Source organism: Telmatherina bonti, assembly GCF_933228915.1.
Source record: "Telmatherina bonti genome assembly, chromosome: 22".
Lineage (NCBI taxonomy): Eukaryota > Metazoa > Chordata > Actinopteri > Atheriniformes > Telmatherinidae > Telmatherina > Telmatherina bonti.
Window position 1 is genome coordinate 6,414,071 of NC_136631.1, and position 128,318 is coordinate 6,542,388.

A 128,318-nucleotide genomic window follows, 5' to 3' on the forward strand; every position below is an offset into this window, starting at 1 on the left:
CAGACTATAACTAGTCTTAGATTACATATAAAACAGACTATAACTAGTGTGAGATTACAGATAAAACAGATTAGAACTAGTCTGAGATTACAGATAAGAGACTATAACTAGTCTGAGATTACAGATAAAATAGACTTTAACTAGTCTGAGATCACAGATAAAACAGACTATAACTAGTCTGACATTACAGATAAAACAGACCATAACTAGTCTGACATTACAGATAAAACAGACCATAACTAGTCTGACATTACAGATAAAACAGACTATACCTAGTCTGATCACAGATAAAACAGACTAACTAGTCTGAGATTACAGATAAAACAGACTATAACTAGTATGAGATTACAGAAAAAACAGACTATAAGTAGTCTGAGATTACAGATAAAACAGACTATAACTAGTCTGACATTACAGATAAAGCAGACTATAACTAGTTTGAGATTACAGATAAAACAGACTAGAACTAGTCTGAGATTATAGATAAGAGACTATAACTAGTCTGAGATTACAGATAAAACAGACTATCACTAGTCTGAGATTACAGATAAAACAGACTATAACTAGTCTGAGATTACAGATAAAACAGACTATAACTAGTCTGAGACTATAGATAAAACAGACTATAAGTAGTCTGAGACTATTGATAAAACAGACTATAACTAATCTGAGATTACAGATAAAACAGACTATAACTAGTCTGAGATTATAGATAAGAGACTATAACTAGTCTGAGATTACAGATAAAACAGACCATAACTAGTCTGAGACTATAGATAAAACGGACTATAACTAGTCTGAGATTACAGATAAAACAGACTATAACTAGTCTGAGGTTATAGATAAGAGACTATAACTAGTCTGAGATTACAGATAAAACAGACCATAACTAGTCTGAGACTATAGATAAAACGGACTATAACTAGTCTGAGATTACAGATAAAACAGACTAACTAGTCTGAGATTACAGATAAAACAGACCATAACTAGTCTGAGACTATAGATAAAACGGACTATAACTAGTCTGAGATTACAGATAAAACAGACTAACTAGTCTGAGATTACAGATAAGAGACTATAAGTAGTCTGAGATTACAGATAAAACAGAATAAGTAGTCTGACATTACAGATAAAAAAAGACTATAACTAGTCTGAGATTACAGATAAAACAGAGTAACTAGTCTGAGATTACAAATAACAGACTATAACTAGTCTGAGATTACAGATAAAAATGACCAGAACTAGTCTGAGATTACACATAAAAAAGACAATAACTAGTCTGAGATTACAGATAAAACAGACTATAAGTAGTCTGAGATTACAGATAAAACAGACCAGAACTAGTCTGAGATTACACATAAAAAAGACAATAACTAGTCTGAGATTACAGATAAAACAGACTATAAGTAGTCTGAGATTACACATAAAACAGACCAGAACTAGTCTGAGATTACACATAAAAAAGACAATAACTAGTCTGAGATTACAGATAAAACAGACTATAACTAGTCTGACATTACAGATAAAACAAACTATAACTAGTCCCAGACTAGTTATGTTGCATGAAGGGGTCTGCCTGCACTGCTCACATTCAGCCGGCCTCTGTGCTGGTTTAGGAGTGTGCATGTGAACATCTCAAACACAGACTGATGCTTCAGATGTAAAACACTTTCTGCAAGCAGTGATCACAACAAATCAAAACATGTTCAGATTAATTGATCATAATTAGATCTTAAACAATTAAATGAGACAACTTTTCTTTCAGAATCTTATTTATTTGTTTCCAGCCAACCGATATAACAAACCAAACACTGTAAAGCAAACGATACTTCGTACAGCTCGGACCCTACAGATAATGTCTGTTTTGCTTATGTGTGCACGGTCAGCAGCCAAACAGCTACTACAGGTAGAAAATCTGCACCTGGAGAAGCAGCAACAGTGATAACTGGGTTTCTGTACCTTTCCAGTAGCTTTCCACTCATTTCTAATCAGCTCATTTGTGGAGAAAAAGCCTCTGCTGCACCTCATGCCCCCCCTTTGCTGATCTGGACTACGGTCTTTCCTCGCGCGTGACCTTTCTCCACCTTCTCGAAGGCCTGAGGAACTTGTGAAAAGGCGAAAGTCTCCTCCACCACGGCTCGGATCTGACGGAGAGTAGAATGAGGAAGGCAGGAAAGAGGTTTAATGTCCTCCATTAGAAACTCAAACATGACTGAGGACGGAAGTTGATGCAACTTCCCTCAGTGACATCAGCAAAGCCAACGCTGACATATGTCTGTGTGAACTGAACACAAAACAGCATCACATCCTCTTCTGCTTTTAAAAGGGCCGACTTCATCATCCACATGCTTTGGTGACTTTTGTCTTTGAGGAAAAAAAGTCTGTGTGTAGCTTCATACCTGTCCTGCATCCACCATTTCTCGGACTTCATCCAGAGCAGGACCGCTCGGTGCGAAGAATCCCCAGCGGTAGTGAACTCCTTTCATTAAATGCTGCAGATAAAAGCAGGAAGACAGAAAAATGCATCAAGAAATGTCATGTTTATGCTTTGCTATGTCAATCACAATATTTTTCCATTATATTAAATTACCTTATGTTATGTTATATTACATTTTATTATATTATATTATTTATATTTTATTGTATTATATAATTTTAATAAGTGGAAAATAATAAATTAATGTAAACAGTTTTTGTTTTTGGTGGCTTTATAGTCTATAAAAAAAAAAAATCCTTTTAATGTTAGCTATTTACTTCATTTAACATATTTTAACACAATGTTTAATTTTCAAGTTTTTTGTTAATCCTGTAAAACCTGAAAAATGTAAAACAAAGAAAAAGACATTTTAATATTTATTCTTTTCATCAGACCTTTTAACACAATAGTTTTCTCTTTATTGATAACTAAAAAACTCCTGAAAGAAATCATTTTGTGGATGATTTGTTAGTGGAAAGTGGAAAACTGCATCCATCCATCCACTGGAGGGCAGAAGGAGACAAAACTGTCAAAGCTTCTAGAAAATGATTTTAATCAACGTGTTAAATAAACTTTTATGTTTTCATACATACATCTATGCTATTCTATTCTATTCTATTCTATTCTATTCTATTCTATTCTTCTGTCATGTGGCAGATGTTTTTATCTAAAGCAACTTACGTTGAGAAGTGATCAGGTAACCATAGCAACGGACCTAAAGATGATGTCGCAAGAAATAAAACTGCTTTTATTTTTACCTTTAAGACTTTAAATGTTCATCCAGAATTTTCTGTGTATTAATATGAACTGTGCTGTTTAATGAACACTCCTCTCGGTGTCAGATGGAACACGCCATTTCACCTTCCCTACACCGACTAACAAAAGGAGAAATGAGGAGACTCGTTCTGTTGTTGAACCTGACCCGTGTGTGTGTGTGTGTGTGTGTGTGTGTGTGTATATACTACAAGGAATTTCAATGTATGGGAGTTTTTTTTTACGTTCCCTTCAGGGCCTGCTCAGAAAAGAGGCCGCTGTTACAGCCGCAGCAGAAATCGATCTTGCTGTCCTCTTACTGAATATGTGCACGGAGCTCCAGTGAGCGCTGCAAGTCTGTGGTTTTCTCTCATTCTCTAGAAACCCACATGCAAGCTCCTCCCTGCCACTCCTTTCACTCAGAGTTGATCCTAATCTTCAAAATACATCTGTCCACGTCCCCTGCAGCGACCAAGCGGCACAAACTCAGCGTTAACATGATAAACAAAAAGGTTTTTGATGACTGACAGAAAAACAATCAGACATCAGCAGCGGTTGATGCACAAGTGATCTGATGTGCATCAACCCTTCCTGTGGGAGAAAACCCCAACCTATTTTTTGTAACTGCATGGCGAGATAAACAAATGACAGAGTTCAGGTTGAGTTTTAGCTTTGTTTAAAGCCACACACTCCTGTTTCTATGGAAACAGATGGGGGATAAACCTTTCTATGGTGTAACTAAATTTAACACACACCCTGTCTCCAGTGTGACTAGACAGCTGAACACCTACACACCGAAAGAACATCATCGCCCGGCCACCATTCCTCTGCAAAGTGGTGGGCTCTTCCTTAGAGATAGGGTGAGAAGCTCGGTCATCCAGGAGGGGCTCGGAGTAGAGCTGCTGCTCCTCCGCCTCGAGGGGAGGTCGATCTGTTCGGGCATCTGGTTAGGATGCCTCCTGAACACCTCCCTCATGAGGTGTTCCAGTATCATTTTATTCTTCTGTTTATCATCTCAATTTAACTTTATATATAAAGCCCTTTAAAACAACCAAAGCTGGAACAAAGTGCTGTACATCAGCACTTTGTTATTTATTATGATATAAATAAATAACATAATAAAATAATAGATCATACAAGGAATAAAAAACAAAATAAATAAATAGTAAAAAAACCCAGTAAAACCAAATTATAGCACGCTGACCAGAAGCAGACTCACACTGGGTTAAAAGTCGAGTCACGGTGAATAACATTGTGCTGGGTGAGTCACTAAGGTCCAATAAAGTTCCTTCCATATAAACCTTTAAATAGGTGTGACCACTACAGCGAACACACAAAAAAACATGCTTTCAATTGTACAACAAAAACAGGAAAGAACTGGAAAACCCCCCAAAAACAAAGCAGCTAATCATCAGGAACACCTATAAGTAGACAAACTGAGATTTCTCTTTCTCTCTTATCAAACCAAACTTTATTCATAAAGCACTTTTCATGCAACCAGCAACACAAAGAGCTTTATGTAAAAAACATTTCTGCAAGAGAATCAATCAACCCAATCAAAACTTTATTTATATGGCACTTTTCACACAACTAAATGCAGAACAAACCACTTAACAAGTGGAAAAAAAGGCAAATTACTTCAAAAAAAAAAAAAAAAAAAAAAGAATTAAAATTTTCATCCAGCACAGGCGTGCACACATCCGTGCACAGACACATGCATATAGAATAGCAGTGAAATGCCCATACACACCTTCTGACTGCATTTAAATAGCATCAACCCTCCATCCGGCACTGCGGTGCTCATCTCGCCTACCTATCTACACTGATGAAAAGGATTTTTGTACATTCCCTCTGTTAATTCTAATGAATAAATCCATTGTTACCCCCCTCCCCCCTGCAGAGCAGCAAAAAAACTGAATTAAACCAAAAACTAAAACAACTTCCTGAATTTAATGTGATTGCTTTCACCTCTTGTTATGGTTCAGGCAGGAAGTCACAGTTTCTAACTTACTTTCATCTTCATCCCCATGAACATAAAAAGAAAAAGAATCATGAATATAACTTTACTGTTAAGTTAGCATCAAGCTTTATTAAGCTTTATTAGGACTATTAGAACAGGAGAAACACTCCTATTCGGACTGGTGGAGCAGAAGCAGGACAGAACATCGCCTTCACCATCCCGGATGACGGTGAGGTGACATTTTCTGCTCTTTACAATTTAACAACTTTATGTTACTATAAACTCTTCAAACCTCTGATAAAAAATTTGGTTGCAATAAAAAAGGACAGTGGTCTGCCTAATTTCAGGTAAATAGGACACCTCTTTATTACTGCCACACACAACAGCAACTGGACCTGTTTAAGTTCACTGCTGTGGTTTTTATGGTGAGATCAAGAGGAACAGGTGGTTACAGATGTACAGAGCCCAAGTGAAAAACTCTACATGCAAACTCTGCTTTACAGGATGCTCACCACACTGGGCAAACTGACAGGATGTCAGGAATGTATGCATTGTACTCACAATTTGCACAGACTCATGCCTGACATAATCATCAAAACAAATAGGTTTTAATGTATGGGGGGGGACTGTTGCTGGAGTAGCCCTGTCTCGTCTGAGAAGCAGGGACGACTGGGAGAAGCTGTTCAGCTGACATGAGGAACGAGACATTTACATAAATAAGGTGGGGCAAGAAACACGAGGATTTAAAATGGGGTCTAAAAAGTAATTAGATGAGAAGTTTGTGTAGGCGGAGTGACATGATCATCCTTCTGCCAACATGTTGCACTCCGTGTTTTTCTGCATGCAGTCGTTCTGTAGGTTTATTCACTAACACACATTCTGTTTATGCATTTTTCTGGTTTTGTTAATCTGTTTATTTTCCCTTTCTGTTCTCATTCTATCCCTTTTCTGTCTTCTCCGGTCAAGTCCGGCAGTACTACGTAAACAATTTGCCGTGTGAAACAAAGCAGCAACAGTTGTCACGTCATCTGTGTCTCTGAGAGAAAACCAGCTTCCTCTTTCATGAGCAGCATGACGGGGTCTGACATCTTATCTACCCGCCGTTTTTTATTCATTTATCTCAGTTTCCTTTTAATGCTTCATTTTTTCATTTAATTTTACTTTTTGCAGATACTGGTCCTCAGGGACTGGTGTCCTGCAGGTTTTCCAAGTGTCCCTGCTGCAACACACCTGATTCAAATCTATGCATATTTAGCAGACATGTGCAGAGCTGGTCTGAGTCTGAGACACACGTGTTCCTATAACGTTTATAGACATAAATATGCATATATATATATATATATATATATATATATATATATATATATATATATATATATATATATATACATATATATATATATAATCTATGCATAATTTAGCAGACAAGTGCAGACCTTGTCTCAGTCTGAGACATGCGTGTTCCTGCGGGGACACCTGGAAAACCTGCAGGACACCGGTAAAGTGCTTATAGTTTGCAGAGACAAAAAACCCACAGACCCAAATTTAAAGCCAGTCCATGTCCATAGCTGGCTAGCTAGCATGCTAAACTGTTAAACAGCCTGCTTGTAGAAGCACAACAAAAATGAACAGCAGCCAGACTTGCCAATGGCGTCTCAGTGCTATGATGAGCTCTAAATCCTGACTGAAACTCTTCAAATAAATTATTTCTGCTCAGGTGGGCATGTAGCTGAGCTGAAACTATTTTCTCCAGAATTTTGGACATAAACGGGAGGTTAGATATAGGTCTATAATTTGCTATCACCTCTGGATCCAGAGATTGCTTTTTAAGTAAAGGCTTGATTACAGCAGTTTTAAATGATTGTGGTACATATCCTGTCACTAAAGACATATTGATAAGATTTAGTAGTGCTGTATTAATTAAAGGGAAAATGTCCTTAAAGAGGCTCGTTGGGAGAGGGTCTAAGATACAGGTGGATGGTTTAGATGAAGCTATTATTTTAGTTAATTCAGAGGGCTGGACAGGACAGAAACTATTTAGACACAAGTCAGATCCTGGTTCTAAGGATGCTTCAGAGACCACAACAGGCTCAACATTATAGGTAGAAGGAAGAGTATTGTGAATTTGATCTCTAATAGTGTCAATTTTATTCCTGAAAAAATACATGAAATCATCACAGCTAAGTGAGAAAGGAATACATGGCTCCACAGTGCTCCGACTCCTATCTTATATATATATATATATGTATATATATATATATATATATGTATATATATATATATATATATATATATATATATATATATATATATGTATACATATATATATATATATATACATATACATATATATATATATATACATATACATATATATATATATATACATATACATATATATATACATATACATATATATATATATATATATATATATATATATACATATATATATACATATACATATATATATATATATATATATATACATATATATATATATATATACATATATATATACATATACATATATATATATATATATATATATACATATATATATATATATATATATATATATATATATATATATATATATACATATATATATATATATATATATATATATATACATATATATATATATATACACATATACATATATATATATATACATATACATATATATATATATATATACACACATATATATATATATATATATATGTGATTCTTTCAGGGCCGCTGTTTCCTAATCTTGTCAAGCATTAAAATAACGTCAGTCAGACTGTTGAAATCTACAGTTTTTGCTAAAGTCAATCATGAAGTCCAGCCTTGTTTTTATCCAGTTTAAGATGTGAAGATGATCTCTGGGATCAGGTCATTCTTTCATTCCAAATAGTTCTGCATATTTATGTCTATTCTCAACTACTTCATGTAGCCTGTTAGATATTGTATTATTCTAAAAACAGTCATGGATCTCTACAAAGGCACATGAAACAGTAGCATTTGACTCAGGTGAGGTAAAGTGACATAATTTTAGTGTCGCTGTGCTGGGGTTACCTTCAGGGCTTTGGTGGCTACTGTAGCTGCAGTCTGCATCATACCATCAGCTACACCCAATCTGTCAGTGTTCTGCAGGAACGGTGTGATGAGGGTGATGTACTTGGCTCCGCTCCATGGCTTAAGCAGACCAAGTGCCCATCGCTCCGTGTCCCCTCCAACATTATCCAGGATCAGGTCAAACCTTTAGTGTCCAGGAGACACGAGCAGAGGACATGAGGACAACAAGATCAGGGATAAAAATACAGAGGAGAAAAAGTAAAAAATGAGGTGTTGCTGGACTTTAGTGCAGCTAGAGTGAGGTGTTTGCTTGTGGTTTGGATCTTCTTACTTCTCCAGCTTGCCGAGCGGCTCCTCAACTGGTCCAGCCGTGTAGTCCACCACATGGTCCGCCCCGAGCTCCTTTACAAAGCGCTCGGCATTCTGGGAGCAGGTAACCGTCACGTGGGCTCCCCATGCCTTCAGCATCTGGACACAGGTTCAGTAACCTCACATGAGCCCCTCTGGTCTCATGTGCTGCAACTTGTACCACATATGACCAAACTGCACACATTCTTAGGTTTGTGTCATGTGACCCACTGCAGGTCATGAAGGAAGTTTTGTGATTCTGGCTGAAACCTGTCAGAGCAAGCACTCGATGTTATGACTTATTTCATGCTGAATGGATGAGTGTGTGTGTGTGTGTGTGTGTGTGTGTGTGTGTGTGTGTGTGTGTGTATATATATATATATATATATATATTTATATATCTTTATGTTCTTTTTTGCGTAATTTCTCCCTCTTCTTCTTAATTTATATTCTTTTTTATATAATTTTACATATTTCTATATGATTATTTTGAATTAAACTTATTTTGTATTAAATTTACGTTTAATTTCCTTTCAGAAATAAATATTTCCCCCCATTTAAATTCATTCTATTAAAGTTGTCTTATATGCCAATCTCCAACAGACTGAAGACGCCTTGCAGCAGCACTTCTGTCTTTGTTCCACATCTAAAGGTACTCATGCAAACAGCACATAGTTGTTTGATGTGATGCACTGGCCCTCAACAACAACAGCTGTACGCAAAGCAGAGCTGGGCTGGGCACTTTGTTTTGTTTTGACACAAGCTTTGTTTGGCTGATGATGAGTGGGTGAGTTTAGGTGCTTCTGTGACAGTTTTGACATTTTGTCCACACAGATTGGAGTTTAGGGACTCTGAGACCAATGCACTTGTAAAACGGTTCCCATAATGAACATTTCTGCAAACGGCGTCTTCTTTCATTCTGTATGAAAAACCTTTACGCATCTTGAGTTAAAGACCCGATAAGAAAATCACCCCAAAGCCCTTTCATGACACTGGTTCCTAAAACTATATCAGAACCAGTCAGTGGATTCACACTGACAAAAAAGTTGGTTTTCAATCCAGGCTCTCAAACATGAACTATGATGTTATAACAGGGGTTGGATTCAGCAGACTGTCAGACTGAAGGACAAAAGGAAAGCCGAAGGCAGACCCCGGCTGCCTGGCACTGTTCACACCGGCGCAGCATCAATACAGATCAATAAAGAAAAACAACGCCAAAGCTACAGAAAGTGAAGAAGGAATATCATAACATCTTTTCAGCTGCAGGACAGCCACCACAGCAGTACACCCCCCCCCCCCCCCCCCCCCCCCCCATTTGTCTTAGCCATTTAAATAAGCTCTGTGTCACCCTAATGTCTAATGAAATTCACTCGGTCATCTCATTATAACCTATTATTGATTTTCAGGAGCCTGGTGATGTTTACTGAGTAAAGTCCTCTACTTTGGCTCTGGTTAAGTCTGGAGTCAAAGTCCAAACCTTCCTCTCTTTCTTCTTCTGCTTCTTTATTGCTGCACGCTTGCATCTGCATATGCTCCAGGGGTGTTTCTCAATTCAGGTTCTGCACACTTCCAAAATGGGATTTGTCATGTGTTATAGTGGCGCGCCAAGTGCTGTCTCAATTCAAAGGCTCCTTCCAGTCCGCCCTTCAAATCCGCCCTTCGTTTGGGTCCAGATTGGCCTATAAACAAAGGATACAAGAGATGTATCCTCAGCACCCTGTCATGGTGCCCTCTCCTGTGTGTGGCAGTAGTGGGTGTGCCTTGTGCTACTTAAGGACGGCCCAGCCTACCAGTCTTCGCCAGATTGTTTTGTTTTTTTTCCACCCTGCGGTACAACTCTTGGCCTTTGAGAATTCTTCTCAGTGGTATTTTCAAATCTGTAACCTGTTGTGTTTTTCCCCGTTAGAGATCCTGTCTGCCTGCCTGATTGCTCCCTTTTGCTTGCCTGGTTGCTACCCTTCTGCCTGCCTGCCTGCCACCCAGTTCGCTTCCCAGCCTGTCAGTTTGCCTCCCTGCTGGTCTGCCTGCCAACCTGTCTTCCGCATTCCTCTCGGAAAATATCCGGATTCCAGAGAGGCCAAATAATTGTTGGAATTCAGAGCTGAGTCTGTGAATCCTTCGGATCTGACTTCAGCATAGCACACCCTCTCCTATCCCAGAATTCATTGCGCTCCTGATAGAAAAGCATGAGCAGCAGAGCGCCGGTGTAGGTACCACACCAGTCAGACATTTATTTTTATGTATCAACAGACGTATTTGTCCCAGGAGACAAGCTGGGAGGACAGCGGTATTGTGTCCAATAACCACATATAAGTGTAATTCCAGTCGTCCTTAGATGTCTTTGTCCCCTTTCATTAACGAAAAGGCTAAATTTATTACAGTCACTCAGATAACTGGAGACTGAAATGAGAAACAATAAATAAACATGTGCTAAATTATAATTAAGTGATAAAAGACACTGTCATTTAATTGAGTGAAAGAAACAAAGTGTCCTGGACAAATGAGAGACTTTTCTGTTGAACAGTGGGACAAAATACCTGTCAACAGGTGCAGAAGTCTGACTGAGAGGAGCAGAAAACACCTGACTGGAGCGGAAACATTAAAGGATTGTTCTACTAAATATTAGTTTGAGTGATGTAACATATATTTTATCATAATGGTTTGCTTTTTAAAAAATATTTATATTGAACCAGAATTAGAAAATGTCATGGTTTTAATGACACTTTATTTTATTACATTTGTAAATTTCATCTTATTTCCCAGGCAGCAGTTTTCTCCTTCTTTAATGGGAAAGTATGAATACATGAGGACGGCTGTAGATGTGTCTAACAAGGACTGTTTTCCACTGAAGTTAACAGCTTGACAGGACGAGCTGTCAGCCAGAGGAGAGCTCGTCTAAACCGCCTCCTCCTCATGTTTGTCATTTAATCACAAAGGAAAATTAAAATAAATCAAATTTAAATTATTGGCACCATTTTCGGTCATTTTAAAAATATTTTTGTGTTTTTTTGTGGAAGAATTGGATCAGGAATTAGATGAACTTGGCATATGTAGTTGCTAGGCAACGGAGGACTGGAGCACTATGGGTAATTCTCGTTCACTAGATAGGCTGTCTCATTTTACTGGCAGTAAGCTCACTTGCGTTCAGACGACGTAGAACACTTCGTTGCCTACGCCGTCTGCGCACTTGGAGGTGTGCAGACCCTGAATTGAGAAACACCCCATGTCTTCGTAGTTTTTAGGTACTTGTGGCAGCGTCGCAGCGCCTCTTACAGGTATTGATGCTACCGAGTTTTCACTGGACGTATGTGGACATTCACCTTTATGAAAAAGCTTTGTTAGTATCAAAAACCTTTTTTTTTTTTAAAAAACAAAAAAACACAATAGTTTAATTTTTGCATTAACTTGGCCTGAAACTCTCGTAGTGCGAGTGAATTGTAAAGCAAAGCCAGGTACCTGTATAGCAAATGTTCCAACTCCCCCGGATCCTCCAAGGATCAAAATCCTAAAAAAGAAAAAATAGACCAGACATTTACAACAAATATGTTTACTCAACTGTTTTATACATTTTCATCTTAAGGATTCATGTTCACACTGCAACAAACTATATGGAACAGTGATGCTTCACGTCCGCCAGAAGGACACCGCGGAGGACGTAACCGGCTCAACGACACTCGTCTTCTACGGGATGAATTTGTTTTCTAGTGTGTGTTCATGTTTTCTCACCGTTTGTTGGCAGAGTTGTCCTTGCTAAGTCCACCAGTGTTAACCAGCGCCGACCAGGCGGTGGTTGCCACGTAAGGAATAGACGCGGCCTCTATGTGACTTAGTGACTTTGGTTTGTGGGATATCTGAGCATACGTGAAGAACACCAGCAGTTAGATGTGTTACACAACCCCAGCGTTATGAAAGAGATGTTTGTTTGCATTTTAAAATAAACTGATATGGATGCTTTTGTGAAAAGCAGAAGTTAGATTAATGCACACTTGATCTACAACAAAAATAAGGAAACATACGGCTCAAACTTGATATTGATCACATGAAATTCAAACAAATAGAGGGCAAAACAAGTTTATCTGTATCGCATCCGTCATGAACCAGAAATGTCAGTGCCTTACATAACCATTAAAAGCATCACAGATGGTGTAAAGAAGAATTAAAGACAACAACAAATAGCAAAAAGTCACAATAAAATCATAAAAACATAAATTAAAGCTAGATCAGTTAAATGTTAGTGTGCAGATTTCATGCACAGCTGCATGAGAAAAGAAGTGTTCTCAACCTGGATTTAATAGTGTTTCCATTTCATCTTAGCTGGCAGTTTGTTCCACTTGTTTGCAGTATAACAGCTAAATGCTGCTTCTCTATGTTTGGTCTGAATCCTGTTCCTGACTGGAAACCAGTGTAAAGATGTTAAAACTGGTGTGATGTGTTCAGATCTCTTCGTCCTGGTTGAAGCTCCAGCAGCAGCATCTGGATGAGCTGCAGATGTTTAATGCTCTTTTTAGGAAGTCCTGCTGAAAGAGCGTTCCAGTAATCCAGTCTACTGGAGAGGAATGATGGAGGAGTTTCTACTGGTCTTTCTGGGAGACTAAACTTTTCATTCTTTTGATTTTTCTGATGGTAAAAGACTTCCTAGTGAAGCTTTGATGTTGCTGCTGAAAGTCTGAGTCTATCAACACTGCAAGGTTCCAGACCTGGTCGGTGAGTTTAGGTCTGAGTCTCCAGGTGTTTACCAACGCTGACCCTCTTCTACTTGTTACTAAACAGAATAATCTCAGTTTTGTCTTCATTTAATTGTAGAAAATTCTCTCATCCAGGTGTTTACTTGCTCCAAACACTGACACAGTGAGTCTGTTGGACTGCAGTTGTTTGGTGACAAAGACACATAAAGTTGTGTATCGTCTGCATAACTGATAATCTGCATGGTATTTGACCCAGGGGAGCAGATACAAGTTGAACAGAAAAGGTAAAAAGACTGATGCCTGAGGGACTCCACAAGTCATGGCCACTTGCCTTCTACAAAGTTAAAGGGGTGCTATTCTGGTATTTGGAGTTTTCTGAACTTTCTACAGTGTTACAATGTTAAATCCTCATCAGACATGTGAACGACACTGTTTTTTATCACCTAAACGCATGTTTGAGTTTGAGTTTGAGTTCCAGCACTCTCTCCGTTCGGTTTCCATGGCGACGAAAAACGCGTGGTTTTAGAGAGTTTTTTCTACTTGGAAATCCTTGTGACGTCCCGGGGGATAAGGTTGGGTGATTGGTTACCTTCTACTGGTTAACAAGGGCATGTACAAATACATCAGGCGGGTGGAAAACGTGGGATAAAGTTATTTCCAACGATGGCTGGTGAGTTTACCAAAGAGAGACATCCTGCTGCATTCGTTGCTGTGGGTTGCTGTTTTCCACTTCGTTTTCAGGCTCTGATTCAGGTTCCAACATGTAGGGCGGTATGCTATGTGTTGACATTGTATTTTGTTTTTTTATTGAGTTCATATTAGCCTAATCCTTCTGTTTATGAGATGTTACAATGACGGTGAAAGCAGGTGCGGTGCGCTCTCCCGATGTAGTGCAGTGGCGGGAGGCGGGGCTTAATGAGGAAGAGTCTCAATCCACTCGTTTTGCCCGCAGGCTGATCTGACAGCCTACGGAGAGGGTCGGTCTGAAGTAAATAAAGCCATTTGTGACAATAACTCCATCAATCCCAGCCCTTCTGGGCTCAGAAATAAAACTAAATTAGCCTGAAATGCACATAATAGTTCCACTTTAAGGATCCAGTTTGGGACCAGTCCAGAAAGATCAACCCAGTTTTCCAGTCTGTGCAACAGGATTCTGTGATCTACAGTATCAAATGGTGAGATCCAGCAGAACCAGAAATGATACTTGACCGGTGTTGGGGAAAATTGTTATGAGTTTGGTTTGTATTAAGTATTAGACATATATGCATTGATTTGCTGTGATCCTGCTGTGTTTTGTGTCAATGCACAAAGCTTTCTTTAAGTTATATGATCCTTGTCTGGAATGTGCAGACAAAGTCTGAGACAGGAAGAGTTTCCTGCAGGGCATCTGTTTTTGTCAACTGCTTGGTTGACCAGTTGTCTAAAGGTTAAAGGTAATAAAGTAATATAGTGAGTGATTGATGCTTAGTGAGCTCAGTTTAGCTTCGGAGGAGAGAATGATTGTTTTCTGTGGTCTGCCCAGCAACTAGGAGGAGTTAAGCATGGTTTATAATCGGGTGTTACTTCAGCATCTGCAGAGAGCGTTCTCTCTCCAAGCTCCAGCGTGTGCTTGTATTAGTTTATAATAAAATGTTCATTGTAAGAAGACAGTTGACTCTTAGATGTATTACAACTTCTCAAGACCAGAGTATTTTCCACCACACCGGAATCATTACCCAAACTAATGTAATCAAATACTTTGGTAAGAGACAGGTCTATACTTGGTTAGGGACAAGTCAACAGCAGGTTAGCTACAGGTCTGTAGTTGATCACACTACACACTACACCTAAGAGCATTACCTCATTGGCACTCAGCACAACAAATTCAGCCAAACTGCCCTGCTTCCATGGTGGGATCGCTGCCCACACCTGAAGGAGACACACACACACACAGACACACACACACACACACAGACAGAGCACACTTAAACACTCCTGCACAGTTCACGCTGATCACAGCGAGTCACTGCTGTCATCCTGTGTGACTCAGCATAAGAGGTGAAAAGGCAGAAACTTCAGGGTTTTGAGAAAAGTTGTTAACTTCTTGTCACTTTATTATGTATCATGTATGTACATGTGCTTTTTTTTACGATTAACAATTCAACAAAATTATCAAATGTTTCACTGTTTTGAGGATTTTAACCCTTTATATGTAGGTTTAATTAGCTAAAACTCTTATAATAAATATATAAATATAATAAATAATAGAGCAATGTGGCTGTGATTAAAGTCTAAGATGTGTCAAAGATCAGCAACAAAACCAGCCTGACTGCAGAAGTATGTTACTGTAGTTACAGGAACTTCTGTTCACCTTCATGGCCAAACATGCCGCACTGACTCCCATTAAAACCCCATTTTTTAAACTCACAGACATTACAGTTTAAATTCATTCATTCTGCAATGTCAGCATTTAATAAGAGAGAAAGGGAGTGATATTTGACATGTTTACAAGATTCTATAAATTGTATAAATTTGGTAGATTGTAAAGTATTTCCACTTTCTACACAGAGGCAGGAAATGTTTTAAAGATGTTTTTTTAATGCATTTTGTATCACGTGGACAACTTTGTGCCAAAAAGGAGCAGAACAAAGTTTCTCTGATCAAATATTGGACTGTTTTTGGCTCATATGATGTTTTGGTATCTATGATTAAGCAATTCATTAAATTGCTACAAGTATTTCTGTTGTCTTGCAAAAAAAAAGAAATATGGGTTTTCTTGCACATGAAGGTATGTCCTCATTTAGTAGCTGCTTGACAAAAAGTAGAACATGTGTGTCAACAGCTTGAGTGAGTTTTTCAGAAAGATAGTTTGGGATTCACTGCAATGCAAAAGCTTCTGAAAGCAAATTTTACATTTTTAAGTGCATTAATCATTAAAAGACTTGGAGAAATATCTGCTGAAGCTGAAAAGAACATTAGGGTGTGAGGTTTAAGGCCTACATCGTATCAAGGCATCTGTGTTTTCTGAATTTTTTTGGTAACAAACTGAGAACTCAGAAAAGAAGCTGAATAATTTCAAGAACACAAGTTTGATAAACAGGAACATTTCTCATCAGAAACCCACAGGTTTTGCAGTGCAAGAGGTAGAAGGACTGCACGGAGTTCATCTACACCACAATGAGGAACAGACGGGAGTCACATGGTGCTGTTCTACTCAGGCTGATGAGGGCGGAGTGTCTTCAGATATGTGCGAACTATTCAGACTGCTTAGATAAACTTTACCTTTTGTTGTTCAGTTGGCATCTAACGGAAAGAAAAAACCCACACAAGATACCATGAGTGTATGTTAGATGTAATACCTGATCACTAGTCAGTGACCTGTCATCATCATGTTGTGTCATAAACTACAATTCATCTGGATATTTCTGTTGCTCAGCGGAACGTCCGAAACCCTTTTCAGCCTCGTCTTGTTCTCACCACAACGCTTCTACAGCGAGATATTTCTGTTCACGGTGTGTATGACTTCATATCTAACACTTACGCATGTGTCATTTTTACCTCATCCCTTTCTCTGAAGTACTTCACATCCAGGCCACACTCCATGATGACCCCAGAAACATCCCGGCCCAGAATGAGAGGGAACTCTCTGCCTGTCTGCATGATGTTCAGAGGGTCTCTCTTCACAGCCAGGGTGGCAGCACCATGGCCACCTGATGGGGAGAGATTTCGGGTTACAAATGATGCTTTAACTAAACAAAAAGCTGTAAAAAATCTCAAACGTTTTGGAAGATGCAGCTAAAAGTGTAAAACCTGACATGATCCTAACCCTGCCGCTTCCTATTCTGATTTTTTACAGAAAAATCAACATGCTTAAATTAAATTATATATACGTTTTGAATAAATATGACTTTTACAATCGACCTTGCATAGAAAGAAAAGCTGTGAAACAGAAAAAAAAACATTCAATCTCCTGAAACTCTCATAAGTGTGAGTGTAAACTTTTCATTAAGCTACGCAAAGGCCTGTTAGGTCTCTCGGGGAATTTTTAAGTACAAACTACAACTGGCTGCATCAAATCAGCAGCAGAAAAGGAGGCGTGATGAAACTAACAACACTTTGCACGCTGGCTAGCAACATTTTCTAAATGATCAACAGTAGAGCACTGAAACACACTCGCCCTGCAAATGGTTCAGGAAATTAGAAATAAAAGGAACTGAGGTATGACAAAACTATGAAAAAAATAATCAAGAAAACAAGGAACACAACATGATTCATTTAAATTAAATTAATTATAATAAATTAAAGTGAGAAATTTCACTGCAGTCTGCAGAAAAAAAAATCTGCATGCAAAACCAGACATATTGTGAAAAACTATATTGTAGAGGGAAAATAAATGTGGAATTAAAAAAGTTATAATGCAAATTAAAAAGGAAAACTGATTTAAAATTGATAGAAAAACTACAAAAATAAAGGAATTTTAGACAACTTTCACTGAACATCATCACCCTTTTCTGTTTTTATTACTGTCCATCTCTTCCAAATAACACAAAACAGTAGAAAATTGTTTTTTTTAATGTATGAATATCTGGAAACAGTATGAAAGTAAAATATTCATTTACTACTTTCTTTTTACTTATACTTTGACTTGTTTATATTTAAATAATGTCCTTCATTTTTTTATTTGCTTACAGATGTATTAATTATTCATTCAACCTTTTGTTACTTCAATATAACATAGTGATAAAAGGAATTCATCATTTCACAACCACCTCCCACACAGACATGGTTAGGATGACTTGTTAATAAAATAAACATCAAACCACAGGAAATATCTGAGACATACTCTTTATATTTATCATCTTGTTCCTTTTGAAGTAGGTTTAAAACCTACATACTAACATCTGAGACAAAGTGCAAAGATAATTTTAATTTCCATGTTTGGTTATGCATTCATGTTAAAATCTTTTATCTCAACCTGCAGGTTAAAAATCTGATGCTTTCAACTCACCTCTCATGCTGACGTCAAACGGATTCAATCCAGCTGCAAACACTTTAATAATGACGTCATTGGGGTAGTTGATGACGGGGAAACTTGCATTTCGTGTGAACCTTAAAACGTCATTGTTTCCATATTTATCAATAACCCATGCAGGCATGATGGTCATGCACCTGTTAGAGGAACTGATCAGCCTTTTCAGGCTGCTCTGTCTGGACGTGGTGGTGTGAAAATAAAGTAATTTATCAGGTCGAAGGAAGAATCTTCTGCAAACCAGACATGCAGAACTCATCTTTATGGGTTGAAAGGACTGGAAATGAGAGAAAAACACTCATTTAAAGCTCGTTTTAAGCCACAACTACTTCCTGAATGTATGCATTTCTTCTCATATAAAATCCCTCTAACTTCTCCGGTAATTAAATGGATTTGTTCTCACGTTAGGAAACATTTAGAAACAACGTCGTCCTTCTCCGTGACATCCCTCCTCTTCTACCGGTGTCAGCGCCTCCACCAATCAGAGCGGTGTATCATCATGAGCCGTCCAATCACAGACAGCGTTGTTAGACGTTGCCATTCAGGGAAACATGGCAGGCTTCTCCTGTACCACACTGTGCTGAGGGTGTTCTCTGTTCTAAAGGTTGATCACAGAAACCTATAAACATGCTCAGTCTGACTTTAAAAGAGGTAAGAATAATTTTTTATCTGTTTTATTAGAACTAATTGTTGCAGTTTAGCTTGACAATATCTGCTGTTAGTTAATAGATTACAATAAATGTTAATTTGATTACATGTTATTATTGTGACAAAGTTTCAAGCAAGGATGTCATTTATCTGATGTTATTTTCTTCTTACTTTATATTGAATTGTGCTTTTTAAGTTTTTAAATAAATGTGCACTAAGTTTTTAACCTTGATATTAAAATAAACGACCATTAGTAAGAGAAAATTCATTAGTAGATTTTTATGCATTAAAAGGTCAGAGGAGGAGAAAGATGTTTAAGGTGTCTGATGTGTGGACAGATTATTTTTCTTTAGCTGTTAATATAGTGGTAGTTAAAGAAAAAGCAGGTAAAATATGTAGCATGGTTGTACTTAATAAGAATTTTACAGTATTGGTATTCACATCAATCTATGCCAGTTAAATAGGGTAGGAGCATTTCTGCACCATTTCTAGTGACTAATGCGGTTTGACAGGGGGGCATATTATCACCCATGCTCTTTAATATATATATATATATATATATATATATATATATATATATATATATATATATATATATATATATATATATATATGTATATATATATATATATATATATATATATATATATATGTATATATATATATATATATATATATATATATATATGATCTCTCAAGAAAGCTGAATCAATGTAAAAAAGGATGCAAAAATGGGCAATTGTCTTATTAATCATCTAATGTATGCAGATGACTTGGTTATGGCGTGCAGTATGACATCATATATAATCTTGTTAAGAGTTTTGTCATGATTGCTGGAAACAAGGAGGATCAGAAATTAAAATACCAGACCAGGAGGGTTTTTTTTCTTTTCTTGTTGATTGGAATAAAGAATAAAGTAAAGTATAGATCAAGCTGAATGTTTTTGTGTTGACATGTCATGTTGACGTTACTTCCTGTCACCTGTGTCTCATTAATGTCCTCCAGGTGTCCCAGGCGTTCAGGGAGGGCAGGATCTCCCCTACAGAGCTGTGTAGGAAGTGTCTGAATCGCATCAAGAAAACGGAGCATCTGAACGCCTACATCACCGTTACAGAGGAGCTGTCGCTGCAGCAGGCTCGGCAGTCTGAAGCCAGGCTGCTACAAGGTGTGCCAACGAGGTCTCCAGTCTGAATCTGCTCTCAGAGGAGCTGCCAGTCTGACTGTTCGGACTTTTCCTCCTGCAGGTGTCCCTTTGGGTCCCCTGGATGGAATCCCCTTTGCAGTCAAGGACAACTTTTGCACGAAGAATATCAGAACCACATGTGCATCCAGGATGCTTAAAGGTTTGTGTTCCAGAGTTTTGGTGCCTTTTCCCTGATTCCTCAGATAAAAGCTTACCTGTGGGTTGGAGTTTGTTTACGTTGCAGAGTTTCCTCGGTGGGTCCTGGTGAAACGTCACAGGGAAGAAATCAGGTTCAGGATTTGGATCGTATGAATGACATAAACTTACTGCTGCTTTTTCTGCAGACTACACTCCACCCTACAACGCCACGGTGGTCCAGAAGCTCCTAGACCAAGGGGCCGTGCTGATGGGGAAGACCAACATGGACGAGTTTGCAATGGGGTAAAGCTGATTTTATCAACCTGCTGATCTTTCCACACAGCAGCCGCACCGTCCTGGTTTGTAAGCTGATTGGTTAAAACCGTTAAACGTTAAACGTCAGCTGCATCAGTTTAAACTGCCACGTTTAAGGTGTTTATATTGGTTTACGTCTCAGTTCTGGCAGTACCGACGGGGCGTTCGGGCCTGTGAAGAACCCGTGGAGCTACGCTGATCCCTGCAGAACCGCAGCAGACCCGGACTGGGTTGTCAGTGGAGGAAGTTCAGGAGGAAGTGCTGCCGCCGTGGCCTCTCTCACCAGCTACCTGTAAGCAAGCGACTTCCACGCTCACCGCTTTAAGAAACCCAGAACAGAAATGTGATTTCCTGTTTGGGTGACGACCTGACAGGGCTTTGGGTTCGGACACAGGCGGCTCAACCCGGAACCCCGGAGCACTGTGTGGCATCGTTGGCCTGAAGCCCAGCTATGGGCTGCTGTCCAGACACGGCCTCATCCCATTGGTCAACTCCATGGATGTCCCAGGAATACTTACACGGAGCGTCGGGGATGCAGCCATTGTCTTAGGTGAGAAACGTTTGATGACATCATAAGACGAGCGCCGTCTCCGTGTCCTCAGCGGGTCGAGTTTTACTGCAGCTCAAACCTCACCGTAGGAAATGAATCCTACCTACGGCTGTGACGATATGCTTTTGTCCCGATTTGATTTAAATAGCAATTCTGACAATTCTTTGATATTGCTATTTTTTGTAAATTAAAAACAAAAAAATGTCTAAAACTTTTTTATTTTGCTCGTAATTTTTCTTTATTTCAATTGGGAAAAACAACCCAGTAGCCAGACCATCATTCTGCTGCTATAATACCCAATAAGACAAGTTAAAAGATCAATAAAAACAATAAAAATTACAAAAATTTTGTAATGGATTATTTTTATTTATTTGAAAAAAAAAATTGATTTTTTTTTTTTTTAACAAAAAAAAAAAAAAAAAAAAAATCGATTTTAAAATTGTGAAGAAAAAAAATCCCGATTTCCGATTTTTCCATTCTATTTTCCCGCCCCTAACTGTAACTGATCGCTGGTGCTGATGACAACAGGCGTCCTGCAGGGCCCGGACGTTCGAGACTCGACCACCGTTCCCGCCCCTCCCTCGCTAACCGAGCTTCCTGAAGACTTCGACGTGAGGAAGATCTGCGTGGGCATCCCGAAGGTGAGCCAAAGAATCCCGACTTCTGCTTCTTCTCCGCTCAAACGGCTGAAACGCTCTGCTTCCAACCCGCCAGGAGTACCACGCCCACGGTCTGTCTGAAGACACCCTGGCACAGTGGAGCCGAGTCGCCGACATGTTTGAGACGGCCGGAGCTCGAGTGGAGCAGGTTTCCCTCCCCCATACTCAGCACTCCATCGTGTGTTATCACGTCCTGTGTCACAGCGAGGTGGCGTCCAACATGGCTCGCTTCGACGGGCTGGAATACGGTACGCGTTTGTTCCACAGGCTGCCACGCCTCCCGTTGCCATGGTGATGTTTCAGCTGGTTAACTGTGTTCAGGCCATCGGGGCGAGGTGGACGTCTCAACGGAGGCCATGTACGCGTCCACTCGACACGAAGGCTTCAACGATGTCGTCAGAGGGAGGATTCTGTCCGGGAACTACTTCCTGTTGAAACAGTGAGTTCGTCTCTCTCGGTGACCCGACTCCAGCGCGGCGCTTCGTCGCTTTGACCAATGAAAAAGCAGGAAGTGATGCTCGCTGTGTCACTGTGTCCAGGAACTACCAGCACTACTACGTGAAGGCGCAGAAGGTCCGGCGGTTGATCGCGGATGACTTCAGGCGCGTGTTTGGCGGGTTAGGAGTCGACGTGCTGCTGACGCCCACCACGCTGACGGATGCAGCCCGTTACAGCGACTTCACGCAGGAAGACAACCGCACACGCAGCGCGCAGGAAGACGTCTTCACGCAGCCGGCTAACATGGCAGGTACGAAGAGGGATGGTTATTTTCACTCATCCTCCAGTTATCACCCGGAAGATAAAAATCAGCGTGTTGACATGCTTGATTAGACCTCCCACCTCCTCCTTTCACAGGTCTGCCTGCTGTTACCGTGCCAACCGCATTATCAAGACGGGGACTCCCCATTGGTTTACAGCTCATAGGTCAAGCCCTGCAGGACATGAAGCTGCTCAGTGTGGCCCAGTGGGTCCAGCAGAGAGTCGGCTTTCCCTCCACCAGCAACCCGGGAGTGGCGGGAAGCCAGCCGGCCGCATGAAGAAAAAAAGAAAGCAGCTTTTTCTGGGACTTTAACTGGATGACTGAATCATCCAAATAACCTGCAGAAGTTTTATGGTTCTTACTGGAGGCGTTAATAAACCTCCCTAATGCACCGCATACATGCATTTTAATCGTATGTGGACTCATCTGTCGTGGACGGGAGCTGGGATTGGGTTTTATAAGATGTTTCTCATCATTTCTCCCTGCTGTCCTACGTTGACTTATCGCTTATCGCTCCGTCTGTGTGCGATGGAAGACACCGCTGTGCTTCAGTCGATCAAACGTGTGGCTGTTCAGTTGCTCATGGAAAGATAACATTTCTTCAGGCTGGTTGGTTATTAAACTAGGATCAAATAAAAAGTCAGGGTATGATGTCTGGTGTCAGAAATTTCTTCCAAACTGCCTTTTTTCTACTTGATTTATCTTTTTTTTTTATTTACTATTATTTATTATTCTCTTTTTAAGTTTTATTTCCAATAAAATTAAATATTTAATTTAATTGAGCCTTTTTGTTTATTTTCTGTATTGTATTTAATTAATTTTTTTATATAATATTAATCCTCTGATGCTGGAATTATTAAAAATCAAAGCCACTTTTTTTTTACATGCAATATTTTACTTTTATAGACATGTACAGATACTTTTTTTTTTTAATTAAAATTTTTATTTATTATATATATGTATGTATATATATATATATATATATATACACATATTTATATGTATATGTATATATATGTATATGTATATATATGTATATATATATGTATATATATATAGTCACAGAAAAACTGCTCATTTCAATCATTCTGTGTTCTGATTAGAACACACAAGAACTGAGGAATCAAAAAGGCTGCTAAAGATTTTTACAGCACTTCATACTCTGGATGCTTAAAACTGTTACAAAAAGGGAGGATGTGGTTAACTGATCTGCACTTGCCAAAACTCATCGGAGCTCAAACGAAACCAGGAAGGATGGAGCAGAACCAGAAAACAGCAGGAACTGCAAATGAATGATGAAAAGGAACTAAAGAACCTCCTTTCTGAATAAAACAAAACTACAACAGCGAACAGGGTTTAGATTGTGGTAGATGTTTTCAACTGGTTTGAGTTTTAAGTTTCCTTTTCTGTAAAGGAAGTGGTCATGGAGCACATTACATCACAGGATGTGGAATACTAAGTCACATAGCAGATGTTTAGAAAAACCTCTGCTTCAATGACCCAAAATCTTCAATGAACGCCAACAAGGAATAAAAGTGAATTTTTTTGAGACGTCTTAGAAGTTCTGCAGTTCATACAAACAGCCAAACCAGCTGATTCCAACTACTTCCAGTTGCTTCCAACTACCTATTCTATTCTATTCTACAGTCATTTAGCAGACCCTTTTATCCAAGGCGACTTACATACTGGACTGTCCAGTTGGACGCAGGTCCTTACATTTTTTTGTTGTTGTTGTTGTTTACTCCCTTCCCACCCCATAATCTCACAGATTATGGGGTGGGAAGGGAAGGGAGCGGACAGAGTTTGGGAGATCATTCCACCATCGTGGCACAACAGAGGAAAACAGTCTGGCTGGTGATTTAGTCCCAAGTTGTGGTGGTAACACGAGGCGTCTTCCACTGGTGGAACGTAGCTGTGGAGAGGGAGTGTAGGTCTGGATTAGGGCATGAAGGTAGACGGGAGCCGTTTGAGTTATTGTTTTGTAAGCCAGAAGCAAGGCTTTAAATTTGATGCATGCTGCAACGGGAAGCCAGTGAAGAGCGATTAGCAGCGGAGTGACATGAGGTCGTTTGGGTTGGTTGAAAACCAGACGCACTGCGGCGTTCTGGATCATCTGCAGAGGTTTAACCAGCATGCAGGCAGACCTGCCAGTAGAGAACTGCAGTAATTGATGCGTGAGATGACCAGAACCTGAACCAACAGCTGAGTCGTGTGTTCTGTCAGGTACGTCTGATTCTCTTGATGTTGTAGAGAGCATATCGGCAGGTACGGGCAACCGAGGCAACATGGACCTTAAAGGTCAGCTGGTCATCCATCATGACCCCAAGACTCAGCAGGCAGCAAGCGTAGGAACAAGCGTGACAGAGTCAAGCTTCACACTTAATTTTCCAGAGATAGTTTTTTTACCGTCCCGTCCAGCGTGGTAACATCCACAACAGCAGTCTGTCTGTGTTTGCTCTGCCAACAAAGACATGGCATTTATATGGCTGCCCATGACATTTTAATTATTCTTTTCATTGTGATAATCAGTCCTGATACAGGAATACTAAAATTGGCAGGAGAAGGTGAAATAAAAATAAATAACATTAAAAAAAAAAAAAAAAAGAAAGAAAAAAAAGGAGTGGACATAAAGGTTCACAATGCTGGTCATCCACCATGACCCCAAGATTCCGGGCACCAGGCGTAGGAACAAGTGTGACAGAGTCAAGCTTCACACTTAATTGCAGATGTAAGGAAGGATTGGCTGGGCAGACAATGAGCTCTGTCTTGGACAGATTGAGCTGAAGGTGGCGAGCCTTCATCCATGCCGAGATATCAGCAAGGCAAGCTGATATTCTCATACCTCCAGCTACTTCCATCTCATGATGGCTGAATCCTGAACAGCCCGTGGGATCAAACTGGTTTCAAGTGGTTTGAGGAGGGAAAAACAAAGTGTGTGTGTGTGTGTGGGGGGGGGGGGGGGGGGGGGGGGGGGGGGGGGGGCACAGCTCCATCCTGAAAGCTGTGGAGAGTCCTTCATTTCTCCTCCCTTTCATCAACAAACCAACCTGAATTCCAGTTTCTCCTTAAGCTCCAGGTGGATGGTGGGAGATGGTGGAGTGGTTGAAGGAGGGAGGACGGGGGAGGGCGGTGCCTTAAGTGGTCACACTCTGATGGTCATTGAGAGCAGAACCCTTCATTACTGCAGTTCAGTTTCACGGCCGGACTGCAGGAATGTGTCCGTCTGCTTTGGACTGTAAAGCTGAAATTGCAGAAGAAAAGACTGAAAGAAGATGAAAAAGATGAAAAACACCTTAATGAAACAAAAACTGCGGTTTTTGGTGAGTCAGGGAGGACAGAGAGAGGACGGGAAGCAGGATCACAGAGGAAAGGTCCTGATCTGAATCCAGCTGATAAGACCAGCAGAACAATGGAGACTTTGTCATGTGCTCAGAGTGGGATGCTGTTCCCACATAGATGAAGGGTGACGGGGAGCAAAAACAGGTGAATTCCAGCAGTTTCTCTCAAATAGAGAGGCCCTTTAATGGCAAGACCCCCGGACCAGGTGGAGGAGGGCCCACAATCTAATTATTCACTCAGTCTCAGTTAACTGAAGTGGTTCTTGTAAGCCAGTACTCGCATCCTGTCTTTGTGGTGAACTCAAACACTGTTAGAAAGTTACTGCCAGGTGCTGTTTACTGCGTTTGAACTGTTTTTCCAGATCAACCTTTCCCATTTCTAAAGTTTAATCAGATCATTTTCTTTCAATGCACCTCATTTCATGTTGAAGTTTTTACATTTCCTGCCAAAAAGAGCTCCTTTTTCAGTGTACATTTCAGCCATCTTCTTGCGCAAACTGCAATAAAAGACCACAACTGAGCTCTGAGACAGATGCATCTGGTCCTGTGTGTCCACCTGAATCTAAGCACTGAATAAGTTTCTTCCATCAACAGATGCAAAGAAATTTGAGTTACTATCCTGACTGAGTACACGTATTAAGTCTCTGCAGCTTAAGAGCACAGAAAGTCTTTGCACCTAAAGAAATCTAAATGAAGGGGACTCTTGTCTTCCCTGGTTAAAATACTGCACCTCAGGAGTAGACTGCCTTGAGTTTCGCATAGGAAGTCTCCCAACCACCCAACACCTAACTATTCTGTAGTGCTATTTGAGTCTCAGCATGCTTCAGACATGTTGCACCATTTTATGGAAGCTTTGCTCAAAATCCCATTGAACACCATCTGATGCCAGTCTGACCCCAAATAGATACAGTATACAATACTGACATATCACATTGTTTAAAAAAAAAAAAGCCATTTTGTTAAAAGGTGATAAATACCTCATTACAATATTTCTGGGGAAAAAGGCCTGCTTTCATTCCACAAAACTGGAAGCCAGCAGTCAGAAACTGAACAGTAGAAGCAAAGATTCTTTACAACCTCGTTTACAGGTTCACACAGAAATCCCTCTCAGATGGAGAAAATGGTTGGCATGACATGCAATATCCACTGATCTGAGGCAGGATATGTGCAGGGATCCATTAGAAATATTCCCTGAATAACTCATTGACCAGGTTCACATCCTGCTGATAACAGAATGCCATGAATGAGATGAAATGTTAAAGTTCAGCAATAAACTAAAGTTTAGGTGAAAACATTTTACTACCCAGCTTGTTGAGCCATTTTAAATTTCCTCCCATGTGATTGGAAACAAAATGTGCGATATTAGGTCTGGGAAAACTGGCTTACATGAATCAGTTCATTTCTAGTATTTAGTCCACCCCACTGGAAAGAAAATTGGAGAAATTTCAGTCAGGCCACATCTACCCTAGACAGGATTTTTACATTTCACAAGGTTCTCCGAATACAAATGTGGACAAACTTACACGGCGACCGATGGAAAACTTCAAAGTCATTGCAGTTTTTAGATTGTCAAGATCTTATAGCTCAGAAGCCAGGCATCCTTAGTTCTCACTTAACAGATTAGGGTTACAGTTTCTGAACAAACACTTGGACAAGTCTGAGTTCGATCACTTTATTTTCCCTCCCCTGACTGGTCTAAAAAAGTACAAACATATCCAATCATTTTAAGCCACATTCAACTTCAGATTATTTAATAGTCACATTTCCTACAGAGATTTGCGTTAACATGATTTAGAAAGTTAGTCCATCAGTCCAAGAGGCGATGGCGTGTCAGAAACCTGGCGCGTAAAGACGCTGCGTCCTGAGGCGCGCGCGCTCCTCAGGAATCAAGTCCCCCCCCAATAGAATGAAAGTTTAAGTCCAAAACGTTTGAAAAACGCCAGGTTTCCGGATAGACAGCATGTTTTCTCCCCCTTATGGCAGCCTTGTGGTCGGTGTCTGGTTATTGGAGCCACCCGTTGAGCAGAGATGCAGAAGCCAGCGGGACCAGAACCATCAGGGAGGCGCTGGCTGCGGAGCAGCTGCTGTTGGTGCTGTTTGTGGTTGCGTCTGCCTGCACGCTGACAGCCTGCAGAACACAATTTTAAGGATGATGTTGTAAACGAAGGTCAATGAGTGAAAACATCTTCCATGTTCATTCCCAATGGTGAGAAAACGTGGTGACCAAAGAAAACTTATTTAAAGTTATAAACATGAATAAAACGAACCTGCATTGAGACGAAAGCCAGCAGGAGAACTGCAAGGAAAACGGCAGGCAGGCTGTTCATGGTGACGGTTTGTGTCAGATCAGGAGCTCGTCTGGTTGAGGAGGAAGTGAAGGAAACAGAAGCTGCTGCTGCGCTTTTTATACCTCCTCTGATTTCATCAAAAATAGCCAACACCTGCTGTCGTCTGCTGCTGCTGCGTTCAGGGGCAGTCTGAAAATTAGCCACTGACAATGTCTCGATAAAAGGCCAACAGCATAAAGTCACTGTGATCTAAACAGAAAATATGTTACCATTTTTTTATGTTTACCCCTTCAATCACTTTGTTTTACATTTAGCTGGTAAACATTTCACACTTATCCAAAAGATCCAAATGATACAGATGGCTGTTGAGAGTGCCACGATTGGGTATAAAAGAAGCAACTGGGGAAAAAAAACCCAACTTAATCTTTCCAAGCAGGAATAAATCATGACTAGGGGTGCCCAAAGTCAGACCTCAGGATCTACCATCCTGCAACTTTTAGATACAACCCTTATCCACCACACCTGAACCAAATACAGATCTCTGCAGAGCTGAGTCACATGCCATACAGAGAATTCAGCTATTTGATACAGGTGTGTTGGGGAAGGGATGCATCTAAAAGTTACAGTATGGTAGATCGGAAGGACCCAACTTGGACACCTCTGTTGTAAATGAAAAGAAAACAGAAAATATTGTCATTTTCAAAATCAAAACTAAAAATTCAGAACCTTTCATTTCACTGATATTCTATTCTATTCTATTCTATTCTATAGTCATTTAGCAGACGCTTTTATCCAAAGCGACTTACACATGAGAGTGAGAACAACACAAGCACGAAATCAAACAGTAGAGGACATCGTAGGAAGATGCCAGTAGACTGTCCACTTGGATGCAGATCCTTGCATGAAGTGCTACAGGCTTTTTTTTTTTTAAATATTTATTATTTTAAACTATTAAAATAGTTTATTTAGTATCTATATAAATCTATATATACCTATATCTCTATAAATATATATCTATAAATATATATCTATAAATATATATATATATATATATATATATATATATATATATATATATATATATATATATATATATATATATATGAATATGAATGAGTCTTGCTGTAGAACCTGATAGGCTGTTGGATCTTTTTAATTTGTTTCAGGTGTGTTTAAGCAGAAATACATGGATGACCTGCTGGATTGCAGCTTGAATACCACTGGGTTAAACCAATAAAGGTCCACAGACTAGAGAGAGACAACTATCCATTTTTAGTTAATTATTCTTTATTCCACACACAGATGGAATCTGTTCACGTTTCAGTTCCCAAGTTGAGTCTCAGAATACAAAACTGGTTCGACGGCTATTTTGAGACACTTTTTTAGCGCTTTACGTTAAAAACTTTGCCCAGAATCCCGTTGAACGCAATCTGATGCTCGTTTTCTGCCCCCAAATAGATACCAGGAAGCAGAAGATTATTCTATAATAATTTTTACATATCACATGGTAATAGAAAAAAAAAAACATTTTGTGAAAACAGGACCTTGTTTGTCTCTTCTATCTCCTTTGAATGAAATGCATATGAAATGAGAATACAGGAACTTTATACAGTGGTTGTAGGTTTGAGGAAAAAAGGTCTGTTTACATTCCACAAAGCTGGAAGCCAATGGTGGAAAAATAAACAGTAAAAGCAAAGAGATTCTTGAGAAACCTCATTTACATGTTGGTAACAAAATCCATTTTAGATAGAGGAAATGATTGGCATGATGTGCATATTCTCGGGAAATGGTCAAAGATGCTTTGAATATCCACTGATCTGAGGCAGGATATGTGTAGGGATCCACTGGAAATAATAATAATAATAATAATTTCACATCCTGCTGATGGCAGCAGAACCAATGCCATGAACTGGATGAAACTTTATCCCACCCCCAAAGTTTAGTAACAAGATGTAAAGTTCAAAGTTTCGGTGAAACATTTTACTCCCCATCTCGTTATGATCCATTTTTATTTCCTCCCATGTGATCGGAAACAAAAAATGTGCAATGATATTAGGTCTGGGAAAACAGTCTGCTTACAGAAATCAGTTCATTTTTAGTAAACTATTCTTTATTCCACCCCAGATGGAATCAGTTCACCTTTATGTGGACTCTAGCAATAAAAAAAAGGGGGAACACTCACAATTTTCATTCCGTCTTCATTCCAAATTCAAATTTTTTTATCGAGGCCAATTTCTCAGTTGAGATCCCTGAGATATATATCCTGAGAGTTCAGCTCCATGGCAAGAACAAGATCTGGGCAGTTATTAGTTATGCCCTTCCAATGATCCGATATCCTGCTGGGATAATAAGCTGGCCAAAGGAGGAGGTTTAAGCCACAGATGTTAAAACACTGAAGCTGTTCACCATGCATGGAGGGTTCCACCCGAAGTCCAGTGTCCAGCGGCTATACACTAAGCACAAAGAAGGGGGCCGGGGACTCGTGAGCATCAGGGCCACTATCCAAGATGAAACATCCAAGCTCCACAAATACATCAGGAAGAGGGCACCAAGGGATGAAGCACTTAGTGAATGTCTCAGACAATGGAGTCTGGAGGAACATGAGATGGAAGAACCATCACGGGAGGAAAAGCCCCTACATGGGATGTACCACCAGCAGATCACCGAAGTGGCCGATATAAACAAGTCCTATCTATGGCTGGAGAGGGCTGGACTGAAGGACAGCACAGAGGCACTAATCATGGCAGCACAGGACCAGACCCTAAGCACCAGAGCGATCGAGGCCCAGATCTACCATACCAGGCAGGATCCCATATGCAGACTATGCAAAGGAGCGCCTGAAACAATCCAGCACCTCACAGCACGGTGCAAGATACTGGCAGGCAAAGAATACATGGAGCTGGCATAACCAAGTAGCCGGCATAGTGTACAGGAACATCTGTGCAGAATATGGACTGGAGACCCCTAAGTCCCAGTGGGAAACTCCCCCCAAAGTGGTGGAGAATGAGAGGGCTCAGATCTTCTGGGACTTCCAGATCCAGACAGATAAAAGGGTGGTGGCCAACCAACTGGACATAGTGATCATGGTGTGACAAGGCCACCTCGTGACGAGGTGATGGGAACAGAGTACAGGAGGGTAACTTACCTGGGTGTCGACCATGTCTGCTGGGGATGAATGGGTAAACGGGATCCATGGGTGTGCGATGTCGAAAAAGCCATGAAATGCGGCAGTGACGTCACCATCTGGTGCCCCACTGAATGTGGTAAGGCGCCAGAATATTATGTTTGTGTTCTGTATGTTTCAAATGTGGGAAATGTATGGGATTTACCAATGTGTCTAAATGTTGGTGCATTGTGTTAGTGTGGGGAGTTAGGAGAAACCTGTTCTTTGTGGTAATTAGGGAGTTCCTGGTGGACCGGGCTTGGTATTCATAAGACGCGCATTTTGGAGTTGTTGGGGTGGAGAGTGAGGAGTCAAGATTGGAACCGAGATTGGAGCATAGCAAGTCAGTGTGTTTTGGAGCTGGAGAAGTTTACTAGCGGAATTGATGTAAATAGTTGTACATATTGCACATATTGGTCACTGTATATATTACTGCACGTTGGTGGATTGACCAGGAATGAATAAAAACACCTCAAACGAAGTCATGACTGCGCCATCTTAATGGGAACAGCAGAGGACCCTGTGACACATGGATAAGCAGCAGAGGAAAGCCATGTTGATGTATCCATCCACAATGATGGAAATATCAGGAAAAGGGGCATGAGAAACTGGAGAAGTACCAAGGCCTCAAGGAAGAACTGGAGAAGGCCTGGAGGGTGAAAGCAACAGTAGTACCCATAGTGATGGGAGCACTTGGGGCCGTGTCCCCGACACTGGAGAAGTGGCTCCAACAGATACCTGGCGAAACATCAGACATCTCCGTCCACAAAAGCGCAGTCTTAGGAACAGCTGAGATACTGCGTAGGACCTTCAAATTCCCAGGACTCTGGTTGACAACCCGAGCTTGAGAGATGAACAGCCCCCCTTCCATACCTTGGGGAGATGGGAGGGGTGGGTGAGAAAGGAGTTTCCACACTTATTCATATCTATATTATTCACTTATTGTTATAGTCATAATATACATCATATAATTCTACAGTGTTCATATAGAAGTTATTTGACACGTTTAGTCAAAATGAATTCAGGATAACTGGACCATCAGCGCCCTCCAGTGGCTCCTAGTGCGACGTTTCGCTCAAATTGATCAAGTTTGACCTCGCTGGCTTCCCGTACTTGTCCTTCCTGTAATGTCGTCCGGAGGAAACACAGCTTCGCAGCCAAGAGGACAGAATATGACAACACTGTAACTTACAAAAAAGGCCCCTCTTCCAATTATTGTGATTTAACTTCTTCCTGGAGCTCCCCCGCCTCTCCATGCTGCTGTGCCGGCTATCGGCGGCGAGCCAGACCCTCGCCGGATGGGGACGGAGGTCACACCGCGGCGGCCTCTTCCTGCACCGAGCTGTCTCCTTCAGCTCCAGCCACTGTCAGGGTGCCAGCTCCGGGGAAGGCAGCGCTCAGGCAGCGGAGGCGGGTTCTGCTCAGGCTCGGTACCGAGACACGGTGCTTCTTCCCCGGACTGAGTTGCCCATGAAGCTGACGGGAAAAAAGCTTCTGGAGCGAGAGCTCCAGATTCAGCAGGTGGGTCATAAACTCTCCAAAACTGGACCAAAATTCGCAATATTTAGGGATATTTGATTAAAATTTGTCTAGTTATTATTTTTCACGTGGATATGCATTTATTCCCAAAGAGAATTAAACTAATTTCAGGATTATGAAATACATTTAATGATATTTAACCTGGATTTAAGCCTTAAAACCAAAGGATACCCTTTTTGGATTATAGGAATAATAATCTGGTTTCAACCTGAAGTTAAAAAAAAAAAGGAAACAAAACTTAAATGAACTTAAATGCATAATATACCACCGTTTATAGTAGGGGTGCAGAAATCGAATAGAAAAATCGAAAATCGGAATGTTTTGCTTCACAATTTAAATTTTTTTTTTTTGTTAACAAATTGATTTTTTTTCCCAAATAAATAAAAACACATGATAAATTTTTTTGTCATTTTATTGTTGATCTTTTTACTTGTCTTGGGCATCATAGCAGCAGAATGATGGTCTGACTACTGTGTTGTTTTTCCTCATTGAAATCTAGAAAAAGTTTTTTAGACTTTTTTTTTGTTTTTAATCTACAAAAATCAGCAATATTGAAGAATTGTGAGAATCGCAATTTAAATCGAATCGGCACCCAAAAAAAAATCGGAATCGAATCAGGACAAACGCATGTCACAGCCCTAGTTTATAGTTTTTATATATATGTGTATATATATATATATATATATATATATATATATATGTGTGTGTGTATGTATGTATATATATATATATATATATATATATATATATATATATATTGTGAGCTAATTTAAAAGAAAAAAAAGTTGCACAATCAGTGTGTGTAAATCTAAGTCCGTCCTCGCTGCCTTCATATGAATGAACAGGGTTGGTAGCAGCGGTGGACAGCTGATCAAACACACCTGATAAACAACGGCTTTGCTGGTTTACTGAACCTGGAGGAAAGACATCAGCAATGGTCTCAGAAGTATTTCCAACCTCCCATCAGACTGAGAAGGATTGTAAGATCATCTTCCAAACTATTTAGTTCAACTCAACCATATTTATAAAGCCCTTTAAAACAACCAGAGTTGAAACAAAGTTCTGTCCACAATCGGCCAAAATAAAACAGTTCAAATGCAAATAAATAACACAATAAAACAACAGGTCATACAAGGAATACAATAATACAATAAATTAAATGTTCAAGTGGAAAACATTTAAGAAAGTTACTAATCTTCCCAGAAGTGCACCGCTCAAACAAACTGCAAAAAACCCACGAGCCACACGGACTCTCCAGGCATCAGTTCGCATGTTTGGTGTTTAACTAGAAAAAGCCGGAGCAGCATCTTCTGACTATCATACATCATGTCATTTCCGTCCGTAGGAGTGTGGCTTTGCAGACTTGTACTCGTGGCAGAGAGAAAGGAAGGCCAAAAAAGAGTTCTGCCTTCATGATGGTCCCCCGTATGCCAACGGAGACCCTCATGTTGGACATGCACTCAACAAGGTACCGTTTCAGTTCTTCACCGTACCTCATGCGTTTCCTCTGTTCAGTAACAAAGTGATGGTGCATTTCAGATCCTGAAAGACATTCGGAATCGCTTCGAGCTGCTAAGAGGTCGGCAGGTGCATTACATCCCAGGCTGGGACTGCCACGGCCTGCCCATTGAGCTGAAGGCTCTGGGAGAACTGGGCACCAGTGGCCTGAGTCCTCTGCAGATTAGACAGAAAGGTGAGGATGCTGATGGATGCTTGTCTGATCCACATGTTCGTTTGCAGCTGCTCTAACGTTTCTTCTTGGTCTCGTCTAGCGCGGGAGTTTGCAGAAGGGGCGATAGCTCGGCAGAAGGCTGCCTTCCAGCGCTGGGGGGTGATGGCTGACTGGGAGCAGTGCTACTTCACGTTTGACGGGACTTATGAAGCTGCTCAGCTGAAAGTCTTTCAGGAGATGCACAGCAAGGTGGGATAAGATGTGGGTTATGAGGAAGAGGTGCTCAGCATGCACAGGTTTTTAAAAGCACTGGATGATTGTTTATTCATGACGGAGGATTCACAACAAAACCCGGCCTGATCTCGTCGTCATTGTCGCTTTGCAGGGTCTCGTATACCAGGACTACAAACCCGTCTTCTGGTCTCCCTCATCAAGGTGCTGAATTTCCCCCCTGCAGCATCTTTAATGTGTTGTTTCAAACCTTCATCGTGACTCTGCATGGTTACAGAACGGCCCTGGCAGAAGCAGAGTTGGAGTACAACCCCGAACATGTCAGCAGAGCCATCTACGCCACGTTCCCTCTGATCACGCTGCCGCCAAAGATCGCCTCAAACCAAGGTAACTCCAGCTCACACCGGCAGTAAAATCATCATCAACTACTGACTGCTTGGTTTATGTGTCTGAGCAGGTCTGGAGGGTGTCTCTGTGTTGGTGTGGACCACCCAACCCTGGACCATCCCAGCCAATCAGGCTGTGTGCTACATGCCTAACTCCCAGTAAGAACCTGCAGCACAAACTGGTGAAATGAGACCATGTTCCTGTACCTGTTGTATGTAGCGGGCGTCCTGTTTCTGGTGTGCAGGTACTCTGTGATGAAGCGGGCGGATAATTCCCAGCTGCTGTTGGTAGCGACGGAGCGGGCGGCGAGCCTGGCGGGGCTGCTGGGTACGGAGCTGCAGAGCGTCAGCACCTTCGCAGGTATTTCCCTCCCGCTCGCCGGGATTCATGACGATGTGAAGCACGGATAACTTAGATGTTTTTTCTCTGCATCTAAGGTTCCCAACTTGAAGGTGGCGTCTGCAAACATCCCACAATTCCTGACAAGCAGGTGCCGTTGCTGCCAGCCAATCATGTGACTATGGGAAAAGGGACGGGATTGGTCCACACGGCGCCGGCTCACGGCATGGACGATTACAGCGTGGCGTCGCAGTTTAAACTGCCTGTGGTCTGTTGACTTTAATACTCCTGTCTTTACGTTTGTCTACAAACTCGAATTTTATTTCTTGAGCACTTTTCATGCCACTGGCAACACAAGGAGCTTTACAAGATAAAATCAAGTCATGAGGGTTAAAACAAACAGTAGATAACATGACATTGGCTTAAACATGGTTGTCATGACAACAGTAAGGAAGAGCAGGGATGATAGCAGCACTTCTTCAGGCTATTTTTGATTTAAATGAAAACAAGGTGCATGTTTCTGATGTAAGGAGTGCATGGTGGATGACGATGGCAGATTTACGGAGCTGTCCGGACCCGAGCTGCAGAGCCTGTCTGTGATGACCGAAGGCACCGATAAAGGTGAGCGTCTGATGAGAGGCCGTGGTGTTTTTTCTGATTCTGTCTGCATGTTTTCCATTTTCACCGTCTGTGTGTGTACTCGCCTCGCTCCTCGTATCAGTGATCTCCATGCTGAAGGAGAGCGGCGCTCTGCTGCTGGAGGAGCGCTGTGTCCACAGTTACCCGTACGACTGGAGGACGAAGCAGCCGGTGATCGTCCGGCCCAGTAAGCAGTGGTTCATCAACACGGCGTCGCTCAAAGACAAAGCCAAAGTAAAGCTGCTCCACTCTGAGCGTCTGAAGACATGTTCGGTTTATCTGCGGTGAAGACAGAGTGTGTGTTGTTGCAGGAAGCGCTGCAGAAGGTGCGTGTTTTGCCTGAGTCAGCGCGCGGCAGCCTGCTGGCCATGCTGGACAGACGGACATACTGGTGCATCTCCAGACAGCGAAGCTGGGGGGTCCCAATCCCGGTCTTCTACCACAAAGAGACTGGAGATGCTCTCATCAACAAGTGAGCTTAAAAACCACCTGGTTGGTTATAGAGTTGTGACAAACAAACCTGATGATGTCATCATGTTTGTGGTGTGTGCAGGTACACTGTCCCCCACATAGCGACGCTCTTCAAAGAAAAGGGCAGCGACTGCTGGTGGGAGCTTCCCATGGAGACTCTCCTGCCCCCAGAGGTGCTCAAGAAGGTGAGTTGGTGTGAAGAGGAGGCCTGGTGTTGTCATGCAGGTAGAGCTGCTCAATGATGACAAAAATTATAATCACCATTATTTAGACTGTAATTAAGATCTTGATTATTTAACACAATTATCCAGTATTTATAAACAACGCTGTTCGTCGTGGTGTTCTAGACTCCGTGTCGTGCATTATAACCGTCTAATGGACGGTTCCGAGTTGTTTAATTCGCTTTTACTGCTTATATAGGAACTATTTTACGTTGGCCTGGATGTACGTTTTATGCCAAACAACAGCTGTCAGGCTGCAGCGCGTTTCTCTCATTCGCCTGTTAAAAGACGGCTGATCTGAACCAGCTGGTTAACGCATTGCTATGGTAACGCCCCGTAACGGAGGGATATTACAGTGTTTAACTGGCCGAACTATGTATAGGAAAATAATGCAGCCAGTTGTCACTGACAATGGTATAAACTATGTTTAGGTGAACTTCCACAACCTACTGCAGTTATTCTACATGGACCTGCAGCCGGAGCCGACTGAGACTGGCCGCCTGGGAGTGCTTTAGGACGGGAGAGGCTCCCGCTGCTCCTTCCTTACAGTAACTGCAGAACAATATGTGCCTTCAAGTCAGTCGCCAAAACACCAGAAAAGTCTCTAATAACTCCAGTAAAAGCTGCTAGATTTGTCGCTTTTAACAAAAAAAGTCTCCAGATTTAGCAAGAAAGTCTCCAAGTTGGCAACAGTGTCTGAATGAAAGCAAAGCGGCTGTGGGAGGAGTTTACAGCACAGCGCTGCAACGCCAGAGACGCTCGATTAGCAGCTGAAGACAGCAGGAGAGGAAACTGCAGAGAGAGAAATAATCACACCCTTTTATTTTTATCATCGTTGGAAACCCAGATCGTACTGAGATTAAAATCCGATTCATCGTCCGGCTCTACCTGCATGTTGGCTGGTCTGACCCCAGGAGGACGTTGCAGCGAGGTGGAGGGAGGATGATGATCAGAGGGAGCGGGAGAAGGTGGCAATGTGCAGCGGATCTGACAGATAAGGGGGGGGGGGGTGTGATGCAGAAGTAAAGCTGGGTGTTATAAGGCAGTAAAAAATGTAAATATTTCCCATTTTGCCACAGAGAAGCTCCAGGGTTGAGCCCTGGGGTACACCTGATGTAACGGGGGAGGGGTGGGATCTTTGTTGGATGAACATGAACTCCAGATAATTGTAAATTTATCAATTAAATCTGTTTTTTATATTTAGACCTGTTAAAATGGCTGCGTTAATGAAAGCCATTAGAATGATGAAACGAAAGTAGAGCAACGGAATGAAAAAAAGTTGTGTGCATTCAGGTCATCAGACGTTCTCCCGTCATTTGTTCCACCAGAGTAAAGCAGGTCCAGCGAGCGACTACCTTCGTGGCGACGATGTTCTGGACATCTGGTTCGATAGCGGAGCGTCGTGGGCAGCGGTGCTGGAAGGTAAGACGACGGTTTGGTTGCGTAGATCTGCTACAGACAGATGTTTACCAGTAGCTGCAGTGCGGCTGGTAAACAAACAAACATTACTTTTCAGCCGTCTGCATCTGTTTGCAGCGTCTGGTCTCATGCACGTTGCACCTCATATGAGATTCCGGTAGTTTCAAACTGATGTGAACAGATGGGAATTTGGAAACGGGAATGTTGGAGCACCTCAGGGTTCAGTACAGCGCCCACTGAACTGATGGAAAATGCTTCCAGAAATCATGACGGATAAAAGTGCAGAAGAGGGTTTACTAAAGAACTTATTTTCACCATCATTCTGAAGTCGGGGCGGTGATGAAGATGAGGGAAAACCTGAATGTCTCTGGAACACAGTGACAGGGTTAGTTTGAGCTGGTAGCAACTCAGACGTCTAATATTTGCCCTTAAATGCAGAAAAAGATGCGTTTCTATTCTTCTGAACTCTGCTTTTATACCCAGTCCTGGCACCCTAACCTGTGACCAGTTAATCTGTTGTTTCTGTTTTAGAAACTCTTGTTTCTTGTTGCCGGCAGCTGAAGCAGCTTTTTGTCTTCGAAGATCCCGTTTCCCTTTTCTTCACCATGTTTATCATGTTTACCAATGTTTATCTCTCAGGGGTTTGTTGAAGTTGCTTGTTTATCTCCTCCGATCATCAGAGCTGTTCTCAGACCAGCAGCTCATCGTATGAAAGCTTTAATTAAACCTGCCGTTGATCGGTTTCTGGTAGAGAAAGCTGCTTGGATGCTCCACCATATCAGGTAAGCTGCTTACAGAGATAGATGAGCAAAAACATAAATAAAAAGCAGACTCAGCATCCCGTGTGTTTCCACTCCACCTTCAGCGAGTTGCAGCACGACGTGTAAATTCAGTCCATCCTGATGGAAACAAGGTGTGAAATGAACTTTTACCTGCAACGTTTCATGCTTGTAGATGATGTTGGACTTTAGTCTGCAGAAGCTTCGACCCTTTGGACAAATGAGACGGCTTGTTAGTTTATGAGTTGAAATGATGTAAAGGAAAACGTATGAAGATGTCGGTCTGGAGGCGAGTTGCACGCATCCAGAGCTGTTGTGGCTCCTCAACGAGTTTCAGAGCTTCACTGGATCAGAAATGTGAACGCTGCCTTTGTGTGTGTGACATGTTTAATGGACTAAAATGAGTCTTAAATCATACAGATTCATATTACATGATCTAGATATGTAGAATTTAGGAGTAACTTTAGGTTCTCGGACACAAGTTTCAAGACATTTGAACACGAGTAAAAAAAGTTTAATCAAATGACAAACTTCACAAATCAGCATAAAGTCAGCAGCAAGGTTCAGGTGGATTATTTCTCTGTGTCAATAAATCTGATGCTGTGGGGAATTTGCAGTTTAAATGAACCGTATTTGTAGGAAAATGCAGCAGAGTGGAGTTTGTGGAATCGGCCTGAAAATCTCCTGTTAATGTGAATTAGGTGATGAGAGACGGTTTGCTGCATCATTCTGCTACCTGGTTTTGCAGAACACTGACTTAAAGCAGCTCAGCGCCGATCACCAACAGCAGACCTCTCAGGCCAGCGTCCCACAGGTTTTAGATGTTTCCCTGCTGCAACGCACCTGATTCAAGCGAAATGGTTCTGCACATACATTGTAACAACCCACCAGTCCTCCTTACAAACCTGGCTGTAGATGTTTGTCAGAAGTTCTGATGTTAATGCTGCAGAAACGTTTGTGCTTTTTCACAACTTCCAGAGGAGATGGAGGAAAATCCTGAGGAACCCGAGTCCCGTCTCAGCTGGCTTCCAGCTCCGCTACGCAAACCTCTGGTCGCAGGTTGTCAGACCGTTCGCCTGCGAGGTCGCTGCAGCCGCTGCAGGCTGTTCCTCCCACCGTTTATCTGCTTGTTCTTCCTCTTCTTCAGCTTCAGACGCTGCTAGAAAACTCTGAAGCAGGAGACTGACAGTTGCTCCTGGGTGTCCAGCATGAATCCCAACCGTTCCACCTTCTGTTCGCCGCTTTCTCTCGTCTGCATGCAGCATCTGACCAGAGGTCCTTCCTTAGACAACTGGCTGCCTGCTCTTCTGGCCTTCAGGTCTCTGTGGACTGCTTCAGGTCTCTGTGGACTGCTTCAGGGTGGAGACAGACTGTGTGGAGTTTCTAACTTCCTTAGCTAGAGAAGAGTTTTTTCTCCTGTGTTGACCAGATTCGGTTGAGCCGTTCTCATGGATTGTTCTCCAGACTAACCCTGGCTGATGTCTCCTACTTTTCCAGACACATCTGTCTTCTGGGACACATACTAACCATTTAGTTGTCTTTCTGGTGTTTCTGTTCATTCTCCATCTCCCCCCCCCCCCCCTGCAGAGTCAGACTCCAGAGCAGATGCATACGTGGAAGGCAAGGACCAGCTTGGAGGCTGGTTTCAGTCGTCGCTGCTCACCAGTGTGGCCGTCAGGAACAAAGCGCCTTACAAGCAAGTGTCCCAACTCTGTCCCGTCTCCGCCGTGTGGACATCCACACAGAAGTATCTAACGTGTGCCATGTATTCCAGGTCTCTGGTGGTTCACGGCTTCGTGGTCAGTGAGAAGGGAGAAAAGATGTCCAAGTCGGTGGGCAACGTGGTGGATCCGGAGGAAGTCATCAACGGAGGAAAGGTGAGGTCCGGAGCAGCTTCTGCTTTCCAAGCAGTGATGAAACGATGCGCTGGGACTGCAACAGAAATCTGCAAAAGATCTTTTAAAAAAAAGCTGAAATACAAAAAAAAGAGACATGAATAAAAAGGAGATGGTCCAGAAAAGGTAAAAATATAAAGAGAAATCATGTAGAATGAAACATTAGTCACCCGTCAGGTGAAAACTAGTAAGAAGTTCTGCAGAAAAACAGGAAGTGGATTCATGAATATCTGGTCTTCCTTCTTCTGCAGCCTGAACCTTCTCACGCGTTTCTTTTACTGCTCTGAAAGGAACAGTTCTCCAGGCTTCTTGGAGGACTTCCAGAAGCTCTTTGGATGTTTCTGTTCCGTTCTCTGTCCACACGGCTTCAGTCAGGTCCGGGTTCAGGTCCAGGCTCGGGGGATCAGACCTGTTGCCACAGTTCTTGTGTCATGTGACACACCTTTCCTTTTCTGGTGAGCTAAACGGATGAGCTGAAGGTCCAGATGCATCTCAGGTCCTGGTTCAGGTCCATTCCGATCCTGTCCTTCTGCTGTAGTTTTTCTTCCTTTGTCCAGTTTGCCGAGATGAGCCGAGTTTCCTGCTAACGGCTCTTTGGGAATCTCCTTGATGATGATGAAGATGCCTCTTCCTGACAGGCTTCTAGTAACAAAGAGACTGAAGATCCACTTTAGAACAGTGGTCTGCGACGTGTCGACACAGGTCTGGTTCATCGCTTCAGTTAGGAACCCGGATGAGTCTTTGGACTGGGAGTTAACTGTCTCCGTTACAAAAACTGGGCTGAAAAATGAGGAAAAAGCAGAAAATGTCCAAAGAAAAACTTCAGCAGAAATGTGGAGAAACATGAATCCAGATCACTTTAAACGATCTCGAGCCCATCGTTATTTTGTCTTGTCGTTGTCAGGGCAACAGTTCTCCGGCATACGGGGCTGATGTGCTCCGCTGGTGGGTGGCAGAGTCGAACGTCTTCTCTGAAGTCCAGATCGGACCCAATGCCCTGAACTCGGCGCAGGACAGCATCAACAAGGTACCGACGTCTCAGCCCATCAAAGTGCCGCGTCTTTCTGAACTGCAGCTGCTTCATCTACCTCCTCGTCTTCATCTCCCTCCTCGTCTTCATCTCTTTCCTCGTCTCCCTCTTCATCTACCTCCTCTTCATCTACCTCCTCGTCTTCATCTCCCTCCTCGTCTTCATCTCTTTCCTCGTCTCCCTCTTCATCTACCTCCTCTTCATCTACCTCCTCGTCTTCATCTCCCTCCTCGTCTTCATCTCTTTCCTCGTCTCCCTCTTCATCTCCCTCCTCGTCTTCATCTCGTTCCTCGTCTCCGTCTCCCTCTTCATCTACCTCCTCTTCATCTACCTCCTCTTCATCTCCCTCCTCGTCTTCATCTCTTTCCTCGTCTCCGTCTCCCTCTTCATCTACCTCCCCGTCTTCATCTCCCTCCTCGTCTTCATCTCGTTCCTCGTCTCCGTCTCCCTCTTCATCTACCTCCTCTTCATCTACCTCCTCTTCATCTCCCTCCTCGTCTTCATCTCTTTCCTCGTCTCCGTCTCCCTCTTCATCTACCTCCTCTTCATCTACCTCCTCATCTTCATCTCCCTCCTCGTCTTCATCTCTTTCCTCGTCTCCCTCTTCATCTACCTCCTCTTCATCTACCTCCTCGTCTTCATCTACCTCCTCGTCTTCATCTTTCATCTCCGTCCTGGTCTTCCAGCTGAGGAACACGCTCAGGTTCCTGCTCGGCAACTTGCAGGGCTTCGACCCCCGACTGCAAGCTGTGGACCCCAAACAGATGCACTACATCGATCAGTACATGTTGCACCTGCTACGTGAATACAGCATGAAGGTTTGTTTAAGGCGGATTCACCATCCAGATTCCAACCGTTCTGCTGCAGGCTGATGGAGTGTGTGTGTGTGTGTGTGTGTGTGTGTGTCCAGGTTACAGATGCGTACAGCGAGTTTGACGCCAGCAGGGTCATCCGCTTGCTCCAGGCCTTCATCACTAAAGAGCTGTCCAGCTTTTACTTCAGCATCATTAAGGACAGGTAAGTCCTCGCCGTGACGCCAGACTCACCGCGCTCCGCTCCGACTGACGCCTCCTTCCATCAGGCTGTACTGCGACCCGGAGGACTCGTTGGGCCGCAGGTCGTGTCAGACCGCTCTAGAGGAGATTCTGGACGGTGTGACCCGATCCATCGCTCCTGTCCTCCCACACCTGGCTGAAGAGGTCTATCTGCACGCACCTGGACACGATGGTATGCTGCTGTAGTTTCTCTTCACAACGAAGCTGTGTGTCTGCGCGCGTATTACGTGTGCGCGTGTATTAGCTGTGTGTATTACGTGTGCGCGTGTATTAGCTGTGTGTATTACGTGTGCGCGCGTATTAGCTGTGTGTATTACGTGTGTGTGTGTGTGTCTGCAGAAGGAGAGACGTTATTCCGAAGCGGCTGGATCAAAAGCAGCTCGGTGTGGCGGCGACCGGGACTGGAGGAGGCTGTGGAAGGGGCGTGTGCCATCAGGGATTCCTTCCTGTCTTCCATTCCTGGGAAAAACGCCACCCAGTATGACCTCACCGTCGCCATCGAACCCGGTCTTCTGTTTGAGCTCATGGAGGTGAGATGGATCCCAGTAAAACCAGCATCAGTTTAAACATGTTTAAACAGGTTCCATGTATGGATGCAGCAGCGGTGGACGGTGTTGAGTCTGGTCTTCAGACCCCCGTCTCCTGGTGCGGTTTGGAGTAGAATGGTCCAGTATATTCAGCTGAGCGTTCCCAGTTCCCACTGGTTGCTGGCTTTAGATCAAACGCCTACTATGGCAACAAACGTGGCGCTACAAACGATAATGGAGGTCATCCAGTGTTGGTTTTGTACTTGTCTTTGCGGTGGGCAGTGACGGTTTTCTGTCCGGCAGTTGATGGATCACAGCGTATGATGCTTCGCCCTAATCCTACCGTTTTCCTACGGACCTACAGCCAAAGTCAGTCAAACAACTGACTGGTGAATCTTCGCAATGATCCGCTTTTAATTGCATCAAAACCAAAACAAAACAAAGCTCATAATGGATTCTTTGGAATATCTGAAGTTGCAGCAGGTTTGGCAGAAAACTAAAAGAAAAAAAAACAATCCATGAGGATCTGGTCTCCAGAACATTCCAGCGAGTGTAAACTCACACTTTCTCTCCCAGTCTCTCCAGGAGGAGCCCACCTCCACCACCTCCCAGCTGGCTGAGCTGATGATGGCAGCGCGGGTCAGCCTGACCAGTGAGCTGCCCCGTGACCTGCAGCCAGATGCCCTGGTGAACCACGGCACCTTCCTCATCAACCTGGAAGGTGAGCAAACCACAGTTGTGACATAGTTAGTGGATCCGGCTCACTGTAGGCGAGTGTGTGGCTGGGATCACCCCTCCAGATCCGGTTGCAGTCATCAGGCATCGCTTGGATTACCAGGTAATTTGGATAAGTGTGTGTGTGTGTGTGTGTGTGTGTGTTAGGTGGTGTTATCCGTGAGGACAGTGGCTACAGTATCGCTGTGACGCCCACCTCCGCTGCCCGATGTCCGCGATGTCGCCGCTACACCTCAGAGTCTGCAGACTGTCTGTGTCCACGATGCCAGAATCTCCTTTCCTAGGCTCTCCGACAAGTCACCGTGACAACCAGCCACTCAGCTTATCATCGGACTTGACGACGGGAGCGACATGAACCTACAGCTGTGCGCGGAGAGACTGCTTTCAAACCAAACGGCAGGTGTGAACTGTCAAACCAGGACGTCAGTCGGGACTCTAATCCAGCAGTGGGGACGTTGTTTACTGTAAATAGTCGCGCAGGAAAACAACGATTTCATTTCCGAGTGTAGGAGGGATGCAAGTCACTTTTGTTTGGATGCTTGTGGGTTTTTGGTTTGTTTTTTTTAAATGTTAAGGCAGAATTATTCACTACAACGTGTCACTGTGTGACAACAGTTTATTCTGTAGAAATGAGGAGTTCTGGTTAAAATCCATCTTTGTATAATAAAATCTGATCCTAATTAAATTATTATATGGAGCTGCTGATGATGTGTGATGAATGAGAGAAGATGCGTCACCTCAAAGCTGTGAGAAACTTCTTTATTCTGCTTTCGAGCCGGATGGGATCAGCTGGACGTAAAACTACAGGTCGGTAGGTTTACAGGCACAGCTAGTACAATCCTGTCTGCAGATATAAATAAAAATAAGCTCATTATTTATTATTATTATTATTATACATCTCTTGTCAAAGCGAAGGAGAAATGAGCGATACAATTCTGACAGCTGGGTTTGAAGACAGACTTGGGGTTAAGTGACTGTAATAACGTCTCATGAACCTGACAATACTCTGTAATAACAAATATTTAATATGATTTATGCTACATGCACAAAAAAGATGGATTAAAAAAAAAAAAAAATACAGTTAAAAGTCTTTTCTAATCAAAAAACATAATTTAAATGGCAGAAGCTCCATGAGGAGAGTGAAAGGCCTTTTACGCTGAGTCGTGGTGTGTGTCTGGGAAACCGTCCGCCTGCATCAGTCGTCGGTGATCAGGACGTCCACAGCTTCCAGCAGGTGCAGGGCCAGGCTGTACTGGGCGTGGTTTTCTGGCAGCATTTCTACCAGACGGCTCACCAGGCGGCTGGTCTGAGGCAGCGGGATCAGGGGGCTCCTCAGCTCACTGGGGTCCTGCAGCACCAAGTAACGTCACAAAAGAAGCCCTTTAACCTCGAGTACTGGTACCAGGCAGCGTTTATATGCTCTCTGCTTTACATGATGCTGTCCAGCTCTGGTGTTTGAGAGCTCCAAGCCTGCAGGTTTTTTATGTTTCCCTGCTTCCACAGACCTGCCTGAAACGAGTCATTGTTCAGACGTTTATAGGCTGTTTGAAACATTTCATTTGAGTCAGATGTGTTGGAGCAGGAATACACTGAAAACTGGCAGGACGGACTTTAGACGTCCCTGTTGCAGACGCTGCTGTCGGTATACAGGTGAAAACTCAACGAGGCCAATTTTAAGAAAACCACAAGTACTTTCAATTAAACCCATTTTAAAACAATTTCATTTAATTCGTTTTTATTATTTTTTTCAACGAATTTCCTTTAAAAAAAAAAAAAAAAAAAAATTAATTTTTAGAAATAATTTCATTTGATTTTTAAAATAATTTCAAATTAAATATTTTTTTAAATGAACGTGTTTTTTTTTGGAATGTGCTTTTTATTTTTATTTTTTAAACAAAAAAAACCATTCATTTTTATATCCATTTTATTTTTTAAATATTTTCAAATTATATATTTTTTTAAAAATTAAATTTTAGTCTTAAAACAAATTTACCTTTTTGTTTTCTATATTATTTTTAGCCCGGTGATGGACTGGTAACCTGCGTACCTGCTGCTCGCCCAAAGATCGCTGGGATAAGCTCCAGCTCCAGGCCCGAGTCGGACTAAGCGGTCCAGATAATGAATGAATATTATTTTTACATGAAATAAAACTAATTACCAACAGGAAATGATCTTTTATTGTTTTAAGTTTAGGAGTTAATCTCGTTTATCTCAAACTGAACGCTGCTCCAGCCTGAGTCATGAATAATCTGGTTATAAACCGGCTCACTGCAAACAGAGTCAGCGCTGCGTTCCTTACCATGGCCTTCAGCCATGTACAGAGGGTGGGGGGCAGGCGAGCCAGCAGCTCCATCGCAGTCTGAGTCTGGCTCTGGCTGTGGAGCAGCGAGTAGCTCAGCCTCTGACCAGTCAGCACCAGGAGCTGGGAACCCAGTACGTCCTTATCTTCTACTTCTAGCATCACCTGGGAAGCAGACAGACGTGCTCATCATCCGACTGAAAGACTGTGACCGTGACGTGCAGCCCGCCGTGTCCGGTACCTCCTCAGCACGCAGGTCCAGACCCTGGTTGTAGAGCTCACAGACCAGGTGCCGTCGCAGGATGTCTGGGTTGACTTGCAGCAGGGTGCCCAGCTCCAAACACAGCGACGGCCACCAGTCAGCCTTTGGTCCAGTGGAAGGAAGCGGGCTGGAGTTGGGGGCCTCGTCTATCGCCTGGACCCAACCGGTCAGCACCCGCAGGAGGAACTGGGAGGAAGCAGCGGTCAGGACTTCCGTTTTAAACCTCATGCTCTGCTTTTTTATACACCACCTCTCACCTCTTGTCGCATCGAGACCAAGATGGGGTCCATGTCTCCGCTGGGCATCAGCTGGATGGTCGTCAGATCTCTAAAGAAAGCATTCTTGCCCTGCAACACACACACACACACACACACACACACACACACACACACACACACACACACACACACACACAGATATGCTCTGATTAGATGTGCAGCTATGTGTCTGAACGATGAAACCGCCGTGCGTGTGGCGGTCCAGAAGCTCGCCATTTCCATTTATTTTGGGCCTGTCCCAAGCTACCCACAAATGTCTTGAAAAGATGTTTCATACACAGATCCCATTTGACTTTTTGCATTCATACCTAGGTTTGGAAATTCCCAATATAAGTTCTCGACCAGATAATCACCTATTGAGACTGAAAATGGCTCCTAGCAGATGCACCTGGAATACAAGAACTTTCCAATACTATTTACCAGATATATGTCATGGAGAAAGCACATGTAGACTGGTTGGGCAAACTCCCATGCCCCCCCCAGGACCCCAGAGAGGGTATAGAGCTGGTCCACTGTTCTGCGACCAGGACGAAAACCACACTGCTCCTCCTCAATCCGGGATTCGACTATCCGGCGGACCCTCCTCTCCAGGACCCCTGAATAGACCTTACCAGGGAGGCTGAGGAGTGTGATTCCCCTGTAATTGGAACACACCCTCCTTCTTAAAAAGGGGGACCACCACCCCAGTCTGCCAATCCAGCGGTACTGTCCCCGATGTCCACGCGATGCTGCAGAGGTGTGTCAGCCAGGACAGCCTCATAGCATCCAGAGCCTTAAGGAACTCCAGGCGGATCTCATCCACCCCCGGGGCCTTGCCGCCAAGGAGCTTTTTGACCACCTCAGCGACTTCAGCCCCAGAGATAGGAGAGTCCACCCCTGAGTCCGCCAGCTCTGCTTCCTCATCGGAAGACGTGTTGGTAGGATTGAGGAGGTCTTCGAAGTATTCCCTCCACCGACCCACAACGTCCCGAGCTTTGTGGACCTGGAGAAGGCATTCGACCGTGTCCCCCGGGGGCTCCTGTGGGGGGTACTCCGGGAGTATGGGGTACCGGACCCCCTTGTAAGGGCTGTCCTGTCCCTGTACGACAGGTGTCAGAGCTTGGTCCGCATTGCCGGTAGTAAGTCGGATCCGTTTCCGGTGAGGGTTGGACTCCACCAAGGCTGCCCTTTATCACCGATTCTGTTCATAACTTATATGGACAGAATTTCTAGGTGCAGCCGAGGTGTTGAGGGGATCCGACTTGGTGGCCTCAGGATTGGGTCCCTGCTTTTTGCAGATGACGTGGTCCTGTTGGCTTCATCTGGTCGTGATCTCCAGCTCTCGCTTGAGCGATTCGCGGCCGAGTGTGAAGCGGCTGAGATGAGAATCAGCACCTCCAAATCTGAGACCATGGTCCTCAGCCGGAATAGGGTGGATTGCCCTTTCCGGGTCGGGGGTCAGGTCCTGCCTCAAGTGGAGGAGTTTAAATATCTCGGGGTCTTGTTCACGAGTGAGGGAAGGATGGAGCGCGAGATCGACAGACGGATCGGTGCGGCGTCTGCAGTAATGTGGACTCTGCGCCGGTCTGTCGTGGTGAAGAAGGAGCTGAGCCAGAAGGCGAAGCTCTCGATTTACCAGTCGATCTACGTTCCTACCCTCACCTATGGTCATGAGCTGTGGGTCGTGACCGAAAGAACGAGATCTCGTATACAGGCGGCTGAAATGAGTTTCCTCCGCAGGGTGGCCGGGCTCTCCCTTAGAGATAGGGTGAGGAGCTCGGTCATCCGGGAGGGGATCAGAGTAGAGCCGCTGCTCCTTCGCATCGAGAGGAACCAGTTGAGGTGGCTCGGGCATCTGGTCAGGATGCCTCCTGGACGCCTCCCTGGTGAGGTGTTCCAGGCACGTCCCTCTGGGAGGAGACCCCGGGGAAGACCCAGGACACGCTGGAGGGATTACATCTCTCGGCTGGCCTGGGAACGCCTCGGGATCCCCCCCGCAGAGTTGGCAAATGTGGCTGGGGAGAGGGAAGTCTGGGCTTCCCTGCTTAGGCTGCTGCCCCCGCGACCCGACCCCGGATAAGCGGCAGAAGATGGATGGATGGATGGATGGATGTCATGGAGAAACTGACTGTGTCTCTCCGACTCCAGAGGGATAATTTTGACCAGGCTGGGGATATATCAGAGACATAAGAAGGGATTTTGTTTAGACGAAGTGTAATATCATAGAGATGCTCCAAAAATGTTAAGATAACACCACTATCCACCTGTCCATATTGTTCATATTTGTAAGTTTTACTGCCATTGTTCGATATGTTCACTTACTCTGCTGTATGTTTTCACTTAGTAATGTGAATGCCCATAGGGCCGATTTTTGCCGTGCTACTTGTCCATCACCATTCAAGTCACTTCAATCATTCAGATCTTAAACCGTGCAGCTCCTTCAGGACGTGTGTGCTACCACTTTTTTTTATTTGAAAACTTTGTAGTTTTTGAGATATTTAGCATTTTATAAAAAATAAATCCATCCTTGTGATTGGATGAAAGTCCTTCAAACCCGATCCAGATTGGACGTTGAAAAAATTCAGCTCTGCGATTGGTTAGTTTTTGCACAATGAGCTGAAAACAGCTTCAACAGGGTTTCAGAGTTCTGCACCAGTTTGCAGCGTCCGGTTCGTCCCGGTCTCGGTCTCCATTGTCTTTTCTTGCAAAATATTTGAAACGCTACTCCTCCTACACCGTTTGTCTCACTTCAACCATTCAAGTATCAAACTCTTCAGCCCATTCAGGAGATTTGTTCTACGACATTTAAACTTTTTAAGTTATCCAAGTTTTTGTCAATGTCTTGAAATCTGTTCCTGTGATTGGACGAAACGGAATTCAGCTCAGCGATTGGTCCATTTTCTGCACCGGTACACAGGTACACATACAAGGCACGGGTTCAAATGCAGCATTTAACATACAGCTCCGTTGTTGTTTGTCAGCTGTTGCTTGTGTGACAGTGTGCAGTTCTGCAGGCTGCTCAATGTGAACTGTTGGTCTCAGCTGCACACTTTAAGGAGCAAAGGATTTTATATGCAAATGTCACAGTTAAATATGAAGCATTTGTTCCAACAATGCTCCCTGCAACATTTCAATACTTTGATAAATCTTAAACAACAAAAAAAGTTTTTGACATTGAACAAAGTCTTTGACATCTTCGCTGGAGTTTAGTTCAACCTTGCACATGTTTTTGCAATCCTGCTAATTACACCCAGCTGGAAGCGGGAAAAAAAAAAAGAAGACATTTCCATCCCAATTGGAAAAATTTCAACGCTTTTTTTCCTGTAGGCAACTAAGAATGCTAGTGGTGTAGTGAGTAAAGTCAGCATTCTTCAAAACAGAAGTTCATGGGTTCAAATCCTAATGATGGCCAGTTAGAAAATCTTTTTTAAAATTTCTTATACTTTAAATTTCAATGGGCATTCATGTTTGCTATTATTTAAAAAATATCTGTTTCTAGTTTTATTTACTTTTTTATTTTTTTGCTTTTTATTTTTTTACTTTAAAAAAAAAAAAAGTGAGAGAGAGAAGAAGGGAAGAAAAAGGGAGTAGGGGTAAGAGGAAGCAGACAGAACTGAGAGAACCTAAAGTCCAAGTCTGCTAAATACAAATAATGACTGGTGATGTGTACGTAGCCAAGCATTTTATAAATATTTATGTGCAGATGTTTTTGATGCTTAGAGATGTTGTATTACTCCCAAGGTGTGTTATCTATGGAAGAACAAAAATAAAAATGTTGAAAAAAAAAGAAAAAGAAACCGCCGCGTTCTGTTAGTTTTTCCTCACCTTGCTGTCAAACAGGCTGAGCGGTTTGACTTTCACACTGAAGCTCATGGCAGCGTGTAGCAGGGAAGCTAACAGGCAGTGGTGCTGGACCAGCGGGTAGTGGACTCCTCTTTGCTCCAGGGCCAGTTCAGCTATGGATGCAGGGCCCTCAGCGCCGGTCCAGGCCTCCTCCACGGACAGCTCCGGAGCAGGAACCTCCTCTGTGGCGGAGTCCGCCTGCAGGGATCAAACTCGTTTAGAAACAGCAGTAACAACAGAGAGGAGATTAATCCTAATATATTTGCTGTTTTTTGCAGGATTTCAGCAGCATGAAGAATAAAAAGCAGCAGCAGGCAAAAATAAACCAAAACGTCTCGTGCATGAAAAAAAAAAGCCCAAAAACTGCTGAGTCATCACCATTCCTTGTTATGCCAGACACTGCTCACTCCTCATGCTTCGCTCTGTCCTCGCTTTACTTACGTAGAAAGATAAAAAAGACAAAGGACTCTGATTCTTAACCAATATTCCAGTCACCTCCATGAGGATCTGCAGCAGCTGCACGCAGCAGCTCAGGAAGAACGTCATGGCTTTGTCTCCCATCCCGACGTCCTGCACACAGATGCACCGGTCTGTACGTCTGCATCACAACGCGTTTAGCAATCTGGACGGATCAAACTTACCCGCCGACATAAGCGATCTTTGGGTGCTTTCCCCACCTTAAAGAATTACACATAGAAATGAATACAAAGCTTCACACACACCAAACACGACATCAGCGTGTGTGTTTCACCTTCTCCATGAGGAAGGCAGCCGCTGAGAAACGCTTCACGATGAACGTGCTCCACATCATCGTGGAAATACCTGCAAGGAGTCAGAAAATCATCAGAAAATCAGAAAGTATTTAATCAATAAGTGTCAGTCGTAGAACTCGGAGGTGTCAGCTGGTTGTGTGTAGGAAAGCAGACCTCCTCCTCCTCAGGTGGACTAAATACGACAGCAGAAATACAGAAAAATGCCACAAACCGAGTTGAATGTGAGGACTGGAGATCAGCTTCAGATGCTCCACAGCCACAGAAAGGTGTCGACTCTCCTGTTGAGAGAAACGAGTCGATGTCAGAGTTTAGAAATCCTGCTTTCTCCCTTTAAGGAAGCAATAACAAGAAACATCAACAAATTAAGTTTAAACTGCGATTTTTCATCGTTTGTGAGTTAAATTTTCTATATTTCTGCTCACATATGAACCAAAGCTTCACACAGTTCAGACCAAATCTCCTAAAAGTCGGTCGAGAGACTTGAAGTGATGATTTACTGAGAAACTGGATTTATTATGATGCATCTGTTGCAAAAGGAGAACAGCTGTGGTTGATGTGGAGGTGAAATTTAAGTCTTTCCAATCAGCAGAATGAAAATAAACATACAGAACACAACATGTTGGCTGAACTGCATCAGGCTGGAAGAGTTGAAAACATCTTGACAGAGTTGGAGCTGAAGAAAAACCAGAAACACTAAAGTCTTCATGATGAGTTTACTGATCTGTGGAGAGAGAGGGTGGACGTGCACGCTTGCTCTGAACTGGGTGTAGGAGGCAAAATGTGTTTAAAGGACCAGATCTAACATCCCACCAACTGGGAATTAAACCTGCTGGAGTGGAAAAAAAATCGTCTTTCTCCTTATTTGTTTCATTTGGTTTCTGTGATTTTCTATAAAAATCAGCTGATTCAGATCAGATTTAACCAGAAAATCCTCACATCTCTAAAGTACAGGGAATAACTCTGTGTGTGTGTGTGTGTGTGTGTGTGTACCTCTGGGTCTTTGTTCCACTGCACCACATACTCCCAGCAGCAGTGTGCGAACAGCATATCAGGTGAGAGGGAGTGAGGGAAGCGCTTGCATACTGCCACCAGCAGCTCTGACAAACAGAAGCCACAGAGTGGACAGCTGCATTTAAACTGCATCTCTTTGCAACATTTCTAAGTTTGACAGTCAACAACGGCGTTTCTACTGAGCGGCGTTCAGCGCATCAGGCCCAGTTCTCGTACGTCAGGCTGGGAGTTTAGGACTGTAGCCGCGTTGCGTTATTTGGGGGTTTTCTCGCCACCGCTTTTTAAGCCTTTATAACTCTGAACTTAGCTGCTGTTTGTTCCAGAAATGAACAGATCACATCACATGACCCCCTATGTCACATCTGTGGACGTATTATATATAATATTATATATTTCTGTATCGAATCGTCTGAAAAATCAACTCATCAAAGTGTGAAAACTTTTAGCGATATTTTCTAAATGTTGTCTTTGTTTTCTCGCCGTATTTAGGTGTAAAATGGAACCACAGCTTGACAAGACAAATTCAGATCTTTAACATAAACAATAAACAAATGAGTGATGGTTAATATCTCACCTGCTGTCCTGTCTGCATCGTCTTCATCCTTCTTTCCCTCCATCTGCTCCTGCTGGTCCTCTCCTGGAATCTCTCTGCTGTGCAGGATTTCCTGCAGCCGCTCAGGCTCCATGCTCTGCCTGAACACCCACTTAGAGACGCTGTCTGCAATGCCGCCTGAAGAGAAGAGAAAACTCTGAGTAAAGCTGATAAAGTAATGTAGCGCTGCAGGAGGAGGGACAGAGAAAAAGGTAAGAATGTACTAATAACAGGAATAATAAAGCTGCAAATGATGAACTCCTTTCCTTTACTCCTCACCTGTTCCTCCCTCCAGCAGCGTTTTGATGGAGCACTGAGCTGCAGCTCCTCCCTGAGGAGAAGGCACCAGCAGGAGGGTCTGAAGCACCAACACATCCTCCAGCTGGCGAACACACACCACCCACTGCTCCAGCTCCAGCGACACCGCCTCCCACTCCGACTGCAGCTGCCACGCACACACAAGCAGAGCAAACCAGTTTGTGTGTTTTCATTCCTTCTCTGATTGGTCAGCGCTGACATCACGCGCTTTCCCTACCTTGCTGTCAGCTCGGCTCGTGATGCTGGCCTTGGCGGCACGGTGAGCGACTAAAGCAGCCAGTAAAGAAGCAGCGGCGTTGTGGGACTGGATACACGTAGAGCGGATTTGCTGCCACCAGGGGGAGACAGACTGGGGGTCCCACGACTCCTCCACTGCACCTACGGGGAGGAATAAGATCCGTTCTTCTGTTTTCTGAAGCAAAAAGCTCCGTCAAACAGACGTGTGTGTGTGTGCATACCTTTCATGTTGCTGAGGGCAACAAGCAGTGTGTGAAGGTGTCTAACAGTTTCAGCTGGTTTCTGTAGAGTCTCTTTTTCCCTCTGCAGCCACACACTCAGCAACAAACACTGACAGGAAGGTTGGAACCATTAGAAATGACACATAATCGTGCCTGTTTGATGATAAGTCCACAGTAGAAACAAACACAGCAGAGTTAATCTGTGTCTCACCAGCAGCTGCTGCGGACTGATGCCGGCCTGTTGCAGAGTATCACAGACTTTATGGAGCGGGCTTCGGCCACACAAACAACCCCAGAACAGGAAGTTTCCTACAAACGACAACGGAGAGCAAAGCTTTTGGTCTGGATTTATGCACATTCCTTTATGTACACTTGCTTTTTAGGAAGTCGATGTGTTTAAATCGGGCTTGAATCAGAACATTTCTGCACCTACATCTAAAAGAATGCAGAAGAATTAGACACAGTTCCAACCCTGGTCAAAGCGTCAGGTCTGTCCTACCTAGTTGGCTCCATTCAGCTTCAGACCTGCGGATGACTTTCACCTCGCCGTCCTCTGTGCACTCCATCTGAGAGAGGAAAGCCTGCACAGGTAGAGGAGAGTCGGGCGAGTCCTGAGCGAAGGAAACACTGGGTTTGGATGTGAACTGTGCGTAGCGTTGCAGAACGGGCCCAACCCGGGACAGCTCATCCTCTATGCCATCGAGGGAGTCCTGCTGGGGGGAAATATTCAGTAAATAAGGATATAAAACACCTGTTTGTGACACATGCTGTGCTTCTGCTTTTTTATGCACATTGTCAGAGCAGGCCTGGGTGTCTGCAGCAGACTGAAGCTGCTGGATGTCGGAGTAAAGCCGGAGCAACTTCAGCTGGGAGGAGCAGAGCTGAGGCAACGAGACGTCCAGCTCATCAGCAGCTGGAACGCAGGAAAAAACACGATGAGCAGAGAAACACGTAAAGTAGTCACAAGTTTTAACATGCAACCTCAGGAACTTTCCTTTACCTTGCTCTTTCAAAGTGTCATTTAAGGCACAGAGGATGTTAGTGAGACAGGAGACGGGAGTGTTCCTATTGGACAGCAGAGACTCCAAAGCCTAGAAGGAAACGCAGACTGGACTCTGGATTTAACCCGTTAGAGACATCGTACACATCTTTAGGACATCTCCTCATACCTGCTTCTTAATGGCGGGATGTTTGATCTCCAGCAGGACGCTTTTTGCTTCGTTTTCCAGAGTTTCTGAAAAGAGAGAAGAGAAAGGAAAGAGAAGGAGATGTGAGTTGTTGCAGAGAGGTTTGATGCATCCGTTTTGCATCTTCTTACCAGGATCCACGTCTCTGCTCTTCAGTATAGCAGAGAGCTTCTTTACCAGGTGCATATCTTTGGCCCGTTCGCTCTTTTTGTCGCTGAAATGAAGACAGAAGATGATGTCATGGCTCTCCTGCAACACGTAGACCCCCCCGCCACTCTTTGCATTAACGATACTTTAAAACAATCATCGATATAAAAACAGAACCGGAGACAAACATCTGAGGATAAACAGCAGACGTGACCCTGAAGTGAAGAAACGAGGTCTTCCACATCAGGAGACACCCCACCGGGGACCACAGAGGGTGTCACCATGGTAACAAGGGGTGGGAAATTAAATTGCTATAAATCGAATATCTGGATTTTTTGCTTCACAATTTTAAATTTGATTTTTTCTGTTTAAAAAAATAGATTTATTTTTAAATACATACAAATAATCCACTATAAATTTTTGTCATTTCTATTGTTTTTATTGATCTTTTTACTCGTCTTCTTGGACATTACAGCAGCAGAATGATGGTCTGGCTACTGGGTTGTTTTTTCCTGATTAGAATTTTAAAAAATGATGATAAAAAAAAAAAAGTTTTGTACATTTTTTGTTTTGTTTTTAGTCTACAAACATCAGCAATATCGAAGAATAGTGAAAATCGCAGTTTCAATGGAAACGACACCAAAAAAAATATCGAAGGCATATCGTTACAGCCCAGATCAGAGCTGAGGTCCAAACTGCAGCCAGGGCTGCAATGCAGGACCCCGGTGTCCATGGCAACGACCCCACAGGCCAAGTAGGCAAAGCTCCCGATGTGGAGGATCCACATGAGGAAAACACTGGAGTTAAAAAGTAAAAAAATGTGTAAAAAATAACATAAATAAGTGAAATGAGTTCAAGTTTCATCTTTTTCTTCCTTTCTTCTCTGGATTATTTCTGACGGTGACATTGACAGGGTGCTGAAGGTGGAGGACAGACAGGGTGGTTTCATCACTTCTACACAACATGGAAGATCTTTAAGTAAAAGGAGAAAAATGGTCACATGTGTATAAACAATGTTCCTCTGTTCCACCTGCAGGCGGCGCTGCACTGCTGTTCAGCCAACAGTAACCAGACGTATCCGATCCCAACCTGGTGATGCTCAACTAGTTCAACCTCACAGTGAAACCCCAGTAAAGTTCTTTCTGCTGTGATTTACTTTCATGCTTCCCGTACAGACTGAAAAGCGAAGCTGTCCTGTTGGCGGGGTGTGTGTGCTGACCTGAGGGCGAGGTGGAAGGGGATGTTCACTGTCCTCAGAGCTCCTGTGATGGGATCCAGCAAACAAACCTGCTGCGTGTGGAGCTGCCAGCCCTGACTGGTCACGCTGTTCACCCCCATCAGACGGTAACCAGCATATAATAACCTGGAAGAGCACGCAGACATGCATCACGTCTTCTCCTCTGCTGGGACTGTTTGGTACCTCTCTACGCTGACTACGTACCTGCAGTGTTTTCCCACGGTGAAAGCCCCGACTCGAGGGCCCCGCTGCATGGCCCACACCTCCAGGATTCCCCTTCGGGGGGCGTAGATGATCAGAAACAAGGCGTGGCGTCTGGGAAGGGTGGCCGACGGGGAGTGCTCTCGATCGCCGCGCTCCTCTTGAACCTGCAGCCAACCGAGCTGGGCGTCTCTGTAACCTGAAGTCCAGTTGGTTAAAAAACAGATGCAAAGCTTCTACTTCCTTCTAACTCTTTATATTTATTCCCAGAACCTCCACATCCGCTTTGTCCTCACCTTTCCACATGCGGATGGCGATGCCTCGGGCCAAGTCCAGCAGCGTCACTCGGCCAAAGTCGTCCGTCACTCCGGCCAGCGTGTTGCACGGCGACAGACATATGGACTCGCCGTGGCGCCGGGAATCTGGGAGTCCAAATCTTGGGGACAGAAGTCAGGTTTCAGGACCAGGAAGGGTACAGACACCCAGACGGTCCACTGGGGGACATGATGACAGGTACCTGATCCCTAAAGGTGTCGCCGCCTCCACCTTGGGCTTCTGTTTCTGGGCAACTTCCTCCTCATTCTTGTTTTTGTTCCACCCCAACCAGCCACTGAAAGAAGAGAGAAAACTGTTTTATAACAACAAAGCTTCCAGCTACCCCTCGCTGTGTGTAATATGACTCCAAACTGAGGTGCTTTACTGGTAAGAATGGAGTTTTTCCAGTTGGAGAGAGGTTGGAAATGAATATTTCTGTTCTTTCCACAGTCTGAACCCTCTCTGGTGCTTCTGTAGCCTTCAGGAAGAGTTCAGACCTCCTAAAGGACTCTCCAAACTTCTCTTTTGTTCCGTTCTCTGTCCAGATGATCCCACACCGCTCTTCTGGCGAGGATCCATCCCTCCATCAGACGGGACCAGTCCAGTTCTTCAGTCATGTGACATACGTCAGCGTTTACTCCCCGTTTTCCTTCCATGACAACCACGTTTCCATGGAAATCCTTTCTGATGAGGCTTTGACCAACAGCAGATGGATCAGCTGAAGGTCTACGTGCATTCCTCGGCTCTGGGTTCAGGTCTCTGCTGGATTTGGTCTCATTTCTTCAGGACATAATGTGTCTGCTGTGATTGTTCAGTCCTGACATCAGTTCCTGCACAGCGTTGTGAGTCACCTTGTTGCTGCTAAAGTAAAACTTTTTCATGGATGAAACTAAACAAAGGATGCGTCTCAGACTGCTGGAAACAACCAGTGCATCTCCACTCTGAAACTCCTTCAGAAAACAGCAAAACTACTGATCAAGACCACAAAAAGTAGCAGAGACCAGATGAAGAACAACGTTTCTGAGGTGTTTCTGAGGAAGATAAAAGCTGAATATGTGAGATAGGCCAATAGTTAGGACTACGACTAGGGAAGATTGTTTATCTAATAAAGGGGTTATTTTGTGGAACAGCTGTTGTGATGATGTAAAAAAAAAAAAAAGCTACTTCCATATTACAGTTTAGAAACATTTTCAAGAAGATAGTGATGGAACAGTTTTTAATACTTTTCTTACCTCTTATCAAGTGGAATGCTTTGATCATGGTGAAAATTGTGTTGAACAATGTTTTTTGTTTTAAATGACAATCTCCAACGCCTTACTTTACATACTTTACTTACTTTAAATTGGGAGAGAAGGGCAGGTAGAATAGGCCTTGGCTTCTGGTCAAATGAGTGATGAAATTTATGTTATTTTATGTTGTTTAAATTTTTGTTTGGGATGTAAATTTGACCAAACAACAATAAATACAACATCCGGAAGCAGAAACAAATCAGGTCACGAGTTCAGACTGATTCCAGCCGATCAGAGCTGGGAATGGATTCCACACACAGACATGCTGACCAGTCTACCCAGTTTACATCATAACCAAAGTCTGACACAATGTGTTTAGTTTCCCTCATAACTGCATCAACATTTTCCCTTCCATAATCACACACACTTACACACACACCAACCAACCTGGCAGCACTGAAGAGGGCGGAGGTGAGTTTGCTGGCCACGGCCAGAGCCACGTGGGACAGGAGAGGCTGGGAGCTTCCCTGAACACACAGAAACACACACGATGAACGGCGGCGCGCTGCACAACACCTACTGCTTCCCAACAAGAAGAGAAGCTTCTATTCCTCTGACTCACCTCGACAGCGTAGTAAAAGCCTGTGTACGGCCCGGCTCCTACTGTCACATACTGGCTCATGGCGGGGGGGCTTCCCTTAACCGAAGCATGAAAGCCCCCCAGGATGGACGCATTCTTCATCTGGTCAAACACACACAGCGTCATAACGCCTGAAAGAAGAAGCCGGAACACAAGCGAATGTGATTACATCTCGTTTTGAGCCTTTTTGTGGAGATTTTATCGACACCGAGCAACGGACTCTTACCGACGCTGCTGTGGTCCACAATGGTGTCCATCTCCTGCAGACCCCACTTCTTGTAGGCCAGAGGAGGAGGAGGGACCACATCACTGCCAGCCGCAGCAGCTGCATGAGGCGAGAAGACAGAGGGGGAAGGTTTCAGGCGGCGTTTGGGTTAAATCGATCGCTGGACGTGTAAGAATGAAGACAGAAGTCCAATCATCCAGGGATTCATGTCCAGTGATGTTACAAACAACAGATCAGACTTCCAGCCGAGTTAAAGCAGGGACCACATCAGCCTTTCAGCACCTGAAGAATGTCTACAGGAAGGGGACTGATGACCTACTGGTTTCACTGGTTTTTACAGGTTTCTCTTCTCGGTAAATAATCCAGAATCTTGCTGCTCGTGTCTTCACAAAGACCAACGTATCGCTCTGAGTCTCACAGCTCTGCTCCGGCTTCCTCTGTTTCTAATCTCTGCTGCTCAGAGCACACACACACACACACACACACAATCTTTGTTTCCACCCTGAACTCAACGTGTAGTTTTTTATGCTGCTAAAATCCACCAGAAAATCTGAAGTCTGATCCAAACCCTGGTTCCTTTAAAGCAAGTATCCGTGCACCTCCATGCACGTATCCTGCTGCTGGTTTCTGTCTATTTTAGCTTGTTCAGTTTCTATTTAATTGATTTTGTTTTTTGTTGTTGTTTACTTTGATTCTTTAATCATATGTTTTATCATAATGCTTCTCATGTTTTAACGTAAAGCACTTTGTCTTCTACGTGGAACACGCTGCCATTATCAACATCCAGGACCAATGTTAGACACACACAGGTCATGAAGAGCTGGTCTGAAGTATCCAGTGATGTCAAAACGATGAAAGGATGTGTTCTTGCTGGCAGAAAAGTTAGATTCTTCTTGTTATGTGATTGTGTTAATGCTAAAATATCAAAGCGGGCTGATAATCTGTTGTTGAGGCTTTTGAGCACTTCCAGCGTCTGGATGTCAGTGGCTGTAATGTAGCAGTGGCGTCAGCACAGCGTGCAGCTAAAGCGGCTAAAGGAGTCATCTGTCTGCTGTTTCTGCTATCAGTCAACAACCGGAGCAAAAAATGAATAAACTATGCTGCATAAAATCCTGGGGACATTTTCATGGAATTGGGGTCTTTTAGGATCCAATCCAGCTCAACTGCAGGCTCCTGTAAACAACCCTGACAGCAATGTAGAACGTCTCAGATCACCCCAGACTGTCAGGATGAGATTTTAATATCTGCATGCCATCATAACAGCCTGTAAAAGCTTTAAGTTGTTCACAAAAACTGCTCCAACATTTAAAATGTGTGCACGGGTGCACTGTCCAACAGAATAAAAGAGGAGAGGGAGCTAGGCTTGTTGCAATAAGCAAGAAGTCCATTAATCACACCATCAGAAAAAATGCTCGTCATACGTTTGCCTGACACAATCATTTTCATTTGTCTTTCTTTTTTCTCTGCTTACTCCGAGCGGGTGCCGCATTTGTTTTAAGACAATACTAACTAAACACAGCAATACAACAAGCTTCCATCTGCACTTAAAACGCAACCATTAACTGCAGTTTTCCCAGCTGGGAAACAAAAAACAATCATAATCTGCCAGGATGAAGAAACATGTTACAAACGGCAACTTCACAACTTTACAATGACATGAAAAATGACATACTGTAGGCGATCAAAGACATTCAATTGTACCAGTTCGGCTTCAAACATGTCCCCGCATATGAGCTGACCATAGACTATGTAACTGTGTTACATGGTGTTTAGAGACCATATGTTCCAGACAACCACGTTTCCAAAACCGCAGGAGAAATCCTGATCTGTTTCAGCAGACTGGGGACTGGATCAGCATGAACTAGTCTTCACATCCAGCTAAATCATTTTTAAATTAAAGTAAGTTGATCTTTGAAATGCTGTACTTGCATTATTGTTAAATTAGTTGAAAATGGTCTCAAAATAACAACAATAATACAGTACAGTACAATAATAGTAAAGGTCACTACTGGATACTAAAAAGCTGCTAAATCTGGTTCCTAACTACTAACTGGCTGCTCGTGTGTGTGTGTGTGTGTGTGTGTGTATTTGTACAGTTAGTTCATGGTGTACATGTACCTGAATGTCTTGTAGCAAACACTAGCCATCCAGCCAGCAAGTGAAAAACACAGCTTTTGTTAACACAGTTACATTTAGCACAATAACACATCACTTTAATGTTTCCCTGCTAGTGGACGCGCACACGCACACGCACGCACACACACACACACACACACACACACACACACACACACACACACACACACACACACACACACAGAGGAAAGCAGCAGTACCTCTTGCAACCTGGTTTCTGCAAGCACGCAAAGACTGAAAGAGACTGAAGCCATCTATGGTGACCAGAGCAGCGGGGTAGAGGATGCTGAGCTCCTCGTGCTGCAGGAAAAGAAGAAAACCAGTTAGCAAACGGCTGCAGGACAAACGGTTTCAACATGAATATGCTGCTCGGGCTGGATATGAACCTTGCTGAGGTGTGTTACACAGATTCCCCTACTGTGTGTAAAAGTAGAAGCTGTGAAAGCAGCGTAGCAGGAGTTAAACAGAGCCGTTACCATGGAAACGTCTCAGAAGATAACCATAGTTTATGATAGGAAAAGTGGATCATTCCACATAAATCTCCTTCATCTCCATGGAAACCGGCAGAGTTTCTGACCCACAGGGTCAAGACAGACGTATGTGGAACCAGTAGAGTCTGTGGAACCAGTAGAGGTCTGTGGAACCAGTAGAGGTCTGTGGAACCAGTAGAGGTCTGTGAAACCAGCCGTCTGGGGAACCAGTAGAGGTCTGTGGAACCAGTAGAGGTCTGTGGAACCAGTAGAGGTCTGGGGAACCAGCAGTCTGGGGAACCAGTAGAGGTCTGGGGAACCAGCCGTCTGGGGAACCAGCCGTCTGGGGAACGAGTAGAGGTCTGGGGAACCAGCCGTCTGGGGAACCAGTAGAGGTCTGTGGAACCAGTAGAGGTCTGTGGAACCAGCAGTCTGTGGAACCAGTGGAGGTCTGTGGAACCAGTAGAGGTCTATGGAACCAGCAGTCTGTGGAACCAGTAGAGGTCTGGGGAACCAGCAGTCTGGGGAACCAGTAGAGGTCTATGGAACCAGCAGTCTGTGGAACCAGTAGAGGTCTGTGGAACCAGCAGAGGTCTGTGGAACCAGCAGTCTGGGGAACCAGCAGTCTGGGGAACCAGTAGAGGTCTGTGGAACCAGCAATCTGTGGAACCAGTAGAGGTCTGGGGAACCAGCAGTCTGGGGAACCAGTAGAGGTCTGGGGAACCAGCAGTCTGTGGAACCAGCAGTCTGTGGAACCAACCATCTGTGGAACCAGCAGTCTGTGGAACCAGTAGAGGTCTGGGGAAGCAGTAGAGGTCTGGGGAACCAGTAGAGGTCTGGGGAACCAGTAGAGGTCTGTGGAACCAGCAGTCTGGGGAACCAGTAGAGGTCTGTGGAACCAGCAGTCTGGGGAACCAGTAGAGGTCTGTGGAACCAGCAGTCTGGGGAACCAGTAGAGGTCTGGGGAACCAGCCGTCTGTGGAACCAGCAGTCTGGGGAACCAGTAGAGGTCTGTGGAACCAGTAGAGGTCTGTGGAACCAGCAGTCTGGGGAACCAGTAGAGGTCTGGGGAACCAGCAGTCTGTGGAACCAGCAGTCTGTGGAACCAGTAGAGGTCTGTGGAACCAGTAGAGGTCTGTGGAACCAGCAGTCTGGGGAACCAGTAGAGGTCTGGGGAACCAGCCGTCTGGGGAACCAGTAGAGGTCTGTGGAACCAGTAGAGGTCTGTGGAACCAGTAGAGGTCTGTGGAACCAGTAGAGGTCTGGGGAACCAGTAGAGGTCTGGGGAACCAGCAGTCTGGGGAACCAGTAGAGGTCTGGGGAACCATCCGTCTGGGGAACCAGTAGAGGTCTGGGGAACCAGCCGTCTGTGGAACCAGTAGAGGTCTGTGGAACCAGTAGAGGTCTGTGGAACCAGTAGAGGTCTGTGGAACCAGTAGAGGTCTGTGGAACCAGTGGAGGTCTGTGGAACCAGTAGAGGTCTGTGGAACCAGCAGTCTGTGGAACCAGCAATCTGTGGAACCAGTAGAGGTCTGTGGAACCAGCAGTCTGTGGAACCAGTAGAGGTCTGGGGAACCAGCAGTCTGTGGAACCAGTAGAGGTCTGTGGAACCAGCAGTCTGGGGAACCAGCACTCTGGGGAACCAGTAGAGGTCTGTGGAGCCAGCGGTCTGGGGAACCAGCCGTCTGGGGAACCAGCAGTCTGGGGAACCAGCAGTCTGGGGAACCAGCAGTCTGGGGAACCAGTAGAGGTCTGGGGAACCAGCAGTCTGGGGAACCAGCAGTCTGGGGAACCAGTAGAGGTCTATGGAACCAGCAGTCTGTGGAACCAGTAGAGGTCTGGGGAACCAGCAGTCTGGGGAACCAGTAGAGGTCTATGGAACCAGCAGTCTGTGGAACCAGTAGAGGTCTGTGGAACCAGCAGTCTGGGGAACCAGCAGTCTGGGGAACCAGTAGAGGTCTGGGGAACCAGCAATCTGTGGAACCAGTAGAGGTCTGGGGAACCAGCAGTCTGGGGAACCAGTAGAGGTCTGGGGAACCAGCAGTCTGTGGAACCAGCAGTCTGTGGAACCAACCATCTGTGGAACCAGCAGTCTGTGGAACCAGTAGAGGTCTGGGGAACCAGTAGAGGTCTGGGGAACCAGTAGAGGTCTGGGGAACCAGCAGTCTGGGGAACCAGTAGAGGTCTGTGGAACCAGCAGTCTGGGGAACCAGTAGAGGTCTGTGGAACCAGCAGTCTGTGGAACCAGTAGAGGTCTGGGGAACCAGCCGTCTGTGGAACCAGCAGTCTGGGGAACCAGTAGAGGTCTGTGGAACCAGTAGAGGTCTGTGGAACCAGCAGTCTGGGGAACCAGTAGAGGTCTGGGGAACCAGCAGTCTGTGGAACCAGCAGTCTGTGGAACCAGTAGAGGTCTGTGGAACCAGTAGAGGTCTGTGGAACCAGCAGTCTGTGGAACCAGTAGAGGTCTGGGGAACCAGCAGTCTGGGGAACCAGTAGAGGTCTGTGGAACCAGCAGTCTGTGGAACCAGTAGAGGTCTGTGGAACCAGTAGAGGTCTGTGGAACCAGCAGTCTGGGGAACCAGTAGAGGTCTGTGGAACCAGCAGTCTGTGGAACCAGTAGAAGTCTGTGGAACCAGTAGAGGTCTGTGGAACCAGCAGTCTGGGGAACCAGTAGAGGTCTGTGGAACCAGCAGTCTGTGGAACCAGTAGAGGTCTGGGGAACCAGCAGTCTGGGGAACCAGTAGAGGTCTGGGGAACCAGCCGTCTGGGGAACCAGTAGAGGTCTGTGGAAGCAGCAGTCTGGGGAACCAGTAGAGGTCTGTGGAACCAGTAGAGGTCTGTGGAACCAGTAGAGGTCTGTGGAACCAGCAGTCTGGGGAACCAGCAGTCTGGGGAACCAGTAGAGGTCTGGGGAACCAGCCGTCTGGGGAACCAGTAGAGGTCTGGGGAACCAGTAGAGGTCTGTGGAACCAGCCGTCTGGGGAACCAGTAGAGGTCTGTGGAACCAGCAGTCTGGGGAACCAGTAGAGGTCTGTGGAACCAGCAGTCTGTGGAACCAGTAGAGGTCTGGGGAACCAGCAGTCTGGGGAACCAGTAGAGGTCTGTGGAACCAGCAGTCTGTGGAACCAGTAGAGGTCTGTGGAACCAGTAGAGGTCTGGGGAACCAGCAGTCTGTGGAACCAGTAGAGGTCTGGGGAACCAGTAGAGGTCTGGGGAACCAGCAGTCTGGGGAACCAGTAGAGGTCTGTGGAACCAGTAGTGGTCTGTGGAACCAGTAGAGGTCTGTGGAACCAGTAGAGGTCTGTGGAACCAGCAGTCTGGGGAACCAGTAGAGGTCTGTGGAACCAGCAGTCTGTGGAACCAGTAGAGGTCTGTGGAACCAGTAGAGGTCTGTGGAACCAGCTGTCTGGGGAACCAGCAGTCTGGGGAACCAGCCGTCTGTGGAACCAGCCATCTGTGGAACCAGTAGAGGTCTGTGGAACCAGTAGAGGTCTGTGGAACCAGCAGTCTGTGGAACCAGTAGAGGTCTGGGGAACCAGCAGTCTGTGGAACCAGTAGAGGTCTGTGGAACCAGCAGTCTGGGGAACCAGCAGTCTGTGGAACCAGTAGAGGTCTGGGGAACACGCAGAGGTCTGGGGAACCAGTAGAGGTCTGGGGAACCAGCAGTCTGGGGAACCAGTAGAGGTCTGGGGAACCAGTAGAGGTCTGTGGAACCAGCAGTCTGGGGAACCAGCAGTCTGGGGAACCAGTAGAGGTTTGTGGAACCAGCAGTCTGTGGAACCAGCCGTCTGGGGAACCAGTAGAGGTCTGTGGAACCAGTAGAGGTCTGTGGAACCAGTAGAGGTCTGTGGAACCAGCAGTCTGTGGAACCAGTAGAGGTCTGGGGAACCAGCAGTCTGGGGAACCAGTAGAGGTCTGGGGAACCAGTAGAGGTCTGGGGAACCAGCAGTCTGGGGAACCAGTAGAGGTCTGTGGAACCAGTAGTCTGTGGAACCAGCAGTCTGGGGAACCAGCAGTCTGTGGAACCAGTAGAGGTCTGGGGAACCAGCAGTCTGTGGAACCAGTAGAGGTCTGGGGAACCAGCAGTCTGTGGAACCAGTAGAGGTCTGGGGAACCAGTAGAGGTCTGGGGAACCAGCAGAGGTCTGGGGAACCAGTAGAGGTCTGGGGAACCAGCAGAGGTCTGGGGAACCAGCAGAGGTCTGGGGAACCAGCAGAGGTCTGGGGAACCAGTAGAGGTCTGGGGAACCAGTAGAGGTCTGGGGAACCAGCAGTCTGGGGAACCAGTAGTCTGGGGAACCAGCAGAGGTCTGGGGAACCAGTAGAGGTCTGGGGAACCAGTAGAGGTCTGGGGAACCAGTAGAGGTCTGGGGAACCAGCAGAGGTCTGGGGAACCAGCAGAGGTCTGGGGAACCAGCAGAGGTCTGGGGAACCAGTAGAGGTCTGGGGAACCAGTAGAGGTCTGGGGAACCAGTAGAGGTCTGGGGAACCAGCAGTCTGGGGAACCAGTAGAGGTCTGGGGAACCAGTAGAGGTCTGTGGAACCAGTAGAGGTCTGGGGAACCAGTAGAGGTCTGGGGAACCAGTAGAGGTCTGGGGAACCAGTAGAGGTCTGGGGAACCAGTAGAGGTCTGTGGAACCAGTAGAGGTCTGTGGAACCAGCAGTCTGGGGAACCAGTAGAGGTCTGTGGAACCAGCAGTCTGTGGAACCAGCAGTCAGTGGAACCAGCAGTCTGGGGAACCAGCAGTCTGGGGAACCAGCAGTCTGGGGAACCAGTAGAGGTCTGTGGAACCAGTAGAGGTCTGGGGAACCAGTAGAGGTCTGTGGAACCAGTAGAGGTCTGGGGAACCAGTAGAGGTCTGTGGAACCAGCAGTCTGGGGAACCAGCAGTCTGTGGAACCAGTAGAGGTCTGGGGAACCAGCCGTCTGGGGAACCAGTAGAGGTCTGTGGAACCAGTAGAGGTCTGTGGAACCAGTAGAGGTCTGTGGAACCAGCAGTCTGGGGAACCAGCAGTCTGTGGAACCAGTAGAGGTCTGGGGAACCAGCCGTCTGGGGAACCAGTAGAGGTCTGTGGAACCAGTAGAGGTCTGTGGAACCAGTAGAGGTCTGTGGAACCAGCAGTCTGTGGAACCAGTAGAGGTCTGTGGAACCAGCAGTCTGTGGAACCAGTAGAGGTCTGGGGAACCAGCAGTCTGGGGAACCAGTAGAGGTCTGTGGAACCAGCAGTCTGTGGAACCAGTAGAGGTCTGTGGAACCAGTAGAGGTCTGTGGAACCAGCAGTCTGGGGAACCAGTAGAGGTCTGTGGAACCAGCAGTCTGTGGAACCAGTAGAGGTCTGGGGAACCAGCAGTCTGTGGAACCAGTAGAGGTCTGGGGAACCAGCAGTCTGTGGAACCAGTAGAGGTCTGTGGAACCAGCAGTCTGGGGAACCAGTAGAGGTCTGTGGAACCAGCAGAGGTCTGGGGAACCAGTAGAGGTCTGGGGAACCAGCAGAGGTCTGGGGAACCAGCAGAGGTCTGGGGAACCAGTAGAGGTCTGGGGAACCAGTAGAGGTCTGGGGAACCAGCAGAGGTCTGGGGAACCAGCAGAGGTCTGGGGAACCAGTAGAGGTCTGGGGAACCAGCGGTCTGGGGAACCAGTAGAGGTCTGGGGAACCAGTAGAGGTCTGTGGAACCAGCAGTCTGGGGAACCAGCAGTCTGGGGAACCAAGGGAGGTCTGTGGAACCAGCAGTCTGTGGAACCAGTAGAGGTCTGGGGAACCAGCAGTCTGGGGAACCAGTAGAGGTCTGTGGAACCAGTAGAGGTCTGTGGAACCAGTAGAGGTCTGTGGAACCAGCAGTCTGGGGAACCAGCAGTCTGGGGAACCAGTAGAGGTCTGTGGAACCAGCAGTCTGTGGAACCAGTAGAGGTCTGGGGAACCAGCAGTCTGTGGAACCAGTAGAGGTCTGGGGAACCAGCAGAGGTCTGGGGAACCAGCAGTCTGGGGAACCAGTAGAGGTCTGGGGAACCAGCAGAGGTCTGGGGAACCAGCAGAGGTCTGGGGAACCAGTAGAGGTCTGGGGAACCAGTAGAGGTCTGGGGAACCAGCAGTCTGGGGAACCAGTAGAGGTCTGGGGAACCAGTAGAGGTCTGGGGAACCAGCAGTCTGTGGAACCAGTAGAGGTCTGGGGAACCAGTAGAGGTCTGGGGAACCAGCAGTCTGGGGAACCAGTAGAGGTCTGTGGAACCAGTAGTGGTCTGTGGAACCAGTAGAGGTCTGTGGAACCAGTAGAGGTCTGTGGAACCAGCAGTCTGGGGAACCAGTAGAGGTCTGTGGAACCAGCAGTCTGTGGAACCAGTAGAGGTCTGTGGAACCAGTAGAGGTCTGTGGAACCAGCTGTCTGGGGAACCAGCAGTCTGGGGAACCAGCCGTCTGTGGAACCAGCCATCTGTGGAACCAGTAGAGGTCTGTGGAACCAGTAGAGGTCTGTGGAACCAGCAGTCTGTGGAACCAGTAGAGGTCTGGGGAACCAGCAGTCTGTGGAACCAGTAGAGGTCTGTGGAACCAGCAGTCTGGGGAACCAGCAGTCTGTGGAACCAGTAGAGGTCTGGGGAACACGCAGAGGTCTGGGGAACCAGTAGAGGTCTGGGGAACCAGCAGTCTGGGGAACCAGTAGAGGTCTGGGGAACCAGTAGAGGTCTGTGGAACCAGCAGTCTGGGGAACCAGCAGTCTGGGGAACCAGTAGAGGTTTGTGGAACCAGCAGTCTGTGGAACCAGCCGTCTGGGGAACCAGTAGAGGTCTGTGGAACCAGTAGAGGTCTGTGGAACCAGTAGAGGTCTGTGGAACCAGCAGTCTGTGGAACCAGTAGAGGTCTGGGGAACCAGCAGTCTGGGGAACCAGTAGAGGTCTGGGGAACCAGTAGAGGTCTGGGGAACCAGCAGTCTGGGGAACCAGTAGAGGTCTGTGGAACCAGTAGTCTGTGGAACCAGCAGTCTGGGGAACCAGCAGTCTGTGGAACCAGTAGAGGTCTGGGGAACCAGCAGTCTGTGGAACCAGTAGAGGTCTGGGGAACCAGCAGTCTGTGGAACCAGTAGAGGTCTGGGGAACCAGTAGAGGTCTGGGGAACCAGCAGAGGTCTGGGGAACCAGTAGAGGTCTGGGGAACCAGCAGAGGTCTGGGGAACCAGCAGAGGTCTGGGGAACCAGCAGAGGTCTGGGGAACCAGTAGAGGTCTGGGGAACCAGTAGAGGTCTGGGGAACCAGCAGTCTGGGGAACCAGTAGTCTGGGGAACCAGCAGAGGTCTGGGGAACCAGTAGAGGTCTGGGGAACCAGTAGAGGTCTGGGGAACCAGTAGAGGTCTGGGGAACCAGCAGAGGTCTGGGGAACCAGCAGAGGTCTGGGGAACCAGCAGAGGTCTGGGGAACCAGTAGAGGTCTGGGGAACCAGTAGAGGTCTGGGGAACCAGTAGAGGTCTGGGGAACCAGCAGTCTGGGGAACCAGTAGAGGTCTGGGGAACCAGTAGAGGTCTGTGGAACCAGTAGAGGTCTGGGGAACCAGTAGAGGTCTGGGGAACCAGTAGAGGTCTGGGGAACCAGTAGAGGTCTGGGGAACCAGTAGAGGTCTGTGGAACCAGTAGAGGTCTGTGGAACCAGCAGTCTGGGGAACCAGTAGAGGTCTGTGGAACCAGCAGTCTGTGGAACCAGCAGTCAGTGGAACCAGCAGTCTGGGGAACCAGCAGTCTGGGGAACCAGCAGTCTGGGGAACCAGTAGAGGTCTGTGGAACCAGTAGAGGTCTGGGGAACCAGTAGAGGTCTGTGGAACCAGTAGAGGTCTGGGGAACCAGTAGAGGTCTGTGGAACCAGCAGTCTGGGGAACCAGCAGTCTGTGGAACCAGTAGAGGTCTGGGGAACCAGCCGTCTGGGGAACCAGTAGAGGTCTGTGGAACCAGTAGAGGTCTGTGGAACCAGTAGAGGTCTGTGGAACCAGCAGTCTGGGGAACCAGCAGTCTGTGGAACCAGTAGAGGTCTGGGGAACCAGCCGTCTGGGGAACCAGTAGAGGTCTGTGGAACCAGTAGAGGTCTGTGGAACCAGTAGAGGTCTGTGGAACCAGCAGTCTGTGGAACCAGTAGAGGTCTGTGGAACCAGCAGTCTGTGGAACCAGTAGAGGTCTGGGGAACCAGCAGTCTGGGGAACCAGTAGAGGTCTGTGGAACCAGCAGTCTGTGGAACCAGTAGAGGTCTGTGGAACCAGTAGAGGTCTGTGGAACCAGCAGTCTGGGGAACCAGTAGAGGTCTGTGGAACCAGCAGTCTGTGGAACCAGTAGAGGTCTGGGGAACCAGCAGTCTGTGGAACCAGTAGAGGTCTGGGGAACCAGCAGTCTGTGGAACCAGTAGAGGTCTGTGGAACCAGCAGTCTGGGGAACCAGTAGAGGTCTGTGGAACCAGCAGAGGTCTGGGGAACCAGTAGAGGTCTGGGGAACCAGCAGAGGTCTGGGGAACCAGCAGAGGTCTGGGGAACCAGTAGAGGTCTGGGGAACCAGTAGAGGTCTGGGGAACCAGCAGAGGTCTGGGGAACCAGCAGAGGTCTGGGGAACCAGTAGAGGTCTGGGGAACCAGCGGTCTGGGGAACCAGTAGAGGTCTGGGGAACCAGTAGAGGTCTGTGGAACCAGCAGTCTGGGGAACCAGCAGTCTGGGGAACCAAGGGAGGTCTGTGGAACCAGCAGTCTGTGGAACCAGTAGAGGTCTGGGGAACCAGCAGTCTGGGGAACCAGTAGAGGTCTGTGGAACCAGTAGAGGTCTGTGGAACCAGTAGAGGTCTGTGGAACCAGCAGTCTGGGGAACCAGCAGTCTGGGGAACCAGTAGAGGTCTGTGGAACCAGCAGTCTGTGGAACCAGTAGAGGTCTGGGGAACCAGCAGTCTGTGGAACCAGTAGAGGTCTGGGGAACCAGCAGAGGTCTGGGGAACCAGCAGTCTGGGGAACCAGTAGAGGTCTGGGGAACCAGCAGAGGTCTGGGGAACCAGCAGAGGTCTGGGGAACCAGTAGAGGTCTGGGGAACCAGTAGAGGTCTGGGGAACAAGCAGTCTGTGGAACCAGTAGAGGTCTGGGGAACCAGCAGAGGTCTGGGGAACCAGCAGTCTGGGGAACCAGTAGAGGTCTGGGGAACCAGCAGAGGTCTGGGGAACCAGCAGAGGTCTGGGGAACCAGTAGAGGTCTGGGGAACCAGCAGAGGTCTGGGGAACCAGCAGAGGTCTGGGGAACCAGTAGAGGTCGGGGGAACCAGTAGAGGTCTGGGGAACCAGTAGAGGTCTGGGGAACCAGCAGTCTGGGGAACCAGTAGAGGTCTGGGGAACCAGTAGAGGTCTGTGGAACCAGTAGAGGTCTGGGGAACCAGTAGAGGTCTGGGGAACCAGTAGAGGTCTGGGGAACCAGTAGAGGTCTGTGGAACCAGTAGAGGTCTGTGGAACCAGTAGAGGTCTGTGGAACCAGCAGTCTGGGGAACCAGTAGAGGTCTGTGGAACCAGCAGTCTGTGGAACCAGCAGTCAGTGGAACCAGCAGTCTGGGGAACCAGCAGTCTGTGGAACCAGTAGAGGTCTGGGGAACCAGTAGAGGTCTGTGGAACCAGTAGAGGTCTGGGGAACCAGTAGAGGTCTGTGGAACCAGCAGTCTGGGGAACCAGCAGTCTGTGGAACCAGTAGAGGTCTGGGGAACCAGCCGTCTGGGGAACCAGTAGAGGTCTGTGGAACCAGTAGAGGTCTGTGGAACCAGTAGAGGTCTGTGGAACCAGTAGAGGTCTGTGGAACCAGCAGTCTGGGGAACCAGCAGTCTGTGGAACCAGTAGAGGTCTGGGGAACCAGCCGTCTGGGGAACCAGTAGAGGTCTGTGGAACCAGTAGAGGTCTGTGGAACCAGTAGAGGTCTGTGGAACCAGCAGTCTGTGGAACCAGTAGAGGTCTGTGGAACCAGCAGTCTGTGGAACCAGTAGAGGTCTGGGGAACCAGCAGTCTGGGGAACCAGTAGAGGTCTGTGGAACCAGCAGTCTGTGGAACCAGTAGAGGTCTGTGGAACCAGTAGAGGTCTGTGGAACCAGCAGTCTGGGGAACCAGTAGAGGTCTGTGGAACCAGCAGTCTGTGGAACCAGTAGAGGTCTGGGGAACCAGCAGTCTGTGGAACCAGTAGAGGTCTGGGGAACCAGCAGTCTGTGGAACCAGTAGAGGTCTGTGGAACCAGCAGTCTGGGGAACCAGTAGAGGTCTGTGGAACCAGCAGAGGTCTGGGGAACCAGTAGAGGTCTGGGGAACCAGCAGAGGTCTGGGGAACCAGCAGAGGTCTGGGGAACCAGTAGAGGTCTGGGGAACCAGCAGAGGTCTGGGGAACCAGCAGAGGTCTGGGGAACCAGTAGAGGTCTGGGGAACCAGCGGTCTGGGGAACCAGTAGAGGTCTGGGGAACCAGTAGAGGTCTGTGGAACCAGCAGTCTGGGGAACCAGCAGTCTGGGGAACCAAGGGAGGTCTGTGGAACCAGCAGTCTGTGGAACCAGTAGAGGTCTGGGGAACCAGCAGTCTGGGGAACCAGTAGAGGTCTGTGGAACCAGTAGAGGTCTGTGGAACCAGTAGAGGTCTGTGGAACCAGCAGTCTGGGGAACCAGCAGTCTGGGGAACCAGTAGAGGTCTGTGGAACCAGCAGTCTGTGGAACCAGTAGAGGTCTGGGGAACCAGCAGTCTGTGGAACCAGTAGAGGTCTGGGGAACCAGCAGAGGTCTGGGGAACCAGCAGTCTGGGGAACCAGTAGAGGTCTGGGGAACCAGCAGAGGTCTGGGGAACCAGCAGAGGTCTGGGGAACCAGTAGAGGTCTGGGGAACCAGTAGAGGTCTGGGGAACAAGCAGTCTGTGGAACCAGTAGAGGTCTGGGGAACCAGCAGAGGTCTGGGGAACCAGCAGAGGTCTGGGGAACCAGCAGTCTGGGGAACCAGTAGAGGTCTGGGGAACCAGTAGAGGTCTGGGGAACCAGCAGAGGTCTGGGGAACCAGTAGAGGTCTGGGGAACCAGCAGAGGTCTGGGGAACCAGCAGAGGTCTGGGGAACCAGTAGAGGTCGGGGGAACCAGTAGAGGTCTGGGGAACCAGCAGAGGTCTGGGGAACCAGTAGAGGTCTGGGGAACCAGTAGAGGTCTGGGGAACCAGCAGAGGTCTGGGGAACCAGCAGAGGTCTGGGGAACCAGTAGAGGTCTGGGGAACCAGTAGAGGTCTGGGGAACCAGCAGAGGTCTGGGGAACCAGCAGAGGTCTGGGGAACCAGTAGAGGTCTGGGGAACCAGCAGTCTGGGGAACCAGTAGAGGTCTGGGGAACCAGTAGAGGTCTGGGGAACCAGCAGTCTGGGGAACCAGTAGAGGTCTGGGGAACCAGTAGAGGTCTGGGGAACCAGCAGAGGTCTGGGGAACCAGCAGAGGTCTGGGGAACCAGTAGAGGTCTGGGGAACCAGTAGAGGTCTGGGGAACCAGCAGAGGTCTGGGGAACCAGCAGAGGTCTGGGGAACCAGTAGAGGTCTGGGGAACCAGCAGTCTGGGGAACCAGTAGAGGTCTGGGGAACCAGTAGAGGTCTGGGGAACCAGCAGAGGTCTGGGGAACCAGCAGAGGTCTGGGGAACCAGTAGAGGTCTGGGGAACCAGCAGTCTGGGGAACCAGTAGAGGTCTGTGGAACCAGCAGTCTGTGGAACCAGTAGAGGTCTGTGGAACCAGTAGAGGTCTGTGGAACCAGCAGTCTGGGGAACCAGTAGAGGTCTGTGGAACCAGCAGTCTGTGGAACCAGTAGAGGTCTGGGGAACCAGCAGTCTGTGGAACCAGTAGAGGTCTGGGGAACCAGCAGTCTGTGGAACCAGTAGAGGTCTGTGGAACCAGCAGTCTGGGGAACCAGTAGAGGTCTGTGGAACCAGCAGAGGTCTGGGGAACCAGTAGAGGTCTGGGGAACCAGCAGAGGTCTGGGGAACCAGCAGAGGTCTGGGGAACCAGTAGAGGTCTGGGGAACCAGCAGAGGTCTGGGGAACCAGCAGAGGTCTGGGGAACCAGTAGAGGTCTGGGGAACCAGTAGAGGTCTGGGGAACCAGTAGAGGTCTGTGGAACCAGTAGAGGTCTGGGGAACCAGCAGTCTGGGGAACCAGCAGTCTGGGGAACCAAGGGAGGTCTGTGGAACCAGCAGTCTGTGGAACCAGTAGAGGTCTGGGGAACCAGCAGTCTGGGGAACCAGTAGAGGTCTGTGGAACCAGTAGAGGTCTGTGGAACCAGTAGAGGTCTGTGGAACCAGCAGTCTGGGGAACCAGCAGTCTGGGGAACCAGTAGAGGTCTGTGGAACCAGCAGTCTGTGGAACCAGTAGAGGTCTGGGGAACCAGCAGTCTGTGGAACCAGTAGAGGTCTGGGGAACCAGCAGAGGTCTGGGGAACCAGCAGTCTGGGGAACCAGTAGAGGTCTGGGGAACCAGCAGAGGTCTGGGGAACCAGCAGAGGTCTGGGGAACCAGTAGAGGTCTGGGGAACCAGTAGAGGTCTGGGGAACAAGCAGTCTGTGGAACCAGTAGAGGTCTGGGGAACCAGCAGAGGTCTGGGGAACCAGCAGTCTGGGGAACCAGTAGAGGTCTGGGGAACCAGCAGAGGTCTGGGGAACCAGCAGAGGTCTGGGGAACCAGTAGAGGTCTGGGGAACCAGCAGAGGTCTGGGGAACCAGCAGAGGTCTGGGGAACCAGTAGAGGTCGGGGGAACCAGTAGAGGTCTGGGGAACCAGCAGAGGTCTGGGGAACCAGTAGAGGTCTGGGGAACCAGTAGAGGTCTGGGGAACCAGCAGAGGTCTGGGGAACCAGCAGAGGTCTGGGGAACCAGTAGAGGTCTGGGGAACCAGTAGAGGTCTGGGGAACCAGCAGAGGTCTGGGGAACCAGCAGAGGTCTGGGGAACCAGTAGAGGTCTGGGGAACCAGCAGTCTGGGGAACCAGTAGAGGTCTGGGGAACCAGTAGAGGTCTGGGGAACCAGCAGTCTGGGGAACCAGTAGAGGTCTGGGGAACCAGTAGAGGTCTGGGGAACCAGCAGAGGTCTGGGGAACCAGCAGAGGTCTGGGGAACCAGTAGAGGTCTGGGGAACCAGTAGAGGTCTGGGGAACCAGCAGAGGTCTGGGGAACCAGCAGAGGTCTGGGGAACCAGTAGAGGTCTGGGGAACCAGCAGTCTGGGGAACCAGTAGAGGTCTGGGGAACCAGTAGAGGTCTGGGGAACCAGCAGTCTGGGGAACCAGTAGAGGTCTGGGGAACCAGCAGAGGTCTGGGGAACCAGCAGAGGTCTGGGGAACCAGCAGAGGTCTGGGGAACCAGTAGAGGTCTGGGGAAGGTGAGGTCAGACTTAGTGGGCTTAAACATCCCTTTAACATGCGTCTGTAAACTGCAGCAGTCGCATGACACACACACAGACACACACACACACACACACACACACACTGACACACACTGACACACACACACACACACAGACACACACACAGACACACACACACACACTGACACACACACACACACACAGACACACACACACACAGACACACACACAGACACACACACACACACACACACACACACACAGACACACACAGTTCCAGAGGAATGACAGAGGACCTCCGTAAACCAACATCTCTGATAATCAGCTGCAGCATGGAGTAGTTTTCCCACAAACATGTGAGTCAAATGAAGAGAAACGTGTTTCTCTCGCTGTTGGACTCTATCAATATTTTTTAGCTGCTCCAACAAACAACAAGAGATTTTGTTGATTTTTATGTCAAAGCAACATCTTGATCGGTTCCAGTTTAACTCTACAAGCTTCTAACTAAACATCACAATCTCCCCAAGTTGGTCACAGCCTGAAGTAGAATTAACTTTCCGTGTAAAACTGAGCGTCTGATGAGTTCAGAGGTTTTTACCCAACAGCTGCCTGCTGGGAGCAGTAACATGGTGATATGACATCATGTTGTCAGCGTGTTTATGCTAACTCACCGACAGACTGCGACTCGCCAAGACCAGAACATCCAGACTCAGAGGGAGGAAGAGGGAGGGGGGCAGCAGAAAATGGAAACAGTGAACGTAACTACAGACTAACTAGTCAGCTGCGAGCTCGTCAAAAGGAAACTGGACTGAGTGGAATTCAGAGGTGGCAACTCCTGCTCCAGAAAGTAGAAGTCCTGCCATGTTTCTGGATCTACCTGTACATTTAGAACAGGTGTTTTCACTAACAGGCTCATTTACCTGGAAAATAAACTCTGCTTGTTAAATTCAGCTGGTCTGGTGACTGGTCGGAACAGCTGCTGGACTGGACTTTTACTTTCTGGACCAGGAATTACCACCTCTGGTGTAATTCCAGCTGACTATCTTGTGCTCTGGGGCAGATGTTTAACTTGGATTTTTCCTGTAAATGTCGTTATATTGTGTTTCCTTCTAACGTTATATGTATTTATGGTGCTGTCCTGCTGCTGGAACTCTTACTTATAAAATTTAATATGACTGATCTAAATATAACACACACTGTGACCCTTTCCATCGCTGTCAGAGTGAAGCATGAGGAGGATTACCAGAAGACAGACTGAACAATGTCGCCTTTACAGACTGATTGAATCAACATTACAATCTGAAAAGATACTGAAACACATTGACTTCGTGCTGCTGACCCCGAGCAAGGAGCATGAAGCCGTGGTTTCTGAGGTTGCCCCACCTGCTCCGTTACTCCAGGATGACGAGGGATCTCGTAAGTCCGACATTTGAGCCTCAAGACGGGGTCTTCATGCAGCAGCTGGGCCAGGAGCAGAACTCCGCTCTGATGAGAGATAATGGATGTTACGGCCGATGCAACCATCTCTGTTTTTACGCTGATGGACAGGAAGGAGATACCTCGGTGTAGAAGCGGACGTAGCCAGATGTGAAACCCACAACCACACAAGTCCAGTCAGGACGGCCCGTGGAGCTTCTGCACACACCCAAACAACACATTTATGGTAAGATGTCAACATATAAACTAATCTTTTCCACTTTTAAAGTCATTTTCACCAGTGGAAAAGCAGATCTTACCTCTTTTGGCTTGCCAGGGGGATAGAAATGGCACTGCTGATACACTCCCTGGAGACAAAACACACCATTCATTTTAACTTAAAAGAATTTATATTCATTCATCCTCCGTTGTTTTTTATTTTGTCTTTAATACACAACCAAGCAGACTGCAAACTGCTTCAAACACATACGTAGGTGGTACAAACACTGCAGGAGTGTCCCTTGTAGTCAAAAGAACAAGGTATGCAACAGATGGAGGGGACCTGATAAAAGCTCTGGTTTGAGGGTTTGGATGAAAAGTGGACGCTGTCGGCGCTTAAAGCTTTATGTTTAAGAACAGATCAGCAAATGGAAAGCAGGGCTGCAAATGCAGAAAAGATCATCATCAATGTCATGACGAAAAGTGCTTCAGGGATACTGGGACAAGATGCAGGAGCAGATTATTGTACTAACATGTCAAACTCCGGTCCTCGAGGCCGGTACCCGGCAGGTTCTTCTTGTTTCCCTCCACCAACACAGCTGATTCAAACCAAACGGATCCAGCAGCTTCTTGACAACCTATTTATACATTTCCGACAGGTGTGTTGGAGCATGGAGACAACAAAACCTGCAGGATACCGGTCGTCAAGGACTGGAGTTAGACACCTGTGCCTTAGGCTCCGTTCAGACTGCAGGACTTGCTGCTCATATCGGATGTTTTTGTGAAATCCAAATTTTTTAAAAGTCTGTTCACATTTCCGATCCAACGTGACTTGTATGATGATCTCCTGTATGAACCTCATGCGCACCAGAAGCGCCCCGCATGCGTAGAAGACACGGCGACGTGCGTGTGACGTCTTTGTGTTTGCAGAAGTAAACATGGACGGCAGCAGAGCATTTGCTACTTTAAATGTTTTGTCCAACCGGAGCCACAACGTTGTGAATGGGTTCGTTTTAAGGAGACGTTTAACAGAAGAGGAAAGTAAAAGTTTTGGTCTTTGTGGAGCTGTGGCAGCAACAACTGTAGAGAGAAACGTTTGGGTTTGGAGTCGCAGTCTGGATCGGTGGGAGAGGGATGTGAGCACATTCACCGATGTTCATAAACAACAAACGCAGAATAATGACGTTTGTCGTCGGTCGGATTAATGCGACCAGACCGTTCAGACTGAAGTCGCATGGCAAAAGATCAGATACATGTCGGGTTTAGGACCACATATCCAAGCGGCCTGGGTCGCATGAGAAAATATCAGATCTGTGTCATTCATACTGTTAAGAAAAGATCGGTTACAGGTCGCATCGGGGCTCAAACACCGGACTGAAGTCTCTTCAGCCTGTAGTGTGAACGCAGCCATAGAGATATTCACCGATTTGAGTGGAAAACCAGACACAAAAATCCCTGCAGTCTCTGATGCCGGGCGGACACGATTTTAGAAATCTGACTGTCGGGGAAATGCTCCCGCTGCATGACCGGGTTTGTCCCGCGTACTCTATCTGACCCTACGACATGTGTACTCATACTGTACGACTGCTGTCAGCCACGATTACTGACAACCACGACTAGTTGTCGGCGTCAGTCGGTGTGTGACGGCACGACGTGCTCGAGTGTGAACAACGAAAAACAAAGGTTCCTAGTTCCTATGACAACCACAGCGTGCCTGACAACAAGATGGCGAGCAGGCAGCAAGTTATTGCAGTTGTGTGCGCTGTCTTGCGCGTGTTCTCTCCATTGCTCTACTAATCCCTCTTCTAGCAGCTGTGTCCACCGCACACGTCTGAAGTTGGGGTTGCCCGCCATTGTTTAAAGCTCCACCGGTGTCTTCTGCGCAGGTGCGAACGTAGAATCGTGACGTAACGCCACTTACACTGTACGAGCGACGGCGAACATTTCTGACATGCCAGAAGTTTGATCGGGAGGTCGCAGCATCATCGTTAGAACGTAGCAGCAATTAATCCTTCCTCGTGAGTGTTCTCACACTGTACGGCTCACGACCTCCCGACCGGACATCCCGACGCTACCATGTTTCCACGATGACGCAGCGTGACGTCTGCGACAGCAAAATCCTGGTGAAATCCCCTCGAAATCACACAGTGTCCGCCCAGGATTAAGTACATCAGGATATTAGGATCATTTTCATTCTCTTGTTAACTAAATGTTCTTACCCTTCTTCAGTGCCGAGGATTCCAGACCAAGACACAGCCAGAGTCATCGCCTCTCTGCCACTGTCGTCTGTGCGCCACTTAGCTGTAAGAAGCAGAAACATTCAATTCTGCTGGGAAGCAGGAAGCATTTCTGCCTGTTTCAGAGTCTGACCTGAGAGGAAGACTGCCTTCTGGTCGCGAGCCACCACTAGCAGGTCAGAGCAGGGCGACAAGGACACAACGCAGTCCTGCAGCCAGGGTTCACCCTGCCCTGTGGTCTCCTCCTCCACCTGCAGAGGAGGCAAGGCAGGAATGTCCAGCAGCACATCACACACATGCCTTAAGTTACTAATAAATACCAGAGAAAATATTTTGCCTTTTTTTTTTTCCTTTAAGTTTTCACTGAATTCTAAATATGAAAATCTTTCTGTTAAAGATTTAAACAGGGATGCTAGGGATCTAGCTAAGTTTTAGGGTTTAAAGAAGTAAAAAATTATCCAAAAGGAAACAGAAAAACAACAATGACAAAATATAATTAAAAAAAAAAAAAAGAAAAAAAAAAAAAGAGACCGTTGTCGTAGAAGTGGAATTCTCCTCTGGATTTTCTCCATTATCCCACGCTGATTCCCAGTCCGAAGTGTCCCAGGACAACTCATTATCTGCTGGAACAGAAAACCCAAAAGAAAACTGAGAAAGAAAAGGAGTTGAAGTTGTTTATTCAGGCAGAATAAAAACATGAAGGTGGTAGATGAGTAACCTATGAGTTAAATATGTCCATATGACCAGACTAGGGGTGTGTATTGCGATACGATATGTATCACTACGCCCGCCAATAATATGATATATTGCGATATATCAGGATACTATAAGCAAGACAACATATTGTAATTTCTCTGAACAAACCCTGAACGCTGCTGCATGCTTGCCACCAACTTACTGAATCAGAAAGAAGATCTACATTTCACTGCAGAATAAATAAAATCACTGATCTTTATGTACAAGATGAATAAAGAAATGAAAATCTGCCTCATCAGTAAAGATTTGTGGTTTGTAGGGCGGTGACGATCTGCTTTTGTCCCGATTTGATTTGATTCGATTCAGATTTTTTTGGGTGCGATTTTGATTTAAATTGTAATTCTCACAATTTTTTTATATTGCTGATTTTTGTAGATTAAAAACAAAATAATATGAACAAAACTTTGTGTTGCTCGTCATTTTTCTTGATTTCAATTAGGAAAAAACAAGACAGTAGCCAGACCATTCTGCTGCTATAATACTCAAGAAGACAAGTTAAAAGATCAATAAAAACAATTAAAATTACCATTTTTTTGTTAGAAAAAAAAGAAGATATTTTAACAAAAAAAAAAAAACTATTTTAAAATTGTGAAGCAAAAAATCCATATTTTCGATTTTTCAATCCAATTTTCCCACCCCTAGTTGTTTGATAACATCAATACAATGCTTTTGAATGACGATATATTGTCACACAAAGTATTACGATGTTCCAATATATCAATATTTTCTTACACCCCTGCTACTGACAGATCATCCGGTTCAAACCCAACGGGAACAGCATCAAACAGAAGCACTGCAGACAACTTAGTGGTGATAAATACCGGAGCAACAGATTGCAACCAGCTGATGTGGATGTCGAGCACATTTCAGGTTTTGTTATTTTTCAATAAAAATAAATAAAAAAAATACCACAAGATTGTGACAGTAAACTTAATATTCTCATCTCACTAATCCAATGTGTCCTCTGCTTCATCCCTCTGGTTATAACCCAGAAATCCTTTCCAGCCAAATATTTTTAGAAATGTCTAAACTCCTAAAAAAAAAAAAAAATCAGGAAAGGAGCAAAGAGTGATGCAGCTGCGTATTAAAGTGGATTATGTATTAATGATGTCCACAGTGGACATGCCAACACTACTTTTTAAGCCCAATTAACAGAAAACTATTTGGTTGTGAACATCTTTAATTATCATTTGAATAAAATACTTGCTCAAAGCAAAATGATGCACTTGCTGTTGGTTAAGATGCTGCATACAAAACAAGCTGCATCGGTCCTGTCATGTCTATCCACACATCTGCTGCGCACATGTTTGATGGGAAGAGACAGAGATCCAAGGAGAGGAGGAGATGTGTGAATTCACAAAGGATAAGAGGTTTAATGCTGGTTAGTTAGTGATATACAAACATGTTGGTTATGTGAGAGCAATGACTCTTTGTGAATCTTATATTTTAATATAACTGAGCCAATGTTTTATGAACAAAAATGTGTCTAAAACCGGTCCCGTATTACCAGGAAGGATTGATGATGATTTTCTTCTAGGTTGGGGGTAAAATATCTGATATGCTGAAAGTATAAAGACATTTATATACAACAGAAAATGAGTAGAGCTTCTGAGGTGATTTGTGCTGCTGAGACACATCTTCTGTCTGCATGCATGAGTCTAATAAAAGGAGCCTGCATTAGACAGAATGCAAAAGCGCTGCTGTGTTTACATTTGCTCCTTTTAGGTGACGCCTGTGCATAGATGTATAGTAATGAAGTAGAACTACTTCACTACTGTACTTAAGTAATAAAATGTGGTCTCTCTACTTATTGAAGTATTATTTTTTCTTTCCTACTTTTACTCCACCACATACTTTGGATTACTATGATACTTTTACTCCGATACATTTTTATTGTCTTGCGTCGTGCGTACGATGTTGTTTAAATCCATTATACTTGTTAGATTGTGATGTGTGTCGCTGTAGACAATCTCTGTATGCAAGTGGTATGTTTCAATTTCATGCCAGTTAAAAAAAAAATAAAAAGAGTGGGACCTCTTTCCTCGAGCAAACGGATCTCTGGCAACTTTGGGAATGAACACACTTGACGTGTTTTTTTCCATGGATGTTCCTGTTCCTGTACTACTGCTCCAGCAAAAGGATTTATTATTGTCAGGCTAAAAGTTTGAAATCATTAACGGTATTATATACAAAGTTTAATGTTGTCTTAAATAACTACACAACACAATAAAATACTTTTACTTTCAGTACTTGAGTAAAAATTCTAAAATAAACTACTTGTAATACTTAAGTAAAAAAGATGTTGAATACTTTAGTACTTCTACCCCCATGGTGATGGCCTGGGTGGTCGTGGTGAGCCCGTTGTGTAGAGGCACAGTGAGAATATCTTCTCCTTATCCTGGCCATTGATCTTCTTTTAACTGTTATAGGGGCTAATAGGGCATGGGTGAGGGGGTTGTTGGTGGGTAAAAGGGGACTATGGGTGTATGTGTGTGTGTTTTATCTATTTTGATGTAAATTTATCATGTAAAGCACTTCGTTTTGTTTTTAGGCACAAAAAGTGCTAAGCAAATAAAGTTTGATTTGATTCTACTTAAGTGGAGCACTTCAAGAACACTTCAACTTTTATTCAAGTAACTTCATTCATAGAGTACTTGTACTTTTACTTGAGTCTTGATTTCTAGTACTTTATACATGTCTGCTCCATAGACTGTATATAGAGATGTATCTTTCATATACAGTCTATAGTCAGCTCCTGTTGGATTAATCAGAGCAAAAAGTGCAAACTGATTTATCCTCTTCTTGCTGCACCTTAGTGATGCAGGAAAGAACAGAGGAAAATCTCCATCATGCAAAATGCAAAGTACAAGATTTTAACTGTAAACATAACAAAACTATTGCTCATAAACGTTTGGATAACTTGTAAGAAAAAATTTCTTGAGGTTTGTTAGTAATTGCTTTAACAATGCTAAGCTACCCCCAAAGGAAGCTAACAGACTTCCATCTAACATTACCTGTTGGATTCTTGTTCTCAGCCGGCTCTATTTTCTGGCTCTGGAACAAGAAGTCCCGGACTGTTCTGAGCTCTTGGAGCCGACAGAACTCCAACAAGCTGCAGGACATCCCTCTCTTGTCCTGTCAGGAACCAAGAAAGCGAGGAGCTAACCCGTTAGCCTTCCTGCTAACGGTCCAGTTGTGAAGAAGCTTCAGTCCGTTTCTCCGTCTTATTATCGCCTAAACTTTATGACAGCTTATCCACAAATGCAATACTTAGTATCTGTGCTGTGCGACCTCCTAAATAAATACCAATAACTGTCCAGGAATGTTATTTTGTACAGAATCAGCAGCTCCCACCCTGCTATGTTGATGACACATCGTTAGCATAATAACTGATGTACTTCCGGGTTAGAGGCCGATTTAAAAATTAGACTAATTTGTTTGTAAATTAAAATAAATTAATAAACAATTAATAAATGACTTAAACAGTTTAGTTTTAACTAAAATGTACGTAATTTAAAATTTTGATTCCAAAAAAGAATTCCGTATTGGTTGAAAACATGCGTTGATTTATTTTATCCACCAGAGGGCGGTAAAGAAACATTTAAAGGAGATTGAACTTTAATTCGTCCCTCTTCTTCACTTCTTTCACTTAATTTTCCTGTTTTTAAAAAAAAAAAATTTTAATTAATAGAGCTCACAGTAAATTTTTATGGTTTAATTTCTTGTGTAGTTTTACTTGTTTTCAAAGGCATGGAGAGTAAATAAACCTCTAAAGTAATAATAGTTCAGAGATCTGGGAGGTTTTTTGCAGAGTATCTTAACTGTTCCTGTTTTTCCTTTTTTAGACAGAAAGATTAAATTTATTCATTTACCCATTTATTGACACGATTTCTCTGAGACCCAGTGTTACATTAGAAGAAAGACCTGTTCTGGATAAAACTACAACAGTAAAACAAAATCAAACTAACAACAAATAGCAGATAATGTGCCAAAACCAAGCATACAAGAAAAACTTAACTTAAAAAACAAATTACAAGACAGAAAAAACTTCCAGGCAATGATTTCACAAAGTCACCTGTAAGTCTTTTAAAGTCTGCAGACAGAATAAGTTGAGACAACTTCAGATCCTAACATCACAGACCATAACTACCTCTGATAATAAAAGGAAATGAAACAGAAATATTCCGTGTGAAGCCAATCAACCATTCTGTCATCTAATCATTTACTATATCTGCTTATTTTAATTTAGGATTGCAGGGAAGCTGGAGTTTGTTCCAGAAGTCAGCAGGTGAGCTACACCTGGACAAGTTGCCAGTCTATCTCAATAACCAGGAAATATGAAATGCAGTGGTGTGTTGGGGACAGTTCTAAGGCGAAATGACGGACAGAGTTTAACTGATGCAAACATATGATTTATATCACAGTTGTCCAGGAGGGTAAGAAGGTGGCTTCTTCCTTCAAGTAAAAGAAAAAAAAAAGATGTCTCTGAAAAGTTTGTTTGAATATAAATGTTTGGAAAAATAACTAAACTTTTTTTTAATTTTCCAAAGGAAGGTAAACTACTAACCAGCTTTTATCAAGCTGACCAATGTTTAACTTATGGTATTCCTGGGATCTGTTGGAGCCACTTCTCCAGTTTGGAGGTTAGGATCCTGACTACTCAGATTACCACCATCACCACTCTTCCTCCTTCTGTTCTGGGTATTTTTTAAAGCTTTGTGTGTTTATATACTCCATACCAGTCAACATTATGTCCAAACTTGTGACTGGTACTGCATACATAAAAATATATTGATAATTTTAGTCCATATTTTGAGGCAAAATCTCAGAAATTCTGGCAGTGTTTATGTTTAGGGATCGTGTTTATGTTCAATGTTTAAATCAGTTTTTAAAGGATGGCGGTCTCACCATGTGCATGCCCTGCTTTTGTGTTGTTCATGTGATTTTGTGTCTTATTTTTATTGTATATTATTATTATTGTAGAAACAAGCTGGACCATGTAGATGTCAGTTAATCTGCATATTTGCAGGCTGATTTTCACCAGTTGTTTTCAGTGTTTTATTTTGGCCTTACGTCTGTTTAGCTGTATCTTTATTTCATGTTCAGTACTTTGTCCAGCAGTCGCTGTCGAAAAAGGCTTTGATAGACAAAGTTTTCTTGGTTTTACACACAAAATATAACAAGCCAAACAAGGTGCGTTGCTTTGCATCCAAGTGTCCAGCATTGTGTAACACATAAAACTCCACGTTCGCTGGTGTTTCATGGATCTGAGCAGGAGCTGACAACACTTCTCAGCCATTCTGCATTTCTAAAGCTGCATTCAGGCAGGAAACACTGGATCCTTTTAGGCCCAGGGACCTTTTTCAAGTCGCAACACAACTACCTTGATGTCGGTCATTTGCCTTTTTATTCTGGCTTTGAATGAGTTAAGCAAATTGAGTTTGGCGACTTGCTGCTGCAGGTCTGAGCAGCAGGTTGGAGCTGCAAGACAGAGTGAAGCATCTGGAACTTAATCTGATGATTATATATAATATATCATATAAAATGTCCCCACATGTAGCTGGTTTGACAACACATGAACCAATTTGCAGCAAAGCTAAGTTGTTTGTCAGGTGCTTTAGTTTGTGACGTAAGAGATCAACCAGAAAAAGGCCAAAACGTTGAACTGAGAAGGGAAACGTCATCTACTGGAGAGATGGAGATTTTTCTGTTTATATGAAAGTGTAATAGCTTCATATTTACTGGTAAGAGGATAACAGCCTGATTAAATGGTCATGTTAGGCTAAAACAACACTTTTCCCCATCTCAATTTTTATTTTAAATGTTTACAGTTAGGTGTTAAAAGTTTGGATAAACCAGATAAACTTTACATGTGGGTACAACATAATCAAGTTTTCCATGTTGAGTCATTTAATGATTTTAGTAAGAATTTACAGACGAATGCATGCATCTAGGTTGGTTCCAGCATGTGCAGCTGTGACACCCAACAGCTAAACTGTGACGAAGCCGTATACTGCCTTTACTTTCCCATTCACACCTTCAAATTTCATCCATTCTGTAAAGGAAATGCATGAAACACTGCAAGGTCCTGTGGAAGGAGGGAAAATATTGCACTTTAGGAAGATTGAGGCAAATTTTTGTGTGATTTAGATCTTCATAGTGCATTTCATACACAAAGAGATCCATTGTCATTTTATATAATAGAATTTATGAAGAAAAATAGAAATAAAATGTTTTAATCTATACAATTAAAAGAATGTGCAAAAATATATTATAAAAGTTAAAAGTCAGAGTGCAGATTTCATTTATAGTCACATGAGAAAGATGTTCTTATCCTGGAACTAAAAGCACCGACATTCGGTCTCCACTGGCAGTTTGCTCCACTGGTCTGCAGTAGAACAGCTAAATGCTGCTTCTCCATGTCTGGACTCCTGTCTGGACCCCGGTCTGGACACTAGTCTGGACTAGCTGGCCTGGGTGTTTATATCTAAGAGCTCTGCAGGTTTACATTCTTTGAACACATCACAGATGTATTCTGGGCCTGAACCGTTCTGGGACTTGTAAACAACCAGTATGGTTTACAATCCTGTTCCTGACTGGAAACCAGTGTAAAGATGTTAAAACTGGTGTGATGTGTTCAGATCTCTTCGTCCTGGTTGAAGCTCCAGCAGCAGCATCTGGAAGAGCTGCAGATGTTTAATGCTCTTTTTAGGAAGTCCTGCTGAAAGAGCGTTCCAGTAATCCAGTCTACTGGAGAGGAATGATGGAGGAGTTTCTACTGGTCTTTCTAGGAGACTAAACTTTTCATTCTTTTGATTTTTCTGATGGTAAAAGACTTCCTAGTGAAGCTTTGATGTTGCTGCTGAAAGTCTGAGTCTATCAACACTGCAAGGTTCCAGACCTGGTCGGTGAGTTTAGGTCTGAGTCTCCAGGTGTTTACCAACGCTGACCCTCTTCTACTTGTTACTAAACAGAATAATCTCAGTTTTGTCTTCATTTAATTGTAGAAAATTCTCTCATCCAGGTGTTTACTTGCTCCAAACACTGACACAGTGAGTCTGTTGGACTGCAGTTGTTTGGTGACAAAGACACATAAAGTTGTGCATCGTCTGCATAACTGATAATCGATGTTAAAGTTCTGTAGTATTTTACACAAAGAGAGTGTGGTGGAGTGGGACAATATTGTGTATAGTCAACCACAAAGCAAAGGATAAAAAGCAAAGGATATCCCAACATGTTAGGCTGGAATAATGTGGAGCGCCTGTTCAGGGGGGCCTCTGCTAAACCCAGGGCTCAGTCAAAAACCAAACATTTCCTGCATGGTACTGAAGGAAGAAGCCATCCTTCAGCTGCATAAAGGGAGAAAAACTGAGTGTGGCCAACATAGATTCAACCTCAACCCTCAGGAGAACCTGTGGAGCATCCTTAAGAGGAGGGTGGGGGGGTAGCAGACCTCCATACAGCAACTTTGGGAGGAGAATCTGGTTTCCTTAAAGAGATCCAGGCAGAAGCTCTCCATGAACGTTTGAGTCTAAAGGATGAGGGACTTGTTGACTTGCTCTCAGAGAAAGATTTAATGTTAAAATCTCCTCTCATACATCATGAAAAACATTCAACAGGCAAACATTTCTACATCTTTACAATCAGTTTCATGTTTGAAACTTTTTTTTTTTTTTTATTTTGACAAAAGACATGACAAAAAAAAACAAGGACAAAACAAACTAAGTTAAATGGTGGGGGGGATCCAAGAATTAATGGAGAAGAAAGCAAAGTGAATAATAAAAGAAAATAAATTGAGTGTGTGTGTGTTAAATGTATGCTGAAGCTTTGGAGATACTGTGGGTTGGTAGAGTTCAGCGTAGATTTGCTTATGAAAGGGGATCAAGTCTTATAGAAACGAGCTGAGTTGTGATTCATTCAGGCAGACGGTTTTTCCAGAGAGATTTAGTTGGAAACTATAGGATAGAAAAGTACAAAAAGACCACATACTCAGTGATTTGCAGCAGTTTCATAAGAACATTTGGATCGTTGTGGTCTGGATGCTGCCTGACACTTGGACAGAAAACAAAAGAAAACAAGAGGAAGGCTCCTTTGTGTTACACATCCTGGTTAGGTCGGCGTGTGAAATGGGTGATGTATGAAATCGCTCTCTGGCCTGGCATTGGCTGAAACCGCTCCTTCCACGCGGCCTTTTGGACTTTCTTAACCTCGCATGTTGATTGACTCTTGTTAAGTTAAAGGTAGCAGCTACGTCTTTCCGTCCTGGACCATGATGCTTGTGGTCAACATGAGCAGCTGCTCCCGGCATTGTTGAGCAGAGCTCCCTGTACTTCGCTCCCATCCTTTCTACATGCTCTTAAAAAAGCTGTGGGCAATCTGCCAGCACCATTTACAATCCCACCTCGCCCTCACATCCACCAATACCCACCCACCAATAGTACACTGCATGCACACATGGCCGCACAAATACAAACTCAAACCTGGGGGGTGCCCAACAGTTTCCGGTCCGGAAGGCCAGACACAGAAACTCAGGAAACAATTGGGTGTCAGGGAGGTCCTAGGACTCGTAGCATTTCCTCGTCCCGCTGCTGCTTTCTGACCTGCTGTTGTGTCTGCGGTTTTACGGGCCTCAGAAACAACCCTCCATCTGGTTCCCCCTCTTCCGCTGTTGACAAGCAGCAGAGCTGGCATGGCTTTGCCACCGGATGGACGTACTGGTGACACACAGAGAAGCGCCGTTGATTTATCACAAGTTTGTTTTGCAGATTTCAGCAAAGATACGCGATGCCACATGAAAGGGCGCCAAACGGAGACTGGAGACGGTATAAATACTGAGCAGACGACTCGCGTGACGAGGAGAAGTCCATCCTTCCAGTGTCTGCCAACCTTTACAGGCGCCTGGCTGTAATCTCCTCTCGAGTACACGCTACCTGAAGGAAACAAACTTTGTGGGAAGAAGTGCGGTGTGAAAGACCAACATCGGCAAAAAGTACTTTAGTTAAGTGTACTACGACTTAATATATACTAAAACTGAGCAGTATACTTGAAGTTTAATTTTTAAGTACTATATTTTTATTTTTAAGAATAGTACAGTGAAGTAGGTTATACTCTATACTAAAAAGTAAGTAAAAAATTAAGTACAATAATAACTTACACTTAGTGTTAATACTAGAGCTTATCCTTGTACTTTAATATACTTTTGACTTCTTTCTGCCACCAAACACTATATCTTGATCCAAGTACAGATTGAGGTCAAATCATTGACTTGTGCTTCCCTTAGTGAAAAGTGGATTACTTGACTATTTTGTTCAGTGTGCTTGAGTATAAGTTTAAGTATAGCAAGTATACTATGAACCATGTACTTGTAGTCTGCTAGAAAGTATTCTAACTTTATACTTTTACAAACTTAAAAAAAAAAAAAAAAAAGTACTTAAACTATAATGTGGACTAGAAGTATAAAAGTGGTACAGAGAAAAGTTTACTTGTGGTATATTTTATCCATACTCTATTAAACTAAACTTTAGGGGTGGGAAAATTGAATTGAAAAATCAGGATTTTTTTGCTTCACAATTTTAAAATAGATTTTAAAAAAAAAAATCAATTTTTAACAAACAAATAAAAACAATCCATTATAAATTTTTTGTCATTTTTATTGATCTTTTTACCTGTCATCTTGGGCATTATAGCAGCAGAATGATGGTCTGGCTGCTGTGTTATTTTTCTAATTGAAATCAAGAAAAATGATGAGCACAATAAGTTTTATACATTTATTTTGTTTTAAAATCTAAAAAAAAAAAAATCAGCAATATCAAAGAATTGTGAGAATCGCAATTGAAATTATATTGGCAACAAAAAAAAAAAAAAAAAAAAAAAGAAAAAAAGGGAATCAAATCGGGACAAAAGCATGTCGCCACAGCCCTACAAAACTTATTTATAAAAATGTTCCAATTTAATCCATAGTATTAATTAGTATATTTTCTAGTACACTACAACTTCATGGAGTACAAGTTGGTATAATAAACTTATATTCAAGCACACTTAATAAAATACACGTCAAGTCTTCCACTTTTCACTAAGAAACGCATAAAATCACTTCTGTACTTGGATCAAGATATAGTATTACTTTGTGGCAGAAAAAAGTAAACTAAAGTACCAGTATACTCAAGTTGCTATATTAGACTTATACCTAAGGATACTTAGAAACATAAAGTAAGCAGTACTTTTAGCTAAGAGAGGCTGCCATAGTGCCGCTTGCAGAACTCCTTACACAACCGGCCCCTCAGGGGGGAGATTCCACTGACAGCCTCCCACACCGCGTTACAAACCTGCAGGTCCCTGGGGGGGGGGGTTAGCGTGAAGCTTCCCATCATTTTCATGGAGGAAGAAAAGTTTCCTGTGATATGAATCAAAATATTAAAGTGACATTTCGGCTTTTTGGAGTATTTTCACACGTGATTGTGAGGTGATGTGTGTGCTTTGGCTGCTGCCTGCATCAATCCATTCAACACCAGCGTGTAGAATTTCAGCAGCTCGTCACAGCTTCAGTCAGGAAGGTGATTGTAGATTCGAAGGTCATGCAGAAATGACAATGTGTATATAAATAGACAAACTTTGAGCTGCTAGCTTTGGGTCAACGCTACAGGAAACTAAAAACAAACAGACTCAGAAACAGGTTTTATGCCAATGTCATCATGGCATTAAAAGCTGCAGGAATGTATTCAGCACTTTAAAAAACATTTTTTTTAGATGTTTATATATATTTATTTCACCTTTTTTTTTTGCACCTTATGACAGTTTGCACTTTCAATTTTGTTGTAAAACACACAATGACAAGCCATTCAACAAATAAATTCTATTCTTTGACGTTATGGTTATGTTGCTGCAGTTTCAGAGCCGATCAGGACAGAAATCCACAAACTAAAATATCTCTGATCTAGTCTCGCCCCTACGATCCTGCAGCCGTGAGAAGTCGTCACTGCTGACACGGTAGAATGTGAGAAACTGAAGACTATCTGATCTATCTCCTCATTTACTGCTTTGTGTTTGAGCTGACAACAGGAACCTTCAGCGCTGAATCATGCCTTTCAGGACCGTCAGAGTGACTCAGCATCTCCCAGGACCAAATAGTATCTCTGTCATCAGGCCTGGGCCACTTTCCAATCTGCAGTTGTATTGAAGATGAGAGGGATATTACTGAACAAACAAGTGAAATAAAAAAGTCTATATACTAGCTTTTGCTGCTTCGTGATTTGTGCAAATAAAATGATAAAAAGGAGTTTTTTTTTTTTTTTTTTTTTTTAAAAAGACAAATATAACAATATTTTCCTGTTTTCTTGTGCCATGAAGGCCATACCTTCCTGGAACTGGTTTGTGATGCTGGGATTTCTATTGGTTGAACAATAGCTGTGAAGCTGATTAAAGGCAAAGCAGTAAGCTGGAAGGGGCACTTTTTATATTTCCTCTTCTATAAACACAGATCAGATAAGAGATTTATTGTCCAAATCTTTTCTCCTGCTTTTACATAACTGAACTCACACTTAATGAGATCCACTGACTTATCAGATTTATCATTAATAGATCATGAAAAATACCAGTTTATAGGCCTAAATCTGAGCATTAAACTATAAAATTTTTCATTTACAGTTTCTGTGTTCTACAGTTTAACTTCTTCAGGCAGGTTTATTGCTGCTCAGGTCAGCAAGACGGCGATTCAACTGCTTTATTGGACGCAGAATTTAAAATGAAAAGGAAACGAAAGGAAAAGAGCGTTGAATAAAAACGGTTTTGATGATTCCAGCTTGAAACAAAACCCGTTTCCATGCAGCTGAAAACAGGAGGGTCCTTCACCTGGATGTTCCACCTGATCTGAGGCTTTCTGGGAGTTTCCTCCAGATATGTGGAACATAGAAGCTGAATGCAGCTTCCCCACGTCTGCTTCCCACTCTGGAACTGATACAAGACCAGATCCAGATGGGTCTGGTGGGTTCCTACTGGGTCAAGAGGTCTCTGATCTACTTTGGTCCTGAACTATTCAGAACTTAAAGGTCTCTCCTCTGACGGACAGGCAGCCGGTGTAAAGTCCTCAGAACTGGACTGATGTGGTCTTAGTCTCACTGAGGACTGGAGCTGCAGAGTCCTGACTGAGCTGCAGGCGTCTAAAGAGTTGAACCTGTGAAGACACTGTTACAGTACTCACACTAAAGATGAAGGTCTGGAACCATCTTTCACGTCCTGCTGAGGCAGTGGTCCCTCAGGAAGTGGGTATTTTCTACCCTTTTAAAAAAAAAAAAACTAAAAAAAACCTAAATGAAAAAGTAGCTCAGAAAAGACTGTTTCAGAGAGGGACATGTATGACTTTAATTTACCCCGAATCAATCAGATTATCTGCTCATTGTCACAATTTGGTTTCATGAAGGAAGAGTTATGGAATGACTAAACCAGAACTGCCACACAGACTGGTGAGAGACATCTTTATGTCTATGTTCAGGCTAATGTCAACATATCGAATGGCTAATTATAGTTGACTGCAAAAACAAGAAAAATATACAAAAATTAGGTAAATGTTGCTTAAAATAAGAAATTATCTGCCAACAGAACAAGAAAATTTGGCTTGTCAAGACTTCCCAAAACAAGTGAAAATACTCTTAAAAACAAGAAGAATTCATGCATTCATTCATTTTCCGAACCGCTTATTCCAATTCAGGGTCGCAGGGAAGCTGGAGCCTATCCCAGCCGGCTTTGGGCGACAGGCAGGGTACACCCTGGACAGCTCGCCAGTCCATCGCAGGGCCAAGAAGAATTCTCTGGCATAAAAACTAAGAATTATCTTACCTTTAAAAAAAATAAGTGTACTCAATTTAAGATTTTTAATCTTAGGTTTCAGTTTCTGCAGTACCAGTGTAGCTGAGGTATGTAGATACATGGAAAAGCAGCAGGTTTAGAAGTGAGTATACTCAGTCTATACTGCATATACACCGTATACTCTGGACCACACCACTGGGCTGAGGTATCAGATCTTTTAGCCTTCATATATAAAAGTCTGATAGACTGGCAACGCATCCAGGTGTACCTGAACATCGGATCACCGTGGTTGGATCAGACTCCAGCTGCCTCGCAACCCTTAACTGGTCTTAGCTATACAGAATGTTCTTAAAGTGACGGTAGGAAAATTTTGTGATTCCCTTGGTGTTTTTTTTTTTTTTAAATTTAGGTCCATCGCTACACCCAGAACTCTGACTCGCTTGGTGGTTTTTAGGTCTGGGACCACTGAATGAACCCCAGTCTCCTGCTTGTCATGTCAGCAGGTTCTCCTTTGGACCAACTGGACTGAAGTAGCAGGACTGGTGAGCAAACAGAAGTCCTGGAGGTGACAACAAGATGAGGGAAGACTTACTGTGGATGCTCATCCTTCCAGATGTGATTCAGGTTGATCCAGAGACGTAACGGGGCGGAGACAAAAGGTCAGAAACAGGTCGGGTCGGTACCGGGAATCCAGAGACGGCTTCAGACAGATCCCAGACAGGGCCGAGCAGAAAGGCAGCAACATGGGGATCAGTCTGGAGATGACCGCTGGAGTCAGGCATGGGAGCAAAGACAATGTGGCAACAAAGGAGTGAAACAGGTTATAGAGGGACACTGATTGGTGATTGGCAGGTGGTGCCAGCAGGTGGAAGTGGTTGAGTTAATGAAGAAACGTCTGAGCACGAGGCCTGGTAGCCATGGCTGAGACGGACATTTCTGGCCCGGTTGGTGGGTTTTAGGTCTGGGTTCATACACCCAGATTTCTGACCTGTTTCTTTCTTTATAATCATTATTATAATCCCCATTATTGCTATAATTATTATTACTAGAAACAAAAACAAGACCAACAAAAGTCCAAACAAAACAACCTGGATGAGGATGGAGTCGTAACATCGTGCAGAAACTAGCTCCATGTTTTCAGACTTGCTTTTTTAGCAGAAGTTTTGATAATTCATTGCATGTTTGCAACTTGCAGATGAGTAAATATGATTCATACCAACATTCATTTACAGAAGTTTCAATATGAAACTACAAATGACAAATTCAGCAGCTTTTGCCTTTATTAAAACTCCAAATTTGAATGAATTAGGGTGTCATTATGTAACTTTCTGACCTGAAAAATGTGCCTGTCTGACTTGTTATGAAGGTATAGTGAAAGCTTTTACATACATTCCTGTAGCTAGTCGTGTCGTAGCTAGGCCGGGAAACAAACTTTACAACTTTTCTTTGTGGAAAGGGCGTAACTTTACAGCTTTATGTCGCTTTACATAGCAGCAAATGTTAACACGTTTTAATCTGAGTCATCTAAGAAACACACTGTCACCATCGTCATGGTTTGTGGATCCAAAGGCAGGTCTGAGAGGCAGGAGGCTGACTGGTGGAGGAATGAGGATTTAATGGGGAGAACTGGGGTTAGGTAACTAAACCAGGTGAGCTGACGAGCCGGAGGAAAAACAACTGAATAAAGCAATCCAATGCAAACTTATATGTTTCGCACTTTCATGTAGAAAACAATTCAAAGCGCTTTGCATGAAAACATTAAAGTATTACAGCAGAGAGCATTACAGAAAGCTTTTAAATGAAAAAGAAATGAGCTTGCTGGAGATGTGGAAGGCATGAGGGCGCGTTCACACACATGCTCTGTTGCCCTGAAGTTCAGATCTTCTGGATGGGAATCCATCGGCATGTCACACAGATTATTAAGCACAATATTCCCATCTCTCAGGGGCTTTTAATGTTGGGGGACCCAACGTCTGTTGACAACCTCCCCTCAAACGATGCCGACTGGGTCCAGACAGGACTAACGCTGGGTCGTAAACTTGTTGTTTCTCAGTGGAAGCCCCAGTCAGCTCCTCCTGTGTCTTTATGGCACCTTGGAAATTAGCGGCTCTGGAACGTCTTTCATACAAGCTGTTAGATAAACGGATGATTTCCATCTCCAGTGGGATACATATCTCTCCAGCTTAAATTAGACCACTTAGTGTTTTATTATTTTTTCCCGATTATTCTTGTGGTGTTAAGAATTTATTTGTATTTTCTTCTACTGTGCCTAATTCTCTCACTGGGTGACTCATTTTTTATTTAAGTGATTGTTTGTTTTTTTTTTGTCTTTCCTGTTCTTTATTTTTTGTACTTCTATGTGTTTTTCTCTTATCTCACATATACTATGCATCTTTGGTTATTCTGCTTTGTGTTGCATAGAAAAAAAATCAATAAAAATTCTAATTGTAAAAAAAGAAAGAAATGAACTGAAATAAGAGTAAAAGCTTTGAGTAAAAATGACAAATTAACAGTTGTTTTGATAAAAGCTGGAAAATAAAAAAAAGTTTTTCACCCTGAGTTAAAGCAGCCGAGAGTTTCAGCAGACCTGCAGCTTTCTGGGAGTTTCTTCCTCATGTGAGGAGCATCAGACCTGAACGCCGCCTCCATGTTTGGTCCCGACTCTGGGACCAGAACGTAGACCTGATCCTGATGACCTGATGGATCTGGTTGCTTCATAACCAGGAAATCCTGAATGTATTCAGGTCTTAAAACATTCGGTGCTTTATAGACTAAAGGCAGGATTTAGAAGTCAGTGTGAAGATCTGAGGACTGGATTCATGATCCACTTTCTTGGTCTTAGCAGCGTTCTGGACTACCTGCAGCTGATGAACTTAAGGGAGACCTGGAAGGACCATGTTCCCATCTCGTCTGCTAAAGATAACAGCATGAGGAATGAGCGTTAAACAGTAAATCACCTGGATGAGCTCTGTATCAATAAATGAATGAAAAGCAAGAAGTTTGCTCACTTTGAAAACAAAGAGTTTATTCATTTAATGCAGGGGTGTCCTGCTCTGGTCCCCTAGGACCACAATCCTACAGCTTTTCCATGTATCCCTGCTCCAACACACCTGACTCACATTAACTAGTCATTGTGTTGAGCATCACTGGTTGTTGGATCCATTTAATGGAAGCCAGGTGGAACAGGGTACATGAAAACCAGCAGGACCTTCTGGACCGGCTTTGGACACCCCTGATATGCGGGTATGAAGGATGAGAGAGGCTTTTTGCTCCCATTAAAAGGACCACATCTGTTATTTGCTGCTGATTCAGAGGTAAAATATGTTTATTAAAATGTAAAAGGCATTTAGCCTGATCAGTTATGTTTTATTTTTAAGAATTTGAACATAAATAGCAGGATTGCAACAACATGATTGAGTATATTTGACTGTGGTCTGTCTCTTCAGTCTGGTTATAATGAAAACAGAAATGATCCAAAAATACTTCAGGGTGCCTAAACAATGGTTTCTTTTACAATAATACTATGTACATGGTGGGTCACACTTCACAGCGAGGCGCTTGAAGACGTCAAAGATGGTTGATTAATGTTGCGTCTGGAATCCCACAGTAACAGGAGACATTCTGGTTTCCGCCAGACTCAGCACATTTTTACACTGAGCCCTGTCTTTAGTTTGGCTCAGCAACCTTCACCAGTAATCACCATGAGTTCACATTTGCAGGGGTGAAGGCTTCCTGACACCACTCGGTCTGGAAAAGCAGAAAACATGACTCAGCGGTTTTACAAACCTTACAGGCATGGCATGAAGTGTACACAACGATATTATTTTAATATTAATGTGCTCTTTCACTTCTAATATATTTGCTTTTTCAAATCATGAGGTAATTTTTAATCAGGAAACTTTGATTAAAACACATGATGTAGAAACAGTGTTCAGTTTTCACAGTTTGCACGTTTGTAAAAGCACGACCTTGGCTGTTGTGTGCAGAATTATCAACGTTACAGGTTATAGACTAAATATATTTGACACACTATCTTATTTACAGGAATATTACTGCAGCAAAACAATTACTTCCAGATTTTAGCTGTTCTAATGCATTACTTTCATGTCCTATAACCAAAATAATAATTAAAAAAAAAACGACTGGATACCTGAGTGAGTGTGTGTGTGTGTGTGTGTGTTGAGTTCTTTGACTTTAATTTTTTCCACTGAGACATTTGAAACCCCATCTGATGAGGGCAAATCTGTGACCTTTAACACAACGCTGCAATGTGAAAATGAGTTCAGCCTGTAATAAACATAATGACCTGCACCATAAAGGCAGATGAGACCGTCATATCCAACCAGCCAATCACAGGGCAGCATGTCGTCCTGTAGACGTGGTGAAGACGACTTGCTGAAGTTCAAACTGAGCATCAGAAAGAAGAAGAAAGAGATTTAAGTGACTTTAAATGTGGTGTGTTTGTTTGTATTTACTGGGGTTTTCACACAACATCTCCAGTGTTTCCAGAGAAGGTCTGAAGAAGAGAAAACGTCGAGATGTTGATGTCAGAGGTCAGAGGAGATGATAGAAAGACAACAGGAAGTAGGATAAGCACTGGTTCTAACCAAGACATGCAGAATACATGTCTGGGTGGGTGGAGGATGGAAACGGAAGGTGACAATGACGTCAGTCACAGAGGGGTCATACACACTGAGGAAACTAATGACCAGATGAGGAGCAAACAGAACCCAGACGAACTGGAAGTAACTTCAACTGAATGAAACCGGAATATTTATCAATTTCACGTCCCACCTTGATGTAAAGACCACACTGGGTTCCCTCCTGTCAGTAAGAACAGGAAACTGAGGCTACAATTCACACAGACTCACCAGAACTGGACAATAGAAGATGGAGAAACGTTGCTGGTCTGATGAGTCTCCAGTTCAGCTCCACATTCACATGGTAGGATCAGAATCTGCTGGAAACATCATGACATCATGGATCCATCCTGCCGTCAGGATCAATGGGTTCTCCTCCCATGACCATGTCCATCCCTTTCTGAGCACAGTGTAGCATCTTCTGATGGAAACCTCCAAAGCTCACATCATCTCCACCATGACGATGACTTCACTGTCCTCCAACGGCCTCCGCAGTCACCAGCAGAGCAGCTTTGTGGTGGAACGGGAGATTCTCATGGTGATGAGGTGGAACGGGAGATTCTCATCATGATGAGGTGGAACGGGAGATTCTCATGGTGATGAGGTGGAACGGGAGATTCTCATGGTGATGAGGTGGAACGGGAGATTCTCATCATGATGTGGTGGAACGGGAGATTCTCATGGTGATGAGGTGGAACGGGAGATTCTCATGGTGATGAGGTGGAACGGGAGATTCTCATGGTGATGAGGTGGAACGGGAGATTCTCATGGTGATGAGGTGGAATGGGAGATTCTCATGGTGATGAGGTGGAACGGGAGATTCTCATGGTGATGTGGTGGAACGGGAGATTCTCATCATGATGAGGTGGAACGGGAGATTCTCATCATGATGAGGTGGAACGGGAGATTCTCATCATGATGAGGTGGAACGGGAGATTCTCATCATGATGTGGTGGAACGGGAGATTCTCATCATGATGAGGTGGAACGGGAGATTCTCATCATGATGAGGTGGAACGGGAGATTCTCATCATGATGTGGTGGAACGGGAGATTCTCATCATGATGAGGTGGAACGGGAGATTCTCATGGTGATGAGGTGGAACGGGAGATTCTCATGGTGATGAGGTGGAACGGGAGATTCTCATCATGATGAGGTGGAACGGGAGATTCTCATGGTGATGAGGTGGAACGGGAGATTCTCATGGTGATGAGGTGGAACGGGAGATTCTCATCATGATGAGGTGGAACGGGAGATTCTCATGGTGATGAGGTGGAACGGGAGATTCTCATGGTGATGAGGTGGAACGGGAGATTCTCATCATGATGAGGTGGAACGGGAGATTCTCATGGTGATGAGGTGGAACGGGAGATTCTCATGGTGATGAGGTGGAATGGGAGATTCTCATCATGATGAGGTGGAACGGGAGATTCTCATGGTGATGAGGTGGAACGGGAGATTCTCATCATGATGAGGTGGAACGGGAGATTCTCATGGTGATGAGGTGGAACGGGAGATTCTCATGGTGATGAGGTGGAATGGGAGATTCTCATGGTGATGAGGTGGAACGGGAGATTCTCATCATGATGAGGTGGAACGGGAGATTCTCATGGTGATGAGGTGGAACGGGAGATTCTCATGGTGATGAGGTGGAACGGGAGATTCTCATCATGATGAGGTGGAACGGGAGATTCTCATCATGATGAGGTGGAACGGGAGATTCTCATCATGATGAGGTGGAAGGGGAGATTCTCATCGTGATGAGGTGGAACGGGAGATTCTCATCGTGATGAGGTGGAACGGGAGATTCTCATCGTGATGAGGTGGAACGGGAGATTCTCATCATGATGTGGTGGAACGGGAGATTCTCATCGTGATGAGGTGGAACGGGAGATTCTCATCGTGATGAGGTGGAACGGGAGATTCTCATGGTGATGAGGTGGAACGGGAGATTCTCATGGTGATGAGGTGGAACGGGAGATTCTCATCATGATGTGGTGGAACGGGAGATTCTCATCGTGATGAGGTGGAACGGGAGATTCTCATGGTGATGAGGTGGAACGGGAGATTCTCATGGTGATGAGGTGGAACGGGAGATTCTCATGGTGATGAGGTGGAACGGGAGATTCTCATGGTGATGAGGTGGAACGGGAGATTCTCATGGTGATGAGGTGGAACGGGAGATTCTCATGGTGATGAGGTGGAATGGGAGATTCTCATGGTGATGAGGTGGAACGGGAGATTCTCATCATGATGAGGTGGAACGGGAGATTCTCATCATGATGAGGTGGAACGGGAGATTCTCATGGTGATGAGGTGGAACGGGAGATTCTCATCATGATGAGGTGGAACGGGAGATTCTCATCATGATGAGGTGGAACGGGAGATTCTCATCATGATGAGGTGGAACGGGAGATTCTCATCATGATGAGGTGGAACGGGAGATTCTCATCATGATGTGGTGGAACGGGAGATTCTCATCATGATGAGGTGGAACGGGAGATTCTCATCATGATGAGGTGGAACGGGAGATTCTCATCATGATGAGGTGGAACGGGAGATTCTCATCATGATGTGGTGGAACGGGAGATTCTCATCATGATGTGGTGGAACGGGAGATTCTCATGGTGATGAGGTGGAACGGGAGATTCTCATCATGATGAGGTGGAACGGGAGATTCTCATCATGAGGTGGAACGGGAGATTCTCATCATGATGAGGTGGAACGGGAGATTCTCATCATGAGGTGGAACGGGAGATTCTCATTACGGATCTCTGAGAAATGTTTTGATTCTGTGACAGAATTACAAAAAGAATCTAAGCCAACAAGGTGGACTGAGTAAAAAGTTTCTAGTCAGTTTGCAGCACTGCGGTACTAAAAACTAAAGTTACAGAAATTTAGAAAGTTTATTTTTCAAGTATGTCTAAAACAAAACATTCAGTTTACACAATTTCTCAAAAAGAAGAGGAATGAATTGTATATCTGAAGTGTTTATATTCATGAGGAAGCATGGATTACTGGTAATGTCAGCTCATTTCCTGTTTCTTCATGTTTAAACGTTAAAATGGCCAGTTAAAGCTTTCGGAGCGTTGCTCTGACCTGCGCAACCAGGCTTCAACATATCTGACATCTTGAGATAAGATTTTTCCCAGTAAGAATATCATGGTGGATCATTTATTTGATGAGTGAGACATGTTATTTTGGCCTGAAGGAAGGCTTTAATAGATGCATAAAATGTTTCAGCAGATGAGGTCATTCCATCATTATCTCTGGATCAAAACTCGCTTTTTTTCATGCCAACAAGAAAATCGTGAGAACAAAAGCGCTTCCTGTTATGTTATCAGATGTTAAGGGTGCTGTGCCAACATGCATAGATGGCATCCTGATAACTGAAGCAGCTTATTTTAGATGACAATGCAAGACAAACACGGACAGCTTGATGACTTTAGCAGTTAAATCTGCAGCTGAAGGAACCAGAGAAATGAGAGATGGCCACTTTCTTCACTAAGGATGTTATGCTTCAACAGACCTGCGTTTGTCTGTCCTTTTTCAGCAACTTTACGCCAAAACTACTGGAACTACTAGTTTATCTAAGGCCACTTTATACATTTTGATGCGATTATGGTTGAGAGCATTTGTGGAAAATGTCCTTCTTTCATAACTGGGATGAAAGAAACCGTACCAGACCAGTCTGGTGAGTAAAATTCCACTGGTTTTCTCTCATATCCTGGCTGAGAACAAGGTGAGGACATGAGGAAGCGTGCTAGCGTGGAAACTGAGAATCCATCTGGAACTTTCATTTACAAACTTTAGACGTCTCCTTCCACATCTGTGGGAGAAATAAATGACGTCTATAACTGCCTCTTGAAAAGACTAAAATGATGATGAAACGAGTATTTATTAAATGTTTATTTTACATGAAATATACAGATTTGTTGAAAATACACATACAAACTTACACACATGAATAATTTAATAATAAAAGACACAAACTATTCTGGAGTTTTCACAAAATGGAGCAACACTGAGAGAAAAACTCGGGACAACCTGTTTAACCCGTTCTCAGATCGTAGTCCTAACACGAGCTGGAAATTTAATCCACGCTAAAGTACCATGGCTGCGTAAAAATGACACAAAGAACAAGAAACAATGGGATCAGTTGTTCACAGATACAAAAAGTGGTGACCCTGCAATGAAAAGAAGTGGAAATAAACACCAACTTGTGTGGAAAACTGCACGTTTTCAGCGAGTCGCTGCAGATTACATTCAGTGGATGTTGAGCGTAACCTCTGCTTTGCAGGGAATTTAAGGCATTTCACTTCACAGCCATGGCAGATTTACAGGTCAGAATGTGCATTTAGTGAGTTTGCACAAAGCAAAGACTGTTGTTCATATTTAACGAGCCCTTTGTGACACCTGAAGTCAACATTTCAGATTTGTGTGCAAGTTTATGTGCAAAAGGCAGTGGTCAGCACTTCTTCAGTGGAAGGCAGCTGGTGGGAGAGGAGTCGGTTTCAGGACCGACTGGACGCTTACGTCAAACAGCATCGATTTGTTACGAGTTAACCTGCAACAAGCGGCACTTCAGGCAAGCCCCCAAAAGGCAAACACAAGTAGCAAGGCCATGTCCTGAGCTGCGTTCGCGGCTCCTGACGGGATCTCAGCCAATATTTACACACAGCAAATACAATCAAGTGAAAGAGTGTTAAAGAGACAGAAAGTGAGACCAACGCGATGGTGACTTCCTCTCCGTGATGCAGCCAAATAAGTGCTGAATTTAAATCTGGAAGCAAAACAAATTGGTCAAATGAGTTTGAGTGTAGAGTGACGTTTCCTGAGATCGGAAAAAAGACAAAAAGGTGTGAAGAAAAAAAACAAAACAAACAAACAAAAACCCCCAGAAAGCAACCCAACATCAGTTAGCAGTGTCTCTAATAAATATTCTAACTTATTTTAGTTCGAGGGCTTAGATGTTACTAGTTTTACTTCTGTCACAGTTCTGTTGCTCATTACTTAATCAGCAATCTCAGACACAGCGGGATCACGGATCTCATGAAAATTCAACACCAAAGGAAACATCAGGAGCCTTTCGGTCCTCAGCCCCCTCATTCTTTTTTCTTTAAGATGAATGTTCGGCTCAGGTTACAAAAGGACATTCTGCACTGGAGTGGACTTTGATATGTCCTCATTGGATTGAATTGTGCAACAGGAGACATAAACCCATGCAGCAGTTGAACAAAAGCTACCGCATCCGTCCTTTTCAATAAATATCTTTAAAAAACACCAATATGGTGAATAGAAGCAAACTATGAGAAAAATTGAACCACTTTCTACATAGAATTTCTGCCTTTGTGTAGAACAATAAAATATTCAGCGTTTAGTTTTTCAAACCGTATAAAAAAGAAAAAGAAAAGGAGGAATAAGTAGAGCAGACGTTAGATACTCATACCAAGTCGTGCTCTGTAGTCCATGTGCAGCAAGTAGAGGTTTATCAAAAGGCTCAAACTCTTAAAAATGAGTCAAGCTCACAGATTTTTCACAGACTGATTTGGAATTTGATCTCAGCTTTTTGGACTCTCATAGAGCCAAGAGACCTTCGATGCTTCACATTAGAATACACAGTTCAATGCCAAACACGTCAGCATTGGAGGCGCAGAGATGTTCCAACTTCGACCCTGATGCACCACAATGGATCAAGAGTCTGTGTTTTCTTCCTTTGAATATTCCTCTACGAGTTTTTCATAGGAGTGGTTGTGCTCCGAGGCATCACTCGTGAAAACAGACTCTTCTGAACTTTGATCCCCTTCCTTGGACATTGTGTCGACGTTTTCATCACACGTAGTGATGGAGAGTTTTGCTTTCGAGTCGTCGTCCTCCTCCTCCTCTTCCTGCTCCTCCAAGTTATTACTCAGGAAGTTTTCCTCGTCTATGAAAGTAATGTTTGCATTTTGGATTGTAAGAGGATGGTAATCTTTACAGTCCCATGTCCTCCGACTGCCCGCTACGCATGTTCCTACTCCCCCATTCTCAAGGTCAATGTCCTTGTCGAGTTGGTTCTCAAACATCTGATCCTGGTCCAGTTCTGTGTCGCCCTCTACGTGGTCCTCTGTTAGCAGTAATCCATTGTCCGAACCCAGCAGGTAGTTCTTGGACTTTGAAAAAGCAACAGTGACGCGGTCGCTGAAGCTGTAGCGCCTCTTCTGGCGCGGGGAGCGGTCCAGGCTGAGGATTGTGTGTCCGTTAAACATGGGAGCGTCATTGCAGCTCTTTGAGCGGCCGATCTCTTTAAGCTTTTTGGCATCGCTGGGGCCATGGCTGGCGCGCCCATCTTTCTTGTTACCAATCTGCTTGATCAAGTCATTGTAGCCCTCCTGCTTCTTGGACAAGAAGCTGAAAATGTTGACATCGTTGGGGGTAGGCGGCAGGCGAAGGGACGCCTTGTGAGACTCCTTATAGTGCCTCAGCTCCTCCAGAGAAAGCTTGCGGAGCTTGCGGCGTTTCTTTAATGCCTTGTGGGCTTCGATGACCATTCGCACTTTCCAGTTGAAGAACAAAGAAAGCCAAGCCAGCCCCAGATAGATCCACACTTCCACAAAGTAGCGATACAGAGTGGGATACTCCTTATTTGGTTCCACACCTGTTGGAACATAGAAAGCTTTAGGCATATACAGCATGTTTAATGACTTCAAGACATTAAATTCTATTTTATGTCTCCTCCTACCTGCTACCAAGTCCCCAAAACCAATTGTGGTCAAGGTGACGAATGAGAAGTACAAGCCTTCGATGTAAGACCAACCCTCCTGGGACATAAACACAAAGGGTGGAAGCACTAAGTGCACCAGGACACCCCAGAGGAGAAATATAGCCGTGCAGGTAAACTGGGCTTTTCTCTGGAAAACAAAGAAGAGCAGCGATTAACCTCATCTTCAGGTAAACACTTTGACAAACTTGGGGGAAGAGTCCATCCACCTACCAATGAAAATCCTTTTTTGGTTAAATACTGGCCCAGGTGTTTGGCTCTGCCACCAAAGAACTTCCCCAGCTCACTGATCCAGGTGAGACACAACGGCACTCCGAACAGCCCGTAGAATATGCAAAATACTCGGCCGGAGGAGGTTTTTGGGGCGATGTTCCCATACCCTGTGGAAACAGGTTGAAGCAACAGTTCAGTGGAAGTAAAAGTAGGAGACAGCAGCATTTAAAATGTCTCCAATATCTCTGAAATCTCTTACCAATGGTGGTGATGACAGTGGCGGCAAATATGACAGCATTTGGCCAATTCCAGTTGTTGAAGGTCTTACTGCCCGTTATGGTGACCCCCTGGCCAGCAGCATCCGAAACCACCTGACAGAGTGAAGAGAAACCCAACTGAGCTCAGAGTAAAGTGAAATAAACACAAAACAACAGATGATTGCTGCCATCTAGCAATTCCAAGAGTCCAACGAGCAACGCTGGACGACGGCAGGAAGTTTGTCATGTGTAAGCCCCATTTCTTTCACCACTTCCTTCCTGTGATATGCTGATGGTATCTCCAGAAACACTGATGAGCTGAAAGAACCAGACACCCCGGGGAGCTGCTTTTAACCCGAGGGCTTTATTGTTCCAGCCACAGCTTATGTTAAGGACAGGAAGGCAAATGCTGCATCCTAAACAGAGATTTTGTGATGATGCATGGCAGGAGTCGGTGCAGCACACCTGAATCAGATTGAAAACAAGCTGCATTTCATTTGAATCAGATGTGTTGATGCAAGAAAACATCAAAAACCTGCAGAGCTGCCGTCCATTACGAACAGCTATGGAAAATCCAACCCAACAAGCTGTTTACTACACTTATTGTTCATCTATTTAACTTAACCGTCCCCGTCATGCAAGAACTGGGGACACTGACTCATTAACCAAAGTAACCTCGACATAGTTTGAATAGCTGTAATGTTTCCGTTGAGCTTGGACAATTTCCAGTTGATCAATTAGACCAAAACAACTGATAAAGGAAAATCCAGCTGCTGGTATACTGGCACCATGTCAAGCAGCATCAACACATTTTATTCTGTTATTTTCTATTGATATTGCAGATGTTTAATCACCATGAATGCTTCAGATGAAGCCAACTGCCATAAAAATGCCACATTTCAAGTTGTTCCAACTTTAAATGACTTCATTTAACACCATTGTTTTTCACCAGGTTCAGATTTAATACAAGATAATCTTATTTATCACCATCTAAACAAACAAACTGAAGAACCTGTTTTGGTCAACTCCTACGCAACATGCCCCCGCTGCCGCGCCGTTTAAGGAGGGCACAGAAAGCGCTTAATCAATCATTCCCAAACCAAACATGTCCTTGAGCAGCCACAACACAAACGGAGTGGAAGCTCTCGGGAAAAAGCAAACACCCGGCCATGTGTTCTGGGACAATGCATGACTCCACACTCTTCTCCCACCGTGCAGGAAGGGGAGGAAATTTGCAGGCACTGGCAAAATTCACATAAGCCCTAAAGTAGTGGAAGAAACGCGGTTGTTTAATAATAACAGGTCTGTGACAGGTCTGCTCTGTAATTACCCAAGGAGGGGAGGCCACTCTTTGTCTTGTAAAACAACAACGGTTCCTCAGTTGGACTGTCGGGGTTTCAGGACGACAGCAGCACTGACCACGCTTGTGTACAATCCATGACTGGAAATAAAGAAGGATAACTGGTTTGATGCTGGCTTATGCCTGCTGGTTTCCAGCTACAATGCTGAGCAAAGGTCTTCAGCCACAGTCATGCATCCATTTAGAGTTCACGTCCAAACAGCCAGTCTGAGTTTTTATCTCTTTAAGTTGTCTTGAGCAAAAATTCACCATTTTATTTCATAAAGTTTATTCAGGTTTTACTTTAGATCATTTCTGCTCTTTTACTCATTTTCAGTCTAGTCCTTCAATTAGGAACAAAGAGCTCATTTCACAGAGGACCTTCAGACAGTCTGCAGAAAAAACCCTTTTTTCAGTTCCATCACTAAAAAAACCCAGCAAAGTTCAGACCGTTTGACAGACAGAAAACAAGATTTTAGCAGCAGCAGGTTGAGCCGTTAGCTGGAAACGTGGCAGATCTCAGCATGGTGTGCAGAAGTAGAGGACTAAGAGCAGCCAAGACTAAAAACTCTTCCCAACTCTAACCTTCAGTTCTTCTGTTAGCCAGAAATGGTCTCTGTTGAAGGAAAACAGAAAAAAGGCCGAGGTTTGTCACAAGAACTGGACTGGAAACCAGTGGCAACAGGTCTGATGGAGCTGCTGGATCTTTACTGAAGCAGTGTGGGATCATCTGGACCAGGGGTGTCAAACTCCAGTCCTCGAGGGCCGGTATCTGGCAGGTTTTCGTTGTTTCCCTCCACCAACACAGCTGATTCGAATCAAATGGATCCAGTAGCTTCTTGTCAACCTGTTTTTAAGTTTTGGTCAGGTGTGTTGGAGCATGGAGACAACCAAAACCTTCAGGATACCGGCCCTCGAGGACTGGAGTTGGACACCTGTGATCTGGACAGAGACAACAAGCAGCTTTGGAAAGTTCTGGAGAACCTTCCTGAGGAGTATGTAAAGAATGTAAAGTATGTAAAGAAATGGCGTAAAGCAGGTTCAGACAGGGTTGAATAAAACTGCTCATGTTCACTTTAACATTCTCAGAACTCGTCCGACTCCATTTTCGCTTCAGATGCTGTAGGTATGTATGTTTGCAAGTGTTTTCTATAAATCTCTGCATATTGAGGGTTTATTTAAGACTTTTGCACAGTATCGATATGAAATGTTCCTCCACCAGTCTGAGGTGTCCGAGGTGTGTTTGGGTTGCAGAAAACAGATGTTCTGGTGTGTGTGTCGTGTCTGTGGTCTGCATGTAGCTCTGCACCGTATTCCAGCTTCATAACGGGGGATTTAAACCTGCGCAGTTTGCAGAGCTGATAAGAAACGCTGCAAGCTGACACGTGCAAAACTGCTGAAGCTGCACATATATGATGAAACTACACGTGGTATCAGACTTTAAAGCTTTCGTTTACACAACCTGGTCATGTGGCAACACACAGAAGTTCCTCCTCAGGACTTAACAGGCTCTGCTATGCAGAAGATGCATAAAAAGGGTTAGCAGGTCAGCCACAGGTCAACTCATGGCCACCTGAGAACAACCTGAATCAAAGCAAAACCAGGAGGAAGTTGTTAACCCCACGTCTTCACACGTCTGTCCACTGCATGCAGCAGTTGCTTTACTTTAACGCCACACAATGCGGACAAACGACACCAGGAAATAAGCTGTTTTTACACAACGCTGATCTGAAACGGCGTCACTTCCTTGTTTATTGGGAAAAACAAACAGAAAACACACTGGATGAATATTTAAAAGAAAAAAAAAAAAAAAAGTCTAAAAATGTTTGAAGCAGTTGTCAATCGACACTTAAGAGCCATCAAAACCCACAGAGCAACGCTGCAGGGACCTGATAGGACATTATCCAGACAACAAGGTCGGGATTTTCTCCTTCAACATGAACGCCACACCGCTGGCTCAACCGCCTCCTCCTGCCAGACTGATAACAGTAGAAACCACAATGACAAAGTTATCAGGACAGCTGCTGGTTCACTGGAGCAGGTCACTCCAGTCCCTCCGTATTTTTCCACTTCCAGCACAACATAACAGCTGCTTGCGAGCCCGTTTTTTACCACCGAAGTCCCTCTGAGCGAAGTGGATGAGAGGAAAACACAGACGTCCTTCTGCTGAACAAAAACTTTCACAACGAGGAGAAAATTTTTTCTATTTTCTCTTCGTGTCACATGAGGAAGAAAGCTGTTCCTAAAAACAAGAGTGCTACTTCATTCTTGTCTGCTTTTCTCCAAACCAAACCAAAGGCCATGCTTCCCGTTGCCATCATGTGACGGCTGCACGTTCAGCTGCGCTTGCAGAAAAAAGAAGTTATTTGTGTGAATCTGGAGTCGTGTGTGAAACAATCTGCAGCTTGTCTGCAAACTGAGGAAGATTCCAGCTCTGCATGACAGATGTGTTTAACCCTGAAAGCTTCTTCCTGCAGATCTCTCTAAAATATGGATTTTAGCTCCAGTAACGTTGGTGCAAGATTAAAGAGGTCAATAGAAACACTTCTGTTAAAGTCTAAAGACACCCGTGTGGCTGCTGCACAGGACGGTGCACTGTGCTGGAGACATCTGAACGCCTTCTCGTGCGCTTGTGTGCACGGCGCTTCTGGGAACCAGAATACACTGATGCTACCAATGCAACACTGAGGAGAGGCGAGATAACGCCTCCACCCAGCTCCACCCTTACTGAACTTTAAAACAGCTCCTCCAGGGCCAGCGCTGATGGGCCATAAAGTCCAATCTTTACACCGTGACCGCTTCAAGGCTCCCACAAGTTAATAGTAAACTGCTTGTTAATGAAACAGAGGGGACTGGCTTTTACAAGTCGCCTGCTCTTGTTGGAAGTGTTTACAAGTTTCCAGTGGAAATCCAATAGAAACGCTGCTTTTTACGACACATAAAAAGGTACTGAAGTCTGACTGAAGGACGCTGCAGGTGTTTCAGAAACAGCTGCTGTCCGAGAGGGACAATACCACTTTCTGTGTGGCTGTGGAGACAGGCGTCCACTTCCAACATGCAACTTGATCTGATCGCTTCAAAGTGCCATGAAACCACACAGATGGCTTTATATGCTGTCTTTGCACCCCCCACCCGAGGGAACACAGGAGCAGTCTCAGCTGACACGATCAAGCAACTGCCAAGAGGAAATTTCCAAAATCTCTCAACCAGACTATTCCCTCGACTTCATTCACAACCAGCTCTGGAGATTTGGCTGTTTCAGAGAGAAGGTGGGGGGAGGTTCATGGGCATATCCCTTTCAGTCCCCCAAACACAAAGAAGAGAGGCAGAGGGAAGCAGATGGGGGGATGGGGGGGGAAATAAATCTCCCCAATACTGAGGCCTGAAGGGGGCACAGGTTCAAACATGTCTGCTTGTCACACTGCAAAACCTACCAAAGCCACTTCTCTGTGCTTTACAGAGATATTAGCAAAAGATGCCACCTGTAACATGTTAAAATCAGGTTTTAGGCACGTTTACAATGTTAAAAATCAGGTTTTAGGCACGTTTATAATGTTAAAAATCAGGTTTTAGGCACGTTTACAATGTTAAAAATCAGGTTTTAGGCACGTTTATAATGTTAAAAATCAGGTTTTAGGCACGTTTATAATGTTAAAAATCAGGTTTTAGGCACGTTTACAATGTTAAAAATCAGGTTTTAGGCACGTTTACAATGTTAAAAATCAGGTTTTAGGCACGTTTACAATGTTAAAAATCAGGTTTTAGGCACGTTTATAATGTTAAAAATCAGGTTTTAGGCACGTTTATAATGTTAAAAATCATGTTTTAGGCACGTTTACAATGTTAAAAATCAGGTTTTAGGCACGTTTACAATGTTAAAAATCAGGTTTTAGGCACATTTATAATGTTAAAAATCATGTTTTAGGCACGTTTATAATGTTAAAAATCATGTTTTAGGCACGTTTATAATGTCAAAATCATGTTTTAGGCACATTTATAATGTTAAAAATCATGTTTTAGGCACGTTTACAATGTTAAAAATCATGTTTTAGGCACATTTATAATGTTAAAAATCATGTTTTAGGCACATTTATAATGTTAAAAATCATGTTTTAGGCACGTTTATAATGTTAAAAATCATGTTTTAGGCACATTTATAATGTTAAAAATCATGTTTTAGGCACATTTATAATGTTAAAAATCATGTTTTAGGCACATTTATAATGTTAAAAATCATGTTTTAGGCACGTTTATAATGTCAAAATCATGTTTTAGGCACGTTTATAATGTTAAAATCATGTTTTAGGCATGTTTATAATGTTAAAAATCATGTTTTAGGCACGTTTACAATGTTAAAAATCATGTTTTAAGCATGTTTAGAAAGTGAGGAGAAGGATAAACAACCCAGCTCACAAAGTTCTGATATGTCAAAGAAAACAAACAAAGGTTCATGGTGTTAAACCAGCTGGAAGTGTGTGTAACCATGGGAAACCCGCAGGGGTGGGGGGCACTGGGTTCAACACTGAAACTACTATCCTGACCAGAAAGTGGCAGTGAAACACTACCTGATGCAGATTTTCAGGACTGATGTCAGATACTGGATCTCCACCCCCACAAAGAGCCGCTCTGCTGTCATGAAGCAGTGGTCACCGCCGGACATGGAGACCAAAGATACACACAGAGGTCTCCAGAGTTGTAAACATCCAGACCAGGGAGGCTTCAGACCGGCTGTGTTGATCCACAGAGCTGAACCACGGCCCCACAGCATCTAGTTTCAGTGAAAGTTTGGACCCCAGTGGGGTCTCCATGTGCCACCCGCTCCAGTTAAACAAACTTTAACACATTTTTATTTTCACATCATCCTTCAAACACCTGCAGGACTTATGGGACAATATGTTAAGTACATTTCAGGTTTAATGTCAGAACATACCTCTAATATTCTGTCCAGGTCTTCAGTGGACAGGCAGGGGTAGTCTTCCAGTATCTTGGCCTTCCTCTCTCTGTACTGCGTGGCAGCCTGCTTCCAGTTGGGCTCCTCCAACACCTGAAATATTGCTGCCCCGATGGAGAGGTAGAAGATGATGGCAGAGGTCAGCAGGGGGCCTTTATCTACCATACTTCTGCCCAGTGACTCGCCTTGCAGACCGCGGGACGGGGGACACAGCGCGCGGGGGGAGGGGGGAGGAGGGGGGGGGGGGGGGGGGGGGACCTGGCGCGTCACGCGGAGCTCATTCTGGCTGCAAAATCTTTCTGTATCCGCGCGCGAGCCTGGCGTGAAGCAGAGTGGGGCGTGCAGCTGCTGGCAGCATCGGGATTGAGACCTGAACAGGACAAAAGAAACGCCGGACTGAGCGCTCATGCGACTGCATTCAAACTGCTGATCTCTCCACGTGCGCGTCCGGAGAGCCGCTGCGCACTAATGTAGGGAGGAGGGAGGGCGTGGTGGAGGGGTGGGGGGTGTCGAGCACCGCCCAGAGCTGAGGGAGGGGGAAGTTGGTTGGCTGCAGGTGCAAACAGCGACAGTGTGTGAGCAACACACACTTTCCAGAGTGTGTTTGGAGGAAACGTGCCAACGTTGGCGCCTTGGAGCGCAACATGTTTCCACATGCACATCCTGAAAAGGGATTAAAATGATCAGGGTTTATTTAAAGGCAAAAACCTCTGAAGGGACATTTAACTGAGTTTTATTACGTCACTGTTTTCTCATTGTTTCTTTTTTTATATATTTTATTTCTGTGTTTACTCACCAGTTCCAGAAACTTTGTCAAGATTTTCTACCTTTTCTAAAATAAGATTCTTTTAAGCTGAAGGTGGAATGTGTGTTAAAATAACGTGAAGGAAAGAAATACAACGTGTCATGAAGAAGAGTTTCTCCTGATATCAAACCACCTCATCAGAATACCAGTCAGACCAGTTTCTCCATCTTCTATTGTCCAGTTCTGGTGAGTCTGTGTGAATTGTAGCCTCAGTTTCCTGTTCTTACTGACAGGAGGGAACCCGCTGTGGTCTTCTGCTGCTGGAGAACATCTGCTTCCAGGCTGGACGTGTTGTGTGTTCAGAGATGATGTTCTGCAGATCTGGATGGAACCAGTGCTGATTTGACTGCATGAGCTCATCGTCTGTCTTTTGTGCACCGTACACTGGCTCCCCTGCCTGTTTTCAGGTCAAATTTTAGGTTTTATTAATTGTTTTGCTCGATAGATCCGTCTTTCTTGGGTGAGTTGTTGCAGCACTACATCCTGCCCAGACCCTGAGGTCAGGTGACTTTATATCTCCTCCAACCAGTCTGTCCATTCTGACCTCTGACATCAGCAACCTGATATTTTCACTTCTTCAGACCTTCTCTGGAAACACCAGAGATGTGTGTGAACATCCCAGTAGATCAGCTGTTCCTGAAATACTTTTTATTAAGATGTCGAGAAATAAACCAACTTCTGGAAAAAGGTAAAAAAGTAAAATTTTAACAGAATAAGACATAAATAAATCTGTTCGCCTGAATAAAAAGTGTCATGTTGAGAGAATGAATGCCCGGCAGTGATTTTGCAAAGCAAGCTCCGGTAATCCCGGCTACACACCAGGAATGTGGTGTGCCTGTACTGTAACCTCTGCTGCATATGACTTGAAAGATGATGGCATGAAAGATCTTGTTAAGAACGGCCACCCTCAGGTGCAGAAAGTAAGTTAATTATTAACGTGTTTGCCAAACACCCAGCGACTCCTGCTGCACGGGGTTTTTCTAGACGTTCGGTGGACGTTTCAGCCCAGTCCAGAGAGAAATGAGCCACTGGGGAGGATTTGACAAATGTCTCCTGCTTAGTGGGCAAAGCTTTAGTTTAACCCATTGGTGTCCAGCTCTGGTCCTCGAGGGCCACAACACAAAAGGTTTTCCATGTATCCCTGCTCCAACACACCAGACTCAAACTAATTGTGCAGAACTTCATTGGCTGTTGAATCCTTTTAATGGAAGCCAGGTGTGTTGGAGCAGGGATACATGGAAAACCTGGAGGACAGTGGCCCTCAAGGACCAATTTTAGGCTCACCTTGTCATGGTTTCTGCTCTGCGCCTAACAAGCTGCACTATTCCATGGCCTGATTGCTGATTACCCCCACCTATTCTTTCCTTCACTTAAACACCAGCTCTAGATCTGCTCGGTGCAACATCGTCTGTCTTTTCCACAGCTTTCAAGCCTTCTTCATGTCCCAAACTCTGAGAGAAAACCTGGTCCTGACCCTGCCTGTCCCCAACCGCCGCCGTCTTCGCTACGCCCTTATCGGAATGAACTGACCTCCTGTTGCTGAACCCTGCCTGATCCTGACCCTGCCTCTTGCTTGCTCCTTGGATTTCTTCTGCTTGCTCGTGTCTATAGATGTGGACCCTGGACTGTTTTTGGACCTTGAGATTCTGGATTGTGGAGATTGTTTCCCTGCTCTGGAGGACCACTCTGAGGCTGCCTATTTCCCATCTCCTGGTAAACATTCATTTCTTGGCCTCTCCAGTTTTACCTCACCCCTGTTTTTGGTTCACCTCTGTGTTCCAGACTTCCTGACTTCCAGACTAAGCGAGACAACCATCATCATTCCAATAAATCTGTTTAAACTTCCTTGTTGGCTGAGTTTTGGGTTCTGGCTTCCTAAACCATAGCACACCTAGTTTAACCCATAATAACCCAGCGTGACATGATGCATACAGTTTCACCACTTTATGGTGCAAACTTTCTCAAACTCATGTGGAAAACAATCTGATTGTCTTCTGTCCCTTAATGGACACCAGAAAGCAGGCTAGACATATGATGTGGTAATAAATGGTAAATATCCATAAAATGTTGGTACTCCTTTAATATATATTTCTTAAAAGGACAAACAAAGACCTCATATGGAAAAACTTGGACTTATCTGATTTTTTTCATGGGTTGGGTCTTTATGGGTTAAAAGACATTTTCACTGTTTCTTTATAAGACAACATGTCAGGGTTTGGTGGAGGAGAGGACGCAAATGCAGAAACAGAACCAGGAATGCTGAATGAATTTTTATTCTTGGAACTCGGAACTGGACTGGAGGGAAGTGACACAATGAACCAGCAAACAGAACTGAAACAACGGGCTATAAATACTTTGAAACCAAACAAAAAATGGGTGTGGTGATTGAAACTAATGAGACCAGGTGAAAACTATGAACAAGAACAAAGGCTATGCTGGAAACAAGGAGACAAACCAGGAAAAAACTACAAAATAAAACAGGAAACCAAAACTTAGAAAAACACCTGAAATTTCATGTCATGACACAACGGTCGAGATGAAATGACCTGTATCAGGACTATTTAATTGTATCCCCGAAGGACCACTGTCCATAAGGTTTTAGATGTTTCCCTGCTACTCCACAGGCTGTTGGATCTATTTAATTTGAATCAGGTTTGTTGGAGCAGGGAAACATCTGAACCTGCAGTCCTGTTGCCCACTGGGGTTGAAGTTAAGCCCTGAAACCTGATCATTTAAAGGTTGCATCTGACATTCCATCAGTATGTTGCAAACATCATGTCGCCTCTATGTAGATTCACCTCCATCCATCCATCTATCCATCCATCTTCTGCCGCTTATCCGGGGTCGGGTCGCGGGGGCAGCAGCCTAAGCAGGGAAGCCCAGACTTCCCTCTCCCCAGCCACATTTGCCAACTCTGCGGGGGGGATCCCGAGGCGTTCCCAGGCCAGCCGAGAGATGTAATCCCTCCAGCGTGTCCTGGGTCTTCCCCGGGGTCTCCTCCCAGAGGGACGTGCCTGGAACACCTCACCAGGGAGGCGTCCAGGAGGCATCCTGACCAGATGCCCGAGCCACCTCAACTGGTTCCTCTCGATGCGAAGGAGCAGCGGCTCTACTCTGAGCCCCTCCCGGATGACCGAGCTCCTCACCCTATCTCTAAGGGAGAGCCCGGCCACCCTGCGGAGGAAACTCATTTCAGCCGCCTGTATACGAGATCTCGTTCTTTCGGTCACGACCCACAGCTCATGACCATAGGTGAGGGTAGGAACGTAGATCGACTGGTAAATCGAGAGCTTCGCCTTCTGGCTCAGCTCCTTCTTCACCACAACAGACCGGCGCAGAGTCCGCATTACTGCAGACGCCGCACCGATCCGCCTGTCGATCTCGCGCTCCATCCTTCCCTCACTCGTGAACAAGACCCCGAGATATTTAAACTCCTCCACTTGAGGCAGGACCTCACTCCCGACCCGGAGAGGGCAATCCACCCTATTCCGGCTGAGGACCATGGTCTCAGATTTTGAGGTGCTGATTCTCATCCCAGCCGCTTCACACTCGGCCGCGAATCGCTCAAGCGAGAGCTGGAGATCACGACCAGATGAAGCCAACAGGACCACGTCATCCGCAAAAAGCAGGGACCCAATCCTGAGGCCACCAAGTCGGATCCCCTCAACACCTCGGCTGCGCCTAGAAATTCTGTCCATATAAGTTATGAACAGAATCGGTGATAAAGGGCAGCCTTGGCGGAGTCCAACCCTCACCAGAAATGGATCCGACTTACTACCGGCAATGCGGACCAAGCTCTGACACCTGTCGTACAGGGACCGGACAGCTCGCACAAGGGGGTCCGGTACCCCATACTCCCGGAGTACCCCCCACAGGAGCCCCCGGGGGACACGGTCGAATGCCTTCTCCAGGTCCACAAAGCACATGTAGACTGGTTGGGCAAACTCCCATGCCCCCTCCAGGACCCCAGAGAGGGTCCACTGTTCGCGGCCAGGACGAAAACCACACTGCTCCTCCTCAATCCGAGATTCGACTATCCGGCGGACCTTCCTCTCCAGGACCCCTGAATAGACCTTACCAGGGAGGCTGAGGAGTGTGATTCCCCTGTAATTGGAACACACCCTCCGGTCCCCCTTCTTAAAAAGGGGGACCACCACCCCAGTCTGCCAATCCAGCGGTACTGCCCCCGATGTCCACGCGATGCTGCAGAGGCGTGTCAGCCAGGACAGCCCCACAGCATCCAGAGCCTTAAGGAACTCCGGGCGGATCTCATCCACCCCCGGGGTCTTACCGCCAAGGAGCTTTTTGACCACCTCAGCGACTTCAGCCCCAGAGATAGGAGAGTCCACCCCTGAGTCCACCAGCTCTGCTCCCTCATGGGAAGACGTGTTGGTAGGATTGAGGAGGTCTTCGAAGTATTCCTTCCACCGACCCACAACGTCCCGAGTTGAGGTCAGCAGCTCCCCACCTCCACTGTACACAGTATTGATGGAGCACTGCTTCCCCCTCCTGAGCCGCCGGATGGTGGACCAGAATCTCCTCGAAGCCGTCCGGAAGTCTTTCTCCATGGCCTCGCCAAACTCCTCCCATGCCCGAGTTTTTGCCTCGGCAACAGCCGAAGCCGCATGCCGCTTAGCCCGCCGGTACCCATCAGCTGCCTCCAGAGGCCCACAGGCCAAGAAGGCTCGATAGGACTCCTTCTTCAGCTTGACGGCATCCCTCACTGCCGGTGTCCACCAACGAGTCCTGGGATTACCGCCACGACAGGCACCAACTACCTTACAGCCACAGCTCCGGCCGGCCGCCTCAGCAATAGAGGCACGGAACACAGCCCATTCGGACTCAATGTCCCCCGCCTCACTCGGGACATGTTCGAAGCTCTGCTGAAGGTGGGAGTTGAAGCTCGCTCTGACAGGGGACTCAGCCAGACGTTCCCAGCAGACCCTCACAACACGTTTGGGCCTGCCGGATCTGACCGGCTTCCTCCCCCACCATCTGAGCCAACTCACCACCAGGTGGTGATCAGTTGACAGCTCCGCCCCTCTCTTCACCCGAGTGTCCAAGGCATGTGGCCGCAGGTCCGACGATACGACTACAAAGTCGATCATTGAACTGCAGCCCAGGGAATCCTGATGCCAGGTGTACATATGGACACTCTTATGCTGGAACATGGTGTTCGTTATAGACAATCCATGACGAGCACAGAAGTCCAATAACAAAACACCATTTGGGTTCAGAGGGGGGGACCATGCCTCCCAATCACTCCCCTCCAGGTCTCACTGTCATTGCCCACGTGAGCATTGAAGTCCCCCAGCAGAACAATGGAGTCCCCAGAAGGAGCACCCTCCAGCACTCCCTCCAAGGACCCCAGAAAGGGTGGGTACTCTGAACTGCTGTTCGGCGCATAAGCACAGACAACAGTCAGGACCCGTCCCCCCACCCGGAGGCGGAGGGAAACTACCCTTTCATCCACCGGGGTAAACCCCAACGTGCAGGCACCAAGCTGGGGGCTGATGAGAATGCCCACACCTGCTCGGCGCCTCTCACCATGAGCAACTCCAGAGTGGAAGAAGGTCCAGCCCCTCTCGAGGGTACTGGTTCCAGAGCCCAAGCCATGCGTCGAGGTGAGTCCAACTATATCTAGTCGGAACCGCTCAACCTCGTGCACAAGCTCAGGCTCCTTCCCCACCAGAGAGGTGACGTTCCACGTCCCTAGAGCCAGCTTCTGCAGCCGGGGATCGGACCGCCAGGGTCCCCGCCCCTTGCTGCCGCCCAGCTCACATTGCACCCGACCCCTACGGTCCTCTTTCTAAGCTGCGTTGCTTAGAAAGAGGTTACCATCTGTACGCAACAGTCTAACAAACAATACAGCTTAACTGCTGATTAGCAGCACAGAGACGTACAACTTGAAAGTAAAACAATAGCTTTTACGTGTTTGTTTGCTAACGTAATGCATTCTGTTGTCTTTGTTGACTCTGTGACAGAGATCAAACAGATTCATTGATTTGTGTTTAAGTCAAAGACTAGACAGACAGAGATGAACTTTCCATGGTTTATCGCTAATAAATGAGAGATTATGGCTTAGTTTCTCTTACAAGGTGTGACAACAGGTTAATCACCGGTGGACTTTTAGAACAAGTTAAGTAAAAACTGTCATTTTTAGACAGTTGTACTAATACACACATCAGTAAGTTCTTGTTTACTTTACTAGACAGTTGCTGAATGTTGAGTTAAAGTAGAAATGAGAGAGAAATCCAAAACAAGTGTCTGATTTGTTGAAGTTCATGGCAGAAGTGGAGATAATTGTAAGTATACATGAGATAGTTGGAGCAAAGGTTTTTATAGGTTACAAGTGAATCACACCACAGAGCTGCACACGTTTTACTTTTAGTTTGGACTAATAATAAAATACGACGACTGTCCCAGTTTCACAGAACTTCTTCATGTTCTTGTTTTATATATTATAAAAGAACAGATGCATGAACAAGACCCTCGGTTACATAAACAAAGGTCGCACATGTGACGGCATGGTATTTTCTGTTGCAGACGGTGGCATTTCAAAACCTAAAACCCCGGTTACACATGTCTACATGGTTGGAGGCTTTTAAAACCATAGTATCTGAGTTCATAAATCTGAGTTTTGGTGTGGATGACAGGCAAAATCGGAGAAAAATATCTTTGTTTTGTGAGATACCTGCTATGTGTGGACAAGGCCTCAGTCTAAGTTATCACAAACGTGTTTATTAATGTGATGAAATTTTTTTATCCTTTTAAAAATAAGTTGTCAACACAGTCAAACTATCTGCCTGCATTCACTTATTATTAATTCAATGTCTATTTTCTCATTTTATTATTATTTGGTAGGTCTAAAAAGATGTGGGTTTGTGCATCACAGGAAAACCTGCCGACACTTTAAACTGTCATGTTGCATCCTGGATGATTTATGTAAAAGTAGGTAATCAGCATTATCAATAACAGTCATCATAAAGGAGATACCTGATTATAACACGGCCTTTATGTCCTCCTGTTGATCAGCGAAAAGAAAAGGATTCTTTCATGGATCAATAAACAGCTAGTTTACTGCAAATGTAGCTGCATTCCCATTACCCTGATTACTGCACACTGCGATGGACTGCCAACCTGTCCAGGGTGTATCCTGCCTCTCGCCTAAAGACTGCTGGGATAAATCCAATTCCCACAACCCGGAATTGGACTGACCAATGGTGAATGAATAAATGACTGAATGATAACTGCGCAAAAACTAAATGTCACATTAAAAAAACGCAAATGGAAACACCTACATTTTGAAAAAAGTCTCAGCTATAGCTATGAAGTTTTTACGCTCTCGTGGGGTTTTTTCAGACTTTTATATCTAGTAGTAAATATCAAAAGTGTAATGGAAACCCTTTTTTTTCGCATTTACAGAAAAAAATGAGGGGGGTCATGCGACCAGTTCGTTTCCGATAAAGATGGTACGATGTGGAACAAAAAGCGAATTTCAAAGTTTTAGAAAAGAAAATGAAGACGAAAAGCCAAAGCAAATGTTCTGCGGCAAGTAAAAAACCCCAAAAACCGCCACCTGGCGACCCTGAAGACGCTGCAATTCTCGTAAAATCTCGTCCTCTGAGGGTAATGAGCTAAACACTGTTCAGTGGAAACGCCTGCAAATTGCAATTGTTTGTTGAAACTTACAAATGTTGCTTTTTTTTTTTTTTTGCAAAGAAATTAAATTTAAGCACAGCTAATGAGACACAATGGATACAGTCCTGCAGGTTTAAACTGTGGCGGGGAACCTTGGTCCTCAGCCTGCCAGCTTTAGATGTTTCCCTGATCCAACACGCCAGAGTCAAAGTAATAAGTCACTTTGCAGAACTTGAAAAGGTTTTGGATCTATTTGATTTAAATCAGCTGAAGCAGGGAAACATCTAAAGCTTGCAGCACTGCAGCCATTCAAAGACCAGCCTTCCCCGCCACAGTTATAGATGTTTCCCTGCTTCAAAGTGCCAGATTCTCAAGCATGTTCCAGCATGTTGGTCTGTTAATCTGGCTCAGGAAGTGTCCAAAATCCGCAGGGCCATGTCCTTGAAGGCTGACTTTGCCCATTGTGAAGATAAACACTTTCTTAGAACTGAACTCCTAAATTTAAACTAATTTAAACAGGATTTGTTATGTTTTGCACATAAATGAACTGTTAAAGTTCCATATATGAAGGAAAAGATGCATCAGAATCGATTATGGTGTAAACTGCTTCATAAAGGGCACTTTCACTCTGGCACTGCTTGGACCACTTTATATGGACCCTGGTGTGTTCCGATGGAGAATTCGGTTCTTTTGGGGCAGTGTGAATGCTCACTCTGCTCGCACTCTGGTGCAGAGCAGCAAACTCTGGTCCACCTGAAAACTGGCATCATGGTTCACTCAGCATTTCTCCAAGGAGGGCTCAGATTGTGGAGAAGTTCTCATTTTGGTCACTTGTATTAATGATCTAGTGAGGGTAGGAACATAATGTGCGTTTCTATTACATCTAGAATTGTGCAAAAAGTAAATATCGCAGTAAAAAAGTGCCAATAGAAACATCTACATTTTGAAAAAAGTCTCAAATAACACTAAATAGTTTTTACACTCTCATGAGGTGGTTTTTCAGCCATGTCAATATAGAAAAACATCAGAAAAAACTTTTTTCGCATTTACCTGTCCCCTGATGTGGGGGCGTCATGACCACTTCATTTCCAGCGATGCGGAACTAGCAAGTGCAAATATCAGAGTAAGTAAATGTGGGAGAAAAGCTTAAAAAATCTGTAGCAAAATCTCCGCAGCAAGTAGAAATCCCCAAAATAAAGCTAGGTACCTACTTTGCATAATACACAATTTTTGTGAAATATCACGAGACTAACAGGATTTTACGAGACTTGAAGCTAAAACACTGTTCAATGGAAACACTGCAACCGCACCAATGACAAAGATGATGAAATACCACAAAAGGTTTGGGGGAAACGAAGCAGATGAAAGCTCACACTGCAGCTGTACCAGAAAATCTTTGTTTAACGCATATCTTTGATCACTTTGAATTACGTGTTTTCTTCAGCAGAGCAATGCTAAAGCACCAACAACACAACCAAGCAGAACCAATAGCTGAAATTGTCCCACATATTTCTGATAGTCTCCCTCCCCCCCAAGTGACTGGCCACTTTGTTTTCTCATTGATTAATCGGATTGTAACTGAAGTTTTCACCTGTTCGCAGCTGAAACTAGCATGACAACCTCAAGCTAAAGCTAACATGGAGCAATGCTATCTGCCGTTAGCCTTGGAACAACATGAGGTTAATTTCAAATTAGCTGCCTTAAATTGGAGGTCTGAAAACCAGAATGATAATCTTTCTGACTTAAGCTGCTGATGCTGTGTTTTGTGCATACAGGCGCTATAGCAACATGTTACCTGATAGAGGACATATCAGCGGCCAAGCAACCTGTGAAGACTAAGTGAAACAATACTGGGACTTGGAGCTCAACGTTTGCCTGCCTCGTTTGCACATCTTTCCATCTGAGTTATGATGGTGGAGAAAACAAGGATTTCTCAGAATGCGCAGTCATTCTGCTCTGTAACTGATAAAAATGCTTGTAAAGTCATGCACTTGGCAAACATCTGATTCAGCTGTTTCAGAAGCAGGCAGTTCTGCCAGTGATGCAGATCAGCATGTTTAAGCTCCTCACAGTCATATAATCTTTTGTAACAACCAGTCCTCAGTAAACCTGAAAACTGACCTTCTTACCATCACCGCTGGGCAAATTCACAACAGGAAAAACAATCGCACTGTCAGTTTCTGCTTTTCTTGGAAGCTGCCAGGCAAGTTTTTGGATTAACAGAAAAAGAAACCGTCAGTGTGCTTTAGGTGACTCTTCAGAAAGAACAAGTCCTGCAACTGCCAGTCACACGGTGTTATGAAGTGTTTATGTGGCGCCATGCTAACCCTCTTTACAGATACACACTTGGGCCTGGTCTGGGCCACTTTTTGCACTTACAGCTCAGTCAAGTGTTATATTGGCTAGACATGGCCAAAAGGTCATGGGCGGGACCTAACTTTGGTTACTGCGAGCAGAAAAAATTTTGGTTTTCTGAATTAAACATAAAGAGCATAAGTTGTGGACATTTTCCACATGGTGCAGTAGAAGTGGATCGGTACAACCCAGCCGGCCGGTTTTTACACCAATTTAAAGTGATGGATCTTTTCTAAATGGCTTAATTTACATGATGTTTTTAATTTGTAATTATTTGGAGTTAAATAAATTTGAATTAAAGTATTCTCCTGGAATTCCAAATTGAGCTTTACATGGATCTGGAGGTTGGGAAGGGTTCTGATTGGACAGTGGTGGGGTGGACATGACGTACTCACATCTGCCGGGAAACTCCACTTTCTGCTTCTTTTCTTTTTGGTTATAACATGGAAAACCATGTACTAAGAACCGTTTTTGCTTTGATTTGATTACAGTTCGGAAGCAGCAACTCGACTCGAGCAGATACTTCGCTTGTTTCAGCATCTGAGGAGGAGATGTGAGGTGGAAATAAGTCACAATCACGATGGGACAAAGAAACGAACATTCGCAGAATGACTGGAATGAACTTAAAGCGGAACAAACGTTTACATGATAGAGGAATTAATCAATTCAGATTTAAAATGGGAACAAAACAGCCACTTTGGAATTAAATTTAATTCCAAATTATTGTTTTCATCTGGAATAAGGCATTCACATGATCAGTTTTCCTCTCTTTAAAGCAGATTTAACTTTTATTTGGAATTACAGAGGATTTCAAACTCATGTTGCGTTATTGTTCCCCGTGGGCCAAACATCAGCTGATATCCAGAGATAAGACAAGGAGCATTACGGAGCTGCTGAGGGCCATCACGGTGGTACGTACAGGCAAAAGTCCTTTGGGACGAAGGCCTGCTGTAATTTCCGGCAGTCCAGATAAGACAACAGGAAGAGCCACATCTGAAAACAAGTATCTGAAAGTCCAGTCCTCGAAGGCCAGACTCCTCTGTGTTTTAGTCCAACTAATGGATCAGTGTGTCAAACGTGACAACAAGCTGTTAAATCAAGCATGCTGAAGCAGGAAAACCTCTAAAAGGGCTGGAGTTTGAGGAAATGATCTGTATTTTAAAACACCCGTTTTTATTGGAAAAACATGGCATTACCTCAAATATAACATAAATCATCTGTTTCTGTGGATAAAAAATGGATTTCAGGTGATTGTAGGCATTTTGGCTTAAGAGTCCTTAAAGTCAACACCCTCATGAAACAAGGCTTTGAAAAATGTGATGTTCATCATGCACAGAAAGGGATCAGTGATGCTCAGAAATGTCTAGTGATTCTTTTCTCCAACCTTCCCCGTTGCAGTTTTATTTCACTTAACAGGAACAACATGCAGCAGAAAGTCAGGGGAAAAAATAGAACTGAAATAAAACACATAAAACCAAAAATGTTTCCTTTTGATCACTGGAAAGCCTGTTTATAGCATGTTCTTCCTGTTTGTTTAATTCATGCTGTATACCAGGCCTTTGTAAAGGGATATTTTTAGTGTGTAGGTGTGTACAGTGATTTGAACATGTGAAATGGTCCCATTGTTTGATGCCTGCGTCGTGGATTTTTCCGAGCTTCTTGCTGGGAAGGAAACCTGCACAATCAGCCTGTTAATTTGTTTCGAGGCTGGTATGGCTTTGAGCGTCCATCTTCATGCAATCGTAAAAGTTAGAGTTCAGGAAAAGACACTGGTTCATGTAGACGCAGCAGTGATTCAGTTTTTCTGCTGTAATATATCAGGCATTTCTTTAGGTTTAAGTCTTGAGCTTTTGTAAGGCTGCAAAACCATCAGAGTTCACCATGACATTAGCACATCCTAAAAATGTATCCCATCCTTGAAGTGAGATTTAATAAACTCATCATCTGAAGCGGGTTAATCTTGCAAACACAGTAAAACTCTCTGTTCTGGGTAACAACAAACACCTTTTTCTCAGATGTTTGTGCTCTTCTGGTGCAGCCAAATAGTATAAGACTCTTTCCATTAATGGGCCATGTAGATGCAGCAGTTCCCACAGCTGTTACGACGTATCAAAGCTCTGCGGGGTGGCATTGGTGGGACACTGTCTCAGATGAACAAAGAATGACCACAGAGAAGTAGATAGTTTGAAATGGAAATGAGATGACGATCATGGCCGTGTCATGTTACAGGGCTGTTAACCCAAGCAAAGCATAAATAAACTCAATTTAATTGTATGTGCTTTTAAGATGGAATGATATTGAAATGTAAACTTTATGGAGTAAACACTGTCCCATCTGTCTATCTATCTATCTATCTATCTATCTATCTATCTATCTATCTATCTATCTATCTATCTATCTATCTATCTATCTATCTATCTATCTATCTATCTATCTATCTATCTCTTATCAGTACATTTCTTATAACATCTCTATAAAATAAATTGCTGTTCAGGACCCCCCCACCCCAACACACACACACACTTTTCTTTTTTTTTTTTTTTTTTTTGCAACGATCAAAACTTCCTTTCTGTAACTTATTCTCACATTTAGTTGATAATAAGTTGTTAGTAAAATGCTGGCTGTGGGAGAGTGACTGAAGGTCGTGGCTTGTCTATGTTCTCCTGCCCTACTCAGGCAGGTCAGAGAGCAGCCAAGAGAGGAAATACTGTGAGGAAGAGCAAAGGCATGCAACTGGTTAGCCGTGCAATCCCCAATTTCATGGATCATCTGTGCTTTTATTATATCACCACGTCCAGAAACAAAGATTAGCATTTGCTGTTTATGACAGGCACTAAAGTGCTGGAACTTTACAGCTTATCAAAGTTCAAAGTTCACTTTTATCAAGTTTATCTCTGGGTTCCATCGTGTTTATCACTTCGTAGCAATTTCACATCATTAATTTGTAATTACCCAGATGCATAAAATCTATGGCATTGGTTAAAGTATCAGTCAAACTCTTTCAATCTATTTCCTGATTTTAGACAAATCAGGAAATAAAGATCAATAATTTGGCCGTTAAACATCCATTAAATGAAGCAAGTGCAACGTCAGATAGACTACAAATGGGATGCTACAGATCAAACCTGGCAGGAGATGAGAAGGTGAGACTAAACGCAGGACACAAGGGATGCAGGTGGATGTGAAGCTGGGAAAGTAAAACAACAGATGACTGAAGATGACTGATGGCACATTATCATCAGCAAAACTAAATGTGTTTGCCTGGAAAGTCCGCTTCATTTGGGGGTACTGTGGAAGGTAAACAAATTCTGATTCGGATCAAAGAAGCAGACTCAGTCAACCTACAAATACAGGTCTCAGTCTGTTTCAACTGGACCTTAGAATTGAAGAATTAGACAGAATTAATATATTGATAGACTCTAAAACAGGAAGATCACCGTTAGAGAAGAGAAACCAGCAAGTACAACCCTCAGTTTTAAACACTTTTACTATTTATTACAGAAAAACCAAAATACAGATGCAGGGTGGAAACACTAAGTGTGTGTTTTATGTGTTAACACAGTGCCAATGAGAGACATGATGTCATTGTGGGTCAGGTCATCTCCAAACTACTTGGAATTCTTCATTCTCCAGAAAAAATATTCAAGACAGCCGCCAATCTTTCAGGAATGAAGGTCTTAGTAAGTTCAACCCATCATCAGACGACGCAACGCTCTGAGAAACTGCAGAAACTCTACGATTCATGCTACTCTATTCAAATCAGTTAGACCTTTTAAATAACATCATCTTCTATTCAGTTCAACTTTATTTGTATCACGCCACTTCACAACAATGCTGTCACAGGGAACTTTACATCCACATCATTTCGAGCCAATTCATACATATCCTATAATAGAAACCAACTGATTGCATCGAGTCATGACTTGGATCCAATCCCCCATCCTGAGCTGCACACGGCGACAGTGGGAAGGAAACAACTCCCTTTTACATGCTATAAGCTTGATAAATAATGCTGGATATTCTGATCATACGCAATTATTATTTGTTAAATCAAATCGTATAAAATTTGATAATATAGTTTATTATAAAACAATACAAATGATGTTTGAAGCTAAACAAAACTTTCTTCCAGAAGGTGTCCAAAAATACCTTAAGATTCAGCAAACTTAATATCACCGAAGAGACTGTTGGGAATTTATTCTTCCAAAATCCAGGAAAGAGGTGAAGAGAAGCTTGTCAACTGTGGAAGACTCAGAAATGAGGTCAAAAACTGCAATCCCTTATTTCTCTTTAAAAAGATGATTTATCAGTTTATTTTTGCGAGCTATAAATCCTTTATCCTTATGAAGGTCACATATTGTGCATGTAGTGCATTTCTCTGCTTGGTATTTGTATACTTTAAAGTAACTCTACTTGTAAACGCATATTTTTCTTTTATCAGCGTGCCTGTTTTGTTTTAGTTGTTGATTGTTTTGTGTGATGAACAAACTGATTGTCTGAGACTGAAACAATTTTAACTAACTAACTAACTAACTGGTTGATGCCGGACAGGTTGTGTTTCCACCGTCTCAGATTGTATGTTTCTATCAGAACCTTTACAGAGTTCTTCCCCGTCTGATGGCGAGCCATTTCTCTGTAACAGAGCTGCTCATTGTTCCACACACACTCATGTTTTGGTTGTGTTTACCCACAATGCACTACGGTTTGCAGTGTATTTACTGTATTTGGTTCCCACGCTCCTGATGTAGATCCACATTTGTAGACAAACCGAGTTTCTGAGCAAACAGACAAGGATGTGATTCAGAAGGGCTGGTGTGAATCCACCCTAAGAGTCATGTGTGTGACGGCTGAAGCTTGGCTGAAACTGGGTCATGCAGCAGGACAATGACCCCAAACACACCAGCAGATCTGCAGCAAAAAGAATACTTAAGACGCTGACATGATCCAGTCAAAGTCCAGAACTCAACCTGACCTTCAGAGCTGCAGAAACAAGATCTGCAAACGACTTGAAGCAACGTTAACAACGTTGAGAAAACCGTTATTGATGCCAAATGTGCTTCAACAAACATCTGGATCATCAGTTGGACTTCATAGCTTCTGTTGGGTTCTGTGTTTATTCAGAGTTGCATGTTTCACTTCGCTGATGTGTTTGCACGTTGCGTGTCTCTTTCCACGCCACTCATTGGACCGCAGCTGACTTTCCTTAGCCAATGAGAAGCCAACATGCACATTCTGCCTCCTGTGTTGTTCCTCTAACCTCCTCCTCTTCAGCATATCCGCTGTGTGACACAGATCCTGCTCTGTGTAAACCCCCCCTAGCTTCATAAGTTTGTGTGCGTTTTAAATTGATTCTTTTTGTTTCCTTTGCCTCACAGGCATCGACTTCACCTCACCGAAATCCCAGTCATTCCTGTAACCATGTGAGAGTCATGCTGATACAACAGCAAATTTCCTGCCACAAAGAAGCTGAAGAAGACAGGGAGCTTCTCATTAACCGCCTCTCCGTCCTCCATCAGGTCACTGGCAGCTGGGAAACTCAGCTGTTTGTGTGCTGAGTCACTGAAGATACAGACGTGTGTTTGCCTGGCTGTTTGTCTGCTGGGGTGGCTGTCAGGTGGGGGGGGTGGGTCACCGCATCTTTACACATCTGTGGTTTTGTCTTTTTTCTTACATCAGTTTGGCCTTTACATTGAAACTCAAAACAAGCTGCGATGAACACGTGAGGACGGCGTGTTGGTCGGAAGCAGCGAAGTCACATTAAAACTGTAACAACAGAGCAGAGCAGGCAGATAATAACCTCAGGGTGCTGTGACCTGCACAAAACACGATGAGTTCAACACCCTGCTCTGAGTACTCATTAACGGGCCCACAACCAAAACATGTCATTGAGCACACTGCTGTAGAAAGTCGACACTATGACGGAAACCTTTCTGCACCACACACAGCTCACAGCAAGGAGGGCTTTTTATTCTTTCATTACGTTTCTTAGCATTTAGTTTGGGACTTGTGGTAGTTTTCATACAAAAACTACTAGCTTTTCCTTTCGTCCTGCTAACAGACCAACAAATAAAGCAAAATCATCAACTGCCCTGCAAATAAAAACGGTACAAATGAAAATGCATTTGAATAAATTATATCAGAAATTTTATACTATAAACCCTGAGCAGTCCCAAATATTTAATCAGCCAATCACACAGCAGCAACTCGCTGCATTTAGTCAGGAAGACATGATGATGACTTGCTGATGTTCAAACTAAGTATGAGGATGAGGAAGGAAGGATGTTTAAGGAACTTTGAACACGGACTCACCAGAACTGGACAATAGAAGATGGAGAAACGTTGCTGGTCTGATGAGTCTCCAGTTCAGCTCCACATTCACATGGTAGGATCAGAATCTGCTGGAAACATCATGACAACATGGATCCATCCTGCCGTCAGGATCAACGGGTTCTCCATGACCATGTCCATCCCTTTCTGAGCACAGTGTAGCATCTTCTGATGGAAACTTCCAGCAAATTTATTTTGCCAAGGGGAACTTTTATAGATGTAATGATCCCTTGTATTTCTTGATTCTTATTTTATTTTTCTATTTGCTTTGGATAATAGTTTGTATTACAGAGTTTATGCTGCTGGACCGGAAAGGACAGGAAAGGGGCAGAAAGAGAACAGAAAAGAGAACATAAAAAACAAAAGAAAGAGATCAATGCATACACGTATATGCACATA

At 44.4% G+C, this 128,318-nt stretch overlaps 5 protein-coding genes and 1 long non-coding RNA gene across 16 annotated transcripts; 2 read left to right on the top strand and 4 right to left on the bottom strand.

Annotated features, from left to right (window-relative positions):
- Positions 1-1,774: 1,774 nt before the first annotated feature.
- rtn4ip1 (reticulon 4 interacting protein 1) lies at positions 1,775-18,776 on the bottom strand. The gene is made up of 10 exons (XM_079262700.1): positions 18,697-18,776; positions 18,273-18,570; positions 16,823-16,974; positions 15,125-15,193; positions 12,327-12,451; positions 12,057-12,105; positions 8,584-8,720; positions 8,253-8,436; positions 2,400-2,492; positions 1,775-2,144 (listed from the first exon to the last, which is right to left on the bottom strand). The coding sequence occupies exons 1-10, from the start codon at positions 18,706-18,708 to the stop codon at positions 2,025-2,027; spliced, it is 1,239 nt and encodes a 412-aa protein (XP_079118826.1). The 5' UTR covers positions 18,709-18,776; the 3' UTR covers positions 1,775-2,024.
- Positions 18,777-18,832: 56 nt separating this feature from the next.
- Positions 18,833-23,151, top strand: qrsl1 (glutaminyl-tRNA amidotransferase subunit QRSL1). Its single transcript, XM_079262011.1, has 11 exons — positions 18,833-18,944; positions 19,947-20,106; positions 20,186-20,284; positions 20,469-20,565; positions 20,720-20,869; positions 20,952-21,127; positions 21,656-21,768; positions 21,842-22,034; positions 22,108-22,225; positions 22,326-22,534; positions 22,642-23,151. Exons 1-11 carry the CDS (start codon positions 18,921-18,923, stop codon positions 22,821-22,823), a joined length of 1,521 nt encoding a protein of 506 aa, XP_079118137.1. The 5' UTR covers positions 18,833-18,920; the 3' UTR covers positions 22,824-23,151.
- Positions 23,152-27,542: 4,391 nt separating this feature from the next.
- LOC306772797 lies at positions 27,543-28,292 on the bottom strand. The gene is made up of 2 exons (XR_013771784.1): positions 28,152-28,292; positions 27,543-28,012 (listed from the first exon to the last, which is right to left on the bottom strand). It is a non-coding gene; the product is annotated as an uncharacterized lncRNA (long non-coding RNA).
- Positions 28,293-32,473: 4,181 nt separating this feature from the next.
- On the top strand, positions 32,474-44,997 carry iars2 (isoleucyl-tRNA synthetase 2, mitochondrial). Of its 2 annotated transcripts, XM_079262115.1 has the most exons (24): positions 32,557-32,856; positions 34,220-34,342; positions 34,414-34,567; positions 34,647-34,795; positions 34,932-34,981; positions 35,055-35,164; positions 35,235-35,322; positions 35,409-35,524; positions 35,602-35,771; positions 36,034-36,124; positions 36,225-36,376; positions 36,454-36,614; positions 36,696-36,798; positions 38,163-38,256; positions 40,011-40,091; positions 40,620-40,728; positions 40,807-40,909; positions 41,832-41,954; positions 42,644-42,775; positions 42,868-42,974; positions 43,039-43,184; positions 43,352-43,542; positions 44,116-44,260; positions 44,422-44,997. In XM_079262115.1, the coding sequence occupies exons 1-24, from the start codon at positions 32,590-32,592 to the stop codon at positions 44,556-44,558; spliced, it is 3,102 nt and encodes a 1,033-aa protein (XP_079118241.1). In that variant the 5' UTR covers positions 32,557-32,589; the 3' UTR covers positions 44,559-44,997. The 2 variants fall into 2 exon arrangements, with proteins under 2 accessions (XP_079118240.1, XP_079118241.1); XM_079262114.1 differs by lacking the exon at positions 40,011-40,091 and having other exon boundaries at positions 32,474-32,856; positions 44,422-44,990.
- A 21-nt stretch (positions 44,998-45,018) lies between these two features.
- rab3gap2 (RAB3 GTPase activating protein subunit 2 (non-catalytic)) lies at positions 45,019-83,173 on the bottom strand. 10 transcript variants are annotated; one of them, XM_079262105.1, is made up of 35 exons: positions 82,846-83,173; positions 79,607-79,695; positions 79,209-79,326; positions 79,058-79,139; positions 76,940-76,987; positions 76,763-76,838; positions 76,587-76,688; positions 61,606-61,705; positions 59,270-59,368; positions 59,026-59,174; positions 58,851-58,930; positions 57,377-57,469; positions 57,156-57,295; positions 56,863-57,058; positions 56,641-56,784; positions 55,406-55,488; positions 55,257-55,321; positions 55,088-55,178; positions 54,879-55,000; positions 54,587-54,797; positions 54,299-54,396; positions 54,088-54,196; positions 53,847-54,007; positions 53,591-53,756; positions 53,294-53,449; positions 52,699-52,805; positions 51,920-51,986; positions 51,687-51,757; positions 51,577-51,612; positions 51,431-51,505; positions 50,918-51,133; positions 47,093-47,182; positions 46,815-47,021; positions 46,574-46,738; positions 45,019-45,622 (listed from the first exon to the last, which is right to left on the bottom strand). In XM_079262105.1, exons 1-35 carry the CDS (start codon positions 82,952-82,954, stop codon positions 45,470-45,472), a joined length of 4,074 nt encoding a protein of 1,357 aa, XP_079118231.1. In that variant the 5' UTR covers positions 82,955-83,173; the 3' UTR covers positions 45,019-45,469. The 10 variants fall into 10 exon arrangements, with proteins under 10 accessions (XP_079118231.1, XP_079118237.1, XP_079118239.1 ...); XM_079262111.1 differs by having other exon boundaries at positions 51,377-51,505; XM_079262113.1 differs by having other exon boundaries at positions 54,587-54,800.
- Positions 83,174-102,964: 19,791 nt separating this feature from the next.
- LOC306772112 (potassium channel subfamily K member 5-like) lies at positions 102,965-110,956 on the bottom strand (the record flags this gene model as incomplete). The annotated part of the gene is made up of 5 exons (XM_079261524.1): positions 102,965-103,908; positions 103,993-104,161; positions 104,245-104,411; positions 104,504-104,615; positions 110,771-110,956. 5 exons carry the CDS (start codon positions 110,954-110,956, stop codon positions 102,965-102,967), a joined length of 1,578 nt encoding a protein of 525 aa, XP_079117650.1.
- Positions 110,957-128,318: the final 17,362 nt, after the last annotated feature.

Excerpts from the sequence above, each read along its gene's own strand:
- rtn4ip1 (XM_079262700.1), bottom strand. Across the intron at positions 12,452-15,124 it reads TTGTGCTGAGTGCCAATGAG|ATATCCCACAAACCAAAGTC; the intron begins GTAATGCTCTTA and ends ACGTATGCTCAG. Across the intron at positions 8,437-8,583 it reads CCGCTCGGCAAGCTGGAGAA|GTTTGACCTGATCCTGGATA; the intron begins GTAAGAAGATCC and ends TGGACACTAAAG.
- rab3gap2 (XM_079262104.1), bottom strand. The coding sequence starts at position 82,954 with ATGTCCTGCAGCTTGTTGGAGTTCTGTCGGCTCCAAGAGCTCAGAACA. Across the intron at positions 76,689-76,762 it reads ACGTCCGCTTCTACACCGAG|AGCGGAGTTCTGCTCCTGGC; the intron begins GTATCTCCTTCC and ends ATCTCTCATCAG. Across the intron at positions 52,806-53,293 it reads CGATGCAGACAGGACAGCAG|AGCTGCTGGTGGCAGTATGC; the intron begins GTGAGATATTAA and ends TCTGTTTGTCAG.
- iars2 (XM_079262115.1), top strand. The coding sequence starts at position 32,590 with ATGCTGCTGTGCCGGCTATCGGCGGCGAGCCAGACCCTCGCCGGATGG. Across the intron at positions 34,343-34,413 it reads TTGGACATGCACTCAACAAG|ATCCTGAAAGACATTCGGAA; the intron begins GTACCGTTTCAG and ends GGTGCATTTCAG. Across the intron at positions 35,165-35,234 it reads AAAGATCGCCTCAAACCAAG|GTCTGGAGGGTGTCTCTGTG; the intron begins GTAACTCCAGCT and ends GTGTCTGAGCAG.
- qrsl1 (XM_079262011.1), top strand. The coding sequence starts at position 18,921 with ATGCTCAGTCTGACTTTAAAAGAG. Across the intron at positions 20,107-20,185 it reads TGAAGCCAGGCTGCTACAAG|GTGTCCCTTTGGGTCCCCTG; the intron begins GTGTGCCAACGA and ends TTCCTCCTGCAG. Across the intron at positions 21,769-21,841 it reads TCTGCGTGGGCATCCCGAAG|GAGTACCACGCCCACGGTCT; the intron begins GTGAGCCAAAGA and ends CCAACCCGCCAG.